Genomic DNA, 133,128 nt, shown 5'->3' on the forward strand with positions numbered 1-133,128 from the left:
TGGAATGAGCTGCCAGAAGAAGTGGTGGAGGCTGGTACAATTGCGTGTACAAATGTACAAATGTACATGTACATTTAAGAGACATTTGGATGGGTGTATGAATAGGAAGGGTTTGGACTGATATGGGCCAGGTGCGAGCAGGTGGGACTAGATTGGGTTGGGATATCTGGTTGTCATGGATGAGTTGGACCGAAGGGTCTGTTTCTGTGTTGTACATCTCTTTGACTCTTTCACTCTATGACAGGTCCTAGGCCACTCCTTTTTTTTTTATCTTTGATAGGGTCATGACCAGTGTTCACACAGCTACTTCACTTTTCCATTTGTCAAAAGGTTCATATTCAGAAAACAATGGTGAGAAACCATACCCTGGTTTCAGTCATTTTCAAAAGAAACTCCAATTATGGACTTCTACTTTGAAACAAACGCAGTTTCTAATCTTCACTTTTACACAACCATTTTCTGCTGCTGTGTTAAATGTATCCATGCCAGATAATGAAGTACAAAGGGAGACATGGATATTTCTCTTTTTTGTAGGTTTATTAACAAGATGCAGCATTTCAGACCTTTGCCTCCTAACCACTAACTAACTTTACATTATTTTAAGTAACAGTTAAAACAAATCAAATCTAATTAAAACATGATTTGGAGATGTCAGTGTTGGACTGGGGTGCACAAAGTTAAAAATCACACAACACCAGGTTATAGTCCAATAGGTTTAATTAGAAACACACTAGCTTTTGGAGCGACGCTCCTTCATTAGGTGGTTGTGGAGGGTACAGTTGTCAGACACAGAATTTATAGCAAAAGTTTACAGTGTAATGTAACTGAAATTATACATTGAATAATACCTTAATTGTTTGTTGAGGCTTTCATCTGTTAGAATACTATGATAGTTTCACTTCTTTCATGTGTAAATCACAAAACCTTTATTGACCTTCCCCACACCTCCACTGCTTGCTTTCAAACAACCGCCAAACCTCAAACAGATTATTGTTCGTAGCAAGCTGCCTGGCTTTCAGGACAACTCCATACAACCCTGTCATGGTAGGCGCTGCAAGATGTGTCATAGTGTGGACATAGATACCACCATTACATGTGGGGACACCTCCCAGCATGTACGTGGCAGTTACTCATGTGACTCAGCCAACGTTGTCTATTTTATACGTTGCAGGCAAGGATGCCCGGAGGCATGGTACACTGGGGAAACCGAGCAGAGGCTATGGCAATGGATGAATGGGCACTGCACAACAATCAACAGACAGGAGTGTTCCTTCCAGTTGGGGAACACTTCAGTGGTCCAGGACATTCGACCTTGGACCTTTGGGTGACCATCCTCCAAGGCGGACTTCGGGACAGGCAGCAGAGAAAAGTGGCCAAGCAGAGGCTGACAGCTAAGTTCCCTACCCATAGGGAGGGCCTCAACTGGGACCTTGGATTCATGTCACATCACAGGTGACTACCATTGCACTACACACACACAAGACACTCCTACATACACACACAGGCACTCCTATACACACATACACACGGACACACATGTACAGACACGCACGCAGACACTCACACACACCCTTACAGACACACACACTCCCACACTCACACATGCATCCTCTCAGAGACTTAGACCACTTTACACTCACGCACACACATATACACTCTCTCTCACAGACACTCACAACCCCCCACCCCAGACACACACACACTCCTACAGACACACACACTCCCACACTCACACATGCACCCCCTCACAGACTTAAGACACTCTACACTCACATACGCACACATATACACTCTCTCTCTCACTCACAACCCCCAAACACACGCACACACACGCACACATATACATATACGTTTGTGGAGTGAATTTGGACTTGCAGAGTTACATTGTACTTTGCTCAAAAACTACTTGAATTCATGTAAAACTCTGTTATCTCACTTTTTAGTTTACAATCAGTCTAAACATTATGGCAAAGACAGAGAACACAGGGGGCTAACACCTTCAACATATTGTCTAGCTAACACTCATTGTTACAGTTAACCGGAGAATGCAACTTTTAAAAAAAGCTTTTATGATTTACACATGAAAGAAGTGAAACTATCATAGTATTCTAACAGATGAAAGCCTCAACAAACAATTAAGGTATTATTCAATGTATAATTTCAGTTACATCACACTGTCAACTTTTGCTATAAATTCTGTGTCTGACGATTGTGCCCTCCACAACCACCTGATGAAAGAGTGACGCTCCGAAAGCTAGTGTGTTTCCAATTAAACCTGTTGGATTATAACCTGGTGTTGTATGATTTTTAATTAAAACATAACAGCCATTTAAAGGGACGCTTACTCACTTTAGATATTTTCTAATCAACCTGTTCAGAGATGTTATGACATACTTCTAGAGTAAGTGGGATTTGAACATCAGCCTTCTGGCCCAGAGGTCATGAAACTACTATTGCACTATGTTTTTTTTGTATTACAGCGGCTATTCAAGAGATTCCCTCAGGATATTCCCAGTAGAACTTGGGTATTTTAGTTCAGTCTACTATGTTATTTTTAGTCAACCTGTGCCACAAGAGCTGCTATTGACTCACTTATATTATGTTTATTGCCCAGTTGAATTAGTGTATCCTCACTCACTTTATAAATTTTTTTAAGCAACCTGTGTTACAACAAACCAGGACTGGTTGGATTTGAACCCAGACCTTCTGGTCCAGAGATAAGAACTCTACCACTGCACTACAAGAGCTCTCCTACTAACCACAGCTCCACATATTTCCTAATCAGCTTGTTCAGACATGTTATCAGACACCTGTGAAAGCAGATGGGAGTTGAACTCAGGACTTTTGTTCCAGAGGTAGGATCACTACCACTGCACCACAAGAGCCCCAAGGTTATAGAATTTTTTTTGTTAATCAACCTGTCCAGACATGTGACAACCCCCCCTGGAGCATTTGGGACTTGAATACAGGCCTCCTTGCCCGGAAGTATGGACACTAGCACTGCGCCACAAGACACTCCCTGTGTGCTTTCTGTTATGTCCAGAAGTGCTCTTACACACAACTGAACAGTTTTTTCCTATCAACTAATCACCCATGGTATTTTTTCATCTAATGACCACCACCAGTAAATCATCCCTGTTTTCCAATTGATTAATTTACGTGTGAAGTGCGTTTTTCCAGTGCCACACTTTTCGACCCATCAAGGGCAATACAGACCACCAAAGGTGAGGGTTGAAATAGGGAGAGAGGGAGAGGGTGTATTTTCTTCACTAACTTCATCAACCCAACGATGACCACATGAACGTACTGGAAGCAGGAATGGCTGTGGACTATTACAATCAGTACTGCTTGCCTGCTAGTATTTCAACCCACTTCCTCGGAGGTCATACACCCAAACCCAACTATTCATGATTCAGCTTTAAGAGGATTACATATACAGTATCACTATGGGTCTTGGTGCAGGATGAGAGCCTGGCGTTGAGACTGCTGCACATTATTGGAACTGTGTAAAACAGCTGAAAATGCAGAATGATTGCAGTGGGTGACTAAAGGCTTCGGTCACCCAGGAATGACATCCTTTTCTGAGATAAGCAGAAAAATTAGAAACAAAAAAACACTAAAGTAACATTTGAAAATCTGGAAAGATTGCAAAACAGGCTCAATCATAAGGATCGTGTCAAATTCAGGCTTTGGTACAGCAGATGCTTGTACCCACTAGTCATCACAAAGACAAAACTGAAAACTGTCCCTGCCTCCAGTTCAAGGAAAGTGCTGAAGTAAAGGATCAAAATCTGTAAGTGTTGTTTATATTTTATTGAAGCAAAAAAAGAGTTACAAAAACAAAAATGGAATGTGAAGTACAGCATTTGGGAGGCACAACAACTGTTATTGCAACAAACTCTTTACCTCTGCTGAAAGAAATTAAACTTGTTTGTAGATGTAGCAAGGATTAAGGTCACATTTTTGACTGAAAACTTGTGATTCAGATGGAATGGAAAGTCTCTTCATTGGTGTCTGCAAGCTTTCTCCAACAATACTTATCTGCGTTTTTGTCAACATCTCTCTGAAAGAATTCTTTCTGGTAAAGTAAAATATTTATGAAACACATTTATGCAAAACTACTGGAGAAAAATAATTGAGTATTTATACATTTTTAAGGATATTGAAGTGGTTCCAGTTACAAAATGAAGAGATCCGTGATGACTTAGTTGGTGATCACACCACTACATATGATACTGCACCAAACTGACACTCAGAAGGTTAAAGAGGTGTTGAGATTACTAACCCTATTTCCCCATTGCCAATTAGTCCACTCAAGGTCAGAGGGTAAATTGGACCTTGTGCGCCTGGTTTATGGACATAAAATGGATGCAACAACTTCCTGCATCCCAATAGCACCTGAAAGACCTGCTTGGTCGTGCTAATTTTATGGAACCCTGGCAACTGCCTAAAATCGGCTATTAGCTCCTCCCATGTGTAAATGAGAGCATTAGGCCCAGATTGTTGCAACAAAGATGGTATGGCTAACAACACTGGAAATGAATCAATCTTTATGTCTGTTGCAATAAAGTCAGGGACACAGACTCTGGTAGCAGAATGCAAGTGGTCACGAAGCCAGCCAAGTGCTAAGGTGGACTCAATAGAAGGCTCTAGAAGCTTCTCTGGGTCTATTTTAGGCCCTCTATAGAGCCTCACCCCTTACATGCCCACACCCTCTCTCCACTGCTTATATCATAAGGCAATAGACCATGAGAAATTGGAACAGGAGTAGGCCATTCGACCCCTCGAGACTGCTCTGCCCTTCAGTAGGATCACGGCTGATCCGATATTCCTCATATCCACTTTTCTGCATTTCGCCATAACTCTTCATTCCCCGAATGATCAAGAATCTATGTATATCAGCCTTAAATATACTCAAGAACCCTGCCCCAACAGCTCTCTGTGGCAAGCTCCAAAGACACACAACCCTCCAAGAGAAGAAATTCCTCCTCATCTCAGTCTTAAATTAGAGTCCCCTTATTTTGAGGCTATGCCCCTCTGGTCCTAGACTCTCCCATGAGGGGAAACATCCTCTCAGCATTTACCCTGTCACATCCTTTAAGAATCCTATATATCTCAATGAGATCACCTCTCATTCTTCTAAATTCCAGTGAGTAGAGTCCCAACCTGTTTAAGACAATCCCTTCATACCAGCAATCATTCTAGTGAACCTTCTTTGAAGTGCCTCCATGGCCGCTTGTACCTTCCACGCAAACTCATATTCTCCAAGACCTCCACCCCACACCCCACAGTTCCTTAAATTCCCTTACCATGGCAATCCCCCCCAACATACATCTATAGCCCTTTATACCTTCATATCAGCTAGTTCTCACACCTGCCCTCCATGACTCTTTACAGAACCATGGATACTCATCTCACCCACACCCCTTTATACCCCCATGCCAATTCACCCAGTCAGTACCATGAGCACACTTTAGGAGCCATTTGAGGATGAAGTTCGAAAAGTTTAATATAGCTCTCAATTTACTGACTTGATAGTTAAAAAGTATTTTCTTACATGAAAACCCATTCAAAACTTTTTTAAAATCTCAATTGTCTAATCTCATAACGACAACCCCACATCAAATACAACTCTAAAATCTGTCGATCAAAGTTAGAATCCTCTTGCTGATACATTTGTAATTATAGAAATCAGCTAAGCATTCATAAAGGATCCTTAGGAAATGTTAACAAACAACCATTGAAACTATTAGTATAGCTTCTACACCTCTTGGCCTGTAAATCAAAGCGATACAGATTTCTTTTTCCATTTTCATTGACAGCTACACCCCCTTTTCAATTTTAAAGGGCTAATGATTGAAATACTTTCAGATCAAGACAGTTACCTTCCTTTCAAGAGCATTTTCATCTCCTCCATAAATATATGGCTGCGACACTGACGGTTAAGGCATATAAATATCTGTCAGAAATGGGGAGCAGGTAGGGGAGACATACACATTTAGGTGTACCTTGCCATTTTGAAGTTCACTCAGAATTCTTAAACAGTTGCTGCAGTCTAAAAATGATTGCCAAAAAACTATTTGATTCAACATTTCTGTGGAACCACAAGATGCCAAAATGACCCCCATGCTCTATGGTTGTTGCAGTCACCCCTGTCCCCATACCACTACTCCATAGAGCATAGAACAGTATAGCACAGTACAGGGCCTTTGGCCCACGATATTGTGCCGAGCATTTATCTTGATAGAGATCAACTTAACCTACACACCCCTCAATTTACTGCCGTCCATGTGCTTATCCAGCAGTCGCTTAAATGTCTCTAATGTCTCTGACTTGACTACCACCACTGCTGGCAGTGCATTCCACACACCCACCACTCTCTGCATAAAGAACCTACTTCTGGCATCTCCCTGAAACCTTCCTCCAATCACCTTAAAATTATGACCCCTTGTGACAGCCATTTCTGCCCTGGGGAAAAGTCTCTGCTATCTACTCTATCTATGCCTCCCATTACCTTGTACACCGCGATCAAATCACCTCTCTTCCTTCTTCTCTCTAGTATAAAAAGCCCTAGCTCACTCAACCTCTCTTCATAAGACATGCCCTCCAATCCAGGCAGCATCCTGGTAAATCTCCTCTGCACCCTCTCTAAATCATCTACATCCTTCCTACAATGAGGCAAACTGGACACAATATTCCAAGTGTGGTCTAACCAGGGTTTTATAGAACTGCAGCAAAACCTCACAGCTCTTAAACTGAATCCCCCTGTTAATGAAGGCCAAAACACCACATGCCTTCTTAACATCCCTATCGACCTGGGTGGCAACTTTGAGGGATCTATGTACGTGGACCCCAAGATCCTGCTGTTACTCCACACTGCCAACAATCCTGCCTTTAACCCTGTACAGTATTCAGCAATCAAATTCAATCTTCCAAAATATATCAATTTGCAGTTTTCCATGTTGAACCCCATCTGCCACTTCTCATATCACCTCTGCAACCTGTCAATGTCTTGTTGTCACCTGCAACAGCCCTTGACACTATCTACGACACCAACAACCTTTGTGTCATCGACACACTTACTAACCCACCCTTCTACTTCTTCATCCAAGTCAGTTATAAAAACTACAAAGAGCAGAGGCCCAAGAACAGATCCCTGAGGGACACCACTGGTCAACAACCTCCAGGCAGAATACTTTCCATTGACTATCACTCGCTGTCTTCTTTCGGACAGCCAATTCTGTATCCAGACAGCCAAATTTCCCTGAATCCCATACCACCTAAACTTCTGAATGAGCCTACTGTGGGGAACTTTATCAAATGCCTTACTGGAATCCATATACATCACATCCACATCGTCAATTTGTCTCGTCAGATCCTCAAAGAACTCAATAAGGCCTGTGAGGCATGACCTGCCCCCCACAGAGCTATCTTTAATCAAACTATGTTTTTCTAAATAGTCATAAATCCTATCTCTCAGAATCCTTTCCGGTACTTAGCTTACCACAGACGTAAGACTGACTGATCTGTAATTCCCAGGGATTTCCCTATTCCCTTTCTTGAACAGAGAAGCAACATTTGCCTCCCTCCAATCATCCAGTGCTACTCCAGCTTGCCAATTCCTGGGTCTTACCACAGGACCACTATCTGTGAAATCATGGCAGACACCACCTACTTGTCCAAATACTTGTAAATGAGGTGTAAAGCTCAAGTGCAGGCTTTCCTCAAGTGTTTTACAAATATACCTTTCCCAATATCTTGGCTTCATTCACCAAGCTACTTGTGTGAGGCATTAGAAGATTGCTGTGGGAGCTATACTGCTCATAGCCAGCTGGTGAAGAAAGAACCAAGAGCCAGCCTTCTGGAAAGATGTACTCAGAGTAAAACATTGCTGGTATATATCTCCTGACTCCAATCGAGAGCGTGTTGCTGGAAACACAGCAGGTCAGGCAGCATCTGAGGAGCAGGAGAATTGACGTTTTGGGCAAGGGGCCTTCATCAAGATGAGAAATGCTCATTCCTGATGAATGGCTCTTGCCCGAAACGTTGATCCTCCTGCTCCTCGGATGCTGCCTGACTTGCTGGGCTTTTTCAGCACCTCACTCTCGACTCAGATCTCCAGCATCTGCAGTCCTTACTATCTCCTGACTCCACTCTATTCCTGTGTCAGCAAGTGTCTCTTGATATTCACTCAAGATATTCTCTAATCAGCCTGTTCAGAGATGTAATTACACATTCCCTGGAGCAAGTGGGACTTTAACCCACACCTTCTGGTTTAGGGGTAGAGATATTACCACTGCAGCATGTGACAACACTATGGCTTTAAAAGGAGTATTTTGTCCTAATTTTTTTTATATAACAAAAGGTTGAGACAGAGATACCAAGTAGTCTGCTCAAAGTCAATAAACAATTTGTGAGGCCTTGGTTTTTGTTTTAAAGTTGGAACAATAGAAACTGCCTTAATGTGTGAGGTCAAGCTCCCACAGAGCCAGGAGTTTTAGTTTTTAGCTTTCTGCAGTTGCTGGTGTCTCTGTTACAGCAATAAGCTGGGGTTCTCTTCCTGTTGCTGGAATTGCATGTGAGAGAATCTGTTTTACTGAATTTGCCTTTGCCAAGGGTGTGTTTATGGGATGTTACTATACTGGAACATTTAATTAGTAATAGTTAATACACATATTATTTGATTAAGCATTTCGATGGAGTTACAGTTATGCCAATTCTTTTATTTTTATTTTGTCTGTATTTTAACAGTCGTATAAAAAGAAGTGCATTTGCTTAAAGTCGAGTGGTTTGACCAATTGGATTGCATCTGGAACACAACGCCTTACACTTACCTTTAAAATAAGAAAAGGTTAGCATCTAGACTATATTCTTAACATATTTTGAGGGGGTTTGGTCTGGTCCATAACAAACACAAGAGCCCCTAATAAACCATGCCAAATGCAGACACATCCAATAAGCCATATGTGCTCAAACATTTTTTTTTCCCTATCACCAAATCACTCACAGTATTTTTTTCACCTATTAACCACCACCAGCAAATCATCCGTGTTCTCCAATTGATTAATTTACATGAAAAGCCCATTAAGGGCTTAAATGTATTCAAAAAAACTATTTTTCTAATCAACCTTTTCAGAGATGTTCTTTCACACCTCTGCAGCAGGTAGGACTTGAACCTAGCTACCTGGTTCAGAGGTAGGGACACTACCAATGCACCACAAGAGGGTAAAACAGCAACGCATCGAACTGTGATCAGTAGAACTCAAATGTTTGTGGAGAAACCCCGACAGATTTCTAATCCATCGCCTTAACCAGGTGGCCTCCTACAAACCCTCCTAGTGTGCTCAAATAACCATCCAATAAATGCCCTTCACTTGCAAATACTTAATCTCAATTGATATAACTAATTCTGCTGGCATCACTGATTGTTGTAGAGGAAGAGAGAAAATTGATACAAAACAAAGGAAATTGATAAGGACGCAAAAAGAAAAATCAGGTAATTTTCCCAATGCCAAGCCACCTCATTTTCAATCCCTCACACCTCTTTTCTTATCTCCTGTGGCCAGTTAAAATTCTGCTCATAGTTTTGTACGTGCTAACCTAAGCAAAAGACACTTAGTGCCAGCTACATCCTTCAGACCATTGCCATACACATTGCCCTGGGCTACCTAATCTATATTCCTTCAGACTACTGCCATGCTCAAAACTTGATGTGGCTGGTTGAAGCAGGATAAAGGGAAAGTAAAACTCTGGAATATCAGAACTCTAGCACTGCAAGCTGCTGTCTGGATAAGCCTAGGAGTTCATTAACACTCTTAGTTCCTTTAGACCATGAGATGAAGAAATGGATCCAAGAAAGACTGAACAAGAAAACAAGCAACAAAATGGACGTCTTACCTGTCCACTGTCATTAATTTCGGAGTCTCTGGAAATGAAGCTGGGATAGCAGAGTTCTTCTTGGCAATTGGAAAACTCCCATCAACAATATTTGTGGAAAACATTTGGGAGTTCCTAATGGAGTGCAACATTTAATATTTAACCAAACAGCAATTGTAAGAACTTAAAAAATAGCAGCTAGAGTCGGCTGAAGCCTGGACCCTGGAATTTTTCCCAATGTTTCACTTGTCTGTTAAAACATTGAGGTGGCAACCAAATTTGATGTTGTATTATGATGGGAAAGCATAATGTGAGCTGTTTCACACAACTTTTTTTAATCCTTTTTTACCCCTTCTATACCCAGAGAGGCTAGAGACAGGCAAAACATCTGTTGGTTCTTCCTGGAACAGCTCACTAGCCTGTCACAGGAGGTTATAGCGTGAGGTACCCCATTTCACAACAGGCACAGCTAGTCAGGGGACTCTCCCACATTTACTTACTGCTGCCATCGGTATAATAGAGGATTTACTGGTTGATAATCGATCTGTGTGGCCAGTGATCCAGATTTGGAGTGAACAAGTCAGATTTTGTAACTGTGGAGAGCCACTGTCCTTAGCTGTATAGTTGGATTCCGGGAATTGACAGATATTTCGTGATTCTGTAGCCCACAGTCTGAGGCTGAATCTGACTGTTCACACTCTAGCTGCTGAATTTAACCTGGAGCTGAGCTTTCACCCCTTTATCCTCTCTGACCACCTACTTCCACCTCCTGTCACATTGCCCATCTCTACCCTTGCCTTAGCACATCTGCTGCTGAAACCCTCATCCATATCGTTGCTACTTTCAGAATCAACTGTTCCAATGTTCTCCTGATTGCCTCCTGAAACTTGAGCTCATCCAAAGCTCTGCTCCCCATATTCTAATTTGCTCCACCCTCTACACCAGCATCCCTGTCCTTGCCAAATTATTGGATTCCAGTCCAGGAACACCTCAAATCCATATGTTCAACTCCTTGCAGGGCCTCATCCCTCCTGAGCTCTATAACCTCTTCCCTACAACCCACTGAATTCTCTGTCCTCCAACAAAGCTGCCTATGTGCATCCCAAAATTGCACACAGAGAGAAGTAATGGGCTTTCTATATTTTTAGTGCTGAATAATAATGGAGAAGGCGTTGGTTAGCTTAGTTAACTGGACAGCTGGTTTGTGATACAGAGTGATGCCAACAGTATGGGTTCAATTTCCACAGTGGCTGAGGTTACCATGAAGGACTCTACTTCTCATCCATCTCCCTTGCCTGAGGCACAAGAGACCCTTAGGTTAAACCATCTCCAGTTGTCTTTCTCTAATAAGAGAGCAGGACTGTGGCAACTTTACCTTTTAGAGTAGTTCAGAATAATACTGAATCCAGCGGCCCTGATGTGATTTTTTTTGTTGTTTTATCTTTCCTGAAACTGTGTCCTGTATTCTGACCTATGCAAAGTAACCATTGTGCTGTGAGACAAGGATGACTTTCTCCTTTTGGAACCAGACACTTAAGTAGAACTAATAAGGCTATTGTTTTTGATGCCTCGGCCTCTCCTCAGCATTGATGCATTTTAGTTTCATTGTGTTTAAGAGTATGAGTTGTAAATTTCGTATAAAAACGGTCCAGAATCTATTTTTGTAATATTCTGTAAATAAATTATGTGTGTACGTATGAGGCAAATTGCTTCAGATGTTTTCACTAGCCCATTGTCACTGTTAACTGACTTCAAGGCAGCTTCTTCTCAAGATTTCCCAGTGCCTTTTGAAAATCAGCTTTATTGTAGAATGATTGTTAGAATCTCAGCTTGTACCTGCTGCACACAACAGCAGTCCTCTCGAATAACTGGAACCTGGGTACAGCATTGCTGATACATGCAGCTGCATAGTGTAAACTTCTTGTTGTCTGGCACTACACCAACCACAATTCTCTACTAACCAGAATTTCTGTATTTCCCTATTTCATTTTAGCAATTGGAAGCCATTCAGGTTATCCAGGACCAGAGTCATAGTCATACAGCATGGAAACAGACCCTTCAATCCAACCAGTCCATGAAGATTACAATCCCAAACTAATCTAGTCCCACCCACCTGCCCCTGGCCCCCATCCCTCCAAACTTTTCCTATTCATGTATCTATCCAAATGTCTCTTAAACATTGTAATTGTACCCACATTCACCACTTCCTCAGGAAGGTCATCCCACACATGAACAACCCTCTGTGTAAAACATTTGCCCCTCATGTCTTTTTTAAATCTCTCTCCTCTCACTTTAAAAATGTGCCAATTGGCTTTAAATTCCCCCATTCCAGGGAAAAGACAAGCACCATTAATTCTACCTATACCTCTAATTATTTTATAAACTTCTATCAGATCGTCTCTCAACCTCCTACACTACAGTGAAAAAAATCTCAGCCTATCCAACCTTTCCATATGACTCAAATCTTCCATACCCGGCAACATCCTGGTAAATCTCTTCTGAATCCCCTCCAGCTTGATAATATCCTTCCTGTAACTGGGTGACCTGAACTGGACACGTACTCCAGAAGAGGCCTCACTAATGTCCTGTACAACCTCAACATGACATCCCAACTCCTACACTTAAAAGACTAAGCAATGAAGGCAAGTGTGCCAAATGTCTTTTTAACCACCCTGCCTCTATGTGACGCAACCTTCAAAGAATTATGTACCTGCACCCTTAGGTCTCTCTGTTATACAACACTATCCAAGGCCTTACCATTAATTGTAGAAGCCTTACCTCTGCTTATTGTACCAAAATGCAACATCTCGCAGTTATCCTGATTGAACTTCATCTGCCATTTTTCAGGTGATTGATCCATTTGATCAAGCTGACCTCCTAAGTCTCCTTGATATGGCTGGACAAGCTTCTGTGAGAGGTGCTGGCAGTCCATATTCATAGCCACCATTGACATTCTTTATTTTTCCAATACATGAGTTATAAACCCAATCTTGCTATTATAAATCCATTAACCAGAGAAAAGCCAGAGTGAGAAGTGCAAAAGCGTTGACACTAAGTAGAAAATTGACATCTGTGGATGTGGTGAAAAGGGCAAGAATCAGAAAGCTTTGATTAAAGAATTTCAAGGTAAAGTCACCATAGTTGAGCTCTCTCAAAGAGGGACGACTGGTGGCGAGTTTAAGTTGAGGGCCACTACATCTCAGTAAAGTCAAGAAGGTGGACTCTTCATAATGACCTCAGCCAGTACGGGAATTAAATCCCTCTGTTGGCGTCACTCTGCATTGCAAACCCCTGACCCTCCAACCACATGAGCTAACCAACTCCTTTAAATATACTGTTGGCTCAGCCATGATATATGATATTAGGGCCAAGGAGAATAATTGCTGAAGTGTTTTGACAGTTCTGAATCAAATAAAAGATGCTCTCTAACTTCATGAGCCCAGACAGTATTTCATAGTTTTATTGAAATATTCAGAGTCCCCACACCCCATTTTTTTCTCTTACACAATACTCATTGAAAGGGCAAAAAAAAATTAATGAGAATATTAAATTGACTAAACCATATGTATTTTCTAATTACTGCTTTCATGTTTTAAACTTTGTTACAGAATTAGAAGGTTAGCTCTATCTGGTGAATAAAATTGGCCAATTAAATGCTGCAGAGAAATACTTTGATTTTTTTTAAACAAATTAATTTCAGAACATAATATTTCCCTTCATAAAATTTACAATACAGACAAAACTGGTTTATGTTGGCATGTTTGCCAGACTCTACTCTGGCTGGTGCAAGTGAATCTGGTTCTACTGGTTTTAAACAGACAAAGGTATTTACAGTACAGCTGAGTGCAAATGCTGCAGGCTCACTTAAAGTAAGACTTTTGGTGGTTGGAAAATTCAGTGTCTGAAGTAATTTAAAGGTGTTGCAGTTACCTGTAATTTACAATGTCCAGGGTAATGCATGGATGGACAAAGATGTTTTTCAAGAATGATTTTATCGTGTTTTTACACCTGCAGTGAAAGAGTATTTTTTAAAAATTGACAAGCCTGAAGATAGTGAAGCAGTTGTAGAGCTCATTCTCATGAATCTGAGTTTGGGAAAGGCAACATTTTTACCAGTTTCCTGTCTCCCAAAGTTAACTATTGATTTAACCTAACAGGGTGTCATCCAGAAAAAATGAAATATTATTATATAAGACATTTCATGAGGAAGTTTATCAATCATGTAGGCACAATATAGAACTTCAAATCTGTATGTAGCATTGAAGCAATTAAATGTGGCCTGTGCTTGGAATGAAATGTGCAACACTGAGTAAGGCTTAGGAAAATTGTTACACACTGTTATATTTTCAGAAGGGTCTCCAGATGAAGAGGATTTTGAAGGATTTAAGATGTAGAACAAATGCATTTTCGGAAAATATGGGAATGGTAAATGATACTCTTCCTACACATCCAATTGACAAACTTCGCAAAAGTGAGATAGATTAAAGTAATGGAGGAGCTAACAAGGACTCTGAAGTGACATGTACTGTTAACAATACAATAGCCCATCCTGATGAAGGGCTCCTGCCCGAAACATTGATCTTCCTGCTCCTCGGATGCTGCCTGACCTGCTGTACTTCTCCAGCACCATTCTAATCTTGATTCTGATCTCCAGCATCAGCAGTCCTCACTTTCGCCTAATACAGCAGTTATGGTGAGTTTTGTAAGTCCTCAAAAGCCAAAGGAGGCTGAGAAGAAGAAGTTTTCAGTGAAGAGGAGAAAACAGGTTAATGTGACTTCAGCTTTTCATATTGCGATTAAATTTGCAGACTTGATTCTGCACAAGAGGTTGTGCCATTTCACATTCTGCACACTACTTGCATGCAAAAAAGGCAGAAAGCAAATTGATATTTATTCAATAAAGCATGCAGGACTAATCTCCTATGCCTTCTACATCTTTGGAAACAGTTGAAAGAGAATCTGAGGACTAGTTGTTCTTGAATACCTGGAAATATATACAGTATATATTCTTGACTTGGATGGTGGAAGTGAACATATTATCATCAAGTTTGCAGCTGACACAAAATTAGGTGGCAAGATAAGTAGTGAGGATGACACAGGGAGTCTACAGAGGAATATAATAGGTTAAGTGATTAAATAAAAACTTAGCAGATGGAATATAATATGGAAAGATTGAGATTATGCACTTTGGCAGGAAAAATAGAGTTCAATATTATTTAAATGGGGAAAGACTGCAGGGTTCAGCAGGACAGAGGGATTTGAGTGGATGAATCATAAAAAGCTGGCATCCAAGTTCAGTGGGTAATAGGGAAGGCAAATGGAATGTTGGCCTTTATTTCAAAAGGATTGGAATATAAAAAGTTGTGAAGTCTTGCTAAAAATATATCAGGCTGGTCAGATCACAGCTGGAATATCACAGTGAACAGTTTTGATCCCCTAACTAAGGAAAGATATACGAGCATTGGAGGCAGTCCAGAGGAGGAGGAGAAGAGATGAGGAGGAATTTTCTTATCTCAAAGGGTAGTGAATCTGTGGAATTCTTTGCCGCAAAAGACTGTTGAAGCTGCATCGTTAAGTATATTCAAGGCTGAGTGAGACAGATTTGAAATCATGAAAGGAATTAATTGTTATGGGGATAAGGCAGGAAAGTGGAGTTGAAAATGATCACATCAGGCGTGATCTCATTGAATGGCGGAATGATCTCGAAGGGCTGAATGGCCTACTTCTGCTCCTATGTCTCATTATCTTGCACTTTAATTTATGCTTTAATATACTGTTGAAGATTAGAAATAAAAAGAATACTGTTCTTTACACCCCGAGTGCCTGCATCTTCTTTTATATTTAATTCTTTGAAGGTTCATGCTACAAGTATGCTGGATGGCATCAGGAAGCATAACTCTCTGTCAACCACCATTTTTGATTAATTGGTACCATCCATCCCCCATACAGGCCAGAAGACTTTAATGTGGATACTTTCATGGTTAAAAAACTGACATTGTCAGTATGGACTAACAAACCACTTGTCTCTTATTTAAACATAAAAAGCCACACTTATGACAAATTAAACACCCAGTAATTTCTGATTTACATAAAATATCCCATGTGTGTCAGTAAAATTACTTGAAGCTTTTAATGATATATAGGCGTAAGTAGAGGTATGTGACAAAACTGAGCACAGTGGAGGCAAAATGTGGAATTTGGAAAATCCATTCTGTCCGAAGTATTGTGTATATTTATTCATTGTGTGTATATAAGAAATAGGAGTCAGTTTAAGCCCGTTGGCTCTTTGAACCTATCCTGCCTTTCAATAAGATCATGCTAATCCACTACCTCAACTTCACTTTCCTGCCTATCCACGTGGATACAGGGAGATCTACAGCACTGAAAAAGGTCTTTTGGCCCACTGGATATGTGCCAGTCAAAAACAAGCACTTAAATATTTTAATCCAGATTCCCACTACCCTCTGGACCTCCCACCATTAGCTTCAATCTATGCTCCCTGCTCATTGATTCCTCCACCATTGGGAAAAGTTACTTCCCGTCTCCCCTATCTATAGCCCTCATAATTTTATACATCTCAATCATGTTCCCCTTCAGCTTCCTCTGCTCCACGGACACAACACCCAATATAACAAGTTAGAATTTCCTATAATTTAAAGGCTGATTTTCTAACATCTTTGTTAGTGATGATTATGCATTCCAAATAAAGGCAACTGCTTTTGTTGTGGGTGGGTGGGAGGGAGGGGGGGGAGGTTAATCTCGGATAACTGATATTTTATGATTTTGGGTGCTTAAATAATAAGACCAGTTAGTAGCAGCCTTTATCATTGCACGACCAAATCAGGCATTTCCAACAAACTATGTTAAATAATGTATTACTACACCAAGTACTGAGGAATATGGTTAATAAATGTTGCAGGTCATATTAGCACATCACTATCACAAGACACCTGTATAGAAAAAGAGGAAATAGGAGTAGGCCATTCAGCCCTTCAAGCCTGCTCTGCCATTCAATATGATCATGGTTGAACACCGTGGGCGGCACGGTGGCACAGTGGTTAGCACTGCTGCCTCACAGCGCCAGAGATCCGGGTTCAATTCCCGCCTCAGGCGACTGACTGTGTGGAATTTGCACGTTCTCCCCGTGTCTGCGTGGGTTTCCTCCAGGTGCTCCGGTTTCCTCCCACAATCCAAAAGATGTGCAGGTCAGGTGAATTGGCCATGCTAAATTGCCCGTAGTGTTAGGTTAGGGGTAAATGTAGGGGTATGGGTGGGTTGCGCTTCGGCGGGGCGGTGTGGACTTGTTGGGCCGAAGGGCCTGTTTCCACACTGTAAGTAATCTAATCTAATCTAATCCAACTCAGTACCCTGTTTCCATTTTTATCCATACCCTTTGATTCCTTTAGCCCTAAGAATTGCATCTAACTTCCTCTTGAAAATATTTAATGTTTTGCCATCAACCACTTTCTGTGGTAGAGAATTCCACAGACTCTTGGAGATAGTGAGAGTTACAGATGGTGGAGAGTCAGAGTGGATAAAGAGTGAAGCTGGAAAAAGCACAGCAGGTCAAGCAGCATAAGAGGATAAGAAGAGTTGACCTTCCAGGAAGTAACAAAGAGGATTGATGAGGGCAGAGTAGTAGATGTGATCTATATGGACTTCAGTAAGGCATTCGACAAGGTTACTCATGGGAGAATGGTTAGATCTCATGGAACACAGGGAGAACTAGCCATTTGGATACAGAACTGGCTCAAAGGTAGAAGACAGAGGGGTGGTGGTGGAGGGTTGTTTTTCAGACTGGAGGCCTGAGACCAGTGGAGTGCCACAAGGATCAGTGCTGGGTCCACTACTTATCATTTATACAAATGATTTGGATGTGAGTATAGGAGGTATAGTTAGTAAATTTGCAGATGACACCAAAATTGGAGGTGCAGTGGACAGCGAAGAAGGTTACCTCAGAGTTCAAAAGGATCTTGATCAGATGGGCCAATGGGCGGAGGAGTGGCAGATGGTGTTTAAATTAGATTAATGTGAGGTGCTGCATTTTGGGAAAGCAAATCAGAGCAGGACCTAGACACTTAATGGTAAGGTCCTAGGGACTATTGCTGAACAAAGAGACCTTGGAGTGCAGGTTCATAGCTCCTTGAAAGTGGAGTCACAGGTAGATAGGACAGTGAAGAAGGTGTGTGGTATGCTTTCCTTTATTTGTCAGAGTATTAAGTAAAGGAGTTGGGAGGTCATATTGCAGCTGTACAGGACATTGGTTAGGCCAATTTTGGAATATTGCATGCAATTCTGGTCTCTTTCCTATCAGAAGGATGTTGTGAAACTTGAAAGGGTTCAGAAAAGACTTACAAGGATGTTGCCAGGGTTGGAGGATTTGAGCTATAGGGAGAGGCTGAATAGGCTGGGGATGTTTTCCCTGGAGCGTCGGCGACTGAAGGGTGGCCTTATAGAGGTTTATAAAATCAAGAGGAGCATGGATAGGATAAATAGACAAAGTCTTTTCCCTGGGGTGGGGGAGTCCAGAACTGGAGGGCATAGGTTTAGGGTGAGAGGGGAAAGATTTAAAAAGGACCTAAGGGACAATGTTTTCACACAGAGAGTGGTGCATGTATGGAATGAGCTGCCAGAGGAAGTGGTGGAGGCTGGTACAATTACAGCATTCAAAAGGCATCTGGGTGGATATATGACTAGGAAGGGTTTAGTGGAATATGGGCCAAGTGCTGGCAAATGGGACTAGATTAGGTTAGGGTATCTGGTCAGCATGGATGAGTTGGACCGAAGAGTCTGTTTCTGTGCTGTACATCTCTATGACTCTATGACTCCAATTCCACAGGCTCACAATTCTCTGAGTGAAGAAAATCTCCTCAGCTGAATCCTAAATGGCCTACCCCTTATCCTTAGACTGTGACCCTGGTGGTCATCAGGAACATTCTTCCTGCGTTTATCTTGTCTAGTTGTTAGAATTTTATAGTTTTTTTTAAATGAGATCCCACCTCATTCTACTGAACACCAGTAGATTCTGATTCTCTTCATATATCAGTCCTGCCATCCCAGGGATTATGTCCGAAACATCAAATCTTCTGCTCCTCGGATGCTGCCTGACCAGCTGTGCTTTTCTAGCATCACATTTTTTTTACTCTGATGTCCAGCATCTCCAGTCCTTACTTTCTCCCATCCCAGGAATCTGCTTGGTAAGCCTTTGTTATGATTCCCTCCTTAGCCAGAACATCCTTCATTAGAAAAGGAGACCAAACTGTCCAAATTACTCCTGGTGTGGTCTGACAAAGGCCTTGTACAATTGCTCCTGTTGACACCCTTGCTCCTGTACTCGAATTCTCTTGCTTAGAAGGCTAACATACCATTTCCACACCTGCTGCAGCTACATTCAGTGAGTGGTGTATGAAGACACCCAGATCTCATTGCACCCCACCCCGCTTTCACAATCTATTGCAGTTTAGCTAATAATCTGCTTTCCTGTTTTTGCTACCAAAATGGATAACCTCACATTTATCCACATTATACTTCATCAAGCGTTTTCTCACTCACTCAACTTGTCTAAAGTGAAGCATCTCTGCATCCTCCTCACAGTTTACCCTCTCACCCAACTTTATGTCCTCTGCAAATTTGAAGATATTATATTTCATTCTTGCACCTAAATCATTAACATATTTTGTGAATATTTGGGGTCCAAGCACTGTTCTCTGCAGTACCCCACTAGTCACTGGTTGCCACTCAGAAAATGACCTGTTTATTCCTATTCTTTGTATGTGTAACAAAAACTGTCTTCTTATTGAAGTCTGCATAAACCAGGATATGTCATAATTATTTTAATCAACTGGACATGTTAGGGTTCCTCCTCTTGAACCCAGACATTATAGCTTACAGATCAGGACACTACCACTGCACTGGAAGACCTTCCAGCTTTAACCGAAAGCCACGTTTTGGAAGAACTGAGCAAGGCATTACTAAGATTCGAATTGAGGGTCTCCTGTTCATTAGACAGGCGCTTACATCCTGAATAATATAACTCTATCAGAGGATCCCTGTAATTCCAAAGTGAGCATTGAAAATGAGGGCTTAAAGTACTTTAATCAATAACACGTTGTCTTCTTCACCCCTTTTTAGGATTCAGTATACTTAGTGATTCAGCTCAAGTCCTGCCCTCACTCTATCACACACTTTCCCCCCCAAACCTTAAAGTTGTTAAGTCCTCAAACATGAGGAATAGAAAGCGTATGGAAATTACACTTCCAATCCTGCTCATGTTCAATTGAACATCAAATTTCACCCGAATTTAGCCCAAAATACTTGTCTCCCCAATTTTCTTCTCTAAAGATCCACCATCATAGCAAGCGAGCAGGACAGGAATAAGCCAGTAACAGCTCTCAAGCAATGAATCTCAATTTCCATTATGGAATTGTTTGACTGTATACCCAGCTTAACGACCTGTTTCATCCTTGCTCCTTGATATTTCATCAGTGATTGGATCCATTTACAGTGCTGGAACTGGACGGTTGTTGAATACTCTTTGCAGTTAGGTTTTGGTACAGTGTGCTTCTCCAACACACTCAGCCATATTTCTCTGTCATCCGCCGTATTCTCTATCATTTGTAATCTTAGGTACATTTAATGTTCTCTTAGTTTGGTTTAAGGGCAGTATGCAGCATTTTGCAAAGTGGTGGTCTGCTGAATCTGATTCAAGGAGGAAAGCTGAAAACACCCAGACCAAGCCTGCGAGGAGTCACCATGAACAGGCCATGGGTCCACTAAATGTTGACCAATGTCAATCCAAGATCACTTTGTCTTTGTCCCATTTTCATTGAAAACGCGAGTAGCAGAATCTAAAATTTGACTTACAATCATGAATAGCCAATAATAGAGAACTTCCTTCAAGTGACCGAACCGACCATAAGAAAGATGAGGCTGATTTTGCATAATTCAGTTGAAAATCTCAGAACCGTAACACTAAACTCATACCTCATTCTAAGAAAAGCTGAAGATGCACAGTTGCCCTGACCATGAAGATAACATGGTTTATTGGATGCTATCAAAAACGTCGGCTGAAGAGGGGACCCGATCTGCTTCCTAATCCTTGGATTTGGTGGTTTGGCCAGAAATGGACTGAACAAGTGTAGACCAGTACGGTGTTTAAGCTTCAAAAAGAACATAAATAATGGTAATAGACTTTTATTTTTTACTTTCTTTCCTCAAGATAGTGATTATTGTTGGGTTATGTTCTACAGTTTCCATCTAGCCTCTGATAGCCATTTTACTGAACAACTGGGGCCTGGACAGGGATAGGGAACAACTCATCCCAACTGTATCTGAAATGATCTCCCTCAAAATCTACATATAAGAACAAGAGCCATTCAACCCTTTGACCCTGTTCTCATACTCAATTAGATCATAATATTAGATACAATCAATAGAACTTGCAGAGTTCCCCAATTCAACCTTTTTGCTGCATTGAAGCACAAAGGAATATTCGAGGGAGGAAATCATCCCTGAATTCTTTACTTCCTTGACAGTTTACACAAGTGCTTGAATCTGGGAGGATTCCAGACAGCAGTGGGGGCTTTGTAGCTTGGGATGATGTGATTGGGCAAATAACATGCCCTCACCTCACAAAACCAACAGGGGTTATTAGTGGGTCAGAAACATAAAACAAAACTCAAGCATTAAACAAAACAGACCGCAATAAAATCAGAACACACCTGATTGAACAGGTCAGTCATTCGATTCAAGTGCTTTTGGCGACTCTGATTAACTAGTTGCTGTCTTGCATCCCAGTGCTGCATACTGGATTTTACACGTGCTTCAAGTCTATTCGCAAATCTGTATAGATCCTCAACAGCTTCTTCATCCTTGCGGTTGACATCAGATATCCTGCTGTTCAAATAATTTCTTAAAGGAGAAAGGAAGACATAAAGGTGAATGACTGAATCTGGTCCTGCACTTTGATGTTCCTTTGCCGCTACTCTCTGTGGGCTGTTCCGAGCCCTCACCTTGTGTCACAATTGGGCTGAAAGACAGCAAGTTATCGAGTTAGCTCTTCCTCCTGGCAAAATGACTGAGACCAGGCATACACTAGGCAATGAAATCCACAGGGATATGTTGCAAAATTATTTTCCAGGCTCTCTTTTCATTCATCTCCCAAAGACACAAATCTCAGGCTTTAGTCTCAGGTATTTCCAGTACAACCATGGAGAGCACCAGAACTGACTGCAATCATGACCTCATGCATTTTTCAGCAATGGAGACAAGAACTTTTGTTAACCCTTTGTCTTCTCTAGCCTCAGGATGTCAAGGTCCAGTATGGCATGCTGGAACCTATCCTGGCTGAAATCAGCTGGCTCTGCACATATTTGGAATAAAACAAGTGAGCTTCCTGTTTTAAGCCATGCAATATTGTACAATACATTGTAACAGAACATATGGATATGAGAAGAGTGGAGGAATAAGCCCATGGAGGTTCATCTCTTTCATACACATTTTAATACTGGCCAATTTTGGCATTGTTTTCACTTTTTATTTTACTATCCTGCCTGGGACTTACCAAGAGATTCAGTGAGCTTATATTTATTTTCAGCAAAACATGGTACAGGTGCATGAGATACCAACATTACTAAATTACCAAGTACACCATAAGCCTATTACCTAAAGCTAGCGAGGTATTTTAATCCAGAGTTTGCATTACATTTTTTATTTGCTACAGTAGTTAAGCTTATTGCTCACATCTATTACCAGTACTCCAGTGGTTTAGTGGGCAAATACAATATGGTTCTGAGCCATGCAAACTAGTAAAGTCCATGTTGAATATTTAATCTATGCTCAGTGAGATGATGTCAGGTAGGGCAATATTAGAGCTGCACAACTGGGATCAGTATCCTGGGACTTATGAGAGGGGAAAGAAACAGCCTGGGACCTTATTCCTGATACCAATCATTTGTAGATATTGGGTAAGAACAGGGTTTGGTTTGGCTGTAATTCATAGTTAAATAGCCTGTTGACAGTCTAGACTAGATTTTCCAAATAATGTCAATGGTAATCCATTTACTACCGTCATTTCTATTGGAACTATCACTGTGAAAAACAGAAATAGATGAAGGTCTGAAGATTGCTGCAGCCACACAGAGTGTAAGTCACTTTTTTCAGGAGAGGGCGACTGATTGAGGAAGATTATCTGGAGTATTCCTAATTCGAAGAAATAGTAATTTGATAGTATAGAACATAAAATTTAAACAAAGCTTAGCAGTTAACTGTTGGTTGTCATTAACTGGGGTAGTCTCAATGGAAATGCCTCCTCCAAAAAGAATCTACTTGTCAACGAATCATACAGTATAAACGTCATTTCCCCCTTACTTTGCTATTTTGTGTGAATTGTCCTGATAAGCATTAGACGAAAAGCTTTGACAAAATGTATCTGTTTTTTCAGCAATACTACAGAAATTACACAGCTATCAGGTCTCAGAAACATCCAAAGGAATTGTACACCACAGATTTCAGAAATTGCCATGATGTGGCTACACGCAGCAGCCATTTTACCTGTAGCAAATAGAAAAAACCCACAAGCAACAAAGTCATGGTGAATGATTTTTTTTTGTGTTGTTAGTTGAGGGTGGAATGTTGGCCAGGAATAGACCATTCTTTACTTTAAGGAACGTCATGAAATCTTTAGCATTCTTGACTTTATGAAGTCATTTGAAAGATGGCACTTCTCACAGGGAAAACTCCTTCAATGCTGCACTGGAGTTTGGGACTGGTTTGTATGATCAAATCCTGCAGTGGGGCTCAAAATCACAACCTTCTGACTTAGAGGTACCACATTAAGTCACTCCCATTGACAACTTTAAACTTCTAACTGATTTTAAAACATTCAGTATTTGTACTGATGTCTATTATAAATTTGTGCCCATTTAACCAACAAGAACTCTTAGTGAAAAGTAAATTAGTCTGGTCAGATTGGTATCAACTACATCTTTTAATGATAGATATGCATCTACCTCAGTGTCTGAATATGACGGAAAGTGATGTACTTTCTGAATAAGTAAGCCAGTCGAAGCTGAACTGTAGTTAACGTTTGATGGATAAGATGAGTTGCTATGGCATGGAGTTGTCTGGAAATGATGCCATTATACACTGCTTGGTCCAATGTTTTATAGTTCGTTCTTAGGTATGTCACATTTACAATATACGATCCATCTACAATTTTGTTGGTATCAGCAGCCTCAGAGACCTTTCCTCTGGGTTGTATTGTTCTTTCTATAGGCTCTGATGCCATATTAGACAGAAAAACTCCTTCCTTCTTACAATGTTCTGCCTGTAGTTTAATTTCCTTTCCTTTAAGCCCAAGAACATTATTGACAGAGTATAAATTCTTGGTTGCCTCTCGAATCCTGATTAACTGGTCCATTCCGGCACGAGAGGACATTTTCTCAAGTGTCAAAATTGTGTCCAAAGCTTCCAGGGTCTTTTCACAGAAGTGGGCTTCTTCCTGGGACATATTTTTGTCCTCTTTAGCCTCTTCAATGAAATATTGAATTTGGGCACTTAATTCATCAAGTGCAATCTCTTGAATGATACTGAATCTGAAAATTTCTTCAAGAAGTTCAGCTAAAGTTGTAAATTCCGGTTGTTTCTCCTTTAATTTCTCCACTTGGTTTTCCTTTGATGGCACCAATAAATGAATAGGTTGTTCACTATGCTCTTGCTTGGCATTCTGCATTGGCTTGGCAAATATTTCTTTGAGTGCTTTCTCAATCACTCCGTAAAGGTTTTTTAATTCAGCAGACTTGAGGAGAGCTTGGACTTTACAGACGTCACCTGGAGAAAGTTCTTTGCCACTGCTCAATCCGTGATCCAGTGAATACAAAACAGCAGTTTGAAAATCTGTCAGCAAGTCTACGGCCATCTGCTTAGCCTTGGTCTTCACAGCTTCTTCTTTCCGAGCTGATGTCTTCTGTTTCTTTACTGCACCAGATTTATGCAACTTGCATTGAATGACTTCAGTAAGATCCTTCTCCGGTTTGGGCTGAGTTGTGGGAATGGTACTTTCATTGGACATTTCTGTGGGAATATCATTCCCTTCAGGTTTTTCTATGGGAATGTTTTCTTCCTTGGATACTTCCAGGATAGTTTGTTGTTCCTGAGGTTCTGCAAATGAATTTTTTCCTGTTTTCGATTTTGTCCTTTGTTCATCAAGTCTATCATTCCCATCAACAAGAATATTTTTGTGCTCCTTAGTGAAGGGATATTTCCCCCTGAGACTTTCTATGGGAATGATTTTGTCCCTTGACTTTTTCACAAGCGTGGTTCTTTTATTTGTTTTGGGTGTCTGTTTTGTTTTTATTTGCATTTCATCAGATGCAGAGAAATTTTCACAAGTGGTTTGCTCATGAGAGTCTGTTTTCTTAATGTTTTGTAGCTGTGCAACTTTGGACCTCAAAAGTTTAATGGTGTTTTCCAGATTGTAGTTGGTGCTGCATGCTTCCCTGTAATGGTGTTCTGCTAATTCAGCACGTGTTTTAAGTGCACTACTGTGCTCTCGAAGATGTTTTAGTTCATTCACCAGATTATCTTCAGCACCCTGGGAGCCAAATGAATCTGACTTTCTCAATTCATTTTCAACCTCAAAATATTCTTGTGACCGAATGTGAAATGCTTTGTGAAGATTCTCTATAAATTTCCTGATGTATCTGAATGCAATTGTCTGGGCTTTTTTGCAAGGAGGAGATTTTGCGATGTCTGTTAGTATCATATCAATCTCTCCCACTGCAGCATCCAATTGTTTTGCAATGTTTGGTTCCACCATTTTCACTGTACTCATTGGCTGCATATCCAGGAGATGCATGAGTGTTTTGGGATCCATCTTTTTCTCCCTCCACCATTTTAAAATAGTACCTTTACCATCAGGTCCTGCAAACAATCACAATGTAAGGCCCAATTACTGTACGCTATTATATGTTATGTTCCAAAACATTTTGAAAGTATTGTTATATTAATATAAGTCTTTCTCTTTCTTTCAATCAAAATTGGATAATGTAATTTTCCATGCATTCTGCTTTTAACATTTTACAACACAACTTTCTAAATGCCAGCTTGGCTAAGTGAAAGCGCTCTCACCTCTGTTGGATGATCATGGATTCAAGCTCCATTCAGGACTTGAGCACCTAATCTAGGCTGATAGAGTGTAGGATTGAGTTATTTTTTATTAGGACTTAATCAAGCAAGTGAAGAATCAAATTATATCTTTTTAATTATCCTAAACTATACTTAGTTGTTAAACATGTTCTGCAGTGAAGAAGCTATGTGGCCAGGTTAAAAGTAAGGGCATTTATGGTTGCTTTTTTACAACTCAGGTTAATGCAAACTTAAAAACCAAAACAACTGTGGATGCTGGAAATCAGAAACAAAAACAGAAATTGCTGGAAAAGCTCAGCAAGTCTGCCAGCATCTGTGGAGAGAAATTAGAGTTAACGTTTCTGGTCCAGTTCTGAGGAGGGGTCACTAGATCCGAAACATTAATTCTGATTTCCCACTACAGATGCTGCCAGACCTGCTGAGCTTTTTCAGCAATTTCGGTTGTTATTGCTAATGTAAATTTATGTTGACAAATGTGAAAATAGTTTTGAAGTGGACACAGCTTTTATTCAGATACCACTGTATTTTAAAATGGGAACTTACAGTATGTAACAGGCCTGTGTATTATTTTGTTTTGTTATTTTGAACTTTGTTTTATAGATCTCAAAGTCATTGTGAAGTCACGCATGATTCTTGAGGACAAAGGATATTGATAGATTTCTCAGAATTCTCAGAGTATCATTTGATGCATTTGGGACGATAGTTAATCACTAGGAGATGATATTACATTCTCGAAGCAAATGCATTAATTGGTTCACTGCTGCCATCTTATTTTGGGAAAGATCTATGGAATTGGCAAACTGAGAGGGAGAAGCTGTTGTAGAAAGATCAGTTCTTACGAAATGATTGTTATGGTAAAGAATGAATGAGGAGTCAGTCGGAAGTGATGTCAATAAGAAGGCCGTTACTTTTAAAGAATACAATCAGAAATTGGACAGAGCTTACCTAGCAAATCCAAGATTGACCACTAATAGACCAATTAGAGTACAAGATGCCTTTGATCAAGCACAGGAGGTTAGTAGCTAGCAAGGGTAAATAAGGCTTGGGTTTCAGTGGTTCAATGCATAAGAAGAGAGACCATAACTGTAAGACCATAAGACGTAGGAGCAGAATTAGGCCATTCCGCCCATGGGGTCTGCTCTGCATGGCTACTATGTCTCTGCCTTTTCCCTGTAATCTTTGATTCCGTTGCCAATCAAGAAGCTATCTATCTCTGTCTTAGAGACACTCAGTGACCTGGCCTCCACAGTCCGCTGCAACAATGAAGATCAAAGACAGAAGAAAACTTCAGCCAACAGAACGGAACTGCGCTCAGTCAACCCAGCATTGCAAACTGATATCCTAATATTGATAGGCTACAAACCACTGATTTTATTAAGTGCCATTTCTTCTGTACTTGTTATAATAACTTAATAAATTCTGTAAAAATTGTGAAAACATATTTATACCAGAAATGGGTCTTGTAAGTAGTCAGGACTGGTAAACTTTAGATTGACTCTCTCAAACTCAGTCTATAGCTATAGAATAGAATTGAATCGAATATCCTTTATTGTCATGTGTACTCCAGTACAGAAGTACAGGAGTACAGTGAGAGTTTTTATTTACAATGGTTGCCTCTAATGGTGCCATTTTAGGTACAAATATCTAGGTACAAATCTCAGACACAAAAGAGGAATAAAAGGAAATGTAGCAGCATTACTTAGTATCTAAAAAATAAGTTAGAAATAAGATAGTTAGAACATAGTTAAAGCATTGACATTACAGTCCGATAAAGAATTTCAAATAGCAGTAGCTTAGCACATGGTCTGACCACCGGCGCCAGGCCCCAGTCCAACAAATGCCCTGCTCCACATATGGATTCAGGTGTTACAAGTATAAAATACAACCCAAAATCTTACAATAGTAGGTCAGTACTAAGAGACTTCTGTAGTGTTAAGAGTGCTACCTTTTAGTGAAACATTAAGCTGAGCCCCCAACTCTCCATTCTGATGGATGTAGAAAGTTTCGAAGAGCAGGGGAATTTATCGTCCTGGAATCCAAGCTAACACCTGTCCTTCAACCAAACAGACCAGCTAGTCATTTATCCTTTTGCAGTTTGTGTACCAAGTAGCTGCCAAGTTTGACGATAATAAAATGGACAACACTTTGGGAAGAAATCATCAGTTGGAACATACTTTGAGGCATCATGAGACATGAAAAGCATGTAACAGAAGCAATCAGGTAAAGAAGCATCATGGTTATATTACTGGACTAGGAGTCCAGAAGCTTGAACTAATAATTCAGAAAATTTGAATATAAATTTTACCATGACAGATGGAGAATATGAATTCAGCTTAAAAACAAAAATATTTGGCAATTACTCTGTCCATTAATGTTAGGTAATTTAGTACATTAGTATTACTGAGCTCATTTCTGACCATATTCCAAAAGTTAGTTTGACCATGTCCCAAAAGTTAGTTTGGGGAGCAATTTGGTTTTGCTAACAAATCTGGTAATAGCATTTAAGAGCTTAAGCATGCCAAGATGTGAATTTTTTTTTGTGGTTACCTTCCAGTCAGTGTCACGTTCATAAAAGATTATCAGCCCAAAACATTAGCCCAGTTTTCTCTCTCCACACATGATTCCTGACCTGCTGTTTCCACCATTTTTCTGCTTTTATATCGAGTTATTGATGCTTGCTGTACAGATTATTGGTGGAGGACAGAACTAGCAGAAATCCAACCATACACGGATACGGAGGACATATTTTGAATGTAGTATGTCCATGTTATGGACTGTCACATTAAAGATTTGCCTCAAAACAGGACAGTAAACAATCCACCTCCATAAAAATGAAATCAGTATGAAACTGACAGAATGTATATCCATAATAGTATTTAACAATGAGTCCAGTCATAGGTTATATTATGTTTGTTATGTTACAGATCACTCAGCGAGGCAGAGTTGCTGTGGCAACTTGCACTTTTACATGCATGTTGTGGGCTGTGGACAGTGGAGTAGAGACTTTGAGACAATGATAGTAAAGACTCCAACTTCCTTTCCATTCCATTTGCTGACCAGGAATCTCTCCCACTTTCACCATACCAGCGGTGTGTTATTGTAAGGATCTGTAGGTTGATAATCTGTTTGTCCAAGTTATGAACACAGCTTGACCATCAAGTCCTGGGATCTGGCTCAGAGGCAAGGATGCTACTCCTGAGCCACATATTAGATTTGTACATGGTCAATATTGAACAAACTAGGACTGTAAATCTATTAATCTGACTTTGTTCTCCTTACGCTAGGTGAAAGAATAGCCATTTTCACGAGCTTTTAAACAAAATCAAGTGACAATCTAAAACAGCTGTTACGTAAAAGTGTAGCCACCATGGCAATCCTTTCATATTAACTGTTCCATCCTTATCAACAAAATTATTGAACTAGAGGATCAAGAGGAAGGAGGTCTAATACTCACAGGCAATTATTATATTACCATTGTTTCATCTCCAGCACTGATGAAGTTGCAAAGGCAGAAGCTGCCTCTAGTAGATTGGTCTCTCAGTCACCAGCAAAGGTGTAACAATATGTAGACAACACATCTGAAATGGATTCTTTACTGTGTCCTGTATAGGGTATTATGCACATTTACCAATGACAGCAGTCACGTGTCTGAGATTAGCTCCTTCAAAGTTTTCAGCAAAAAAGCTTGAAGCTGAGCAGAGAGAGAACTGGCTTGATTGTCATGATTGTGCATGTCATGGTTCCTGAAGCAATGTCCAATGATTCAAGATATAATACGCGAGGACGGAATGGCCAATTTCATAGACTCAAGATACTGAAAAGAAGGAATTACTTTTCAGCAAGCAATATTAAAGTTCCTCCAGATCATGGGACCTTCAGACTGTCAAGAAAGAGAATCAAAGACAATGGTCGTTTGCTAGGTGGAAGACCAGTCTTCCAAGTTCAAAGAGAAGTCATTCCAGGAGAACAGCAAGACTTCCAGAACACTTGAATGTGTAAACTCAGAAATCTGGGGCAATGGGGTTGTGGTAAATGTAATTATATTCACAAATATGTGACGTTAAAAGAGAAAAAAAAGCTTTGGGGGCAGGGGAATGTTGGTATGGATCCGAAAGGATTCAACAGGGTTTATACTGAAGAATGCCATCAGCACCACTTGCTATAATTGTCATATGGATATGTGGGAAGAATTGTTTAAGATCTTGAAGCAATGTGGCCTAATATCTGCTCCTCTTCAAATTCCTGGTACTAATTTTTATATTAATGTAACTAGTGACTAGTTCCCAAGATAGCATCAGAGGCTGAGGGGTGACCTTACAGAGGTTTATAAAATTATGAGGGGCATGGATAGGATAAATAGACAAAGTTTCTTCCCTGGGGTGGGGGAGTCCAGAACTAGAGGGCATAGGTTTAGGGTGAGAGGGGAAAGATATAAAAGAGACCTAAGGGACAACGTTTTCACGCAGAGGGTGGTACGTGTATGGAATGAGCTGCCACAGGCAGTGGTGGAGGCTAGTAAAATTGGAACATTTAAAAGGCATCTGGATGGGTATATGAATAGGAAGGGTTTGGAGGGATGTGGGCCGGGTGCTGGCAGGTAGGAATAGATTGGGTTGGTATATCTGGTTCGCATGGATGAGTTGGACTGAAGGGTTTGTTTCCATGCCATAAATCTCTATGACTCTATATCTCGTTAACTACAAGAGACTCTTCTAGTTAGACCAGGAAGTGATTTTCCTTGACCAGACTGAACCAAGCAGGTCTTGTAGCTCCCTACGCTTAAAAGAGGTTGGTGGTAGCAAGTTTCATCAGCAGTAGCTCATACAGCACAGGAAGCTGCATGCCCAGATAACAGCTTTGTCTCCTTTAAAGTTGGACATTAGGACATATGCCAAACTCTAATACTTTTGTAAATGTACCTGCTGACTTTGGCTTTATATGTTCATGTTGGAGGCTAAACAGAGTTTTTGATATTTTATGGAGATTTTCTATACACTCTTGGGAAGAAGCCAGGCTCGATTGCACTTTCACATTAACTTCCTCTATCCATTCAGCCGACGTTTTCTCTATCTCTCTATCCTCCTCGATATCTTCTTCATCAATTAATGTTTGATCTGCAAAATACATTATTAACATAAAATCATGCTTGTAAATTTTATTGAAACAGATTACTCTCGTGCATTTGTTTTGTGTTCATCAAGATTGAGAAGTTAATGCTAATCTGTGAAATACTTTCCATCTTAAGCAGAGAGCATTGTCAGAATTGAACACTCTCAAGTTCGGCATAACAAGGTTAAATACAGACTAACACTCCTGCTACACTGTCTCATCAAACACTCCAAAGGCTGATACAGCACAGGGTTAATACAGACTACAGCTCTCTCGACATTATCCCAGTAAAAACCCAGGACAGATACAGCACGGGATTAGATACAGAGTAAAGCTCACACTACACTATCCCATCAAACACATCAGCCTCAGGGGCTGGCTCACATGATTTCAAATCATGATCAGGGATACTGAATAACTGACGAAGTCAAAATCTGTTTTATTACATGAAAGTGCTATACTGTCCAGCTTTATCTTGGGATCACAACCTGCAATTCTTTTCACTTCTGGTTAATATTTATCCCTTAAACCAAGATCTTTAAAAAAGATGTTCTGATTATTTACTTAATTAGTGTCTATGAAAGCTTTCTGGGTAAACTGCCTGCTGTACCTGCTTTGTGAAAATAGTGACTACAATTTAAAAGTACTTCTTTAGCTGTAAGATGTTTTAGGATGTCCTGAGGTTGGGGAAGACATTTCACAATTATAAACATACAAACAAGGAACAAGAGTAGGCCACCTGGCTCTTTGGTCCTGCTCTGCCATTCAATAAGATCATGGCTGATCGGATTTTAACCTCAACTCTCCATTCCTGTATTCCCCTGATAATCTTTCATCTTGGTAATCAAGAATCTATCTAGCTCTGCCTTAAAAATATTTAACAATTCTGCATCCACTGCCTTTTCAGGGCATTACAAAGACTCACAACCCTCAGAGAAAAGGTTTTCCTCATCTCTTATAAATGGGCACACCCCCCTGCTATTTTTAAACTATGACCCCTTCTAGATTCTCCCACAAGAGGAAACATCCTTCTCCACAAACATCCAGTCAAGTTTCATCAGGATACTTTATGTTTCAATTAGGTCACCTCTGACTCTCCTCTGAATTACCTCCCATGCGTTAACATCCTTTTGTAAATATGATGACCAGTACTGTACACAGTACTCCAAACGCAGGCTCACCGTTGCCCTGTATAACTGAAACATAACCTCCCTTTTGTTGCATTCAATTTCCCTCACAATAAAATATAACATTCTATTAGCTTTTCTGACTACTTGCTGTACCTAAGGACTAACCTTCCGTGACTCATACACTAGGACACCCAAATCTCTCTGCATCTCAGAGCTCCGCAACCTCTCACCATTTCAATAACATGCTCCTTTATTCTCTCTGCCAAAAACAGACAATTCCACATTTTCCAACAATGTACTCCATTTGCCAGATCTTTGCCCACTCACTTATCTATATCCCTTTGGAGGTTTTTTGTTCTTTTCACACTCACTTTCGTACCTACCTTTGTGTCATCAACAAATTTAGTTATTGTAGCTTTCATCCCTTCATCCAAATCATTTATAGAGTCATAGAGATGGACAGCACGGAAACAGACCCCTTCGGTCCAACTTGTCCATGCCGACCAGATATCCTAACCTAATCTAGTCCCATTTGCCAGCAGTAGGCCCACATCCCTCCAAACCCTTCCTGTTCATATACCCATCCAGATGCCTTCTAAATGTTGTAATTGTATGAAATTGTAAAGAGTTGATGCCCAGCACCAACATCTGTGGTACATCACTTGTGATACCTTGCCACCTTGAAAAAGACTCATTTATTCTACTCTCTGCCTCCTGTTAGCCCACCAATCTTCTATCCAAGCCAAAATGTTACCCCTACACCGTGAGCTTTTATTTTCCATAATAACTTTTGATTATGAAATACCTTCTGGAAATCTAATACAATACATTCACTGGACCCCCTTTATCTACAGCACAAGTTACTTCTTCAAAAGGCTCCAATAAATAAGCTAAACACAACGTTCTTTTGACAAAACCATGTTAGTTCTGCAGACACTTTTTTTCTAACGAGATTTCATCCTCATCCAAATGTTTTTAATTTGCATGTCGTTAAAAATGACTCTTTTCAGAACAGCAGGAAGCCATTCAGTCTCTCCAGTCAGTTCCCTGTGCAGTGAAATCATGCTATCTGCAACCTAACTCCATATACCCACATTTGTCCCAAATCTCTGAAGACTTTGGGTTGGCAAATATCTATTAATCTCTGATTTAAGATGAACAATTGTTCCAGTATCAATTGTTTTTTGTGGTGGAGTGTTCAAATCTTTAACCACCCTTTCTGCATAGGTGTGTTTCCTAATTTCACACCTGAAAGGTCTTGCTCAATTTTTTAGACTATGGTCCCTAGTTCTTGACTCTCCAACCAGTGGAACTAGTTTCGCTCGACCCAGTCTATTCCCCTTAATACTTTGAAAAACTCTGATTAAATCACCCCTTAACCTTTGAAATTCCAGGGAAGACTACCTTAGTTTATGTAATCTCTCCTTGTAATTTAACACATCCAGGTATCATTTCAGTAGATCCACACTGCACTCCCCCCAAGGCCAGTATCCTAAGGTGTCCTATCAAGAACGACTCACTGGTGTGATCTAAATAGGGCTTTTGGTGCTGAACTGAGACCTGCTGTACTTGGATTTTTTGATATGAAAATCAGCATTCTATTAGCTTTGCTGATTAAATAAAGCACCTGTTTACAACATTTTAATGATCTATATATCTGGCCACTGATTTGTAGGCCTACTTTTAAGAATTATTAAATGGAACTCAATTGTTCCTAGCTTTTCACCTTTAGAAGATTATAATTTTAGATTCAAAGTGGATGAAATCAGTGGGTATTAGGGCAAAATGCCTGACTCCACGCTAGCATCCTATTATTAGAACACTCAGGACCCAGTATTGGTTCAGTAAAATATCACTGAAAGTGAGAAATTGTTCTGACTGATTAATCAATGTTAATGTACACAGTAGTAATGTGAACCTATACCAAAATGCTTAATCTAACGTTTTAAACCCCTTTAAGTATATTGTTAAACTTTTTGAAACACATTTTGGGTATTTGTAAGGGCTGATTTCATCCAACACTGCACACTTGAAGGCATCATTCAAGTTCCTGGCAAATGTCAATAAACATATATTAATCATCAAATGCTTTATGTGTGGATGCACTTCCAATTCTGTTCATGTGAAAAGATTTGGCTTTGATACAATTGTTGAATTATAAATTAAATACAAGTCTTACTCTGCAGTCCTTTCACATCTCGATAATTTGTTGCAATGTGGTTGGGTTATATCGCAAATATAAAATCATGAAGATTCATTTAATAAACATGAGAGAATAATTCTTCAAACTAGGCCTACAAATACCTCTACAGTCAACAACCTGCCTTGGAACCTACAGCTGACTCTAATTACGTGCATGCCTAAAACGTGAATTGTTCCAATATGCGGTTTAATGAAAAACATCGGAATATTAGAGGTGATAGTATAGTGGTAGTGCGATTGGACCTGTAATCGAGAGACCCAAACCACTGATCTGGGGATATGGGTTCAAATCCAACCACAGCTGCTGGAATTTAAATTCAATTGTTAAAATCTAGAATTATAAAACGAGCCTGAGTAACGGTGACCATGAAACTACTGTAAAAATCCACCCATTTCACTCATGCTCTTTAGGGAAGGAGGTTTGCTGCCATTACCTGGTCTGGCCTACTTATGACTCCAGATCCACGACATGGTTGGCTCTTAACTGCCTTCTGCAACAGCCCAGCAAGCCACCCATTTCAAGGACAATTTGGGATGGACAACAAATTCTGACCTTTTCACCAATGCCAAACAACCCTACATTCAATGTATCCCTCTTGTTAAATTAGTATTTTCCTAAAATCAGTCAGCTTTTTGACAATTAATGATATTCAGCCACTCAGTTATAATGCTGTTCTTACTGGATATGAATATATTCCATCAAGAGCTGCTGAGTAGCAACAGGACACTGGCTGATTAGCCCTCATAAGTAATCCAGTCATGGTGCTACAAATGCTGTGAGACACATGCACACAGGCCTGGAATGAAACCTGTTTCATATTAGCTTGTATATTGTACAAAAACAGTGTCTTTACCCACTGGATAACATACTTTTATTGAGTGTTGCCTTGTTCTTTAGACTGTCACCTTGTGTCATAAATACTCACTGGTGAAGTGTTTGAATCAAAACTTGACCTGGCCCATATCCAGCACAAAGCAAGGGAATTGTAATGGAGAATATAATAAATGGTTTAATGGGATCCTGGTTGATGGGATGACCTGGAAATCCTCTTTCCTTGCTTACATTGCTATTAGGACATGCAGATTATTGAGTTCCTACTATTCTATATTCAATACACCAATTTTAATAATACCAAAAATCTAAGATTTATGCATATGTCCTATGCACAAAGCTTTACTTCCTCATCAGTTTTTGTTAAACTTTTATGACAACCTTTCCTCTCATAAATTCCTCTCATAAATATATATCTACATTTATAATGAATGTGTGTTTTTAATTAATTACTGTAATTACACCCTCCCACCAGCTGTAGTGCTGAAATATCTTGTTTTTACATCACCCAGCTCCTCAGCTTGTACCGTCACAGAAAGTCTTACACTTCAAACAACTGCACTTCTCTGCTTCTCAAAATGGGTGAGTTAGATTACAATTTGCCCCATTCAATGCATAACGCCAATGGAGATCAACTAGTTTATAATAAACTGCATACTGCTGTCTGATAGCCATTGTAGAATAAACTTTAAGATTTCCTCTTTGGTGCTGTTGCCAGTTGCAAATTCAGCGATTGTATCTATCAACCATTCCCTTTCCTTTTTTTCAGGGGTTAAGGTGATTTTGGGCACTTGTTGGTGGTCAAATCTTGCGTGACTCAAAGCAAAATTCACTTTGTCCAGAATGTCCTTCAAACGTTCTGCAACTTCCTGTTGGCAAATGTTAAAAGAAAAGATCAAAAAGTAAAAAGCTATTCAAGCAAATTAGTAATTTAAAAAAAAAATTGCAATTATGTTTGGAAATGTCAAATAGCTCTAAAAGACACAATTCACCTATCTTGGCCTATCTACATCTTTGCTGGACACGACCAAGAAAGGAAAATGTATCTTAATGAAGGAAAGAATGAAGACATTTTTTATATATAGTGCTTTTCATGCCCTCAAGGATATCCCAAGCTGATTGAAAGTCATTGAAGTACTGCTGAAGTGTAGTTACCATTGTAAAGTGAGAAAATACTGCAGTCAATTTATGTTCAGCAAGACCACACAAACAGTATCAAAATAAACAATGAGATTATTTTTACAATTTTGTTGAGGGATAAATGTTGGCAAGGTCACTGGGAGAAATTTTCCTACAAACACCATCAACACAGCTCTTTCCAATTACTAGGAGCTCCCAATCAAATTTAAAGCACAGCACTGTTATATTGAATAATGATAAAAAATAGTTTTATTTAATTGAATCTTCCGTACTTCCTGGTAACTTGTCATGTTGGCTGGCACTAATGTTGTCACCTGTACATTTCCCCACTCAATGGCTTCCCATAGACAACTGCTAGCAGTGTGAAATGTAAGAAACTTTATAAATACAAATAATTTACTAATCCTTTGTCTATGCCATAACCATTTGTGTTCCAACTACCCATACATGTAATAAGACAAACTTAACTCAGTCATATACACATTACAGAAGACCAAGATGCAGCAAGTCACTCATTTGTACTGAAAGTGTTATTTGTGGCTCGAGAAAAACGCCCAACACTTCGCTGGCCAACGAGGGATGGGCATTAAGCACCAGCCTTGTCAAGAATGCCACCTACATCCCAAGAACAATTTAATATAAGAATTCCAAATTAATCACCAAGTTAAAAACACTTCAGGAAAAATGATCTAATTTTGGTTCAATACAGTCTGCCATGGTGACAACTGATTGCCATGACTACGGACAACAAAAGGGTTATGAATACGAAGTTTTGCCCTGACAACAGTCTCAACAAATATCATTCACATGAAAAAAAAATGTCAGTTTTGCATACAATATATATGGAGAGCACAATGAGACATTGAACTTTCCAAACATTGACTGGGACTGCCGTAGTGTTAAGGGTTTAGATGGGGAGGAGTTTGTTAAGTGTGCACAAGACAATTTTATGATTCAGTGTGTGGATGTACCTACTAGAGAAGGTGCAAAACCTGACCTACTCTTGGGAAATAAGGCAGGGCAGGTGACTGAGGTGTCAGTGGGAAAGCACTTTGGAGCCAGCGACTATAATTCTATTAGATTTAAAATAGCGATGGAAAAGGATAGACCCAATCTAAAAGTTGAAGTTCTAAATTGGAGGAAGGCCAATTTTGACGGTATTAGGCAAGAACTTACAAAAGCTGATTGGGGGCAGATGTTGGCAGTTAAAGGGACGGCTGGAAAATGGGAAGCCTTCAGAAATGAGATAACGAAAATCCAGAGAAAGTATATTCCTGTTTGGGTGAAAGGAAAGACTGGTAGGTATAGGGAATGCTGGATGACTAAAGAAATTGAGGAGAAAGTGAGGACTGCAGATGCTGGAGATCAGAGCTGAAAATGTGTTGCTGGAAAAGCGCAGCAGGTCAGGCAGCATCCAAGGAGCAGGAGAATCGACGTTTCGGGCATGAGCCCTTCCTGAAGAAGGACTCATGCCCGAAACGTCGATTCTCCTGCTCCATGGATGCTGCCTGACCTGCTGCGTTTTTCCAGCAACACATTTTCAGCTAAAGAAATTGAGGGTTTAGTTAAGAAAAAGAAGGAAGCATATGTAAGGTATAGACAGGATAGATCGAGTGAATCCTTAGAAGAGTATAAAGGAGGTAGGAGTATACTTAAGAGGGAAATCAGAAGGGCAGAAAGGGGACTTGAGATAGCTTTGGCAAATAGAATTAAGGAGAAGCCAAAACATTTTTACAAATACATTAAGGACAAAAGGGTAACTAGGGAGAGAATAGGGCCCCTCAAAGATCAGCAAGGCAGGCTTTGTGTGGAGCCGCAGAAAATGAGGGAGAAACTAAATGAGTATTTTGCATCAGTATTTACTGTGGAAAAGGATATGAAAGATATAGACTGTAGGGAAATAGATGGTGACACCTTGCAAAATGTCCAGATTACAGAGGAGGAATGCTGGATGTCTTGGAACGGGTAAAGGTGGATAAATCCCCAGGACCTGATCAGGTGTACCCTAGAATTCTGTGGGAAGCTAGAGAAGTGATTGCTGGGCCTCTTACTGAGATATTTGTATCATCGATAGTCACAGGTGAGGTGCCGGAAGACTGGAGGTTGGCTAACGTGGTCCACTGTTTAAGAAGGGTGGTAAGGACAAGCCAGGGAACTATAGACCAGTGAGCCTGACGTTGTTGGAGGGAATTTTGAGGGACAGGACGTACATGTATTTGGAAAGGCAAGGTCCGATTAGGGATAGTCAACATGGCTTTGTGTGTGGGAAATCATGTCTCACAAACTTGATTGAGTTTTTTGAAGAAGTAACAAAGAGGATTGATGAGGGCAGAGTGGTAGATGTGATCTATATGGGCTTCAGTAAGGCGTTCGACAAGGTTCCCCATGCGAGACTGATTAGCAAGGTTAGATCTCACGGAATACAGGGAGAACTCACCATTTGGATCCAGAACTGGCTCAAAGGTAGAAGACAGAGGGTGGTGGTGGAGGGTTGTTTTTCAGACTGGAGGCCTGTGACCAGTGGAGTGCCACAAGGATCGGTGCTGGGTCCACTACTTTTTGTCATTTACGTAAACGATTTGGATGCGAGCATAAGAGGTACAGTTAGTAAGTTTGCAGATGACACCAAAATTGGAGGTGTAGTGGACAGCGAAGAGGGTTACCTCAAATTACAACAGGGCCAATGGGTTGAGAAGTGGCAGATGGAGTTTAATTCAGATAAATGCGAGGTGCTGCATTTTGGGAAAGCAAATCTTAGCAGGACGTATACACTTAATGGTAAGGTCCTAGGGAGTGTTGCTGAACAAAGAGACCTTGGAGTGCAGGTTCATAGCTTCTTGAAAGTGGAGTCACAGGTAGATAGGATAGTGAAGAAGATGTTTGGTATGCTTTCCTTTATTGGTCAGAGTATTGAGTACAGGAGTTGGGAGGTCATGTTGCAGCTGTACAGGACATTGGTTAGGCCATGTTTGGAATATTCCGTGCAATTCTGGTCTCCTTCCTATCGGAAGGATGTTGTGAAACTTGAAAGGGTTCAGAAAAGATTTACAAGGATGTTGCCAGGGTTGGAGGATTTGAGCTATAGGGAGAGGCTGAACAGGCTGGGGCTGTTTTCCCTGGAGTGTCGGTGGCTGAGGGGTGACTTTATAGAGGTTTACAAAATGATGAGGGGCATGGATAGGGTAAATAGGCAAAGTCTTTTCCCTGGGGTGGGGGAGTCCAGAACTAGAGGGCATAGGTTTAGGGTGAGAGGGGAAAGATATAAAAGAGACATACGGGGCAACTTTTTCACATAGAGGGTGGTACGTGTATGGAATGAGTTGCCAGAGGAAGTGGTGGAGGCTGGTACAATTGCAACATTTAAGAGGCATTTGAATGGGTATATGAATAGGAAGGGTTTGGAGGGATATGGGCCGGGTGCTGGCAGGTGGACCAGATTGGGTTGGGATATCTGGTCGGCATGGACGGGTTGGACTGAAGGGTCTGTTTCCATGCTGTACATCTCTATGACTCTCTATGACTCTATGACCGAAAATTTCAACCTCCATAAATTAAGAAAAACATGCCACACATCACTGTTTCTCTTAAAATAGAGTTCCAGTGTCAGGACTTGATAAAATGCCAACAAGTTCAAATCCCAGTTCATGTTATTCATTTAAATTTGCCATTACGTTTTCTGAGTATATGTGTCTGTCTAATTCTCTGCATGTGTATGTCTGTTTGTTTGTATTGCTGTATGCATGTGCATGTGTCTGTCTGTTTGAATCCCTGTACATATGTGTGTATGTCTAACTGCCCATTCTCTGCGTGCATGTGTGTCTGTTTATATTTATGTCTGCATATATGTGTCTATTTGCCACATCCCCGTATCTGTTTGTTCTTATCTCAGTACGTATGTGTTATCTGTCCATGTCTGCGTATGTGTATGTGCATGTCTATACGTTTTTTAAAAAATTCATAAGGTTAAGGGCATTGCTGGCTAAGTCAGCACTTATTGCCCATCCCAAAAGGCAGTTAAGAGTCAACTTAACTATGGGTATGGAGTCACATTTGGTCCAGACAAAGATAGGAGTTTCCTCCCCTAAAGGACATTAGTGAACTAGATGGGGTTTTCCAACAATAGACTCCAACAATGCGGTGGCAGAGGAAGGTTCAGGGAGTGGAGGGTGGGTTGGTGGGGGATGTGGACCTAACAAGGGAGTCGCAGAGGAAATGGTCTCTCCGGAACACAGACAGAGGTGGGGAGGGAACTATATCTCTCGTTGTGGGATCTGTTTATAGGTAGCGGAACTGGAGGAGGATGATGTATCCGGAGGTTGGCGGGGTGGAAGGTGAGGACCAGGGGGAGTTCTGCCCTTGTTGTGATTGGAGGGGTGGGGTTCAAGGGCAGTGGTGTGGGAAGAGGAGGAGATGCACTGGAGGGCATTGTTGACCATGTAGGAGGGGAAATTGCAGTTTTTGAAGAAGGAGGCCATCTGAGATGTTCTATGGTGGAAGTAGTCCTCCTGGGAGCAGATGAGGCAAAGCTTTTGGGAATAAGGGATAGCGTTATTACAGGAGGCAGGGTGGGAGGAGGTATATTCCAGGTAGCTGTGGGAGTTAGTGGGTTTGTAGTAGATGCCTGTGTTGAGACAGTCGCTGGAAATGGAAATAGAGAGGTTCACCAGTAGGGGAGAGAGGTGTCCGAGATGTTCCAGGTGAACTTGAGGTCGGGTTGGAAGGTGTTTGTGAAGTTGATGAACTGTTCAACCTCTGCGTGGGAGCACAAGGTGGCACTAATATAGTCTTCGATGTAACGGAGGAAAAGGTGGGGAATGGTGCCGGTGTAGCTGCGGAAATTAGACTGTTCCATGTACTAGACGAAGAGGCAGGCATAGCTGGGGCCCATGTGGGTGCCCATGATTACCCCTTTGATCTGGAGGAAATTGGAGGATTTAAAGGAAAAATTGTTGAGGGTGAGGACCGATTCAGCCAATCGGATGAGTGTGTTAGTGGAAGGGTACTGATTGGGTCAGTGGGAGAGGAAGAAACGGAGGGCTTGGAAGCCTTTGTCACGGTGGATGGATGTGTACACCAACCTCCAGATACATCGCAGCATCTTCCGCCATTTCCACCAGTTACAAACAGACCCTACCACCAGAGATATATTTCCCTCCCCACCCCAGCTGCATTTCGCAGAAACCATTCCCTCCATGACTCCCTTGTTAGGTCCACGCCCCCCACCAACCCACCCTCCATTCCCAGCACCTTCTCCTGTCACGGCAAGAAATGCAAAACTTGCACCCACACCTCCACTCTCACCTTCGTCTAAGGCCCCAAAGGATCCTTCCACACCTGACAGAGATTTACCTGCACTTCCACACACCTCACCTACTGTGTCCGTTGCTCTTGATGTGGTCTCCTCTACATTGTGGAGACAGGATACCAACTTGCAGAATATTTCAGAGAACATCTCTGGGACACATGCATTAAACAACCCCACTGCCCTGTGGCTGAACACTTTAACTCCCCCTACCACTCCGCCAAGGACTTGCAAGTCCTGGGCCTCCTCCACCGCCAAACTCTAGCCACCCGATGCCTAGAGAAAGAATGCCTCCTCTTCCGCCTTGGGACCCTCCAACCCCACGGGATCAATGTGAATTTCACCACTTTCCTCAATTCCCCTCCCCCCACCTTATCCCAGATCCAACCTTCCAACTCAGCACCACCCTCTTGAACTGTCCTGCCTGTCCATCTTCCTTCGCAGATAACCGTTCCACTCTCCGACCTATCACCTTCACCCCCACCTTCGTCTACCTATCGCATTCCTATCTGCCTTCCCCCAAGCCCCACCCCCTCCCATTTATCTCTCAGCCCCCTCATTCCTGATGAAGAGCTTATGCCCGAAACGTTGATTCTCCTGCTCCTCGGATGCTGCCTGACCTGCTGTGCTTTTCTAGCACCACATTCTTTGACTCATGTCTGTGTGTGTATTTATGTTTCTGTACATGTGTGTCTGTTTGTGTGCATCTGACTATATCTCTGTATGTTTGGGTATGTTTATCATACGGTGATAGAATCACAGAGGTTTACAACGCAGAAAAAGGCCCTTTGAGTCTGCACCAGTCAAAAACCTAACTATTCTAGTCATGATTTGGAGATGCTGGTTAAGAGACTCAACAATCAAGGTATTTTTCAATGTATTTCAGTTACATCCAAAAGCTAGTGCTTCCAAATAAACCTGTTGGACTATAACCTGGTGTTGTGTGATTTTTAACTAACTATTTTAATCCCATTTTCCAGCACTTGGTCCATAGCCTTGTGTACTTTAAATGTTATGAGGATTTTTGCTTCCACCACCTTTTCTACTGAATTTACTGCTGTTACCAAAATTAATCATCCCGTCTACCACTTGTGCGCCCCTGGGCAGCCACTAGAACGACTCAGTATTGTCGAGGCAGGACCCTCCATTGGATTAACCCAGTCTAGGCCAGGGTGATGGGATGAAGGGCTTTTGCCCGAAACGTCGATTTTACTGCTCCTCGGATGCTGCCTGAACTGCTGTGCTCTTCCAGCATCACTAATCCAGAATCTGGTTTCCAGCATCTGCAGTCATTGTTTTTACCAGGGTGATGGGCGGATCGAGGCGCTGAACCGTGTTGGCAGTGTTCGCGCTTTCTTACCGAGAATTGCTGCTCCCGGTTGAAAACCTGTTTTAATGTGTAAGGTGTATAAATATCAGTGTCAAAGTTGAAAAGCTTTCAGTGCAGTGTCACTTGGTACAATAAACATCTTATCTGTTTTCTTCCTGTCAAGGAACGCTGCTTTGGAATACAATGTTTCCATTGAGATTCCGGTCCCAGATCTAAATCGAGGGTAAACAAAATGAAAAATCCGAAGAAAACTGAAAGAAGGGCAAAGATTCCGAGAAAAGTACAGTATGACGAACGAAGGCTCTGCGAAGCAATAACTATAGATAGGTGTATGGTCAGTTTCATAAGTTAAGTTACAGTGACATGATGGTGCTGAAGAAGACAATGGGGTGATGACCGCAACTCTTCCAGCACTGGATATTTTCATCAAACGTATGTAGCGCTCAGCCAGGAATCGTCATTCTCAGGGAGTTTTTTTTTAAGGCGGGGAAGGGGGCACGGGACATGCTGCTGTCCTCTCTTTTGACAACTGACTATATTTTTCCTTACGTTCCTTCATAAGTGTTTTTACCTGTCTTGCTCTCGCCAACTGCGCGGTCTCGATTTTTCCTATGGCTCGTTGGACAGTTGTAGAGAGGCCAATGTCGCTCTCATTGGTTATCAGAATAGTGCTTTCAGAGTCAGTCTTATTCATGCCCTCTTTATTGTCCATGCTGTTCGTGAAACAAAATACAGAACTGAGAACAAAGGAAAAAACCTTCAGAGAGTTATAAAAACATGTATGTGACTTGCCCCCCCCTTAATCGTTTTTTTTTCTTACACCTGTCTTTTGGCACCTTGAGCCACGTGTCATGAATGAACGATTGTTTACCTGGGTTGACGCCGCGCTGGCGGTACTCGGAAATCGACATGGACGTTCCGTGCGGATTTCACTGTCGGCACGGGCGGGGACAATTGGAAATGACACGGCTCTCAAGGCTGAAACTGACTGAAGGTTACTGTGTGGTAAACGTGTCTCTTTTTGTTTGGAAAGGGGCAGATCAAAGGTGGTTTCTTTTGGCGTGGGGGTTTGGGGGGGGGGGGGGGGGGTGTCTTGACAGCAAGAACAAGGAGAAAGAACAAACCACAATTCCCGGGATGCACTGGGCATCTCCACGCAGGCGCTTTGTGTCCCTGGGCGTCGTCATATCTATAAATAGCAGCGCAGTGGAACGCTGAGTCTATTGTTATAGACAGGTCGGTACATTGTAACTGGTTAGAGCAAGGGTTGCGGTAAGTCAGTTTCACCAACTTAGTTACCTTCTTTCGCACCCTTACCTCTCCCCTCGCCGCCCAAGCCATCGCCTGCCAACCCTTTCCATCTGATCGCAGCAAACCCAAGCACACCCACCGGTCAAAAACGAACACTTTCATTAACACGAATCTGTTTGGGAAAAGGGTTGATTGCATATTGTATGAAAAGCTGTTGTGGAGGAAAAAAAAGGACTCGCCCAGTCAAGCGCCATTTAAATCCCTGTACAGCACTTAAATAGGAGGGAAGCTGCCGGTTATAATCTACATTTCAGGTAGGGAATTGCGATTTTTTTTTTGTTTGTGCATGATCAGTGATTGGTCATTAACAAGGATGGCAGAACGCTTTTTTTCTGTTCAATGATTAGACTGGCTATAAACAAGGCTTGACACCGTTTATGATGCAGTTTCCGGGATAGTCGCCGGTAAATTTTCGTCAGAGCCAATGCTCAGTTGATGAATCATGTCATGTTAAATAGCAGTTCCTTTTCATTGCTCCTCGTTTACCTTTCTAGGGGGCATTTCTCTTCACCCCTGGTTGTTCAGATCAGATGTCAAGATCTAATTCGCCCACACTTCTAGTGAAGCCGGTAAACTGGAATGTAGAATGGGCATTCTTCTAGTGACACCTCGTGAACGGTATGGTTATCAGCAAATAACCATATCCAATATTAATGCTGCACTATGACTTAACAGTATATCGATATATTTATAAAAAAACACGCTTTGTTCCATTTTAGTTAAATCCACAACATTCTCTGATATAAACTAATGACAAATTACCAATTAGCAGGAAATATTGAGGATCCTGCTGCTCCACCGCTCTAGACACTAGCTTTGACTTGGTGTTTATCTAAATTCGTCAGCTACTCAAGATCTGCTTGTATTCTGGATATGTTGTGTATTTTAATAGTTTAAAAATTGTGGGAGTGCAGGAGGCTTATTTGAGGCTTATTTTTATGTATTCCATTCAATCATTATAAAGCAATTGATTTTCTTTGTTTTGACAAAGCTGTTATTAAAAAGTTTTAATGAACCAAGTTTTATGCAGGCTAGCCTGCATAGAGAGCTTGATTTATAATGGGCTCCTGCTCAAGGGCAGCACACAGTTGTAACACTGTCACTAGAAACAAAATGGGCACAATATTAATCAGATTCATCTTTTAATACTGTACTTAATTGTTAAAGTGAAGGACTATTTAAGAAGAATCCCATTGGGGTAAAATTGAAAAAGCAATTCTCAAACAGAATTGGATAAGTGCCTGAAAGGGAAAGAGAATGCATGGGCAGGGAGGGGTAATGGGACAAGCTAAAGTGCTGTTATGGAGCTCCATCACTGGCTCGATTATCTCAATGGCTGCCTTCTGTGTTGCAACCATTTCTATTATTCTGTTCAGTTATTACGTGGGATTGCAGAACTACTACCATCTTTTATATAGGGATCATATTCTACAGTTCCTTTCATTTTTTTCATTAAAACTGAAAGATTGTCCAAAAGGTTGCAATTTTTGTACAATCATTACATTCCATGCATATGTACAACTCTGGGATTTTTATATTGCATCTTGTGCGAATTGTTCTAATCCAATCTGTTTTCTTGAGAATGCCAAACCTTTCTGGCCACAAACGTTTTGCTAGTTGTATTGGATTGTCTGGAAGCCTAGAATGCTTTCCATCTTCCTAAATGAAAGCAAAGTGAGAGCGAAGGTTTTTCTGCCAGCTGCAGGAGCACCATTGTCACAAGGACTGCAGCAGTTTGAGGGTCTGCTTGTTTCTGGAGTAATCGGTGAGGGATAATAAATGGCAGCCTTGCCAGCATCACCCATATCGCATGCAGAAAATGCATGAGCATCTTCACTTTCTGTTTCAAACTAATTTTGGTTGAGATGAGGGAGCAGACTGCTCACTTGGCTGGGTAAGATTGACCGTTTTAGCAGAAAGACCAGTATGTGGTTTTTCCCTCCCTCCCCCCACCCTGACACGTGCTCCACCACTGAGACGCTCTTAGCCTGTATTTAAACCTCCATGTTTAATGATTAAATACAGCGAGTACAAGTAAAATCATGTTCAAAAGATTTGTTCTTGATATTGCATTTCTGTGTGAATGTGTAACCAGAAGGTTAATGAGCTGCAGTCAACTGAATGCAAATCAACAATTTGTCTTTACAGGGTGTCTTTAATGTCGGAATGTCCCAGGTATTTCATAGAGTCATGGGTACAGCATGGAAACAGACCCTTTGGTCCTGCTCATCCATGCTGACCAGATATCCAAAATTATTCTAGTCCCATTTGCCAGCACTTGGCTCACATCCCTCTAAACCCTTCCTATTCATGTACCTATCCAAATGCCTGGCAGCTCATTCCATACACTCGCCACTCTCTGAAAAGGTTGCCCCTTAAGTCTCGTTATATCTTCCCCTCTCACCCTAAACCTATGCCCTCTAGTTCTGGACTCCCCCACCCGGGACAAGATTTTGTCTGTCTCTTCACCCTATCCATGCCCCTCATGATTTTATAAACCTCTACAAGGTCCCTCCTCAGCCTCTGACACTCCAGGGAAAACAGCACCAGCCTATTCAGCCTCTAATTATAGCTCAAATGCTCCAACCCTGGCAACATCCTTCTAAATTGTTTCTGAATCCTTTCAAGTTTCACAACATCATTCCAGTAGGAGGGAGACCAGAACTGTGCACAATATTCCAAAAGTGGCCTAACCAATGTCCTGTACAGCGCAACATGACCTCCCAACTCCTGTACTCCATACTCTGACCAATAATGGAAAGCATACCAAACGCCTTCGCTATCCTATCTATCTGCGACTCTACTTCCAAGGAGCTATGAACCTGCACTCCAAGGTCTTTGTTCAGCAACACTCCCCAGGACCTTACCATTAAGTGTCTAAACTAACACCTTGAAGCTTTTTATCACTACCCTCCTGTCTTGGAAACTCCAGACAAGCAATCCCTTCTGCTGAAGTGGCTAGTTCCTCTGGACTGAACTGAAATTGATTCTCTTGCTGGGGGGCAAAACTCAGTTCATTTCCTTAATGTGTTTGCTCTATCTGTCATAACAGCAAATTGCGTTTCTATATGCATCTCCACTGTAGTAAAATGAACCCATTTGTTTCACAGGTATAAAATCTGATACTGAGTCACAAGGAGAAAGTGAGACAGCTGACTAAAACTTGATCAAGGAGGGGTGTGAAGTGAGATATTACAGCTGTGTGTGATGGGGGAATTGCATCTCTTTGGTCACACTGACCGTTCTGAGAAACCTGTTGCTCAAAGGTCCCCCAGCCAGCTATTGGGAATACAATGGAAAGACAAACTGCTCCTAATGTTTGAAATAGGACTGTGATGCTCTTTGGGTGAGACAACAGTAGTATGTTGGTGCTTTGGAACAGCAGTAGAATGTGTGTACTGAAATACTTATTCTCCAATTATCTTGGACTATGCATCACACTTGAGGTGCAAAGCTCAGTCCTGGCACATGGCCAGAATGAAGAATTACAGCCATTAATGATTTGTGTTCTACAGCAGTTTAATGCTGAGTTAGTGATGTTGAGAAGAGGTAACTTGATCATCTTGCATCAAAGTAATAAATGAGGTTCAACATCACTCATTGCTAACCAAGACAAATGGTACTGAATGTATAGGATTGAATACAGAAAGCAACTGTTCAGTTGGCAGTCAAAGCCTGCAAATGAACCACTTGCAGCTTGCCACCTACCTGATATATGGGATGATCAACACCTCAAAAAATTGTTTACATAATACACATCTACCTATTGAATGTCAAATGAGAGCAGGGAAACAAAGTAAACTCTTGACAGCCACTTGAATCAACATACAAAGCATCTGGTTTCTTTGTCACCTGGTGTACACTGTATTCAGACAGGAAATAAAACATACTGGTTTCTTTTTACTTTAGGATGAGAATAGGCTCTTGCTGTGTCCCTTCCTCTATCTGTTTATTTTGCATGCAGGCATTAACTGGCTGTTCCGTCTACTGGTTGTCATGAATGGTTGCATCCATTTGCTGAGGCCCACATGTTGTATTGCAAGATGTATAAGCTTGTAAGCATAAGCAAGTAACTGTTCAACTTAATGTGCTGTGCCAGGACAACTACTTCTACACCCCCCCCCCCACCCCCCACCCCCCCCCCCTCCTCCAAGCACACTTTGGCAATTTAAATAGTGTCAAATTCCATTCTTTTACAAAAGAAAACCAATCCTTATCCACTGCAACAAGTCAACATTTGACATTAAAGGCGTCAGGAGCAACAATCCAGGAAACATCTGAAAATGTGACCCTAGACTTATTTAGTAATCTTAACTTACTGAAGACAATTTGTGCCAATATAAACCACCTGCTTGTGCAGACTCTAGTACCAGATTAGAAACTTTCTGGCCTGTTGTATTCTGGACCTGTAAAGCTCTGATTTTCTTTCCAGCATTGCTCGTTAAAATGACAGGGTTCTTTAGCTGCCACAGTAGATGATGACTGGTATTCAAAGATATCACTGGTGCTGAACTCTTGCTATCAACATCTGGAGAGTTGCCTAGCTGTGTAAACACTAGCTACAAGAGCAGGTCAAAGGTGAGCAATTGTGTGGTGAGTAACTCCCAACCTGTCACCCCAAAGCCTGCCCACTATGTTCTGGGCAAAGGTCAGGAATGTGATGAAATATCCTCCACTTGACTGAGAGCAGCTCAGGAGGCTCTATACCATCCAGGACAAAACAGTCTGCTTTTATTGATGCCCCATCTACCACCTTCAACATTCACTCCCTCCACCACCAATGCATAGTGGTTAGCAGTGTGTAGCACCTACAAGATGCACTGTAATAACTTGCCAAGGTTCCTTCAACAGCATCTTCCAAACCTGCAACGTCCACCACCGAGAAGGACAAAGGCAGCAGATATGTGGGAACACCACTTGGAAGTTCTCCTCCAAGTCACTCACCATCCTGACTTGGAAACTGTCAACACTCCTTCAGTGTGACTGGGTCAAAATCCTGGAATTCTCTCAAGGGCATTGTGGATCAACCTACAGCATGTGGCCTGTAGCAGTTAAGGTGGATCACTACCTTCCCAAAGGTAATTGGGAATGGGCAATAAATGCTGGTCCAGCCAGTGTGCTCACATCCCATGAATGAAGAAGTCCTTTAGTACAGGATAATTGGAATACCAGAATGAAGAAATCTTGTTCCAGTTGTACAGGGATTTAGTGAGACAATACCTAGAATATTGTATGTAATTTTGGTTTCCATATTTTTAGGAAAGATATTCAACACTTTGAATTGGAGGCGGTAGAGTGAATACTCACTAGATTAAGATGTGTTACGGTAACTTGTCTATCTGGCATTGAGAAGGATGAGAGGTGATTTCATTTGAACATAAAAGATAGAAAGGGCCTTTGTAGGCTTTGTTTCCCATGGCTAAGGAATTTAGAACACTGAGGCATAGTCTCAGGACAAGGGACCAATTGTTTGGGATTGAGATTGGAAATGTCTTCAATAAAAGGTTATGAAGCTTTTAAATCCTGTATCCTAGACAATTGTAGATACGACATCAGTGAAGATATTTAAGGTGGAGACATTTTTGGTGTCTCTGAATTGAGTGGAGGAACTGGCAGGAAAACTTATTTGAAGCAGTGACTGTATTGAATGGTGGAGCCTGTTTGAAAGGCTGGATGGCTTGCTCCAGCTCTTATTTAGTATGTTCTTATTGTTTTTCTGGATTAGTTTCACATTAGACTCATCTGTCTATTCCTGTTGACTGGACTCTAAAAGTCATATTATCCATACACATTTTTTGTGTGATAGTGAGTTTTGAGAAGATTTGTAGCTCAGGCTGAGGTTCTGGATGTAGGTTTGCTCGCTGAGCTGGAAGGTTTGTTTTCAGATGTTTCGTCACCATACTAGCAATATCTTCAGTGAGCCTCCGAATGAAGCACTGGTGGTGTAGCCTGCTTTGTCGTTTCCTTGGGTTGGCGATGTCATTTCCTGTTCTCTTTCTGGGGGTGGTAAATGGGATCCAAGTCAAAGACCAGGAAATGATGTCACCACAGGAAATAACATCACTGACCCTAGGAAACTCAAACATAGAAAGCGGGCTACACCACCAGTGCTTTATTTGGAGGCTCATTGCAGATCATACCTAGTATGATGACAAAAGGTCTGAAAACAAACCTTCCAGCTCAGCGAGCAAACCCACATCAAGAATATTTTGTGATCTGTTGCCCTGATCAAGCCATTATATAAACATGATGTTCTGGTGTTAGTGTAGGTGTGCCCTCAATATCTGGTTGATAGATTAAGCTGGTCTACCAATTCAGCAATGAGACTGAAGTGGTTTTGGTGTTCCCTGTTGGAGAGCATTTATGTTACAAATAACTTTTTTTTTGTTCTTTGTATCCCCAGCCACCCCCCCCCCCCCCCCCCCCCCCCCCCCCGCCCCCCACCCCACCTGTTGTGTAACACATACACTTGTAGGATGTCAGAAATAGAATGGCTATATAATTGTTCTTGCTCCGTTTTGAGCTTAGAAGCCTTGAAATTTTACCTTGGAGCTCACTTTGGTTTTTAATAGGAGTCCCTGATGACGACTACTTCAATGCGTGGTTTACAGACATTGCTGAGCCTGGTCGTGTGAGGGAGTTGAATAAACAACTGTTGAGCTGCAGGCATGAAATCAGTGGCAGCTGACATTCTGAAGCTTAGTGATGTCTCTGTCCAGGTTGCTCGATGTCACCAGCATTGGCTAAGAAAATGGGTGACTTGACAGTTAAGTACTAACAATATAGTCTATCTATTTAAATGGAAGTTAATACCTGATAAACAAATCTCTTTACATATCCCTTACTATCTTTCCTGATTATTCTTGTCCTTTTTAAATTAATAAAACATTTAAATGCATGTCTGTTTATTTATTGCATTTGTGTTGCATCACCTCAAAAAAGCCTTTGTGTTGATGTTTTCTCCGATCCATGTGTAGCTTAAGTTTTTTTTTAATCTAGATGTACAAATCGCCTCAAACAATTCAGATATTTTCACCTCATCACATGCTGGGGCTGAACCACTTTGCCCAAATTAACAAGTTAATTTTGCTTAGCTGTGTAAACTGCTCATGCTTCGTGATTTATACCTATTTTAAAAAAAAATATTGTAATTATAATCCAGTTTGCATTCCACTGTTTAAATTCTTTTCCAAATTTGACGACTCATTTAAAATAGACAAATGAGTCAAATGGTTCAAGTGAGAGTGACTGAGGATGAATTCAGCAGTTGAATGCAGCATTAAGGAGCCATGGCAAAACCAGAGTCACTGGGAATTGAGGGCAAACTGCTGGCTGGAGTCATACCTAGCACAAAGGAAGATGGTTGTGGTTGTTGGTCAGTCATCTCAGCTCCAGGACATCTCTGCAGGAGTTCATCAGGGTATTATCCTCTGTCCAATCATCAGTGGCTTCATCAATGACGTTCCCTCCTTCATAAGGTCAGAAGTGGGGATGTTTGCTGAAAATTACACCATTTTCAGCACCATTTGCTACTGCTCAGGAATAGAAGCAGCCTGTGTCCAAATGCAGCAAAACCTCGAGCTAACCAAGGCTTGAACTGACACATAGCAATTAACAACTGTACCAGGCAATGATCATCTCTAGTGCCACAAGGATTGGTGCTGGGTCCACTACTTTTCGTCATTTTATATAAATGATTTGGATGTGAACATAGGCAGTATAGTTAGTAAGTTTGCAGATGACAACAAAATTGGAGGTGTAGTGGACAGCGAAGGAGGTTACCTCGATTACAACAGGATGCTGATCAGATGGGTCAACGGGCTGAGGAGTGGAGATGGAGTTTAATTTAGATAAATGTGAGGTGCTGCATTTCTGAAAAGCAAATCAGCAGGACTTATGCACTTAATGATAAGGTCCTAGGGAGTGTTGCTGAACAAAGAGACCTTGCAGTGCAGGTTCATAGCTCCTTGAAAGTGGAATCACCAGTAGACAGGATAATGAAGGTGTTAGTATGCTTTCCTTTTTTGTCAGAGCATAGTAGTGGGGAGGTCATATTGCAGCTGCACAGGACACTGGTTAGGCCACTTTTGGAATATTGCATGCAATTCTGGTCTCCTTCCTATCGAAAGGATGTTGTGAAACTTGAAAGGGTTCAAAGATTTACAAGGATGTTGCCAGGGTTAGAGGATTTGAGCGATAGGGAGAGGCTGAATAGGCTGGGGCTGTTTTCCCTGGAGAATTGGAGACTGAGGGGTGACCTTGTAGAGGTTTATAAAATCGTGAAGGGCATGGATAGGATAAATAGGCAAAGTCTTTTCCCTGGGGTGGGAGAGGCCAGAACTAGAGGACATCGGTTTGGGGTGAGGGGAAAGATATGAGACCTAAGGGGCAACTTTTTCACGCAGAGGGTGGTAAGTGTATGGAATGAGCTGCCAGTGGAGGTGGTGGAGACTGGTACAATTGCAACATTTAAAAGGCATCTGGATGAGTATATGAATAGGAAGGGTTTGGAGGGATATGGGTCAGGTGCTGGCAAATGGGACTCGATTGGGTTAGGATATCTGGTCAGCATGGATGAATTGGACTGACTAGTCTGTTTCAGTGCTGTACATTGACTCTAGACTCTAAGAATTTAACCATCGCTCCTTGACGTTACTTTTGCTGAATCTGCCACTTCCAACATCCTTCGAATTATCATTGACCAAAAACTGAACTGTAGCTACAAAAGCAGGTTAGAGGTGAAGGATCCTGTGGTGTAACCCATCTCCTGTCGTCTCAATGCCTTTATTCACTCCTGGGATATGGGCATCACTAGCTGGACCAGCATTTATTGTCCATCTGGAGTTGCCCTTGAGAAAGTGGTGGTGAGTTGCCTTCTTGAACCACTGCAATGTGGTGTACGTAGACCCACCATTTCATGAGGGAGGAAGTTCCAGCATTTTGAGCCAGCAAAGCTGAAGAAACGGTCATCTAATTCCAACTCAGGATGGTGAATGTCTTGGAGGGGAACTTGCAGATGTTGGTGTTCCCATATGTCTAATGCTCTTGTCCATCTACAAGGAAGTGATCATGGGTTTTGGAATGTGTTGTCCAAAGGAGTGTTGAAATTTCTTGTTCAATGGTACAAAATTCCTTTCAATTAACATCTAAGATCTGCCTGTGTTGAGGATGAGGAGGAATTTCCAGCTTGCGCTCTTCCCCCCCCCCCCCCCCCCCCCCCCCATTAATGGCTCAATTGTTAATACTCCAATGAAGCAGAAGAAGGGGAGACAGTACCCTAGCTAATGCACTGTAAAACTGAGCTGTCACCATTGAAGTGCCTTCCTGTCTGTCTGTACACTATATCTGACCATGTGCTAAGGGTATAAGGAATTAGTCAATAACTAAGGAATTCTCATTTTGTTTCTAATTTTTGACATTTGTCACAGAATTAAATGAACACACTTCTACAGTTCTATTTGCTTTGCTGTGATTTACCCGAGGGTAACCATAGGAAGCTCCTTTCCAGGGTGTTTTAGCTAATATGATTAAATCAGCCATGACACAGTCTGTTACTGAGAATGGGGATATTTTTCATGGCACAAGTTTTTTTATTTCAAAAGTGGAGAAATCATACTACCTGTCAGCTGATGGGACGAATGGTGAATAGTGTATTTATTCAGTAAACAGGGTCTCGATGAATTGTAGCAAACAGAAGTTAGAACCCTCAACTAAAAGTTCAGCAATGCCCCCCAATACAAGTAGGATACCTTCTGCAGCATGATCGTGAGTGGAGGCTAGTTACAGAATAGTGTAAAACCAATCCCAGTTATTTACTCCGTGATTATTATAGGAAATAGTTTTTGAGCCTAGCAATAGTGATGTAGCTGTGTGCAGTCTTAATTACTGGATCTGTTAATGATTGGCAGGGCTGAAGGAAAACCTCCAGTGATTTGATGGCTAAATTCAAATAACTCATAGGGAAAGAAGGAACTTCTGACTTGGCAACTAAATGGGAGGTATCTTATCTCCATTTTAAAACTTAGGCAGCACAGTGACTCAGTAGTTACCACTGCTGCCTCATAGTGCCAATGACCTGGGTTTGATTCCAACCTTGGGTGACTGTGTAAACTCCACACAGACATTCTCCCAGTGTCAGCTGGGTGCTTTGGTTTCCCCTCCGTCCAATGATGTGCAGACTAGATGGATTGGCCATGGTAAATGCAGGGTTACAGGATAGGATGGAATGTGGATATGAGTGGGATACGCTTTGGAGGGTCAGTGTAGAGTTGATGGGCCAAATAGCCTATTTCTGTACTGTCGGGATGCTTTGATTTTATGCAAGTCAGTCTTGTGAACTGTAAAGGACAGTCTTTGTTACTTTAGTCAGCCTGGGGAGGTCGTGACAGTAATGCCATTCTTATCTGGTCTGGCCTACATGTGACTCCAGGCCTACAGTGATGTGGTTGACTCTTAACTGCCTTCTGGTCAATTAGGGATGGGCAATAAATGCTGGCCTAGCCAATGACATCCTCATCCTGTAAATGATTTTTTTAAAAGTAGTAAGTTGAGGGAAATGATCTGGCCTCCAATGATTTATTTTGCCAAGTATTAAATGACTTAAATTATCTACCTACATCCAGCTTTTCACCTGGAAACTAAGCATGTGAGCAGTTTTCAAATCCATATTCTGAAGGTTATTCCTCTTGGGATACCTTTATCAAGCTGCAATAGAATTGGGCTATAGGTGGGAGCAGACTATAAGATCAGAATTTAACATACATTGTGAATCTTTTTTTGCTAGTATTGGCGGGGGGAATAACTGGGACTAGAATAGAATCCTCAGTGTGGAAACAGGCCCTTCAGCCCAAGTCCACAACGACCCTCCGAGTAACCTACCCAGAGCCATTCCACTTACCCTATATTTTATCCTTGGCTCTGGCACCTAACCTACACATCCCTGAACACTTTTGCCAATTTAGCACAGCCAATTCACCTAATCTGCACATCTTTGGACGGAGGGGAAACCAGAGCACTCAGAGGAAACCCACACAGACATGGAGAATGTGCAAACTCCAGTCACCTGAGGCTGGAATTGAACCCAGGTCCCTGCTGCTGAGGCAGCAGTGCTAACCACTGAGCCACCATGCTGCCCCACTGTGATACTGTAGTCCTGGCTCAGAACAAATTGAATTGTCATAAATATTTCATTTATTAGACTCGGGAGTATTTTGCAGGACTGTAGAGAAAAAGCAGTTCAATTGGCATTCATTCTGCTGACTGTGTCTCGATGAACCAAATGACTACTTTTAGTGCTGTAAGATTCTACAATGTCAGATTCATTCATCCAAGCCTCGAGGTTTGCTTCTGTATTTAATAAAGGATAAGGTCTTCCTTCAAACCCAACCCCTATAAAGGCATTTCGGTCTATTAAGGTACCATAAGCTCTTGGTATCCTTGACCTTTTCATCTCTGGTTCAGGTCACTGGCACTGGAAGCAGCGTGACCCGAAATAAAGCATGGTGCTTCAGAAAAGTAGTCCAAAAAGAGGCTCTTCGCCTTGCTTGGGCCTTTAAAGGATTAAGTATTATCTTGACTGAAGACTTGATGAACTGCTTGGGCTTTTGATCAACAGCCCAAAAATTTTACAACTTTCCAAGGAAATTGATAGTGTCTAGATAACAGCAGCAGTGCAGTTAAAGCACCAGGGCTGTGTATGTTTAGGCTCTTAGAATGATAATGAACAGCCCTAGAGGCATCTGGTTCGATTGCTAAATCTTCATTACAGTAGCTTTGTTGTCAGCTCCTTTTTCATATTAGTCTTTAGTTGTAGCATTCTTACCCCAGGTCAGAATGTTAGTTTCACATTCTTTTGAAACACATCATCCAGGCTGATACCCCTGACAGTACTGCACTGGGTGTCATCTTTCAAATGAGACCCTCAATGCAGGCCCTGCCTTCCCTCTCTGGCAGACCAGGAAGATCTCATTACACAATTTAAAAAGAGGAAATTCTATGGTATTCTGGATAACATTTAGCGCTCAACCTGTATCACACAAGTAGGTAATCTAGGCATTCTCATAGTTAGTGGGAGCTTACTATGCACTAACTATGGACTAATGCATCTCTACATTACAACAGTAGTTGCACTTCAAAGGTATTTAATTGACTGTAAACTGCTTTGCAACATCTTGAGGTCATGAAAGACCCTGCATAAATGCAAGATTTTTAAAATATGATCACTGCAAATGGTTTCCACTGTCAGTCCACTTGGGCATGCGCTTAGGGTTGAGGATAACTTGCTTTCACATCAGTTCAGTGGTTTCTGAAGTGGCTGACTAATGCAGTATGATCAGCAGACTCTGCCACATGAGGGCAGGTGATAGGTGAAGGATTGGAGTTGTTTCAAGGTTTCTGTACTCTCTTTGCCTCAACTTCACCTCTGCACATTCCCAAAATGAATGTCTCCATGTATTTGGTTCTCTCCTGAATGAGCGTTTTCCATTTTGGTCACTCAGGTGCTGGCAGGTGGGACTAGATTGGGTTGGGATATCTGGTTGGCATGGACGGGTTGGACCGAAGGGTCTGTTTCCAGGCTGTACATCTTTATGACGCTATAAGCCAGGGCAGGGGGTCTCCTGTGAATTGGTGGTAGGCTTGGCCTCTGCAGAGATGCTGTCTCAAAGCACAGCCTCATCCCCAGTTGTCGGGGGAACCCTTTCCCATTGTACCAAAGTTCTGTTCTCCTGAGACATGTGATAGTTGGAAGCAATGGTTTACCCAAAAAAAACTCTTATTGTCCACTCTTCAAAATGAAGTTTGGAGCCTGGAATATCAAGATTTTCATGGACAACTCCAACAGTGACAGTACTGAGTGACAACTGCTGTCTGAGCTTGGGAACTCTGGCATCTTGGCATCTATATTGCTGCCCAAAGAAAGATAGGCAGAAGAAAGCTAACTGAAGCAAAGGTGGCAGGAAGGGCCTCCAGAAGAGGATCAGTACCACCTCAGCATGAGCTTTGACATAAATTAGCTTGTGCCTCATGACTACACAACTCCCAATCCGAATTGGCATGTTGCTGGCATCAGTGCATATGCTCTGACAGTTGAGTCCTTGGACAGGACCAAGGAAGAATTCTACTGAACTTAATCCCTAGCCTGAGCCCCAATGGGTGACAAACTGATTCTGTGTGGCGGTTTCATCAACAGAGTCTGGGAGGACAAAACTTTGCAAGTGATAGGCAAGGAATGAGTAGGGAAAGCAATTAGGCAATCATAGAGATGTACAGCACAGAAACACCCTTTTGGTCCAACTCGTTCAGGCTGACCAGATATCCCAACCCAATCTAGCCCCACCTACCAGTATCTGGCCCATATCCCACTAAACCCTTCCTATTCATATACCCATCCAGATGCCTCTTAAATGTTGCAATTGTACCAGCCTCCACCACTTCCTCTGGCAGCTCATTCCATACACGTACAACCCTCTGTGTGAAAAAGTTGCCCCTTAGGTCTCTTTTATATCTTTCCCCTCTCACCCTAAACCTATGCCCTCTAGTTCTGGACTCCCCAAACCCAGGGAAAGGACTTTGCCTATTCACCCTATCCATTGCCCCTCATGATTTTATAAACCTCCAGAAAGTCACCCCTCAGCTTCTGACGCTCCAGGGAAAACAGCCCCAGCCTGTTTAGCCTCTCCCTATAGCTCAAATCCTCCAACTCTGGCAACATCCTTGCAAATCTTTTCTGAACCCTTTCAAGTTTCGCAACATCTTTCCGATAGGAAGGTGACCAGAATTGCACGCAATATTCCAACATTGGCCTAACCAATGTCCTGAACAGCCGCAACATGACCTCGCAACTCCTGTACTCAATACTCTGACCAATAAAGGAAAGCATACTAAATGCCGCCTTCACTATCCTATCTACATGAGACTCCACTTTCAAGGAGCTATGAACCTGCACTACAAGGTCTTTTTGTTCAGCAACACTCCCTAGGACCTTACCATTAAGTGTATAAGTCCTGCTAAGATTCGCTTTCCCAAAATGTGGCACCTTGCATTTATGTAAATTAAACTCCATCTGCCACTCCTCAGCCCATTGGCCCATCTGATCAAGATCCCATTGTAATCTGAGGTAACCTCCTTCACTGTTGTTGTGGTTCTGTTCGCCGAGCTGGGAATTTGTGTTGCAGATGTTTCGTCCCCTGTCTAGGTGACATCCTCAGTGCTTGGGAGCCTCCTGTGAAGCGCTTCTGTGATCTTTCCTCCAGCATTTGTAGTGGTTTGAATCTGCCGCTTCCGGTTGTCAGTTCCAGCTGTCCGTTGCAGTGATCGGTATATTGGGTCCAGGTCGATGTCACCTAGACGGGACGAAATGTCTGCAACACAAATTCCCAGCTCAGCGAACAGAATCACAACAACGAGCACCCGAGCTACAAATCTTCTCACAAACTTTGAACTTCTTCACTGTCCACTACGCCTCCAATTTTGGTGTCATCTGCAAACTTGCCAACAATCCCTCTTATGCTCACATCCAAATCGTTTATGTAAATGATGAAAAGTACTGGACCCAGCATCGATCCTTGTGGCACTTCACTGGTCATAGGCCTCCAGTCTGAAAAACCAACCCTCCATGTCTTCTACATTCGAGCCAGTTCTGTATCCAAATGGCGAGTTCTCCCTGTATTCCATGAGATCTAACCATGCTCACCAGTCTCCCATGGGGAACCAATTTCTAGCAGTCTTCCTCTTAATAGAATATCTTGAATGTCTTTTCATAACCAAAACCCTATGTTGCCAGAGAAACAAGCACAAGATCTTGTGGCAGCACCAATTGTGTGAATAATGGCACTTGCTTGACAATATCTAACACACAAGGGACCACAGACATCCATGTCACCAACGATGTGATAAGTACTGTTAACTGCTGGATCCATTGCTGGCTTATCTAACCACCACCCACCTCCATCTGCCCAGCTCCTAAATAGCCAAAGCAATAGAAACAATGCGTAAGAAAATGAAATTGAAAGCTTAAAGGCCCCAAATTGACAGTCCTTCTCATACAATGCCTCAATTCAGTTTGACGTGGAAAGGTTATTTCTTGTTGGAAAGTCTAGGATCAACATCGAGGACCAAACTGCCTGTACTGCAGTGGAATGCTCTATGATCAGAGGGTGTAATTTCACAGGAAGGAGTTGCATATTTAAGACAGATGAGGTGGAATTTCTTCTGCAGGTAGTGAATTGTGGAATTTTTTTTAGCATAGTGTATATTAGTGTGTATTCAAGACTGACACAGATTAATAAAATTTGTTAAGGAATTGAGGGTTATGGGGGAAAAAGCAAGAAAGTGGAGTTGGGCATGATCTCTTTGAATGGCAGAGCAGACTTGATGGATTGAACGGCCTATTTCTGCTCATACAGCTTAGTCTTCATGCTAACCCCTCATCCTCCAGCCACTAGGAACTAATATTGTTTCTATAATGTCTGGTAAACCCTCAAGACCACCATAGAAGGTCCCTGCAAAAGAGCACCTCTATCTCTCTATCAAAGCAACATGGTAACAGGTTTGAAAATAGGACCTAACAGTTTTAATTGACTGGAAGCTCCTCCACCGCTCAAAGCGGTAGTTCTACAGATGTCTGAAGGCAGTGTGTGGTATTAAACTCTCAACATAAAGAACAAACAGTGGATGGAAAGTGTGCAGGTCTAAACACTAGTGGACACCCATGATGTGTGGCTGCTTCAGTGTTGTCAAGAGAATCTATGGCCTAGACACTTGATAGGTAAAAACAATGACTGCAGATGCTGGAAACCAGATTCTGGATTAGTGGGGCTGGAAAAGCACAGCAATTCAGGCAGCATATGAGGAGCAGTAAAATCGACGTTTTGGGCAAAAGCCCTTCATCAGGAATACAGGCAGAGAGCCTGAAGGGTGGAGAGATTGATACTTGATACCCTACCTCAAGGAGAGCTCATCAATGACCAGGAGGCAGTTGGTGCTTGCCAAGAGAATATTTTGAAGACCTCCACCAGCAGTGATAGACCTGAGACAATAGCCACACTTGTTTTGGTCTAGATACTTTTTAAAATACCTTCAGAGCTCTTCTGGCATATCTCTGGAGCAGGTGAGACTTGAACCTGCCCTTCTGATCTAGAGGTAGGATTGTTCTGACCCAGTGATAACATTCCTTTGTCATGGTCTACGATGAGTTCACATTCCAGGTGACTGGTACATTGCTGCTATGTTTAACTGATTTAACTAGCAGAGTCCTAAACCTGCAAGAAAGGAGACCTCTGGCTCTGGTAGAGGTTAATTGGAATTAGTGGCTGAATGCCAGCAACTGATTGACACAATTTCCAGGAATCCAAAATAATCCTTTGAGCATTGCTACTGGATGTTTGTTGTCGCTATGATATTTGCAAGTCCCTGCTCCATATTTTTACTGTATCCCTAGTAATGACAGATTACCTACAGCAGGCACATGTTCAAAATGTTAGTCACCTGCAGCCGAAGGTGGGCAGATATCAGCTTCAAGGTGTTGCTAATATTTAATAAACCTGATGAACTGAACAAGCACATGGAAAGGTGGTTGGAGCACAAACTCTATCCGATGGAGAATGTTGTCATGAAATAAGCTGTCAGCACTATTCCAGATTTTGCTACCTGGAGCAGCTGGACCACAGCACACCGTAGTAGAGCTCAACAAAGCCATTGACCATCTTGCTGGAGGTGACTGCCCAGGAAATTATGGCATTCTACCCCCAATTGTCAAACTGGGGAAACCAGCATTTCTATGAACTTTGTGTCTGGAAGGAAAGATTTGTCTCATGACATGTTTTTAGTGCAAATGCAGTCACCTTGTATTAAAAACAAGGATTTTAGTCCCTGTAACAAGGCATTACTTTAAGCATTCCAGGGAAGGTCTCTCCATTCATTGCTGTGACTAGATTGCTAGATTCTAGCATCCTCCATCAAGCTTGAGTCTCGGTGCAGCTTCTGAGCTAGCATTTTGACAGGTTAGGTTTGTAACTTTGGCAGTTACAGGAGAAGTCCCCGAGACTGCACAGACCACTCCACATTGCCTTTGTGGACCTCACTTTGTGAGGTCATTCTCTTTGATTTCATTCATAGAGAAACTCTTCAAACTGCTGTAGAAAAATGGCTGACCATTTGATTTTCTTGTTGTCTCACAGGGTCTGTAGCCATGCTGTATGACTCTTCAGTCCAACCATACATACCAAAAGTGATGTTTTGCATGCTATACAGATAGATCGTACCATACAAAGTGCATCAGGGTAGCCGAACAGAGTGCAGATTACTGATACAGCAGCAGAGAAAGTGCAGAGAAAGATCAACATTAACATTTTGAGAGGTCTGTTCAAGAGTCTAACAGTAGGGAAGAAGCTGTTCTTGAATCTATTTGTACGTGTTCAAAATGTTGTACTTTTTTTTTTGCCTGACGGGTGGAAAAGAGTATAATTGGGGTGGGAGGGGTCTTTGATTATCTTGGTTGGCTTCCTGATGCAGCAGGAAGTATAGATGAAGTCAACGGAAGGAAGGCTGGTTTACGTGATGGACTGGGCTGTGTTCACAACTGTGTAGTTTCTGGTGGTCTTGAAGTGCAGTTGCCATACCACACTGCATCCATGCTTTCTATGGTGAATCTATAAGAGTCCTTATGTACGTGCCAAATTTCCTTAGCCTCCTGAGGAAGTAGAGATGTTGTGCTTTCTCGACTGTCACATCGACATGGGTGGACCAGGACAGATCATCACTCCCAGGAACTTGACTTTCTTGACCATCTCCACCTCAGCATCATTGACTTCAGGAAGTAGAGTATCAATGACCAGCTCCTTTTTTGTTTTGTTAATGTTGTCTTTCCACACCATGCTGCTAAGCACTCTGTCTCTCCTGTACACTGTCTCATCGCTGTTTTGAGATCTGACCTACAACAATGTCATCAGCAAACGCAGAGGTGAATGCCCAGGAAACAGTGGTATTCCACCTGCAATCCATGTTGGGAATTGTTGTGGAGGACATGTTATTGCCTTTTACTAACTTGCAGTCTATGGGTCAGGAAGTAGAGGATCCAGCCCTAGGTCTGAGTTTGGAGATGACTTTGTTTGGAATTGTGGTGTTGAAGGAAGAAGTGTAGTTAATACGTAGGAGCCTGAAATAAGCTAGAGACCCAGACCAACCGCATGGACACACATTGTTTGTGGCAAGGCGTACATGACATAATGGGCTACAAAGCAAACTCTAACAGAATCTCGCAACAATACATTCCTACCTGATGAGCTCAATGCATTCTACACATTCTTTGAATAGAAGGTCAGTGAAATGGTGTCACCTATCCCATTCGGACTCCTAGGCACTAGTTCCACAAGAACATGCACATTTTTGTCAGTTACAATGAAGCATAATAGGCTGTTCAGATCAGTAGTGGTGTAAAGCAGTGTTGTGACTTAATGCCAACTGGTTGACCTATTTTTCTCCATGTTGCTATTGTTCATTTGACTCAGTGTCTGCCTATATGAAAGCTGATGGCAAGCTGTTCAACTTGGCAAGATTGTGTCAAGACCAATGTGTGCATATCCTTGTCCATGCATTGCTGTCTGTTGATGGCACTATGCTGGCATCCCAAGAAATTAACCTGAACAGCTTCCACCTGCACTGCCTCCTGGAGAATATTGGCTACTCTCAACAAAAGTGCCAAATGTGGAAGTCCACCAGCATTCTAGCAGGTTTCTCGCCCTCAAGTCAATGGTAGCTCTGACAGCTGGGTCACGTGGCCCAAATGGATGATGGCTGCATCCTCAAAGACGTGCCCTGTGGTGAGCTCTCCATTAGAAACAGTGATGCAAGGATGTCTGAACAAAACTGAGTTGATTTGGGATTGGGAGTCTTCGCATGGGGCATCCTGACTGACCAGAGCCTGGAGACAAGTAGAGGACAAAAGAAAGGAGTCCAACAGAATGAAAATCACCGCAGTTCATCTCCGATCAACATGGTTCATCTGTGCTAGCTGTGGAAGGGACTACCGCTCTCCAATGTTCAAATACATAAATGGTGATACACCCTGGTTGTACTCCATTGTCTTGAGATACACCGATGCCATCTTAAAAAGCTGAGTAGTTGTGGACAATCCAAACATGTAACTGACCTGTAATTTTATTGACATTTCCTTTTGTTTCTCCTACCTTCTGATAGAAAAGGACAGGTGTGGTTGTCCCCTCATGTACTTGAGTGGGGGTCCCAGCTTTTGGGGGGAGAAAAAGCTTCAATTTTGTCTCAAGATTGGAAATGTGCAGTCCACTCTTATGCTATATTTCTTCAATTTCTATGGGCTAATCCTATTCTGTAGATTTGTTTGTTTATGCTATTTTAACCCATGCTTCTGGTGCCACCACATTTGATTAATCCAGCGATTTTTGTTTTTTTTTTCTGGCTCGTCTCCCAGATTCCCACTCTCCAGAGACTTGAACTCATGCAAAATTGTGCCTGTGTCCCAATTGGCAACAAATTGCATTCACCCATTACCTGTCCTTGCTGACCTATGTTGGCTCCTGTTTTACCAATGTCTCAATTTTAGAATTCCCAACCTGGGAACCAATTCAAGGCAGTCTTACATGGAATGCAAAAGCAGCAAGAGAAAAATACAGCTTCTATATCTCGTACCCTTAGCATAGTTTCTTTACTAAAAATATCTCCTTATATAAAACTAGCCCTCGACATCACTGCATCTCTTGGTACTGCCAGTTTACCATTACCGCCACATCCAGTCTGAGTGGGATATTCCCAAAATAAAAAGCATGTTGATAGTGAAATATCATTACTGATTGGAAATATGAAAATTAGAATTATTATTTATAGCATAGTTGTATTTAATGTGGTATTAAATAAATAAGGGCTCCTAGGTTATCTTTAAAGGACTGGATGAGTAAACATTGTCCCCTCTCCCAACTCCCCAGAGACCTAAAATCAACTATGAATATTTATCTCCAACCTGAGGATATCTTTTGTGCCCATTGTCATGCAATTTGTTCTTTAAAAAATCATTTATATAACACATCTTTTTAATTAGCTGCCATCTGAGTGGGTCAGTACTGTCTACTCCAGGTCTCGGCATGAATGCTGTTCCACTTTAGTGCTGACTGGGATTGCCTTTCCCGCACATACTCCTTCGAGACGCTCACCAAATGTTTTTTGCATGAATGGGAACCTGGTGTTTGAGGTGTCTTTATAAAAACACTTTCCCCTTCGTAATGTATAGAGATCATTGTCCAACCCAAGCTGTCAGCATTTGTGTGAAGTTCGAAAATAGTGACCCGGATTACAAACGCATCTAAAATGCATGGAGCTGGGTTTTTTCAGATTTTTTAATCACCTGCGGTTTAAAATTTTTTAACAGAACTTCTTCAGATGAAAAACTGGAAAGGCAGTGCAAAGTTTACCGTTTTGTCAGAAAGTGTCCGAAACTGGATCGATCTAAATAGGCAAATAGATTAACATTATTGTTGGACTTAACATTTGTAAATTATCCAGTGACCTGACCTGGAGTGAAATTGGAATGGGAAGCATGTGACATGTTTTTAAATAGTTTGTGGCGGAGTGTTTCCATGGTAACGTTCGTTTGTTTGCAGAGCCTGTGTTGAAGGGAGCTCACTACAAACCAAACTGCAGACTTGCGGCTTGTTGTGAAATCCAAACAGAAGAACTAGCCGGTTGATTTTAATCTTTTGCATTAGCTATCTGGATAATGCAGAGGATAACTAGGACTTGAAATCAATGGTTTTTGATCAGGTTGTGAGCTGGAGGTTCCAATTGACTAGGTTAATGCCTTCATCCCCTTAGGTCTCTGTATTTTTTCCAAAATGTTCCCTCAACAATCTTCCAGAAGGGAAGACTTTTATTTACATCGAGCTTCTTCATGCCTCTAATACAATGAGTTTCCTTAGCATGTGTAATTAGTTAAATAATTCTGCAACTGTGTCTGCGTTTAAGATCCCAGAAATGAAATGTGTCCAGTTGATCTATTTTCATTGGTGTTGAATGAGGGAGGAATGTTGGCCCAGGCCATGCATGAGAGCTCCCTCTGTTCCCCTTTTTGAGTCAGTTCTTTTAACACCTACCTCAACAGGCCTCTGTTTGCTGCTTCATTTGAATGATGGCACCTCTGATACCTGATTTAAGGTGCTTGATTATCCAGAGCTAACATTCCTTGCCTTGAAGATCTCCCTTAAAATCTGTTGAATCCCCTTTTTTAAAAAATTGACATTCTCATTTTTTATAGATAGTAATGTTATCAATGGACCCAGAGAAAAGTTAGAAAAATGGATTTGAGATGCAGATTAACTTTACTCTAATAAAATGGAAGAACAGGGGCGGCACGGTGGCACAGTGGTTAGCACTGCTGCCTCACAGCGCCAGAGACCCGGGATCAATACCCGCCTCAGGCGACTGACTGTGTGGAGTTTGCACGTTCTCCCCGTGTCTGCGTGGGTTTCCTCCGGGTGCTCCGGTTTCCTCCCACAGTCACAAAGATGTGCAGGGTCAGGTGAATTGGCCATGCTAAATTTCCCGTAGTGTTAGGTAAGGGGTAAATGTATGGGTATGGGTGGGTTGCGCTTCGGCGGGGCGGTGTGGACTTGTTGGGCCAAAGGGCCTGTTTCCACACTGTAAGTAATCCAATCCAAAAACAGGTTTGAAGGGTTGAATGGCCAATTCCTGGTTCCAACTTCTTACTAAGTGGGTGACATAGGAAATAGTCATATCTGGAAGTCTGCCCTCTTGGCCATTCACTGGTTATTAATTGTCAGGTGACTATTGGAAACAAAGTGAACTTGTGCAGTGATTGAGTTTAATTGGTGATAAATCCTAAGCACCAACAGATGCATGAGATGTGTTGTCTTCTATGAACACTGAAAGCTTTCTGCAAATAGCCATAATGTTTCCACCAGTTAAAGAAATGGTTGCATATTAGAAGCAGCATTTCTAAATTGTTAATTGAATGTAAACAGGCTCAGGCCATTTCTTGCTCAGATTGTTTACTGCATTCAGCAAATTACAGCTTTGTTCATGGGTTTACAAAAGATTTTTGTAAATATCTTTGTGATCCTGCCTCTTTGTACAGATCATTTTGAAGGTTCTGAAAGGCCAGGTGCTTTTCTGAATACTCTTGGCTAAAAGGTTTTATCTGGTGTACCTAAAATGAAACACCCAGGATTTCAGTAAAACAGTTTTTGTAAAATGCAGTGTACTTTGAAGAACATTAGAGCAGGAGGCGACCGTTCAGTGCAGTCCCCGCTGAATTTTGTCTTTGACATTTTCCTATGCAGCTTCCATATTCCTTGATGTTTTTAGTATGTAGAAATCTGTCTTGAAAATACACCACTATTGAGTCTTTACAGTCCTTTGATAAAGAATTCCAAAGATTCACCACTCTCTGAAGAAATTCCTTCTCCTCTCAGTCCTAAATAGCATTGACCTGATTCTGAGATTGTCTTTGTCTTTGTCTTTGTCTTTGTCTTTGTCCTAGACCCTACAGCCAGGGGAAGCATCCTTCCTACACCTACCCTGTCAGGCCATGGAAGAATTTTATGATTCAATAGGATCACTTCTCATTTGTTTAATAAAAATAATAAAGAATAAAGCCCCAATCTATTTAATCTGTCTTCAAGACCATCCCTCCATCCCAGGAATTAGTCTGGTCAACCTTTGTCCCAATCCCTCTGTCAAACATAGTTAAACCCCTTGAGAAAAAGAACAAGAAATGGCATCACCAACCCAAGGAAACCCAAACACAAATAGAAAGCGGGCTACACTACCAGTGCTTCATCCAGAGGCCCTCTGAAGATGTTACCTAGTATAGTGACAAAAACATTTGAACAATGAACCTCTCAGCTCAGTGAGCAAACCTACATCCAGAACCTCAACCTGAGCTACAAATCTTCTCAAAACTCACTAATATTTAAACAAAGCTACACACTACTGTAGGAGTGCACTCACCAAACCCCTCTATAGTTGCAATAAGAATTTGTTAAATATCAGTTTCAATTATTTTGAAATCACTATTTTTCACTGTAAAACCAACTAACTGAAGTTGCATTTGGAAAGAATTGTGTAAAAACTAGAGTTGAATGAGACATTAAAATTGAAAAGTACTGTAAGATGGTTTAAGTATTGTTTAAGTATTGTTTCTCCTGCAATATACTGGAATCTATTAATCTTAAAAAAAAAAAAAATTAGACTGCACATACTTTGCATATTGATAATGAAAAATAGTTGACAAAGGGGAATTTATAATGGAAACTATTTGTGTAATTTTATTTCACTGCAATGATGTCCTCCAACCAGTGAAGGCACTACACTTTCTACACTGCATATGTAAACATATTTAACAATTCCAACTATAAATGTGAACATAAGTGTTTCTTTTTGTGAGAAACACATTAATAAATTTCAGTCCGAGTCAAATTCTGAAGCAGCGAATTTTATTGATACGTACTTGCAAGAATGGGTGCCTAACGAGTCAGCACCCTGATCTGAGAGTTACATTCTGATTTATGCAGTTCAGCTGTGTCTCTCGGTCCTCCCCTTTCACCCCATTGGTTACTTTTGCTGTAGCGCGTAGCCATCACAAGCTCTAGCTTCACTCCACCTTTGTCTAGCTTCTCTCCGCCTATGTTTACTTCTCCCATTACTCTAAGCCTGTCGCCCCTTACTCTTATTTATCTCATTCCTTATATGTGACTATCCTGGCATAGTTTGCTGTCTTTGTGTGATCATCCTGCCAAACTAAATTCCATCTGTTTGGCACATCCTTCCTGCGACTGGCACACTATTCTCCTGTTACTGGTACATCCTGCTACACGGTTGCTCTGTCCTATTAGTCATAGATAATTCTACCTGTTTTCGCTTCTCACTGTTTAGTATTGGTACGCACAGCCTAATTTTATAATGTAAGCTTTTACAGAAACAACACCTTTTCCCTTATTCTGCACAATTTTTTAACCCTTTACCTTACACGTTTATTAAATCCTTAACAGTAAGGATTGAATTGCTTTTGAATGGGGACTAAGTTAGATTTTTATCCTGGTCTAATTTATCCTGTGCCCTCCAACCTGGTTGCATCTGAAAACTATACACAGCCCTTGATATTGCTCTACCCTAATATGTAATAAGGAAAAGGGAATTTGGATTTTGTGGGCATGGAAAAACTTTAGCCAAATCTTGATTTTGAGGAATTATTGAGGAGGGCCAAGTGACAAAATTTTACACAACCCCTCTGACTCAATGCAACAAACAAACAATTTAAACTCTTCTTTGAAAGATGCCCAACTATTGAAACCGTTTAATTATGACGTCCTACTCTGCACATAAACTATCTGCTGGCGAGACACCAGTAATTGTCATTGCATCATACCCCATCTGTTTATCAAAGAAATATGTTACACAGACTTCACCTGTTACCTGATAATACCATCTGCCTTGTCACTGTTCAGGACTCCCCAAGAGTCCTGATCTCTCATCTTACTGTGCTCAATAGCTGGAAGTGCAAAGGGGACTTTCAAAGTCAAAGCTCCAGTTGGGTGTGTGCTGTAATAGAAATTGATCCAATGTAATTGTTGCCCTTTTTAAAGCTGCTATCCAACTGGTTATTTTCTTTCCTTTTTATGGAAAGATTACCTATTGTCCTTAATTGTTCTGGATGAAATGTGACTGCGGAACCATAGCAAGGTAATTGGTTTGTTCTTAATTGCCCTCTAAAGCATGAAGGGATGATGTTAGAAATGTTGACTCTCCTGCTCCTCTGATGCTGCCTGACCGGCTGTGCTTTTCCAGCATTGCACTCTTCGCGTGCCCTCTAAAGTGGCCTAGCAAGTCAGTTGGTTGTATCAAAACAATTGCTAAAAATGGAATGGGTCACAAGGCAGGTTGGGATGCCCAAGAAATGTGAATGGAAAAACTACCAACTTTGCAAGCAAAAATGAACTAGGGATCCAGTACACTCTGAAACAATTTGTAATGATATCTCACTTAACAGCTCACTCTATAGGTTTGTGTATTGCTTAATGTCTACTTTTTGGATTGATCTTCAATTTTGCAATAACTGTCTCATGTCTGGTAAATAGCCTACATTTAGAATGAGCAGCTAAATGAAATCTAACAATCCCAGAAAATAGAGACCTCCAATCCCCTTTTGAGACAAGTACAATATTGTTTGTGAACTGGGTTACTTTGAGGGAAGGGTGTGTTTTGATGGCACTAGTTACTGTTGTGATTCAAAGTTGCTCATACCTGTTATCCTTCATTACATTTTTCAGTAACTTGTGCAAAGCATGGCTGCAGAAATAAATTTTTTAAAAAAATATTTCATTTGAAATGCAGCACCCTATCTACATACTGCAAGCTCCCACAAACTGATCTGATGAAAACCAGAAACCTTTTTTTTTTGAGGGTTAAATGGCTAGGGGACAACTTGCATGCTCTTCTAGTAGTGCCATTGAATCTTTTGCATCCCCCTGAGAGAGTAGACAGGACCTTAGATTAAACATTGCATTCCTCCAGCACTGCACTAAGATCAGCTGTCTATATTCTGCAGTCTGACTTGAATCTACAATTTTCTTAATTGGAAGCAAGGGTGGTACCAACTAAACAATGACTGCTAAATTAGGCACCTTTAGCATTCATATATAAAGGTGCCCAGTCCTCCAAGTCGTATCTCATCTGACAGGATAAGAGGGTGAGGCCTCTCTTGGGGGAAAGAGGAATAACAAATGCTGGGCAGTGCTTAATGTGGTGGGTCAATTCCCTGATCTATGCTTTTACAGTAAACCCAACCTATTGGACGTGGACCAACAGATCCACGTCAGATGCCATATCACTTACTCTTCACTCCTCCCTAGAACATCTTGACACCAAGAACAGCTACGTAAGAATCCTACTCATTGACTGCAGTTCAGCCTTCAACACTATTATCCCCTTGACTGATTACTATACTTAGTGACTTCAGACTAAGCCCCACTCTCCTCAACTGGATCCTCAGTTTCCTGACCCACAGACCACAATCAGTGAAGACTGGGGACAAATTTCATCCTCACTCACACTCAATGCTGGAGCCCCAAGGGGTGCGTACTCAGCCCCCTACTATACTCACTGTATACCCATGACTGCATCACCGAATGCCATTTAAATGTTTGCTGATGACACCACCATAGTTGGTCGAATCTCAGATAGTGACAAAACAGACGACAGACAGGAGGTGGAAGACCTGGAAAAATGGTGCACTGAGAACAACCTAGCTCTCAAATACAGCAAAACGAAGGAACTCATTATTGACTTTTGGCGGGATGTTAGTCATGCTCCCCTACACATTAACAGCACAGAGGTGGAACGTGTGGAGAGTGTCAAGCTCCTGGGAATGGTCATCAACAACAAGCTTCCTTGGACACTTCATGTGGACGCACTGGTTACAAAGACCAAACAACCTCTCCTTCCTCGGGCAGCTGAGGAAAATTTGGCATGACGATGAATACCCTTGTCAACTTTTTATAGATGCGCCATAGAGAGCATTCTATCTGTACGTATCACTACCTGGTATGCTAACTGTACCATTCAAGATCAGAGACGGTTACAGAGAGTGGTGAACTCGGCCTGGACAATCACAAAGGCCAACCTCCCATCTATAGAATCCACCTACCAGGCCCGCTGTCAAGGAAAGGCTGCCAGCATTCTCAAAGATCCATCCCACCCTGGCAATGTTTTTCTACAATCTCTACCATCGGGGAGAAGGTACAGAAGCCTGAACATGCACCAGCCGGTTTTGAAACAGTTTCTACCCTCCTGCTGTTAGAATACTGAATGGACTCTCAAACTCTTAGAATTTGTCTGTACCGGTGTTTTTGCTGTTTTTCTATTATTTACTTATCTATACTATTTAACTGTGATCTGCCTGTACTGCTCGCAAGACCTAGCTTGTCAATACACGTGACAATAAATTAAACTCCAATTCTACTGCCAGGGTATTGGCTGTGATACTATTGGGATCATCTTGGCTATGGGAGCCTTTATGCGCGTGGCTCTCCCTTGATTGCTTGGGAAATCTGTGGGACTTCATTTTCCTAGTTACCTTTTTAACTTTTTAAAAATAACTTTTTGTTTCCTTTTTTTTTTGCTGGGAACGTTGGTTCAGAAGGTCTACCTGCTTCTCAGATGTTACACTGATTTCCATGTTAAAGGCATGGAACTATTTGCCTTGCCAATACAAAAGGCTCAAAATAGAAAGCAGCACTACCCAATACAAGGACTGTTAAGAAACTCCATCTAATATCTAAGTCTATTGAAATGCACTTAAGTCAGATAAAGACCACAAATATGACTTTCTCCCAGATAATTCAAGAGGCTAAGGGCTGAATGGAACAATGATTCCTGAAACTGTGTTTGTTTCTTTCTGTGCTTTAGGCTAATATTGCTACGAGCATGGTTGGATAGTTCTCCGTATCTCTGGGCTGTGATGATCCACATACACTCATCGACTGCTGGCTCTTTATTCCAGAGAAAGGCATTCACTCTTTCCAGTATTGTAACATTCTTTTAACCTGGAGTGCATAGTTGTAGATTATCAAATGCAGCTCTCCAGTGTAATAGCTGAACCTCTCTCTCCTCCGAACCTGATGTCTGCTTCCAATCTACACTAGTGATTTCAGAGTAGCATCCATGACATAATTTGTATAGTTAATTATGCTGAAGTGAATTTCTGCAGAAAAGGAAACGACTTGTACAGGAACACACTACCTTTTGTCAATAAGCCATCCTCAGATTGGTTTGAATCTTCAAACTGGAGTATTGAAATTCCACTCCTGTCTTTGGGAAGCAAAGTGAAACCAAACATTTTATAGAAAGCTCCTTGTACACCCCAAAGAATTGTTAATTATGCTGGGGGGTTTGGGGGATTTTAAATTTGCATTATGCTACTCCTTGCTCAGGAGGTGGGGTGCTTTACAACAACTTGTAACAAACCTTCATCACAAGGAGTACTGTCAAGATAAAGCTCCACTGTAAGACCATAAGGCAGCAGTAGAAATTAGGCCATTCGGCCCATTTGAATGGGCTGCCATTCAATCATGGCTGATAGGAAAACAGTTGAAAAACCTGCTTTCTCCCATGCCTTTCTCTCAAGCATGTTTGTGAACTGGGTTGCGTTGGGGGAGGAGTGTGTTTTGAGGTCACTTGTGATTCAAAGTTTCTTTAACCTTGTTTTTGAAGGTAACGATGACCTGCTGTTTCATTCTGATAATACAGAACCGAGACTGTTAAATTACTGGATTTTTTTCTGTGAACTTGTGCAATGTTTATATAGAGGATTCTTGATCAATTTGTGCCTGAAATTTTATCTAATGAACACCTTCATCTACAGGTGCTTTTGCCCAATACCAGTGGCCTGAAGGTAGCTCTCTCTCCTGACGTACTGCAACCAGCTACTGTTAAATGACGTATAAGTAGAATGTGCTTTACAGCACTTGTACAAGGTTTACTCCCTCTTTATTTGACCTGCAACAGTGAAAATGTGCTCCAGTACAGGCCTCAGTATTTGGGGGACATTAATAGAAACACTGGAGGCTGATGGAAGCAGCCAAAGGAATTTGTTATTCCATGCCACACATTAGTTCTGATCCTTTATCCCCCTTCATTTGATTTCACAGATTAGTTGAATTGAGAATTAAATCAAATGTTGCCCAATGCATCAAAGTGCAGCTAGCTGGAAATATAGTTTGGAATAATTACACATTCCTATCAGCAAATAAAAATTCAATAATAGACACTATTGTTGATCTCCGTACTCTTTTTTTTTTTCCAGTGTACATGTAAACTATGACCTCAGTTTTTGGTTAAAATATATGATGAAAAAAAAATGAGTGATTTTGTCCATTTGTGTGTGTAAATGTTTTTATTACTGAATGGTAGGTGGTTTCTGGAATAAGGATACACATGAAATACACCTACCTGTAATGAGATGTTTTACTGAGATGGGGTTAAAATATCACCCCTGATACACCTCTGACTTGTCAGTGGTTTCTACTAGACAGCACTGCATTAATGGAATATTGGCCACTGATGAAAGAATTGAGTGTTTCTCAGTATTGTCTGCACCGATACAGCAATGACAATCCATCTGCAAGAGTGCTTAAAATTTCCTGATTCACCAGCAGCTCCCTATTTGAACGCAAAAGTATATTACTCCCACCTTACTGCCCCCCACCCCCCACCACAACATCTTTTACAGGCTCAAGACTGGATTGCAGAAAGGGAGGGAGGAAAAGAAAATTCAGAAGGTGATCAGCCACATCACGTTTTGAAGCCAAATCAATTCCATAATAATTTCAGATGATCTAGGTGGTGCTTATTAGCTGTAATACATTGGACCTACAAGTCCTAATCAATAGGAAATTAAACTTGTAGTTTTTTTTCAGAAGGCACTTTGTAGCCAACTCCTCTTAAGAGTTTTCTTACAATGAATTTAGAGTCATTGCCTTCCCTTGTGGCTGATTGGAGTTGATAACAGGCAGCTACACTGAAGTAAAAACAATGACTGCAGATGCTGGAAACCAGATTCTGGATCAGTGGTGCTGGAAGAGCACAGCAATTCAGGCAGCATCCGAAGACAGGCAAAATCGACGTTTCGGGCAAAAGCCCTTCATCAGGAATAAAGGCAGAGAGCCTGAAGCGTGGAGAGATAAGCTAGAGGAGGGTGGGGGTGGGGAGAGAGTGGCATAGAGTACAATAGGTCAGTGGGGAAGGAGATGAAGGTGATAGGTCAGGGAGGAGAGGGTGGAGTGGATAGGTGGAAAAGGAGCTGGGCAGGTCGGACAAGTCCGGACAGGGCAGGGGATCGAGTTGCTGGAGGTTAGAAGCTAGGATGAGGTGGGGGAAGGGGAAATGAGGAATCTGTTGAAATCCACATTGATGCCCTGGGGTTGAAGTGTTCCGAGGCGGAAGATGAGGCGTTCTTCCTCCAGGCGTCTGGTGGTGAGGGAGCGGCGGTGGAGGAGGCCCAGCACCTCCATATCCTCGGCAGAGTGGGAGGGGGAGTTGAAATGTTGAGCCACTGGGCGATTTGGTTGATTGGTGCGGGTGTCTCGGAGATGTTCCCTAAAGCGCTCTGCTAGGAGGCGCCCAGTCTCCCCAATGTAGAGGAGACTGCATCGGGAGCAACGGATACAATAGATGATATTAGTGGATGTGCAGGTAAAACTTTAGATGTGGAAAGCTCCTTTGGGGCCTTGGATAGAGGTGAGGGAGGAGGTGTGGGCGCAGGTTTTACAGTTCCTGCGGTGGCAGGGGAAAGTGCCAGGATGGGAGGGTGGGTCGTAGGGGGGCGTGGACCTGACCAGGTAGTCACGGAGGGAACGGTCTTTGCGGAAGGCGGAGAGGGGTGGGGAGGGAAATATATCCCTGGTGGTGGGGTCTGTTTGGAGGTGGCGGAAATGTCGGCAGATGATTTGGTTTATGCGAAGGTTGGTAGGGTGGAAGGTGAGCACCAGGGGCGTTCTGTCCTTGTTGCGGTTGGAGGGGTTGGGTCTGAGGGCGGAGGTGCGGGATGTGGATGAGATGCGTTGGAGGGCATCTTTAACCACGTGGGAAGGGAAATTGCAGTCTCTAAAGAAGGAGGCCATCTGGTGTGTTCTATGGTGGAACCGCTCCTCCTGGGAGCAGATACGGCGGAGGCGGAGGAATTGGGAATACGGGATGGCATTTTTGCAAGAGGTAGGGTGGGAAGAGGTGTAATCCAGGTAGCTGTGGGAGTCGGTGGGTTTGTAGAAGATGTCAGTGTCAAGTCGGTCGTCACTGATGGAGATGGAGAGGTCCAGGAAGGGGAGGGAGGTGTCAGAGATGGTCCAGGTAAATTTAAGGTCAGGGTGGAATGTGTTTGTGAAGTTGATGAATTGCTCAACCTCCTCGCGGGAGCACGAGGTGGCGCCAATGCAGTCATCAATGTAGCGGAGGAAGAGGTGGGGAGTGGTGCTGGTGTAATTACGGAAGATCAACTGCTCTACGTAGCCAACAAAGAGACAGGCATAGCTGGGGCCCATACGTGTGCCCATGGCTACCCCTTTGGTCTGGAGGAAGTGGGAGGATTCAAAGGAGAAATTGTTAAGGGTGAGGACCAGTTCGGCCAAACGAATGAGAGTGTCGGTGGAGGGGTACTGTTGGGAACGTCTGGAGAGGAAAAAACGGAGGGCTTGGAGGCCCTGGTCATGGCAGATGGAGGTGTAGAGGAATTGGATATCCATGGTGACGATGAGGCGTTGGGGGCCGGGGAAACGGAAGTCTTGGAGGAGGTGGAGGGCGTGGGTGGTGTCTCGAACGTATGTGGGGAGTTCCTGGACTAGGGGGGATAGGACAGTGTCGAGATAGGTAGAGATGAGTTCAGTGGGGCAGGAGCATGCTGAGACAATGGGTCGGCCAGGGTGGTCAGGTTTGTGGATCTTGGGAAGGAGGTAGAACCGGGCAGTGCGGGGTTCCCGGACTATGAGGTTGGAAGCTGTGGGTGGGAGATCTCCTGAGGTGATGAGGTTCTGTATGGTCTGGGAGATGATGGTTTGGTGATGGGGGGTGGGGTCATGGTCAAGGGGGCGGTAGGAAGAGGTGTCCTCGAGTTGGTGTTTGGCTTCAGCGATGTAGAGGTCAGTGCGCCAGACTACCACTGCGCCCCCTTTGTCCGCTGGCTTGATGGTGAGGTCAGGATTGGAGCAGAGGGATTGGAGGGCTGCGCGTTGTGAGGGTGAAAGGTTGGAGTGGGGGAGCGGGGTCGACAGGTTGAGGCGGTTAATGTCCCGGCGGCAGTTGGAAATGAAGAGGTCGAGGGCAGGTAATAGGCCAGCGCGTGGTGTCCAGGTGGATGCAGTGTGTTGGACGTGGGCGAAGGGGTCCTCGGAAGGTGGGCGGGAGTCCTGATTATGAAAGTAAGCGCGGAGGCGACGGAAGAATTGTTCGATATCACGGCGTGTATTAAATTCATTGATGCGTGGACGGAGGGGGACGAAGGTGAGTCCTTTGCTGAGGACTGATCGTTCGTCCTCAGTGAGGGGGAGGTCTGGAGGGATGGTGAAAACTCGGCAGGGCTGGGAGCTGGGAGCTGGTGTGGGTGTAGAGCTGGGAGTGGGGTCGGAGCCAGTACCTGGAGTGGGTGTGATGGTGGGGGGAATGGGGGTAGAGTCATGAGCAGGGGTAGTGTTCCCCTCGGGGTTCTGGGGGGTGGGGATAGTGACAGTGGGGTCTGTGGGGGGCGTGTCAGCAGAATGCAGGTGAGTGGCGCTGGTGGGGTCGGAAGTGGTGGCAGACACGGCAGTAGGGGTGGGGGAAGTCACTGTGCGTGTGGCATCGGCGATGATGTGAGGGCCGGAAGTGGCTGTGGGAGTGGCCATGATGGGGGCAGAAGTGACATCATCAATTAGCGTGGGGGTGGTAGCTGCATCAGCCGCATGGCTAATGGTGTTTCCGAGGCCAGGGGAATCTTCTGGAATGTTCAAGGAGCGCTGGTTATGGAGCTGGGTAGATAAGTTTGTTGTACTTACAGTTTTTGATGTTTGAGATGGAATTGAAATACTGTTTGTTGAGAGTATGAATTCTCCTGAGGATGTAGTACAGAGTGGGTCCTTTGCAATTCTGAGAGAGTGTGGCCCTCAGCTGAGGCAGGGCAGACTGTAGAGAGGTTAGGTACCGGCGCATTGCTGCAAGCGTGGAGCGGAGGATCTTGATGGAGAACCGTTGCTGGTGTTTTTGAATCTGTAATCTGTACTGTTTGTCCTGTTCGGGTCCGAACTCTGCTGGTTTAAAGGTGGTCCGTAGTCCGTGTGGGGTGAGTTGGTTACGGAGACAGGCACTGAGGAAGCAAATGTGGCTGTGATAGCGAGTTTGTTTCAGGACATGGTTGAAGAGCTTCAGGGCTGAGGAAATGACCTGGGAGTTGCAGTGAGAGAGAGACTCCGAGATTCTTGTCGAGAGAGGAGGAAAACTTCTTCAAGGCAGGCATCCTTGCAAGAGGATTCGCAGTAGGGTTAAAATCAACGAGGTAAAAACAATGACTGCAGATGCTGGAAACCAGATTCTGGATCAGTGGTGCTGGAAGAGCACAGCAATTCAGGCAGCATCCGAAGACAGGCAAAATCGACGTTTCGGGCAAAAGCCCTTCATCAGGAATAAAGGCTAGCTTATCTCTCCACGCTTCAGGCCCTCTGCCTTTATTCCTGATGAAGGGCTTTTGCCCGAAACGTCGATTTTGCCTGTGCTACACTGAAGGCCCAGCTCTATAGCTTCTGTTTTGACTAATGGTATACATCTTCCCTTCCACTGTCAGTTATTGCTCAAGTTATGAGATGCTGGGAATCCAAATCACCTAAACCAATCATAGTTTGAGCCTTAGATCTGCTGAATGTAATTATTAAATCTGTATTCAACACTAAATTCTGAAGTGGCCTTTAAGCATAGAACACATCACAACTGGTGTGGAGAAGCATATGAGCTGGTTGCTAGGTGCACCCATTCATTACATCACAAAGCTAATAACATCTGTTTGGAGCAGATGCCTAAGGACACATCAAGTAAAGAGAGGAAACAGATTGGTTCATTAGTGTGTCAGCCAAAAATAAAATGTGAAAGCTGCCGATGGTGAAGAACATAAGGACAAAAATGAAGGAAAATTAATCTTACAGAAAATCTGAGTTTGCTGGTATTCCATATAGTAGTCATGTTGCTAAACTACTGAGTTATAAAGACTCCTTTTGTATCAGCAACTATTAAACCTGTAATAGAGAAAATAAGTTTACTTCAGTATTAATTGCGACAGTGAGCATGGAGCCTGATCAGAGACCGTTCTCTGAATAACAAGGTTATCCCATTGTGGTGGGTTGGGGAGAAAAGTGGCAGCCATGTTGTCTGTATTCACTATGCCAGGACAGAAGTTTCTATCTGGGAGTTTAACTTGTCAGTAACTTATCCAGTTTATTGAATTATCCTTAAGGTGTAGATTGACCCCAATACCGATTACTTAATTGGTGGAATGAACAAAGTTGCACTGTTCCCTGGGCAAACTAACTTATCTGCTTTGTTGCCACCCCACATCCATTTCCCTTTCATTGGTGCTGATATGCAGTATTATCTCACTTTACTAACTGCGTTCTGTTCCAGTTTCTTTGAGATTCAGTTGAAAGTTGCACACTTTTTCTTGCACAAAATTCCATGCAAGGACTGCCATAAACACTACGTAGGACAAACAGGAAGAAAGTTAGCCACCAGGATACACGAACACCAGCTAGCCACAAAAATACACGACCCCCTCTCCCTCATAGCCCTACACACGGATGAAAAAAACCACCATTTCGACTGTGACAACACATCTATCCTGGGACAGGCTAAGCAAAGACATGCCAGAGAATTCCTAGAGGCCTGGCACTCCAACCACAACGCCATAAACAAACACACAGATCTAGATGCCATCTATCAACCCCTCAGAAAACGAACAGGAAATGACATCACCACAAACCCCAGGAACCCCACCCAGGAGAAAGATATATATAGAAAGCAGGAGACAACAGCTTCGATTCACTTGGAGGTTGCCACTGATGATGATACCTAGCCAGGTAATGAAACGTCTGGATATCAAACTTACAACTCAGCGAGCAAACCTACACCCTAAACCTCAACCTGAGCTACAAACCTTTGCAAACCTTGCAAACACCTTTTCTTGCCAAGAAAATCAAAAATCAGTCCAAATGTGTGCTTAAAGATCAAATAAAAGGAAAAATATTCAGCAATTTAAAAGCCTTTTTTTTGACATTGGAAACTCTTCCAAAGAAAATCAAGGTTGAAAGCTGGATCTTATCACATTTGTACTTGAAGTAAAATACTTCCAAGGCTTAGCCAAAAAGGGAACAAAACACTGACTGCCTTGGCATATTCCTAAACTCCCATTGGGCAAACCAAAACAACCTTGTTTTTGTGTTGATTTGGGGTACAGAACAATTCCAATGATCACTGGGTGACAGGCAATCACATGAAAATGCTTCCTTTTTTAAAAAGTGATTGGCACCCTTACTGACAGGTTACTTCTAGCTTGCTATCCAGTTACCACTTGCTGGAAAGTCTGTGCATGAAAATTTGAGAATGTCACAGTGCTGTGCTGCCTCATTGCATTAGTGGCTAACCCCTGCTGGAAACTGTAGCTCTGCCATCACAACAGCCATGATTGCCTGCATAGCTTCAAGGCTGCAGTGAAACAGTGGTCCTGGTCATTGTGGCTTGTCACACCACTGAAATCCATTTATAAAAACATCAAGATTGTGTTGAAAATGACAACATCCCAAGGTGCCTATGTTTAATGCAGTCATGTACAGACTTCTACTAGGATCCTTTTGCCAAGTCCCATGGAGATGGAGCATTAGCAATGGGTACAGGGCTTTGAACCTTAGGAATTTCAAGGCAAGAATTTGCACAGAGGTGTGTTTAGACAGCAGCATCTGTGACTGAGCAGTCCACTTCAGGAGACCCTCTGTTTATGCTGAATGGGGAGGGTGGCCTCTTATTTTCAAATGGCTTTTTTAAAAAACAGGCTGTCCCACTTAAACCTGGCTGGTCTGCCATTTTCTGATCAAAGAAAGAAAGCTCTTTAAATTTGAGATGTTAGAACAATCATGGATAATCTCACAAGTGGCTGTCCAGAAAGGCAACGATTTGAACCAAAAAACACAATTGCTGGAAAAGCTCAGCAGGTCTGGCAGCACCAGTGGAAAAAAAATCAGTTGACATTTTCAACTCTGTTCTGTGGAAGGGTCACTGGACCTGAAATGTTAACTCTGATTTCTTTCCACTGGTGCTGCCAGATTTGCTGAGTTCTTCCAGCAATTTGTTTTTGTTTGATTTACAGTAACCGCAGTTCTTTTGATTTTTTATTTTTATATGGAAAAAATGTGATCCTATCCCAACCCATTACGACAATCAAATTGACATTGTCACCCTCCAGGGAAATCTAATGTCCTTGGAGGATACACTGTCTGTTGGTAAGGGTAGAGTAACAGCAAACTTCATGTCCACGGAGTTGGTTTTTTCACCTGGAATAGGATTTGGGAGCTCACACAGTGTATCTAATGAAGGACTAATGACACTTCACATACAGTTCAGTTGTAACCAATGTGCCACTGTCATTTTGGTGCTTTACCCCAATCTGACTCCAATGAAGATGTTAAGGGAAAGCTTTATTCTGACCTTTTTAAGTCCCCTCTGCTCTCCCAACAAAGAAAAATAATCCTATAGGGGAACTGTAAAGCCAGGGCTCGCCATGATTCCAAGGTCTGGAGCACAACTGTGGAGAACAGCCAATGCAAATGGTATTCTGCTGACAGTGTTCTTAGCTTGGCCTCATTATAACCAGCATCCTCTTCCAGTAGAAGGGCAAATACAGATTCATGTCTTAGATCAAAGCAGTGGCATTTCCTTGACTAAATAATTATTCACGTCAAAGTTATTGATGTCTGTATCGCATACTTACTCCATGTCAGGGGACTTATTACGCTGAATTGGAAATATATTGCTGTTCCTTCGCTGTTGCTGGGTCAAAATTCAGGAATTTCCTTGCTTAAGAGCATTGTAGGTCAAGGAACTGCAGCTCACCACCACTTTTTCCCAAGGACAACTAAGGATGGATAATAAATACTGGCCAGCTGACAAAGCCCCTATCTCACCACTGAATTAAAAAAAAAACACCTGCTGGTTAGGCTGTCAACCTTTTCAATCCATGATGAAGTATTACTTAGCACCAGACATGACAAGGCCCATATGTTCAAGAGGAGATAGATCAGCCCTAAAACCACCTAAGAGAAGGAAGGAGTTTCAAGAGTTGATCACACACGATCAAGAAAATCTTCAGATCAAATAAAGTCAACTGCGCTGTAGACTTGTGCTCGATCATCACTGTCATCAGGATTAGATTAATGAAAATGATGCTCAAATATGTGATCTCCTGGACAAACAAGAGCAGCCTTCATTGCCTGGCAGAACAATTCAAGGTCACAACTGAAGCTGCCAGCATTCCAATCACTCGAGGTTGATAGCCAATGACAAATCCAGAAGATAAAGGATATTGGTGAGAAGAGAAAGCCCGCACAATCCAACAATATGCCGATCTTCGGGATGATGCCACTGGGGCCACACATTGACCAGGGTCAAACAGACAAAATCTAGTTTGTCACGGGGTTAGTAATCAAGAAGCCCAGGTCACGCTCTGGGGACCTGGATTTGAATTGCACCATGGAAAATGGTGGAATTTGAGTTTAAAAAAAAATCTAATAATTTAAAGTTTCAATGATGACCAGGATTTATCAGTTGTTGTAAAAACCCATCTGGTCTACTAATGTCCTTTTTAAAGAAGGAAACTTGTTTGCTCTGACCGACATGGGACTCCAGACTCAGCAATTTGGTTCACTTTAAACTACTTTCTGAAATGGCACCTAAATGGCTCAAGGTGCAAAGAAAGTAATGAAACTGGATGGTCCACTTGGTATCAACTGAGGCACTGGAATTATAAATGGCAGGAACAACTCTGTAACCCTGCAAAGTCATCCTTACTAACATCTGAGGACTAGTGCCAAAATTGGGAGAGTTGTCGCACAGACTAGTCAATCTGTTGCTTGATATAGTCATACTCCATGGAATCATAGTTTACAGACACCATTATCACTTTCCCTGGGTATTTCCTGTCCCATTGGTAGGACAGATGGGGCAAAGGTGGTGGCACAGTGGTATTTGGAGGAATTTCCTTAAGAATCCTCAGCACTGTTTTCAGACCTTGTGAAGCATAGACAATGTCACAAAGAAACCTCATATGGGTTAGATTAGATTAGATTCCCTACAGTGTGGAAACAGGCCCTTCGGCCCAACCAGTCCACACCAACCCTCCGAACAGTAACCTACCCAGAACCATTTCCCTCTGACTAATAAACCTTGCACTATGGGCAATTTAGCACGGCCAATTCACCTGACCTGCACATCTTTGGACTGTGGGAGGAAACTGGAGTACCCGGAGGAAACCCACGTAGACACGGGCAGAATGTGCAAACTCCACACAGATAGTCACCTGAGGCTGGAATCTAACCTGGGACCCTGGTGCTGTGAGGCAGCAGTGCTAACCACTGTGCCACCCACCATGTACTGCCTCCTCCCAGCCCAAAATATGAATCATTGGTATTCCATGTTAAGTGCCATTTGGATGTGCTGAGGGTGACAAGGGAACCAATAAGAGGGAAAAGCATACTTGACCTCATCCTCTGTAATCTGTCTTCTGCTGTTGCATTTGTCCATGGCAGCGTCAATTGTAGTGACCACCATGCATTTCTTATGGAGGCAACATCCTGTCTTTACATTGAGGATGTAGTGTTGTGTGGCGCTATCACTGTGTGGTAAACATAATTGATTTTGAACAGATCTAGCAATTCAATACTAAGCATTCAGGAGGCATTAAAGGCATTGGATAAGCCAAGGCTATGGGCCCTAACAATATTCCAACAATACTATAGAAGACTTGTGCTCCAGAACTGCCATGCCTCTAGCCAAATTGTTGCAGTACAACTACAACACCGGCATCTACCCAGTACTATCCGAAACATGCCCAGATATTTCCTGTACAGTCAGGCCAAATCCAATGCAGCCAGTTACCACCCCATCAATTCACTTGTGATTAGATGTAAAGTGATGGTGGGTGTCATCAACAGTGCCATAAAGCAGCAGCTGCTCACTGATGCCCAGTTTGGGTTCCAACAGGGCCTCTGATGTGAGGGCAGATTGACTATACTCGACATTCGAGGTCATGTTTGACCAAGTGTGGTATCAAGGAACCCTAGCAAAACTGGAGTCCATGAGAGTCGGCGGGGGGAGCCTCATAAACATTGCACAAAATGTAGTTCTGGTTGTTGGTGAGTCATCTCAGCTCCAGGACATCTTTGTGTAAGCTCCTCGGGGTAGTATCCTTGGCCCAAGCATCTTCAGCTGCTTCATCAATGACCTCTATCATAAGGTCGGAAGTGGGACTATGCAATCATCAGCAACCATGTTCAGCACGATTTGTGACTCCTGTTATGCAGGTGTAAGGGGTACTGTACCTTTTAAGAGAGTTGAAGGACTTAGCAAGAGTGCTGGAGAATTTACAATGTAACATTTGGTCCAGCAGCTAGCAGTACCTGGATTGCTATGAGACAAAACAAATTCAAATTCGGCCAATCAGTTTAAATTATGCCCCAAAATACCAAACTCTAATCAAGTTTGAATTTAGGATTTTGACAATATTAACACTAATAAAACAATCTGATACTTTGGGGTATAAAACCAAAAAAAAACCAATTGAACAGTTGAGGGAGAACTGCCTAGCCACCAGCGTGTACAGACTGCCTGAAACACCGCTCTCTTAAAGGTACCTTTATCTATTAGCTACTTGTGAAACATAATTCCAAAGAGGAAGAAGAAAAGGAGACAGAGGAAAATACAAAGAAGATTTGAGAGCTGCCTGGTTTTGAAATTTGAATTGTTTTGGTAAAATCTTAATCGGGGGTTTTATTGGACCAGTATTGTAGAAGGGGAAAGTAAAAGATAGGTTAGAGAAAGGAGTTGTCAATAGTTGTTAGTTAATTTATTCTCTGTTAGGCTTTAAAGGAAAATGTAACAACTTTTTTTAAAATAGTGACTTTGGCATAGTTCTTGGCCTCTCGATCTTTCACAGATTACTGCACGGGGTAAATCATTTGTGTTGCTGGTGTAAATTAGCTGGGGGGGGGGGGGGGGGGGGAAGGTTTTACCCCATGTCATAATACTTTTTGGGGGCTTTCATCTGAGATTTGAACTGGTTTAGACAGATTTGAATAGATTTGGGGCACAAAGTCCTAGCAGATTTAAATACTTGCAGATTAGCGTCCTAGATCTTTAAATAAAACGGAGGTGAGACAGTTTGTTTAATTTTGGTGCCTTGTGGTTGATTAAATTTAAAAGTGAGAGAAATGGCTCTTAAAATTGCTAAAGAGGTTCTGGGGTTTGAAGATTATTCTCAAATTTGCCAAGAAAGTTTAGAAGGAAACAAAAAGGCCATACTTTTAGAATTAGCAAACAAGTTAGATTTGGGTTTAATCAAGGACAAAAGTAAAGCTGAAATTGTAAGGGAATTACTCAAACACTTTGTATCAGAAAAACAGACAAGTGCAGTAGACGTAGAAAAACTTTAAATTACAATTGAGGAAATTGGAGTTAGGAGATGAGGAAAGAGAGAGAGGTTCTTAGCTGAGCAAAGGGAGAGACAAAAAGAGAGAATTTGAACTTGAAGTTGCGACTTAGTCAGCAAAGTCAGGTTAACAGGATGGAGATTAAAAGAGAAGGTAGTGATGTATACAAATATGTCAAAACTCTGCCATATTTTGATGAGAAAGATGTTGAAGCCTTCTTTACATCATTTTGAAAAATTGGCAAGGCAGATGGAGTGGTCCGAAGATTTATGGGTAATGCTAGTTCAGACTAAACTGGTAGGCAGAGCTAGTGAGGTATTTGCTGTGCTGTCAGATGAGGGGTCAAGAGATTATGAAGAGGTTAAACAGGCTATTTTAAGTGCTTATAAATTGGTACCAGATGCATATAGACAGCGGTTCAGTAACATAAAGAAGAACCAGGTCACACTTATGTTGAGTTTGAAAGAATTAAACATGGTCATTTTGATAGATGGGTGCGTGCTTTAAAAATAAATAGGATCTTATGAGGCTCTAAGAGACACTGTTCTGTTGGAGTTTAAAACTTCACTTCCAGAGATGGTAGGAATTCACGTGGAGGAACAGGAAGTTCAGGAAGTGAAAAGGGGAACAGATTTAGCAGATGAATACATCTTAGTGCATAAGAGAAGATTCCGGCCAGAATTTCATCCTGTGAGGGATAGAAGTTGGGAGAAAGGCAGATCCTACACTACGAAACAGAGAGGAGAGAGCACTGGTAAATGTTTACCACAGGTTAAAGATGCTCAAGAGCGTGGAAAGGAAGTGAAAGGCCTCAAGTGTTACTACTGTGATAGAGTGGGACATGTAAACTCACAGTGCTGGCCGTTAAAGAAAGGCACTGTGGAAAAAGATGTGGTAAATGAAGCTAAGCCAGTGGCATTAGTGAAGATAATAAAGGCGACCCCAAAAAGAACCGAGGAGCTGCAGGGGAGTGCACAGTCTAGGCAGGGGCTGGGTATGGAGTTAGTAACTGATCTCTACAAAGAATTCACTTCTGTGGAGAGAAGGGCAAGAAGTTATAATTTTGAGAGATACAGGATCTAACCAGTCGCTGATAATAAGGGATGAGCGAATATGTACTCTTTCTGATCTGTTACCCAAGAATGTGGTAATCTTTGGTACAGGTGGACTGAAATTTAGCGTTCCCCTATGTAAGATCAGGTTGGAATGCCAACTCCAGACTGGGAGAGTACCAGTGGGAGTGATAGAGTGCCAGTTCCAGGAATTCATTTTATTCTTAGGAAGGATGATCCAAGGTGGGAGTGACACCCCTTTGTTGTGGAGAAGGTCAAGGAAGACCAGGGAACTGAGGAGTTAAGAGAAATATCCTGAAATTTTCCCAGACTGTGTAGTAACCAGATCCCACTATCATAAGTCACAGCATGAAGCAAAAGCTAAAGAGAAAGATGAAAGAGTTGAGGTTCAGTTAGCAGACATCCTGTTTGATGTAATGGTGCAGGAAAAACCTGAACAGGCAAAGTGCTTAATCCTGAAAGGCTAAGGGACTTGCAACAGCAAGACAAAATGCTAAAAGATATACAGAGGAACCTCGATTATCCAAATATCAATTATCTGAATATCGGATTATCCGAAGCAGATCTCGAGGTCCTGATAGAAACATTACATCAAAGACATGTTTCGAACACTGATCATGTCTTTTGTTTACAGTGATTAAAAGTGAACTCAGTTTACTGAAATGCAGCCGAGAACCGTCCTGAACTAATGGGAGCCCAGGCACCATCTCCAAGTGACTGACCTCCTGCCCCCTTTCTCTCCCCACACTTTTCCTGGAGGACTACACAGGGGTGTACCCTAACCTCTTCCCCCCCCCCCCCGATAATCTCTCCGACATTGTCCTGTACAGGGCAAAGGTGGAACCTGTCAAAAAGTTGCAGTAAAAAGGTGTGTGTGTGTGTATTCGTGTGTACTATTTGGAGACTCACCCCCCCCCCCCCCCCCCCCCCCCCAAAAGGCAGCGGCGGCAGTCTTGTTGATGTCCAGTCTGGCTGCTCCGGAGAGGGGGCGGAGGCAGACCGGGTTGGGGGGGAAGGGGAGGCGGTGTTGTACATGTTTTTGGGGAGGGGGTGGCGGGATGGGGGCGAGGGCTCGCCCATGGTGTGCTGCTGCCTAGTCTCCTGACAGGGAGTGAACTTAACAGAAAACTGAGCCCCAGAGGAAAGGCATTGAAACAATTAAGCAAATAATCGATTATCTGAACGAAATTGTGCCCGTCCATCTTGTTCGGATAATCAAGGTTCCTCTGTATATATGGTTTGTACTCCGAAAAGGAGGCAGAAAATGTTCCTAAGGGTTATTATCTGAAAGATAGAATTCTAAGATGGAAATCGAGACCACGGCAGGTTAGTGCAGAGGAGAAATGGGCCAAAGTGCACCAGATTGTGTTGTCGGTAGTATACAGGTAGGTGGTGTTAGAGGTAGTACATGAACTACCTGTAGGAGATCACCTACAGGTTCGAAAGACTCCAGCTAAAGTATAAAAATAATCTTATTGGCCTGGAACGCACAAGGATGTGGTTGACTTTTGCTGTATGTGTCATATATGCCAAATGGTAGGTAAGCCACATAAAACCAGCCCCTTTGTTGTCAATTCCCGTATTCGAAGAACCTTTCCCGTGGGTTATAATTGATTGTGTAGATCCCCTCCCAAGAACTAAAAATGGCAACCAGTACTTGTTAACCATAATGGATGTGTCTTCCAGATTTCCAGAAGCAATTCCATGACGGAGTATCGAGGCAAAAGGGTGGTAGAGGAGTTAGTAGTTTTCTTCACACGGTATGGGCTACCCAGAGAGATTCAGTCAGACCAAGGGTCAAATTTTACTGCTAGGCTGTTTTAAGGAGGTTATGGATAGCTTCGGTATACAGCAGTTTAAATCCAGTGGGTATCATCCTGAATCCCAGGGAGCTTTAGAAAGGTGGCATCAGACCTTGAAGACCATGTTGAGAGCATACTGTCAGGATTACCCGAATGATTGGGATAAAGCTATCCCATTCATATTGTTTGCCATTAGAGATGCCCCAAATGAAGCTACTCAGTTTACTCCCTTCGAGTTAATATTCGTGCATGAAGTGAGGAGTCTTTTGAAATTGATAAAAGAAAAATTGACAGGACCAAAGTCAGAGGTCTCACACTTGGATTATGTATCGGAGGTGAGGGAGAGATTAAATAGAGGAGGTGAGTTAGCTAAACAGCACCTAAAGAGGGCACAGTATAGAATGAATAGGGTGGCAGATAAAAGCTCTGAGACTCTTGTGACGTTTTCCCGAGAGGACAACATGTTAGTATTGTTACCAGTGATAGGAGATCCCTTCAAAGCCAGGTTTAGTGGTCCCTATCAAATTGAGAAAAAGTTGAGTCAGGTGAACTATTTAGTAAAGATGTCAGATAGAAAAAAAAAGTCTCTGGTATGTCATGTGAACATGTTAAAACTGTATTATGCTAGAAAGAACTGGAGAAACGAGTGTAAGTCACTGCCCTACAGAGTGAGGAATCAAATCCAGATGATATGGATTTTGATGTACCTCAAAATAGATTAAAAATGAAGAAGTCCTTGAGGAGTGGGATAGGTTAGTAAGCTACCTGTCTCAGGAGCATAGAATGCAGTTGAAAGATTTGTTACTGCAGTATAAGGACATATGTAAGAATCAGAGGACAAATGCTATTGTACATGAAGTAGACATAGGGAATACTGCTCCGACAAAACAACACCCCTAGCGGCTTAATTGTTTCAAAGCCAGACAGGTCCAGAAGGAGATGGAGGCCATGCTCAAGGAGGATATCATCGAACCGAGCCAGAGTGAGTGGAGTTTGCCAATCGTTTTAGTTCCCAAACCGGATGGGACTCCATGATTCTGCGTGGATTATCGGAAGGTCAACGCCATTACAAAATTGGACTCCTATCCAATTCAGATTAGAAAACTATCGAGAAAGTTGGATGAGCCAGTTACACCACCAAGTTGGACTTAATGCGTCATTACCGGCAGGTACCTTTATCAGAGACGGCGAAAGAAATTTCTGCGTTTGTAACCCCAAATGGGCTATATCAATGTAAAGTGATACCCTTTGGAAGTAAGAATGCGCCAGCCACATTCCAAAGACTGATGAACAGAATTGTGGCTGGGTTAACAAACTCTGCAGTCTATTTGGATGATGTAGTGATCTTTAAGTCCTGGAAAGATCACATGGTACAGTTGGCAGAGCTCTTTGAACGACTACAAGAAGCAAAGCTGGTAATAAACTTAAAACTGAATTTGCGAAAGCAGAAGTGACGTTCTTGGGACATTATCAGTCATGGAAGGGTGACCCCACAGAACACAAAGACGAAGGCTATCGAGGAATTTCCACGACCAACCTCAAAGAAAGAGGTACTTCAATTCTTGGGACTAGGCGGGTCCTATCAGAAGTTTGTTCCAAACATCAGCAGTGTAATGGCACCATTAACTGATTTGCTGAAGAAGAACAAAGTTTTGGTGGACAGAACAATGCCAGGAGGCATTTAACCATTTGAAAACAATATTAACCACCAACCCAGTTTTAGCTACACCAAACTTTTTCAAAGTCTCCATTGATGCTAGTGACATAGGAGTTGGAGCTGGACTGTTACAGGAAGTGAGGATGGGATTGAACTGCCAGTGGGTTACTTTTCGATGAAGTTCAATATCCGCCAGAAGAAATACTGCACAATCAAAAAAGAACTATTGATTTTGGTACTGGCCTCACAACATTAAGATGTTGTATGTCACCAACAGTGTGTTGCAGACGGTTGTGTACACAGATCACAATCCTCTTACATTCTTAAAATGCTTTAAAAGCAAGAATATGAGATTATTTTGTCTTATCTTACAGACTTTTAATTTAAAAATCATACATGTTGTGGGTCATAAGAATGTAATTGCAGATGCATTATCGCAGATTTAACTGAAAGTTTAGATGAGATTTGTACTTATCCAATGTTGTCTATATGGGAAGAAGTTAAGGTGAACTTAGATTAAAGTTATCTGTATGTTATGGTGATGTGTTTAAAGAATAGAAAAAAAAATGAAGCCATCTTTTCATTATGATGGTTCATTTCCTCTTAAGGAAGAGGGTGTTATGAAGGTGTAAGGGGTAGTGTACCTTTGAGAGCTGAAGGACTTAGCAAGAACAGAGTACTGGAAAATTTACAATGTAACATTATCCAGCAGCAAACAGAATTTGGGTTGCTATGAGACAAAACAAATTCAAATTCAGCCAATCAGTTTAAATTATGCCCCCAAATACTAAACGCCAATCAAGTTTGAATTTATTGTCAAAATACTAATGAAATGATCTGATGCTTTAGGGTATAAAACCCAAAAACCAATTGAACAGTTGAGGGAGAAATGCCTAGCCACCAGCATGTACAGACTGTCTGAAACACAGCTCTCTTAAAGGTACCTTTATCTATCAAAGACCTGTGAAACATCTTTTCTAAGAAGAAGAAGAAAAGACCGAGGAAGATACAAAGAGAAGATTCGACAGCTGCCTGGTTTTGAAATTTGAATTTTTTGATAAAATCTTAATCGGGAGTTTTATCGGACCAGTATTGTAGAAGGGGAAGTAAAACATAGGTTAGAGAAAGGAGTTGTAAATAGTTGTTAGTTAATTTATTCTCTGTTAGACTTTTAAAAATAAAGTTGTTACTTCTTCCTTTAAATAGTGACTTTGGGATAGCTCTTGGCCTTTTGAATTTTTCCAGCTTACTGCACAGGGTAAATCATTTGTGTTGCTGATTTAAATTAGCGGGGCGGGGGGGGGGGGGGGGGGTTACCCCATGTTGTAACATTCCTCAGATACTACAGCAGTCCATGTTAAAATGTCGCAAGACTAGAACAATATTTATCTTTTGGCTGACAAGTGGCAAGTAACATTTGCACTGCACAAGTGCCAGGCAATAATTATCTCCAACAAGAGAGAATCTAACCTTTACTCTTAACATTCAATGGTACCACCGTCACTAAATCCTCCACTGTCAGCATATTGGGGATTATTATTGACTAGAAACTGACCTGGACTAGCCATATAATTTATAGTGGCTACAAGAGCAGGTCAGAGGCTCACAATACTGCAGCATGTAACTCACCACCTGACTCCCCAATGCCGATCCACCATCTACAAAGCACAGGTCAGGAGTGTGACAAACCACTCCCCACTTGCCTGAATGAGTGCAACTCCAATGACACTCAAGAAGATTGACACCATTCAGGACAAAGCGGCCCATTTGACTGGCACTACATCCACAAATATTCAGTCCCTGTACCACCAACACTTAGCAGTGTGTACCTACTGATGCTGAAATACATCAAAGCTTCTTCAGCAACTTTTGAAACCCATAATCTCTACTATCTAAAAGGACAAGGACAGCAGCTACACAGGAATACCACCACCTGGAAATTTCTCTCCAAACCACACTTCATTCTGACTTGGAAATATCTCTCCCACTGGATAAATATCCTGGAACTCCCTCCCTAACAAAATCTGTGGGCGTACCTACATCTTGAGGACTGCAGCAGTTTGAGAAGGAAGCTCACCACCACTTACTCGAGGACAATTTAGGATGAGCAATAAATGCTAGCCCAGCCAGTGATGCGTCATCATTGAGGCAGAGTGGTGGTACTTATCTCATTATTGTTGTGGTGATCACAATCCGTTTGTCTGTGTTTTATGATATTTAGTTGAATGATGAATACTGACGAGGACAATGACTCCCATTCAAATATGTTATGCAATCTCTCTTAATCCTGCCAGAATAAGTAAACTTGGTTTAATGTCTTGTCAAAAAATGTCATTTTTGAAAGTGCAGCACACCCTGTAAATTGCACTGAATTGTCAGCCTCAATTACATCGATTTTGGCTGGAATCCACAACCTCCTGGTTGGCAGGATGTCCCACTCTGAGCCTAGCTGATACTGTGAGATGGAACGGAGTTCCTGATTTATTTTGGGGGTGGGAGTGAAAATGGAAGATGAATGAGAAAGAGATAAAAATGATGTACAGCATGGAAACAGACCCTTCAATCCAACTCGTCCAGGATGACCAGATATCCTAAATAAATTAGTCCCACTTGCTAGCATTTGGCCCATATCACACTAAACCATTCCTATACGTGTACCCGTCCAGATGCCTTTTACATTAAATTCCACCTGCCACTCCTCAGCCCTTTGGCCCATCTGATCAAGATCCCATTGTACTCCAAGGTAACCTTCACTGTCCACTACACCTCCACTTTTGGTGTTATCCGAGTAGGTGACTTGCTAGTACTGAGTAATTCTCCTGGTGGTCAGGGAAGGTTTTAAGGGGAAGGAAAGAATGTCCAATTGCAGTAAAACTGGAGGAATAGGGCTCACCGACACCAAGACCTGCTTCTCCTGAGCTGAACTCTGGTTCCCAGTCAGCTGCATGAAATCCCTGCTATGCAAGAAGCACTATGCCCCGTGGGTCGGGGTTAGGTCACCCCCTTTCCCTGCTGCCACCTTCCAGTACCTGAATGCAGGGTCTCGAGCTGGTGTGCAATGTGGCCTAGGACAAACAGAAGACGAGCATCATAGCTTACCACCTCTTGTTTGTCCCTGCACAATGAGGAGCTCAACATGCTGCTGGGAGGAGTCACCATTGCCCAGGATGGGGTCCTACCAATGACCTAGGCTGGGCTGCTACCTGAGAAAAACCAGGTACCCCAGCAAGGATTCTGCCATATATTTGGTGCGGGGGTTGGGATGAGATCCGAGCCAATGACCCAGTGTTGTATGATTTGTCAGGAAAGCTCATTTACTAGTAGATTTTTTTTTAAAAAAACACCATCTGATTTGATTTGGTGAGGACAAATGATTTGTAAAGTTCATATTTCACACTCCTGGCAGCGGTCAGTGAGAAACCACTGAAGTGAGGGGTTTGCACATATAGGAGCACTGAAGCTAAACAGCACTACATGAAAGTTACCCAAAGTGTCCAGGATCTGCCTCTGATTTGATTTAGATGAAATCATTTTCTGTTGTTCAATGCATTAGTGATGAATTAGTACTGACACTTTAGTGCCGTGCTGAAGGAATATTGCAAAGTAGGAGGCGGTACAGCCAATGTGAAATGGAACTGAGGCCCTTCTCTTCCCTCTTACGTGGCTGTATAGATCCCACAACGTCATTTAAGTGTAGCAGAGGAGTTATTCCTGATGGCCTCATCAATGTTTACTCCAAAATCAACATCTGTAAAACAGATTATGCTCCTGTATCTCCTTGTCATTTGCGAGACTGTACTGTGTGCAAATGGGCTGCTGTGTCTCCTACACCAAAACAATGAGTACATTTCACAAGGCTTTGCTTCATTTCATAAAGAAGGAATGTAGGTTGACTGAGATGATCAGTGGTGTGTGCCTTTTTCAAAATAATAACTGAATTGAAGTTTCCAGTCATGTACTCATTCTCTTCAACAGGGTAAGAAATGGAGATGGCTGTCAGCATAAAGCGCAAATTTGAAGAGGTGGATGGTTCGTCATTGTGTTCTTCACCCAAGGAATCCGATGATGACATTTCCAGCAGTGACAGTGCAGACAGCTGTGACAGCGTCAACCCTCCCACCTCCAGGGAGCTGAGCCGTAAGTGTCAAAAGCAATTAAAGGGACAAGCTTTCAATTTGGATTCGCAGCTACAGTGCGTAACTAAAGCAAGATGATAGGTATTTCTGGTAAAAAAAGAGAAAATCTTTCCAAGAGCCAGTGAGTAGATGAGAAAGTTAGGACAGCTTAAGAATATACTTCTCAGGGATTCTTTTTAGTTTGAGAGGAAGATGTACGAAATGCTTTCAGATGAATAATGTAAGTGCAGTGCCATAATTAAAACGTTGCTCCCTTATCAGTTTACTGATGAGCCCTGTTCTTTTTGCTTCGTGTGGGCCTAAGTGTACTGGGATGAGGGTTTTGGACTCAACAGTGGAAACACCTTTAACTCATAGACACCTGTGTCCTCTAATTTAGTTGAATTGAGGGCCGGTGTCAAAGCAGCTTTCGAAGTGCAAGATTTGTGTTGATAATTGCGAGGATGGAGAAAGAAACATTTCCGACAATTCATCACCTTATATTGTAAGTCCTGACATGCTTTACTGTATGGATAGACTACTGAGAACTGTAAAATTGGTAGAGAAATCTATGCTGGGGCTATGGATCCAAGGGTTTTTCTATTGTAAAGAAATTGAAATCTTAGCATTTTTGAGAAAACTTGCAGTTTCATTTTGGCTTCTCAGCTGGACTTGACATGAGACGCACTCCAGGACATAGCATTTCGAATCTCTATTTACTGTAACCTGGCCAAGGGGTACTAACCAATATTCAAGGCTTTCCTTAAGGTTTGTAACTTCACAGCAAAACTTAGTCTGAATTACTAATTTATAGTTCTTCCCTGCCCACCTGCTCCCAACAATTTCAGCTTTAGGTAAGTAGGTAATTACTCAGAGTCTGAGGGATGACCGGCAACACTATCAGAGAGAAACAATTGGTTATATAACTTGAAGGAAACTGTTCTGCATCAAACATGGGGAAGGGGTGAGGGGGCAGGTCCCAAGTCTATCTCAACTAGAAGAGGATATCAACCTGCAGTGTTGGCATTTTGAATCTCACAAAAGCCATCAAGCTAACTGAACGAACCAGGTACTATCAGCTCTCTGTAGCAAAATACTAAATCCCCCCCCCGCAGTAAGATCAGGAACTCTGATTCCCTAAAATGTGACTTTTCCCAGTCAGTCTTCCCACATTGTGCCTGTTTTTGGTCAAACTACCACTGGTGAAAATGCTTGAGCTCATCCATCCTCTAATGGTTCAGTCATTTTGAATCACCACATGCTGACCTGAGCATCAATTTGATTAACAGTTGCTATTTGGTTTTTAACCACAGCTGGGATTGAATTGGTCTTGGTATCTCCTAGAGCAGAGAGGTAAAAAGTATTGTAACACTCCTCCTGAATGTTATCTTCTGAAAAGTGAATGTGTGATGTGGAGAACTTTGAATTATCGGTTTTGGCCTCCATTGTTAAGTGGTCTGCCTGCAGTCCAGCATGGCTGAGTGAAGGATGGTCGTATCAATTGATGACTGGCAAGTGATGAGCATCTGTAGGACTATACACAAGATTCAAGATTGTCAGCAGCTGAGTGAGAAATGCACGTTTAAACATTAAATCTTCCACACTTTGGTTTCCGAACAGGTAAGTTTTGGATATTTGTGTGAATAGACATCAAATGCCAGTTGTTTGATCCCTTTTAAACTAGGCAAAATACAATCAGAAGCCAATATTTAACAGAGCATTAAACAATCTTGATTCTATGCAACTTGCACCCTGTTTATGGAGATGGTTTTAAAAGGCACAATGTTTTCAATGACACAAAATGACAACACAATACTGCAATTTTTTTCAATTCACTACAAGTAATCCTCTATTCAACAATTAATGTAAGTCAACTAATAAACCCTCAATTGCCCTATTATCTTGGCTGTAGTGTTGTCAAAAACTTGGTCCCTTTTAAGCTTTCACCAGCTAAAAGGAGCTGAGCAAACAAATAAATTATTTAATACTCAATATTTTCCAGTTGATGGCTATCATGCATCTCATCTTTACTGGGCTGCTCTTCCAACATCCAAATTACCCTAAGAGGAAGAAAGATCAAGCTACAGTCAGGTTCTCTATCTATCCACTCAATGTTGTTTCTCATATTGACTAAAGTCTACTTGATTAATGGTGGCACCTGACTGTTAGCTTTATCCTTCTCCTGACTCTTCTTTAAAACAATTTTAAATTAATGACCCTTTATCTCTCATTGCCCAATTGAACGAATAAAACTTTTCTATTTGCTCATTTAAATCAAAAGCGTCCTTTAAATCTCCTTTTCCAATATTTCCTGGGAAATAGTGGCAGTGTCTTGAGTCCACTCCAGTAGTGAAACAAGCTAATTGTAAATCAGCAGCATGTTTTACACATGGGCCACTTTTAAAATTATTTATTTGATGTGGGCATCATTAGCTCGGCCAATATTCATTGCCCATCCCTCACTGCCCTTGAGAAGGTTGTGGTTAGATTAGATTCCCTACAGTGTGAAAACAGGGTCTTTGACCCAACCAGTCCACACCGACCCTCCAAAGAGCAATCCACCCAGACCCGTTTCCCTCTGACTAATGCACCTAACACTATGGGCAATTTAGTATGGCCAATTCACCTGAGCTGCACATCTTTGGACTGTGGGAGGAAATCAGAGCACCTGGAGGAAACCCACGCAGGCACTGGGAGAACGTGCAAACTCCACACAGACAGTCACCCAAGGCTGGAATCGAACCAGGGTCCCTGGTACTGTGAAGCGACAGTGCTAACGACAGTCATTATGCTGTAATGCTATCCCTTATCAAAAATGCCACTCCCCCTCCACTCTTACCTCCCTTTCTATCCTTCCTGAAGCATTTGTATCCTGGAACATAAATGCAGTTTAATTATTTCAATGCAAGGGGCCTAACAGGGAAGGCAGATGAACTCAGGGCACGGTTAGGAACGTGGGACTGGGATATCATAGCAATTACAGAAACATGGCTCAGGGATGGACAGGACTGACAGCTTAATGTTCCAGGATACAAATGCTACAGGAAGGATAGAAAGGGAGGCAAGAGAGGAGGGGGAGTGGCATTTTTGATAAGGGATAGCATTACAGCTGTGCTGAGGAGGATATTCCCAGAAATACACCCAGGGAAGTTGTTTGGGTGGAACTGAGAAATAAGAAAGGGATGATCACCTTATTGGGGTTGTATTATAGACCCCCTAATAGTCAGGGAAATTGAGAAACAAATTTGTAGGGAGATCTCAGCTATCTGTAAGAATAATAGGGTGGTTATGGTAGGGGATTTTAACTTTCCAAACATAAACTGGGACTGCCATAGAGTTAAGGGTTTAGATGGAGAGGAATTTGTTAAGTGTGTACAAGAAAATCTTCTGATTCAGTATGTGGATGTACCTACTAGAGAGAGTGCGAAACTTGACCTACTCTTGAGAAATAAGGCAGGGCAGGTGACTGAAGTGTCAGAGGGGGCACTTTGGGGCCAGCGACCACAATTCTATTAGTTTTAAAATAGTGATGGAAAAGGAGAGATCGCATCCAAACATTGAAGTTCTAAATTGGAGAAAGGCTAATTTTGACGGTATTAGGCAAGAACTTTCAAAAGCTGACTGGGGACAGAGGTTCGCAGGTAAAGGGACAGCTGGAAAATGGGATGTCTTCAGAAATTAGACAATTAGAGTCCAGAGAAAGTATAGAACATAGAACATAGAAGAATACAGCGCAGAACAGGCCCTTCGGCCCTCGATGTTGCGCCGATCCAAGCCCATCTAACCTACACTAGCCCTCTATCCTCCATATGCCTATCCAATGCCCGTTTAAATGCCCATAATGAGGGAGAATCCACCACTGCTACTGGCAGGGCATTCCATGAACTCATGACTCGCTGGGTAAAGAGCCTACCCCTAACATCTGTCCTATACCTACCCCCCCTTAATTTAAAGCTATGCCCCCTTGTAATAGCTGACTCCATACGTGGAAAAAGATTCTCACTGTCAACCCTATCTAAACCACTAATCATCTTGTATATTCCTGTTAGGGTGAAAGGAAAGACTGGTAGGTATAGGGAATGCTGGATGACTAAAGAAATTGAGGGTTTGGTTAAGAAAAAGGAAGCATATGTAAGGTATAGACAGGATAGATCGAGTGAATCCTTAGAGTATAAAGGAAGGAGTATACTTAAGAGGGAAATCAGGAGGGCAAAATGGGGACATGAGATAGCTTTGGCAAATAGAACTAAGGTGAATCCAAAGAGTTTTTACAAATACATTAAGGACAAAAGGGTAACTAGGGAGAGAATAGGGCCCCTCAAAGATCAGAGCTGAAAATGTGTTGCTGGAAAAGCGCAGCAGGTCAGGCAGCATCCAGGGAACAGGAGAATCAACGTTTCGGGCATAAGCCCGAAACGTCGATTCTACTGTTCCCTGGATGCTGCCTGACCTGCTGCGCTTTTCCAGCAACACATTTTCAGCTCTGATCTCCAGCATCTGCAGACCTCACTTTCTCCCCTCAAAGATCAGCAAGGCGGCCTTTGTGTGGAGCTGCAGGAGATGGGGGAGATACTAAACGAGCATTTTGCATCAGTATTTACTGTGGAAAAGGATATGGAAGATATAGAATGTGGGGAAATAGATGGTGACATCGTGAAAAATGTCCTTATTACAGAGGAGGAAGTGCTGGGTATCTTGAAACACATAAAGGTGGATAAATCCCCAGGACCTGATCAGGTGTACCCTAGAACTGTGTGGGAAGCTAGAGAAGTGATTGGGCCTCTTGCTGAGATATTTGTATCATCGATAGTCACAGGTGAGGTGCTGGAAGACTGGAGGTTGGCTAACATGGTGCCACAGTTTAAGAAGGGTGGTAAGGACAAGCTAGGGAACTATAGACCAGTGAGCCTGACGTCAGTGGTGGGCAAGTTGTTGGAGGGAATCCTGAGGGACAGGATGTACATGTATTTGGAAAGGCAAGGACTGATTAGGGATAGTCAACATGGCTTTGTGTGTGGGAAATCATGTCTCACAAACTTGATTGAGTTTTTTGAAGAAGTAACAAAGAGGATTGATTAGGGCAGAGTGGTAGATGTGATCTTTATGGACTTCAGTAAGGGGTTCGACAAGGTTCCCCATGGGAGACTGGTTAGTAAGTTTAGATCTTATGGAATACAGGGAGAACTCACCATTTGGATCCAGAACTGGCTCAAAGGTAGAAGACAGAGGGTGGTGGTGGAGGGTTGTTTTTCAGACTGGAGGCCTGTGACCAGCGGAGCGCCACAAGGATCAGTGTTGGGTCCACTACTTTTTGTCATTTATATTAATGATTTGGCTGTGAACATAAGAGGTACAGTTAGTAAGTTTGCGGATAACACCAAAATTGGAGGTGTAGTGGACAGCGAAGAGGGTTACCTCAGATTACACCGGGATCTTGATCAGATGGGCCAATGGGCCGAGAAGTGGCAGATGGAGTTTAATTTGGATAAATGTGAGGTGCTGCATTTTGGGAAAGCAAATCTTAGCAGGACGTATACACTGAATGGTAAGGTCCTAGGGAGTGTTGCTGAACAAAGAGACCTTGGAGTGCAAGTTCATAGCTCCTTGGAAGTGGAGTCACAGGTATATAGGATAGTGAAGAAGGTGTTTAGTATGAGTATAGGAGTTGGGAGGTCCTGCTGTGGCTGTACAGGTTAGGCCACTGTTGGAATATTGCGTGCAATTCTGGTCTCCTTCTTATTGGAAAGATGTTGTGTAACTTACAAGGGTTCAGAAAAGATTTACAAGGATGTTGCCACGGTTGGAGGATTTGAGCTATAGGGAGAGATCGAATAGGCAAGGGCTGTTTTCCCTGGAGGCTGAGGGGTGACCTTATAGAGGTTTATAAAATCATGAGGGGCATGGATAGTATAAATAGACAAAGTCTTTTTCCTGGGGTGAGGGAGTCCAGAACTAGAGGGCATAGGTTTAGGGTGAGAGGGGAAAGATATAAAAGAGACCTAAGGGGCAAATTTGTCACGCAGAGGGTGGTGCATATATGGAAATGAATTGCCAGAGGAAGTGGTGGAGGCTAGTACAATAGCAACATTTAAAAGGCATCTGGAAGGGTATATTGAATAGGAAGGGTTTGGAGGGATATGGGCCAGGTGGGACTAGATTGGGTTGCAATATCTGGTCAGCATGGATGAGTTGGACCGAAGGGTCTGTTTCTGTGCTGTAGATCTCTATGACTATGACTCTATGATTATCTGCTCTGAGTTCTGAAAGTGAACATGTTCTTGTTTGTCAGCTTGAATTGACCTCGCCTTGATAAATGCACAATAAGAGATGCCTTCAGAACAGGGAAGCTGGGAGCCATACACTTTGTTGCTGTTTGTGCTGGTGCAACTAATAATCCTATTGGCTGGTAGCTTAGCCAATTTTAACTGATTTCCCCTTTGGGTTTAATTTTGGGTTTTCGGCAGTATTCAAAATGGGAAACATCATTTGGTCATCGGACCCAAAACGTTAACTTTGATTTCTATTCATTGCTGCCGCCAGCCTGCTAAGCTTTTCCAGAAACTTCTGTTTTTGTTTCTGATTTACAGCATCCGCAGTTCTTGCAGTTTTTATTTAATATCATTTCAACGTCCTGTTACACTCCCTGCCTAACTTCAGTTCAGTTGACTTTAGTGGAACTGAATGTCAAATGGATCAACTGGATCCACAACCCACTGAGGACCCTTTCTCCCGCCTCCAACACACCCCATCCACCTGGACACCCTGTGCTGGCCTGTTACCCACCATTGACCTCTTCATTTCAAACTGCAGCCGTGATATCGACTGCCTCAACCTGTCCACCCCCCCTCACCCACTCCAACCTCCTGTCCTCACAACATTCAGCCCTCCACTCCCTCCGCTCCAACCCCAACCTCACCATCAAACCCGCAGACAATGGGGGAGCAGTAGTAGTTTGGCGCACCCACCACTACACCACTGAAGCCAGGCGCCAACTCGCAGACACCTCCTCCTATTCCCCCTCTCAACCATGACTTCACCTCCCATCACCAAACCATCAACTCCCAGACTATCCACTGGACCACACTCTGAATGTCAAATGGGGAGAAAGTGAGGTCTGCAGATGCTGGAGATCAGAGATGGAAATGTGTTGCTGGAAAAGTGCAGCAGGTCAGGCAGCATCTAGGGAACAGGAGAATCGACGTTTCGGGCATTAGCCCTTCTTCAGGAATGAGGAAAGTTGGTCCAGCAGGCTAAGATAAAAGATAGGGAGGAGGGACTTGGGGGAGGGGCGTCGGAAATGTGATAGGTGGAAAGAGGTCAAGGTGAGGGTGATAGGTCAGACTGGGGTGGGGGCGGAGAGGTCGGGAAGAAGATTGCAGGTTAGGAAGGCGGTGCTGAATTTGATGGATTTGACTGAGACAGGCTGGGGGGAGGGGAAATGAGGAAACTGGTGAAATCCGAGTTCATCCCTTGTGGTTGGAGGGTTCCTAGCCGGAAGATGAGGCGTTCTTCCTCCAACCGTCGTTTCGCTGTGGTCTGACGATGGAGGAGTCCAAAGACCTGCATATCCTTGGTGGAGTGGGAGGGGGAATTGAAATGTTGAGCTACAGGGTGGTTGGGTTGGTTGGTCCGGGTGTCCCAGAGGTGTTCTCTGAAACGCTCCGCAAGTAGGCGGCCTGTCTCCCCAATATAGAGGAGGCCACATCGGGTGCAAAGGATGCAATAGATGATATGTGTGAAGGTACAGGTGAATCTGTGGCGGATATGGAAGTTTCCTTTGGGGCCTTGGAGGGAGGTGAGGGGGGGGGTGTGGGCACAAGTCTTGCACCTCCTGCGGTTGCAGGGGAAGGTGCCGGGAGTGGAGGTTGGGTTGGTGGGGGGTGTGGATCTGACGAGGGAGTCACGGAGGGAGTGGTCTTTACGGAATGCTGATAGGGGAGGGGAGGGAAATATATCCTTGGTGGTGGGGTCCGTTTGGAGGTGGCGGAAATGACGGCGGATGATGCGCTGTACATGGAGGTTAGTGGGGTGGTAGGTGAGGACCAGTGGGGTTCTGTCCTGGTGGCGGTTGGAGGGGCGGGATTCAAGGGCGGAGGATCGGGAAGTGGAAGAGATGCGGTGGAGGGCATCGTCGACCACGTCGGGGGGGGGGGGGGGGGGGAAGATTGCGGTCCTTGAAGAAGGAGGCCATCTGGGATGTGCGTTTTTGGAACTGGTCCTCCTGGGAGCAGATGCGGCGGAGTCGAAGGAATTGGGAGAATGGGATGGCGTTTTTACAGGGGGCAGGATGGGAGGAGGTGTAGTCCAGGTAGCTGTGGGAGTCGGTCGGTTTGTAGTAGATGTCCGTGTTGATATGGTCGCCTGAGATAGAAATAGAAAGGTCGAGGAAGGGGAGGGAGGAATCTGAGACTGTCCAGGTGAATTTGAGGTCGGGGTGGAAGGTGTTGGTGAAGTGGATGAACTGTTCAACCTCCTCGTGGGAGCACGAGGCGGCGCCGATACAGTCATCGATGTAGCGGAGGAAAAGGTGGGGGGTGGGGCCAGTGTAGTTGCGGAAGATGGATTGTTCCACATATCCTACGAAGAGGCAGGCATAGCTGGGGCCCATGCGGGTGCCCATGGCTACTCCTTTCGTTTGGAGGAAGTGGGAGGATTGGAAAGAGAAGTTGTTCAGGGTGAGGACCAGTTCAGTCAGTCGAATGTCAAATAGGCTATGTAATGGGTGTCCAGTGCTGGAGAGAATGTTTGAAGTTGCTTAGTGATTTGGGGTTTGCTCAGTAACTCTGCAAGTTGCTTCTTTTGAACTTTAATCAGAGGACGTTAATCATGAAGAATTCACAGTAACCTTTGAGGAGATTTGGAGCTCAGGTTGAGGTCCTGGATGTAGGTTTGCTCGCTGAGCTGGAAGATTCATTTCCAGATGAACAAGATTTCCTGGAAGCATGGCATTCCAACCGGAACTCTATCAACAAACAGAGTTAGACCCCATCTACCACCTCCTGAGAAAAAGAACAGGAAATGACACTGCCACAGAAATGACATCACCAACTCAAAGAAACCCAAACATATAAATAGAAAGCAGGAATCATCAGCAGTGCTTCGCCTGGAGGCCCACTGAAGATGTACCTAGTAGGGTGATGAAACGTCTGGAAATGAACCTTCCAGCTCAGCGAGCAAACCTACATCCATTCACAGTAACATTTCAGCACAGATGAGCAAGTGGTCAAGGCTGGGGACAGGCAGCTATAGCATTTGAATTGAAGGCTGGAGTGATAACAGTTTCTTGCAAAGAGCTGACCGGCTGCTTTTCCAAATAGCTGGAGGTGGGAAGTCATTAAGTGGGGTACAACACTTCTTCTGTAGCTGCAGCATTCACTCAAGCTCGATGAAAATGGACTTATCACCTCTAGAAGGTTGAACAACTAGCTTTAAACCCATGAGGTAATATATTTGTTTCCTGAACATGGGAACGTTGGGAGTAGTGTTCATAAATGCTGTTTGCTCATCTCAGTGAAAGACTCTTCAATTTTAACCACATTTTCCTGAGTCAGACACTTTTTTTTAAAAGAGGCAAGCTATTTTATTTTGATGTAATCCTTCCTTAGCGCTTTAGAAATGATTGGACCCTGAAGAACTAGTTGTGCTGATGCTGACTATTATTTGATTGAAAATGTTTGGCCCTCCATCAGTTGCAGCATTTTCATTATGGTGGGCTTTTAATGATCAGTAACTTGAGTTCTCATCACAGGAACATTTACATGCATTTACAAAGTCTTGAGCCAACTGGATTTCTGGCTTTGCTGAGGACCTGTAACCCGCCTTCACATTTTTGAAAAATTTAAGACTTTTGTTTATGTAGTGCTTTTCACAACATCCCATAAGTACTTTCTTATCAGTGTTGTATTTTCTTAAAGTTACATTGGTTTGTTTCTATGCCATAAATCCATTCAATTCAGTCAGTCCATGCCAGTGTTTCCTTCACTGAGCCTCCTCCCATCTTTTCAAATCTAAATCTATCGTTATAAACCTCTATCCTATTTGTCTATCTGCCCTTTAAATTCATCTAAACTAATCACTTCAACCATTCCCTGTGGTATTGACTTCTACATTCTCACCACTCTTTGGTGAACAAGTTTCTTCTGAATTCCTTGTTGGATTACTTGGTGACCATTTTACATTGATGGCCTCAGTTATTCTTTTCCCGACAGAAGAAACATTTTCTGTATCCATATTATCAAAACCTTTCCGAATATTAAACATCTCCATTGGATCACTCCTCAGCATTTTTGTCCAAGGGAAAAGAGACCCGGGCTTTAAGTCCTTTCCTGATATGTAAACTCTCACATTTCCAAGATTGCCTTTGTAAATTTCTGCACCTTCTCAGCACCTCTGGATCCTTATTATAGTACAGTGACTGGAACTGCACACAGTATTCTTAAGTGTGGTCTGACCAGTGTCCCATACAGATTCAGCATGACAACCTTACTTTTTAACTCTATTGCTCGAGCAGTAAAACTAATTGCTTGGCTTGCTCTCTTTATAGTCTTGCTAACATGTGCTGCAACGTTTGATGATGGATGTATTTGTACTCCAAGAGCCCGTTGTTTTTTGACTCTGTTCCTTGAAATTGGCATCGCAAGTAGACAGGGTGATTAAGAAGGCATTTGGTACACTTGCTCAGACCACTGAGTGTAGGAATTGGGACGCCATGTTGCGGTTGTACAGGGTTTTGATGGGGCCACTTTTGGAGTGATGTGTACAGTTCTGGTCACCCTGTTATAGGAAGGATATTATTAAATTGGAGAGGGTGCAGAAATAATTTACAAGGATGTTGCGGAGACTGGATGTTTTGACTTGTACGGAGAGGCTGTATAGGTTTGGCCTTTTTTGATTGGAGTGTACGAGGTTGAGGGGTGACGCTATTAGAGGTTTATAAAATCATAAGGGGTATAAATAAGGTGAATAGCCAAGATCTTTTTCCCAGGGTAGGGTAGTTCAAAACGACAGGGCATATTTTTTAAGGTGAGAGGGGAAAGATTTAAAAGGGTCTTGAGGGAAAACATTTTCCTCACAGAAGTAGATCATATATGGAAGGAACAGCCAGAGGAAGTGGTGGATGCAAGAACAGTTCCAAGATTTAAAAGACATTTGCATGCACACATGAATAGGAAAGATTTAGAGGTGTATGGGACTAGTTTAGTTTGAGAAACCTGGTCAGTATGGACGAGTTGGAACAAAGGTTCTATTTCCATGCTGTATGACTCTTTAGATTTATACCTTCCAAGTAAAAACAAATCTGTCTGTTCTTCCTACCAAAATGCAATACCTCCTATTTGTTTGTGCAGAAACTTCATTTATTAATTATTTACCTGTTCTTCAAATTTATTAATTTGCTCCTGTAAATTGTTGCCATCGCCCTCAATGGGAAAACAAGATTTTGCCTTGTTGAAATCAATGTTGACTATTGATTACTTCTACTTCTATATCTGTCTTCCTCCAGTCCCCTACAGCCCCTTTCTATTGCTGTTACCTCCCCCATTGCCCACACCCCCTCCCCATTCTCTGGCATCTCCTCCTGTCCCTACATCCCTCCCTATCCCTGTCACCTCGGCAAAGAGACTCATGCCCCCAGTCCCATGGCAGAGCACTTAACAAGAAGGACTGTAAAATTGAACACTTTTTTTTCTTTATTCTTCTGCCTTTATGTTATGTTTTGGTTTATTTGTGTTTTAAGATGTTGTTGGAGAATGGCAACACTACAATGCTTTTCACTGTATTTTATAACAAAATACATGTGTCAATAAATAAATCAAATCAAAGATGTCCTTGTATTCTGTCCTTTTAGTCAGGATTCCATCATTTTTCCTAACATTTATGTTAAATTGACTGGTCTGTAATTCTCTGGGCATGTCTGTTCCTCTTAAATATAGAAATTAAGTTAGTTATTTCTCAGTTCTCTGGCACAACACATTTTTTGAATCCATTCTGAAATATGAGTGGTAATGCTTCTACTGTCTCTGCCCTAGATTCTTTCAAAATACATGGATGAAATCCACCTGAACCAGGGTTTTTATCCTGAGTTTGTTTATTCAATACACCCCACTTTTTATTTTGCATGTAATTATCTCATCACTAATATCATCATTTAATATCGATTCTACCTGTTACCATTCCTTGGTAAATAATGAGGCAAAATAATTATTTAATATCACTCTATCATTACCTGTATATCCTGTCTGTCCTTAATGGTTCCACTCCTATTACAGCCGCCTTTTTTTTTAATTGATGTGCCTGTAAAATAGTGTGTTTTGAAGATTCCTTGATAATGTAATTTTGTAGTTCCTCTTTGCCTTGCCAATTTTTTTTAACCTTCACTCCTAATTTCTTTTGTTTCTACCATGCTCCTCCTCTGTTTTCTATGTACTTGATGTAGGTCTTATTTTCTAATTCTCAAATGCTCCCTCAGGTTTTTACCATCTATGGAGTTCCATAATATTTAGCTTCTTTCCATTCAGCAGAACATATTTTCCTGCATTCTGCCAAGCTCTGTTTTAAGTGTTTTCCATAGTTGTTCTATATGGCTTTCCCAATATAGTTCCCCATTTTATTTCTCCCCTAACTCCGATACAAAAGAAGACACCGAGCCTGCAAAGGGACTGACCGAGGGAAATGCAAGGTTGTTCACTTTGGCAAACAGAATATTCTTTAAATTGAGAGAGGCTGTGGTACAAAGGAATCTGGGTGTCCTCCTACATGAATCACAAAACGTCAGCATGCGGTTACAGCGAGTAATTAGGAATGCTGGCCTTCATTGCAAGGGAAATTGAGTTTGAAAGCAATGAAGTTTTGTTACAACTGCACATAGCTTTAGTGAGACTGCACCTAGAGTCATGTGCGCAGTTTTGGCCTCCTTACTTGAGTGGCATACTTGCTTTGGAGGCAGTTCAGAGAAGGTTTACTAGGCTGATTCTATTAAGAAAAGTTTGGGCATATATCCATTGGAGTTTAGAAGAATGAGAGGTGACCTTATTAAAACATGACCTGAGTTGGCTTGACATGGGGGAACGATGTTTCCTCTTGTAGAATCTATAACTAGGAGGCACAGTTTAAGTACAAGGCATCTGCCATTTAAGACAGAGATTAGGAAGAATTTATTCTATGAAAATCCAGTCTTTGAAATTCTCTTTCCCAAGAGCCGTGGAGGCTGGGGTAACTGAATGTAATCAAGGCTGATTTTAACCGTTGCTTGATGGACAGAGAGCTCAGGCTCATGGAGGATTGGTGGAAAAGTGAAGTTTGATGACAATCTGATCTGGCTGTGACCCTGTCAAGGGGCACAACAGTCTCAATGGGCCGATTAGCTGCCTCCTGGTCCATTTTGTTGTCCTATTTCTCAGTTCCTCAAAATTGTCTTTTCTCTAATCTATTAACTTGACTCCTGTCCTTCTCTATCATCATTTTAAAGTCTAAAACTGTTACTAAGTACTGTTGTCAGAAAACCCAGCAGTCAATTTGCAGCAAGCTTCCACAAGGGAGTTTAAAAATGGATGTATTAGACTACAACGAGTGCTCTGTACACCAGTACTTAACAACAGTCTTGGTGCATTCCCTTCTTCTAATGCTCCTGCTTGATCTGATTTCAGTGCAGTGTTCAGTCATTGACTACTTTTGAATTTCCTTTTCAGCAACTTCAATCTTGAAGAAGCAGAAGCGGCTGAGAGTAAAGAATGTTCGTTTTGACCAGGTCACTGTCTACTACTTCACACGCCGCCAAGGGTTCACCAGTGTGCCGAGCCAGGGAGGCAGTTCCCTGGGCATGGCCAGGCGCCACAACTGCATCCGCAGGTACACGCTGTGTGAGTTTGCGCAGGAGCAGGAACACCTTCACCGGGAAATGCTCCGTGACCATCTGAAGGAGGAGAAGCTCAACGTGCGAAAAATGAAGGTAAAAGGTTTACCTGTTTGAGGCTGGTGGTTTGGTTGTGATTCCTTCTGAATAACTTACCCTTTGTGACTTGAATGAAGCTCTCAAGTACAACTGGAGTAACTGTGCTGTCAGAACCCAGAGGGTTCTTTTAACCAGACAGTCAGCAAGCAGTGTCCAGAAGCTGAGTGACTCCAGGCTGCAAGAAGCCTTTGTGTTTAATTATTTAATGTTCAAAGGTTATATTATTGGATAGTAATCCAGAAGCCTGGACTCAAGCTGTAGAGACAGGTGTTCAAATCCCACCACAGTATTTGGGTTTAAAAGGTATTGGTGAACATGAAACAAACCAGATTGTTGTAATAGCCTAAATGATTCATGAAACTCCTTTTTGGGGAAGAAAATATTTTGTCCAAACCTGGTCTGGCCTTTACGTGACTTCAGAACCACTTGGGTTGACTCTTAACTGCTCCTTTAAAATGGCTCGGCAAGGAATTTCAATGTACAAATCTGGAAGATGGCTTGTCACCACAGTCTTGAGGATGGGTGATAAACGCTGGTCTTGACGATGAAGTCCACATCCCAAGAATAAATTTTAAAGACATTGTTTTCAAGTTGAATGCAAATGCCCTTAAGTTCTATCATCCCAGTCTACTTTTATGGAACAAGGTCAACTTAATTAAGGGTCACAGCCCAAGTCAACACTGGGCTAAAGAACTAGCCTTCTAATGCAGAATGCCATTGGGACATTGTACTGGAAGGTTGATTTTTCGATATCTCACAAGTGACTTAGCTGACACAGGATGAATTTAAATTATTAGTATCTTTGTGGGAGTAAATTAATTGTGAAGCTATAGATTGCATTTTGGAGGGCTGTGGTTAGTTGAAGTAGAGCTGAAAATGTGTTGCTGGAAAAGCGCAGCAGGTCAGGCAGCATCCAAGGAGCAGGAGAATCGACGTTTCGGGCATGAGCCCTTCTTCAGGAATTTTGCTCGAAACGTCGATTCTCCTGCTCCTTGGATGCTGCCTGACCTGCTGCGCTTTTCCAGCAACACATTTTCAGCTCTGATCTCCAGCATCTGCAGTCCTCACTTTCTCCTCAACTAATTGTGAATGGTGCCAAGTGGATAAGGGGACTGATATGGGGACAGGGCGGATAAACAATGTTAAGGCTACTTGCTTCATTGGAAGGTTGCAATTCTATGTCATTCTCATGATTGAAGTGTCTCAACAAAATTACTTGTTACAGTTTAGTGTCCTCAGTGCTTCAATCTGCAGGTCTTTTACAGGAGGTAACTTCACTGAGATTCATCTCTGGGTGAATTACTACAAGCTCTCAAAAATACTTCCTCCAACACATCTGACTCCCAGATCTGCCATGGGATTTTGGCCTTTTTCTCTTGGGCTGCTTGACCTAAACACAGTTTCGCTGTGAGGGAAATGAGTGATCTTGCTTTCAATCTCAAAGTGAGCGAGGTGTAATTGCATGATGCTGGAGTTCATGCAGGTGTTCACGTGTCTGACTTCACCAGCAAAATTTGAATTCCTTTTAGGACACTGAGTACTGTTTTGATGCATTTATGTAATGAGGCTGCATGTTGAAACAGAGTCCAGCATCAAACAGGAAATGTTTGGATATTTTTCAGGGAGGACTTGGCAAGTTTACTGCGTATTTTGCCTCACCTTTTCATAATTGTTTGTAGACTTGATTGTTCTTTTGATGGTAGTGTTATGTGTACAGAACATAATGTTACACTTACAGCAGATAGAACATAGTGATGATCTCTCAGACCATTTTGTGTAATAAATGGAGGAGCTGAGCTCATTAGTGTATTGTCGTATTGTAATACATCAATCTCACTTTCTGATGTTCTTTCCGATTTCAACACTTTGGGTCTCACTTTAAAATGATTATTACAATTTGAAGTCCTTCTACAAGAAAGCATAGCTGAGAATTTGTCTGATAGGGTATTCTCCACCAAGAGCAGCACGGTGGCACAGTGCCAGAAACCCGGGTTCAATTCCTGCCTCCGGCAACTGTCTGTGTGGAGTTTGCATTCTCCCCGTGTCTGCGTGGGTTTCTTCCGGGTGCTCCGGTTTCCTCCCACAGTCCAAAGATGTGCAGGTTAGGTGAATTGGCCATGCTAAGTTGCCCGTAGTGTTAGATGAAGGGGTAAATGTAGGGGAATGGGTGGGTTGCTCTTTGGAGGGTCGGTGTGGACTTGTTGGGCCGAAGGACATGTTTCCACACTGTAAGTAATCTAATTTAAAGAGTCTAAAATCTTAACCTCATCCTCATTCCAGATTACCAAATCTTGGTTCCCACATGCTATATCACCAAATCATGTGTTTGACACGAGCTTTATCCATTTTCCTCCATTGCCTCAGGAGAAATCCCCTTCTCTTTCTTCTTCAAAATAAGAGATCTTTTATGTCCAACTCTAAATGCCAATGGGGGGGGCAGTGGAAATAGGATAACAGGATCAGTTTTGAACTGGGGAAGGAGATGGGATGGTGAAATGGAGCATGTGTGTTAACAGTCTGGGATCCACAGTGCCTCTGTGTGCTAGGGATGGTAGGAGATCGTTTTGAGGCTAACATCAATTCTAGCATCAATTATTATGTGCCACTTAATGTAATAAATTCAACCCTCACTCCTTTGATAAGTCACAAAACATGTGTCTGGAGAGGTGGTCTTGGACTGCACATTCTAAATTTTCCATTAGCGCCCTGACTCGAAGACAGATCCTCTCGGCTATTAACACACAAAACAAAAATTAGTGGAGAAACTCAGCAGTTCTAGTAGTAAGTGTGGAGGGAAAGCAGAATTAGTGTTTCGAGTCCAGTCACCCCAAATTATTTGTTTTCTCTCCACAGATGCTGCCAGAGTTTCTCCAGCAATTTCTGTTTTTGTATTTCAGATTTCCAGCATCACAATTCTTTGTTTTATTCCTCTGCAATTGTTTTATCTATTTTTTTTTTAAAAAGCAAAAGTAGCTTTCGTTTGATTTATAGATTCCATTCCATTGGGAGAAAGCAGTTTTAAGGTGCAAAAAAAAATCAATTAATTCCAAATGGTAAACAGCAAATAGTTTTTGATAAAATTAAGTACGATGGAAAGAATGGATTGTAATACTGATGTTTGCTTGTAGACTGTAGAATACTGTGGCAGGTTGTATTAAAACCAGTATTTTCCAGGGATCTTTTCTTGCAGACTCCCTTGGAAACTAAATGCACTGTTAATGTTTGTAACTTGCCCTTGAGTCTATCATGCACCATGTATTATAACTGAGCATATCCTTGGGATTAGAGGTGACATTGATCAATCTCCTCTCTTACCGGCACATTAATTGTTGGACCCCTGGGCTGTAAGCTGCAGACTGATGATGATGCTTTTATTGGAGATGACTCAGACGCTACCCGTTTCTTTTCTGTTTTTATCAGAGATGAGGCTTATTCCAAAATTGTCTAAGTTTTCCTCTAGAAAGTTGCATAATGCAGTTATTGTGATGAGCTTTCACATCTGAGGACAACATAGCTTGTAGTATGAACGCATTTGGCAGTGAAATCTGATGGAAACATTGCACCAGAACATATAATATTGGTCTTGTTCTTTGTCCCACAGATACCTGACCATAAATTATTCTAAATATTTCTCAACAGTTGACAAAGAACGGTACAGTTGAGTCGGAGGAAGCCAATGTACTCACCATTGATGACGTTTCTGACGATGACATTGATGTGGACAGTATTGAGGTAGATGACTATTTCTTTTTACAACCACTACCCACAAAAAGGCGAAGAGCTTTATTACGTGCATCAGGCGTCAACAGGATTGATACCGAGGAAAAGCATGAGCTGCGAGCCATTCGCTCGTCCAGGGAGGAATGCGGGTGCGACTGTAGGTTTTACTGTGATCCTGAAGTGTGCCCCTGTAGCAAAGCGGGAATCAAATGCCAGGTAAGGTCAAAGCCTACGGCCAATAGAAGTGACTATTATACAACCTCAGGAGACTAATTCAGTGTTGTTTTTAATGTAAACTCTTGTGTGATATCAAATCACTGATACTGATTATCTGAATAATAAACTCCTAAGACTACAGCACAAATCTGAAATCCTTGCCTAGAAAAGGAACTTGGTGGCTGCAGGCTGTTTAATACCCCTGCTCACCGAAAGCTGAGCAGGAGAAAAATCCCTTTGATGGTAACATTTGAGGCATACCACTTAAATGATACTTCCATGGTGGAATTGCTCATTTGTGGAATTCTCATCCCATCTTTGTTCATTAAAAATTTGCACTCTTCCTCTTTTGTAGAGGCTGAGAAGTTGCTGCCATGTGCTGCGCAAAATAGCTCGAACTCTATGGAAGTGCAAGTCTGGCATAATATAAAAGTGACTGCTGATTTGCTGTCAGTGGCCAATATCAGTTCTGCTGGTTCTTGCTGAGCTGCACTTGCAGGTAAATGGCTCACAATGAGTTCATGGCCATTTTCACCATGCTAGGCAAACCTAATCCTCATCACAACATACATCCCTGCACTTGTTTTCCAGCAAGATCCACTGAATAGTGACCAGGAGCCATTGCTATTCTCCTTGACCTGTGACACAGTAGCCAGACGTAGCACCACTGCTGCTTTTGTGCCTAAGGTATGCTTAATGTAGACCAGGGATATAATAAAACTTTTACTGCATTCTACACATAAGAATTTAACTGCAAGCAACAATTCTTATGTTCTCTTTTTTTAAACCCCAGCATCAAATTTAGATGATTTATTTGGTTGCAATGAAAGTAAAACGTGGACATGGACTTAACTCTAACCTTCTGACTAGTCTGAATGAGATTCCTGTACAGGTCTGAAGTAATATCCAAACAGCCCTCTGCTATATATTAAGATCATATAGCATGAAAATGGCTCTGGGCTTTGTATGTAATCACAGACTGAACACTATCCCTTTTCATTACCTGTTGTGCCCAGTGAAAATTGAGTACCTTTAGTTCTAATTTAGCTGGTGCTCTATTGGAGTATTCCTAGCTATAAACTGGGTCTCAGTAGTCCTTGCTCATACATAATCTATTATGTAAATTTACTTCATCCAAAATTCCCCTGCCCTGTGTCCAAACTTGCACTGAGACCCTGAGTTGACGCCCCTCCCCCTCAGCTCAGCTCAACTCAACTCAACTCAATTATCTAAATTTGCTACCAGTCTGGCAATAGTTTAGCTTCTAAAATTTTCATAGTTACTTTCAAGCCCCTCCGTGGCTTCTTCCCCCTCCTCTCTCTTTAACCATCACCAGCCATGCAGCTGGAGATCTTCACACACCTTTAATCGCAACCTTGTGCACATTTTAATCAGTCTACCAGTGGCAGCTGCCCTTTAAGCTGATGGGCCTTGAGCTCCAGAATTACCACCTAAACCTCTCGTGCTCTCTTTTCTTTTCTCAGACATTCCTTAAGACCTATCTCTTTGGCTAAACCTTTGATTACTTGTCCAAATATCTCCTTATGTGACTTAGCATCAAAATGTTTGTTTGATAATCATTCAGGTGAAGCATCTTTGGGATGGTAAGTTGCAACGTAAATGCAAGTTGTTCAGGGTGTGGTCCTGATCAGGGCAGCCCCAACCGAGAACCCCCTGAGACAGCTGCAGCCCTATGGGCAAGTTGTGGTACTTCAGTCAAACTGAAAATGATCACAGGTTGTCCTGAGACTGGCCCTGGAGATGATGTTGGCTGCACTCGCAACGCTTTCAGTTTGGTTAGGGAAAAGTGATTTCAGAACACAACAGGCTTGCAGTTTTTAATAGATGATTTATTTTCTAGATTTCAGATTAATTAGCTGTATGAGTTAGAGGTAATGTTGTTTCATTAGTACATTGGGTTACAATTTGCAAACCATCAAACAGACTTTAAATGATTATTCCTGTAGCTGGTTTTAATAATTAATATGTACTCATGAGTTTCCTGAATATTGCTGCTTGTGGCTGATTTTATCAAATAAATTCTAAACGGGTATGGAAAGTCTCTGAAATCTTCAGTTCACTACTCTTTTTCCAAGCTATTTTGTAGGCAGGTCCTTAGACGTGACACAAACTCCCATCACCCTCTGGAGAGGCAGTGGTGTACTGGTAATGTTACTGAATTAGCAGCCCAGAACCCCAGGCTAATGTTGTGGGGTATGTGGGTTCAAATCCCACTGCAGCAGATGGTGAAATTCAAATTCAATAAAAATCTATTTATAAACCCATAAGTCATCTGGTTCACTAATGCCCTTTGGGGAAGGAAACCTGCCATCCTTGTCCAATCTGGCCTACACATGAATCATGCACAGTAATGTGGTTGATTCTTGGTTGTCCTCTGGGTAATTAGGCATGGGCAGTCAATGTTGACCTAGCCAGCGATGCCCACAAACAATTTAAAAAAAAATCTCAATACTTTCATTCCCTCCTTATTTTGAACATAGGCCACTTGACCCTTGTATTAAATGCTCTCAAAAGTGTGTCCCTTTTGACTGGGACTGTTCGGTTAACCCCCAGTAAAACTTTGCAATGAGATTTTGAAGCACAGTTAAACAGACTTTCCATCAGTTAAAGATCAACACTGAGCCAAGAGGCTGCCAGGAAACCACTGGCTGTTTCTCATCCTGGCAGGGAGTTGCTGGATGGCCTCCAGCTGAAATAAATCCATGGGTGCTTAAAGTTGGTCCTGCTGTTTCAGCTGCAACATTGATTTTAATGTTCAGATGGTTTCCCAACCATTATAGAATTTGAGTAATGTACAGGTGTCTTGCTCCATGGGTAAGGATTCTGGTTTTCAGGAGACTATACTGGATCAAACGTCTATTCTCAACCCATTAGGACCTCTCCACATCTGGTTGCCAGGAATGGTGGTGAATAGAGTGAGGCGTTGTTCCGTGTTTATGGTTAAACAGATGTAAGACTGAACATGAGATGCCAGCTGCAAGTGATTTTGCAGCTTCTGATAATGTTTCCATTTAACTAGATAAATGTCTTCAACTGTAAATTGCTCAATGTCCATGAGAAAAGAAAGATTTGCATTTATATAGCACCTTTCATGATCTCAAGCTATCCCAAGGTACATTACAGTCAATTAAGTACTTCTGAAATATAGTCTCTGTTGTATTATTGGGATGTGCGGCAGCCAATTTGTGCACAGCAAGCTCCCACAATGTTTTTTTTTTGTGTTGCTTACTTGAAAGGTAAATATTGGCCAGTTGACCAGGATTATTCCCCTGCTCACAAAATACAACAAGGACAACATTTGTTTAGCGTCAGTGACTTACTAAAATGTCCCAAGATACTTCATTGGAGCATTATAAAACAAAACACCAATTCACAGAATTAGATCAGATAAGCAAAAGCTTGGTCAAAGAGGTAGTTTTTTGGGACTGTAGGAAGGGTATTCCAAAGCTTACGGCTGAGGCAACGGAAGGTGCCAATGAGGGAACAATTAAAATTGGGGATGCTCAAGAGGGCAGAATTGGAGGAGCTCAGATATGTGGAGCTGGAGGAAGTTACAGAGCTAGGTAGGGGATGAGGCCATGAAGGAATCAAAAGCAAGGATAGAATTTTAACACCAAGATGTTGCATGATTGCCCCTGTGGTCTCTGGCTTCCAATGTGGAAATTGATTTGCTATGAATGAGCAGCAGAGTTTTGGATGACTTCAGGTTTGCAAAGGGTAGAGTACAGGAGAACACTGGAACTGTCAAGACTAGAAATAATGAAGGCATAAAAGAGGGTTTCAACAGCAGGTGAGTTGAGACAGGGCAAAGATGGACAATGCAATGGAGGTGGGAGTGGGCAGTGTTAGTGATGGCATAAATAAGAAGGCAGAAGCTCAACTCTGGGTTAAATGTGACTTAACCTTGGGTTGCTGCCAGGGAAAAGGATACCACCTTTGGTCTCTGGTCTAATCTTTCATCCGAAAGATGGCACCTCTGACCATGCAGCGCACTCTTGCTTGAGTGTCGGCATCATTTTTCTTAAGTCTCTGGAGTGAGAATTGAACCTACAATCTCTTGACTCAAAGGTGAGAGTGCCACCAGTGAACCATGGCTGACTCAATGAATAACAGTTTGTTGTGGCAGACTATGGAGTTGGTCCTACACACTGAGACAGGTTGCCTTGTAGGGTGATGGTATACCAATGTTATAGCAAGTCACTATACAAAAAACAGAACTGTGGATGCTGGAAATCCAAAACAAAATCAGAAATTGCTGGAGAAGCTCAGCCCATCTGGCAGCATCTGAAAATAAATCAGAGTTAATGTTTCAGGTCCAGTGACTGTGTTTTTCAGAATTGGCTGAAGAGTCACTCGACCTGAAATGTTAACTCTGCTTTCTCTCCATAGATGCTACCAAACCTGCTGAGCTTCTCCAGCAATTTCTGATTTTGTTTCTAACATATCGCTATATTGCCCTTTAGACTTTTTAATGTATTCATTAATGACCTGTTAGCATTACTGGCAAGGCCAATGTTTATTGCCCTTCAGCAGGTCACAACTGAATGGCTTGTGAGGCTGTTAGAGGACAGTTAAAATTCAATAAGACCAACATTTTATTTTAGAATTTTAATTAATTAATCAAATTTAAATTCCCTCAACTTCCATAGCTGGATTTGAACCTGTGTCTCTGGTGCATTAGTGCTGACCTCCCAATTATTGGTCTGGTAATATTACCTCAGTGTAACTATCCTCACTTTATTAATATCAATCTCTTCTCCTTAAGGTGGACAGGATGTCTTTTCCCTGTGGGTGCTCCAAAGATGGATGCGCTAATGCGGCTGGCCGGATTGAATTTAACCCCATCCGCGTACGGACTCATTACTTGCACACTATCATGAAGCTGGAACTGGAGAACAAACAGCAGGACCATCATCAGCAGCCATTGCCTGCCATTTCCCATTGCTCCAATGATAGACATACAGAAGTACAAGACTATCAGGAATTTACTGCAGAAAATTATGATTTGGAGAATGAAACTGCGGTCATGCACTTACAGTCTGCTGAGGAGATGGACAGGAAAAAGGAAGAGGAGGATGATTTAACCAGTTCTAGTGTAACCATGGATACCAGTGTAGACAGCCTTGAAGTTTGTATATTAGGAGATCCTGTGGCTGGACCTGATGAAGCCTGTGAAGGGCTAGCAACGCCTGTTGTGATTCAAGCGGAAGTGACTCCTGTTTCTCCTGTGTTGTGTTTTGCTGCTAGCACTGTTCAAGATAACTCAACACCTGAGGAACAGACATATTTAACCAACCCCACAGTGTTATATTATCAAATCGACCAGAGCTGTTCTGTAGGTGTGAACTGCAGTGATAGGGAGGCGAATTATGTGGATGCAGGATTAGAATCCAATTGCAGTAAGGAAAACGCTGTAGAAAATTTAATTGCTGCTACCAATTGCTCATTGTCATCATACGTGTCTGTCACAGAGCACTTTTCTGAAAACACAGGAACCTCTAAATACAGTGATGTACAATTTCTCTCAATGGAAGATGGTAATTCCTCAGTAAATGTTGGTTCTAATGTATACACTGAAAGTACTAAACAGGAGTTCCAGCTGCATTCAAAGCTTCAAAATGGCATCCCCAGGGCCCCTGATGGTGACCTTTGTACGCCTGAGCCGACTGTGGAGAATGTGTGTTCCCAGTCTGAAGGTCAGAGGTCCCCAGAGGAAGCCCCTGCAGCAAACTCCGTAACGATGTAATGCATTTTTGCAGCTAGTTTGCACAATTTCCTCTGGCTTTTTGCTGATTTAAATGTCTATTTATTTAGGATGTTTTTGTAGTAAAACAAAAAAAAATTAAAAAAAAATCTTGTAGCTGGAGACTGAAATTAGGGCTTTAAATTTGGCAAAGCATGTTCAGATCAGAAAAAAACCCCACATCTTTCTGGTGATGAACCTAACTGACACAGGAGATGGAAGTAGGAAATAATTTTAGGATACAGCAGTTTGACTCTGTCACAAAAACTAGAAATTAATGTTAAAATGTTAACTTTTTTTAAATGTTTAATTTTTTTACGCTATGACTACCCCTTTGTCGCAGAAACATATGCACAATAGAGCAATGGTTAACGTCTGTGGAGAGAATGCTACAGACTCCATTTTGTGTTAGTATTTCAAATCCATTAACTCTGACTCCATCAGTACAATCTCTAGTATTCCTATGGTAGTGCATACTGTGTAGGCTGTGGCCTCAAACAGAGCCTGCATTGTTCTAGACTCGAAGCCAGATTGAGTAATTTGAGTAGATGTTTCCCCAAAGGGGATGTGTACTCTTGGACAGAAATCTTGCAAGGCAAAACTGGCAGCTCTAAATATGGGGCCAATTTGAGGTGTCCAAAGTAACTGGTGCTGTGCAGAGCTGTAGTAACAGTGAAGTATTTGCTTCTCTTAATGGATCTTAGGTCTTGTTGTTCCCACGTTGAATACATCACCAACTATTGCAGGCTTTGTAGAAGTTGCTTCTTGAACTAAATACCTTATTCTTGGTATAATTCCTATTGGTTACTTGCTTCCACATTGTATGCAGCTTAAAGGGGCATTGGCTTTATTAAAAATGTTTTGGCAATATTTGTTTTTGGAAGGGTGGGAAGACCCACTGATATCAAATTTTAAACAGTGTTGTGTTTTGACATTGTCATGGTGTTGTGTATTTGGTAATTTTCTTTTGATGGTGAATCTTTTCCTGGAGATGCCCCCACCACCGTTCAGAATGGGCTTACATTTTCAGAACTGGTAACAGATCCATAAAGGTGTTGCTCTTCTCCTCTCAGATCTACTTTTGTTAAACCTCAAACTCAAAATATGCCAACTAACTAAAGCCTATTTTCACTTTGGGTGGTGAAGGGTCATTGCAAACATTCATATCACATGCTTTATCAGATTGTTCTGCAGCTTTGTACTGGGCACAGTAATATTGATATTTGAGAATGCACAAACTATTTTGTAACATATGTTGTGAGCTTGTGTGTAATAGGTCTTGATGGGTTTCAGGTTGCGTTTTATATTTTTGCCTCGACCCATTGTGTAGGTTTAAGAATGTCGGTGGATGGGAGATTATTAGTGGGCCTGGTCTTCATCAAAACAGTACTTTTTATAAAAGAGGACTTGTCACTGTCCCTGCGTCTCAAGTCTACTGGAAAAACTTATCCTTCCTTAGTCATGTAAAAATGCCAAATCTGTTCACTAGTTTAAAACCTGAGGATGAAGTGATCATTTTTGCAGTTAAACCCCTGACATCTGTAGGTTTCCAAGCTTGAACATTAGCTCTATTGATTCAACTTTTTTGTACCACTCGCTCTTTTCCAGGGTCTCTGCTCTTAATGCAAATCAACTCTTTCCTGCACTTTCCCACCACTTTCCAAACAAGTCGTCTTTAAAAAATAATTTGAGTAACCAGAGGCAAAATAACAGCATTTCAGAAATACAATATGCAACCAGCACATAAGAAATTTTAAAGTTGTAATCTAGGACCCTACTGAAAGAACATATGTGCAATTCATACAAAGCTTTAAGGTGAACTGGGCTTCCATGCTGACTTCACAGAAGTGAAAAGTCTGAAGGCATGCTTTGGATTTAACACATGTAATTTCAGGAAGTTCCCTCCTAGGCTATTGATCCTTGAAATGAAGTGACTTAAGTTTTTCCAGTCTTTTCTTATACTTTTGTCCTCAGCCTTAATTGTGACTCATCTGTACACCACCTCCAGCTCTTGAATGTTTCTTGGTGGCCAAAATGGGACTTGAGATGTGTGGACTGGCTAGAGGCCGATTTGATTTTTTTTCACCAGCTCCTCTTGACTGTTGTCTTTGTAGTTCAGCATTCTGTTTGTGCCACTGACTGCTGCTTTGCAGTAGCTGTGTGTTGAGGAGCATCGATCTCCAAAAACCAGTTTATTTTTTTCTAAATTTATGCATTTTAATCACTTGCATTTGCATAGAATATTGCAAATTATAAACAAAAATTTAGGTTTGGAAATATGAAGTAACATTAAAACATACTGAAAGACATGAGGTCCAACAGCTTCAGATCAAATGAAGATGCTTCATCAGACTAATTTACAGAATTGACCAAAATCATGCAAGCAAAGCGACCACAACACTCTTCTGTTTAAACTCCAAACTGTTAATAGGCATTCGGCAGAATTTACCTCTCCCTAGTGTGGCATGATTATTGGCAATGAAGGTCTGAAAATACCATGAAGAAAATCTGATTCTTGACAGCAAGAATTTTTTTTCCTGATTTTTATCTCACGCCTTCAATTACAAATTCAGAATCTCACTGTTGAACAGTTGCGAGCTTATGTATTTGCATCTTATTAAAACTCTATCGCGACTTATTTGCATGCCACCTCCGATTTCATTATCCTTCACCGAGAGACTAAATAGTGTAATTTCTTCCTGATTAGCAGGTAGTTATTTTATCCCTAATTATTTCAAGACTGTTTATGGGGTGTATCTTTTCACCTACACTTGACACTGATTAGAATTACATTTCATTTGCCAATTAGCCACCCATTTACTATATATTTTTATCAAACCTACTTGTAGCTCTGCTGCATTTTCAAATCAATCCCCTCACTTGGCTGTCATCTGTGAATTCAACCAATTTGCACAGAGTTTCCGAACCGAGTTGCTGTTTTGAATTTGCGGCAGGATCTCCGCTCAGCAGAATCTCCAACCCTGACAATTTCCCTAAAAGATACCAACTGCCTTCTACCCTCCAACTGATTTGGTTATCAGTTCCTTGGCTTTATTTTATTGTGGAACTTTGCCATCAGGTGGCCGTGTCTTTTGTGTGCCTGGTTCTGATTCAGGATTGTGCTTTTACTTGCAGCTTCCTAAACTAGTTATGCTTTGGGAGGGCCCGCCAAACTGAAAATTATCACCGGTGCGAGAAATCTCTCATCTCACCAGAACTCTTAGCTGGGTCTCAAAGAAATGTAGACCCTTAAATTGAGTCCAACTTTGCCAATAAACATTAGTTTGGTAGAGATGTAAGTTGATGGGAGGAATGTGCGGGTTTGATTTAGTAATTTTTAAAGATGTTTTAAATCACTGCAAAGGAAGACGTGGTGATCTGAGACTAACAGTTTTTTTTTCAAATTCAGTCTGGGGTAGAATTTTAAAGTTGTACCATTTTAAATTTCTTTTCTGGGTTTAAAGTGGGCCAGCAGTTGCTTTAGTCTGTCTGGTGAGAAATGCATCTGTTAGGCTGACATGCTGTCTGTGAAATATATTATTTAAGTGTAGAGATCTTGTAAGTGTAATTTTTCAATTGTTTCCATCCTTGCAAAATCCTGACTCTTTCAAAGCTATTGGCTTTGTAGGTGGACATGTTGTGGTTTCTCACATCAAAATTTGTGGTTATGATTTTTAAAAATTGGATTTGAATGATTTTTGTGTGAAGATAAGTGAGTGTGCTCAGACATATATTTGCCAGAGTGACACATCTATACAGAAATCCTGATTAATGTTGCCATCATGGAATAAAATAGACATTTCTCTCGACCCCACCACCAACCTATTGCCCTAATGACAATCCAATTAGCTGCTTTATTGCAGAAATTGGAAGCAATCATGATTAAGCACATTCCTTTTTAAGCTTAAGCCATTTTAATGTTTTCGAAACAATACGTTGCTTTAAGTTTTGCCTTATTTATCTTTTAAAAAGATGAGGGGTTATTCAGTTTTTTAAAAAAAATCCTCTTCTCTCAACTCGTACTCTACTCAGACTGCTGAATAAATGGCTTCTTGGTATGAGAGCATCTTTTCCTCCTCCCTTTGGAGCATCAAACTGGTGTTTGCTCAGTATCTTTGTCCAGGGCCATAATCAGTTACATTGTGAATTTCAGGCACAAACCTGCATCCTATCATTCTGAAACACTGTTGTTAGGTGACTCAGCAGCTACACATTAGTAACTCAATGATGTGCTATCTTACAGAAGGATGTGCTCCCTGATGCCAGGACAGATCCAGATATGTGGCAGTTAAGGACTCTGTGATTCAGAAGGATTATGTTTCTATGATTAGTGCACAGCCCTCATTATGGGAATGCAATTGACTAAAATTGAATTGGTCTCTTCTCTGTCTACTTTAAGGGCCGTATACAACACTGGATCAGCTAATTTTAGTTCCATTCCCAAATGGTCTATGCATACAGTACAAACCTAGACAGAAAGGATTTCTGTTGCACTCTCGAAGGGTGCCATTTTCTGGGGATTCCAGAAGTGGATATGGGGAGAGTGTTTAGCTAATTTTGCTATCAATCATTTTTTTAAAATTCTAGATGTTTCAGCCAATCTCTACCAAAGGTGTCTGATACTTCAAAACAAATGACTTGTGTGAAGAGTCTTATATAATCCTGTTTAATTCTTGTTTTTAAAATTCCTCACTCTTAAGGAAGGACATTGAGTCCAACCCACCCCAGTGATTCATAAATCTTTTTTTGAAACACTTTGTAAAATTAGATTGATAATTGGGCAGCACATTATTTATTTAAATATGTCATATTACTAAATATCAAAACTTTTTTAAAAAAGCTTGGCATGCTCAGGGATCACTTGTTGATCACCAGCCAGATTTCTCCCCCTGCCCCCCAATAAGGATATAGTAGACATAGCTGAGTATGAAGTTCTGTTTTAAATATAGTGGGTGTAACTGTAGGATCATTACATTTTTAAAACAAAATCTGCATGTGTGAGCACATGATTGTGTTTGAAACAGGTGCTATGTTTTGTGAGGCTGGGAAAGTGGGAATTGAGTGCAGCTAAATATAGCCAATGAACCACATGGCCTTGAAAGTCAGATGACAAGTGGACTTTTGCTGTCTGGTTTACAAGTTGATCTTGGAGGAAGAGAGCAACAGATGGTTGAAAAGTAAACCAGATAGGTCAAAAGGACACGGTGGGGCATAAAGGCTTGTCTGATTCATAGGCCATAGAGATAGCTATCTGGAAAAATTGATAAATGTCACATTGGTGCAATTGTTCTAAGGCTGAAATTAAAAGTATCTTATTTGGGTGCAACCTAGGAATTTTGATACTGTATTTAAATCTAATTTGAGAGTTCTTGATCATACCTGGTACATGACGTAGATAATGGTCTATTCTCCAGGACTGGGCATTTACAAAGATCCAAGAACACACTTCCAGTGATTAATAATGTTGTTGTATTGCTCTTAAACAAATGAGGTACCAGAGAAAGGAAATTTAAATATGATTCTCTGCCAACAGATGTCACTATTGCACTTTGTAAACTGCCTTGTGACCAGATTGGTGCAAATGGGTTGGTAGCTATTTTATGTGGAATAGAATATTTCCTGCTGCTGCCCCATTAAGGAGAAAATCAATGTTATAATTATACGGCATTGACAGTCATTGTGACAAGAAAGTCTCTTTGGTTAGTCTTTCAGACTACAATGAGGGGAAAAAATGCAAGTGTTTGGTGAATGGGTAAGCGCACGTGCCTCACTGTGGGAACAATTTGGTTTCAAAGTTAATGCAGAACAGATTTTGTTTTGTTATATACTGCAGGACTTCAGGATGGTTTCCAAATTCAATCCCCTAGACATCTCCGACATTGCTAGTCACTGAATCCTGTTTTATTTTTGTGAATTGAATTTGTTGTACAATATGACTCAAAATGTGATGGCTGGTTAATGAAGACTATTTGGAAATGCTGTTTCTCAGTCGCACAACTGAACAAAGGCATTCTTTCTGGGTGATGATGGAAGACAGGAGTCTGTGGAGTGCTTTGTGTTTACCAGATGTGTGGAAAAAAATGACTTGTCACTCATATACTGAATGTTCAATGTCTCTAGGATTTTTAAATGCAGAGATTGCGCTACTCGGGCAGCAAAAATAGAAATATACTGTAAGGTAGAAAGCTAGAGAATACTGTATATCATTGTCAGATTACTTGTCCAACATCTAGGGGTTCTGCACCAGAAGCTACTATAAAACAAGTGTGTAAGTTTCTAACAGTTTTTTGCAACAATCTTCCACATTGTACCAATTGCTTATATAGAAAACAAAGATGCACCAATGTGTGAATTGTACACTGTATATTACAGAGAGGAAAAAAAAAATCAGTGTAAAAGGCTGTTGGGGCCCCAAAGAGAGGGTGAGAACTGAGTGTTTGGTTTCAGGGGGCTGGATGTGGCCTCACTGGAAATCACCTCCTTCTAAAATGTTTCTGAAATTTGTTGCTTTAAAGTACATATTAATGCCAGCTGTTATAACATGACCACAAACTACTGTTGTGTTGGAGATATAAACTGGCAACAAGTGTTTAACATGAAGGTCATATGGGCATCAGCAGACTGCTTTAAACCAAGCAGCAAGAATTGATGTGTTATTAACAAATACCAGCTGGTTCATATCTGAAATGCTTCCTTCTGACTGTTATGCCTTGTTATTGTGTTGGTTGTTAACCCTTCCTTCTGTTTCTATCTCATCCCCAACCCTATTTTTCACCCCCCCCCCCCCCGCCCCCACTCAAATGTAAAAGGATCATATTGTCCCCTCAAATCATCTCCAGGCATGAAAGCGCACAAATCTCCCTTCCATCGCAATGTGTCGCAAAGTTGTTGTTTTGACGCAAATGGCAACATTGAGTTCAGCGGCTGGCAAATACTGCAAATCATTTCTTTTAAATAAAAGCTCTCACCCTTTGAACCGCTGTTCCAAAGTTGACTTTCTTCAACATGAGTCTGGTGTCTTGTTGTGTGAAAATGTTACTCAATGAGTCCGACATTAAACTAAGCGCAAAACATGTGTAGGAAGAGTACCTAGCACATCAGTCAGCTCTCTGAGAATGGGCTCTACTCCTTCGTTAGCAACCATTGTTCTTTAGCATTGGTTAAAACTGTCTTTATCTTTCTTCCAAGTCAATATTGTGGGTTTGAGTTCCATGCTTGAGTTTGAGTCTTGAGCACATAAAAGTGCTGCTGTTTTTTTGGATGACACTTGAAAGCACAGCTCCATCTGCCCCCTCAGGTAGATGCAAAAGATCCCATGACACTAATTGTGAAGAGTAGAAGAGCTTTTCCTGGGGCCCTGGCCAAATTTATCCCTCAGTAATATTTAGCAACACCCTATCGAGACCTTATAACATTGCTCTTTGTGGGTGTTTCCTAAGTCACAATAGAGACCACACTTTAAAAATACTTGATTGTCTGTAAAGTGTTTTGGGACATCATGAAGCTGTGAAAAGTATGTTCGAGATACATAGAAGGCAGTATAGGATTGTATCATAGTTCATCAAATTTCTGTCTCATTTCAAATTTCTGGCATTTACAACATTTTGCTTGTGAACTAATTTCTTCCACTATCTAGCCAGTTATTCCCTGGATTGGTTTCCTTTGCAAAGTCCCTCTTTAGCCTAACTCATGCTGGTAGGGTTAACTGGAGTCAAATGAGAAGAATTCCAGCTCACCTATTATTATCCTTCCAGCTTAGCCACTTTAGTTGGTTAATCATTAATAATGCCCCAGGGACTCTTGTGATGCAGTGGTAGTGTCCTTACCCCTTGACTGGGAGGCTGGGTTCACGTCCCACCTGCTCCAGTGGTGTGTAATAATCTTTCTGACCAGGTTGATTAGAAAAATGGGTTAAATAAAACAAAATCAATAGTGCCCTGGATTACTCGACTTACCTATCACATCTTTTAGCTACCCAGTGGTAGGTCCTGTTAAAAATAGCGGTAGCTGGAGTTTTGGCATCAGTGAGGAGACAAAGCTGTTATCTGGGCATGCAGCTTCCTGTGGTTTATGAGCTACTGCCGATGAAGCTTGCTACCACCATCCTCTTTTAAGTGTAGGGAATTACAAGGCCTGCTTGGTCCAGGAAAACCACTTCCTGGTCTAACTAGAAAAGTCTTTTGTAGTTTACAAAGTATAGTTTATTATATGTTGGCAACTAGTTACTGGTTACATTAATATAGTCATTGTTACTGAGACTTTGAGGAAGACCAGATGTACTACTTCAAGATCCTAAGCTGTTCTGCCCACAAATCATAGTGATAACCCTTTTAGAGCCATCTACATCTTCTCAAGTTTTTTTTAGTATTAGTATGTTTGTGTATTGAATTACTTTTACAAGTAGCCCATCTTACCCCAAACTTGCTGACTTCATTAATTTAAGTGAGCTAGAGATTTCACTATTCTCCTGGATTATGTTCTCTTTGGTCTTGAAAGGCTGGTTGTTTGCTGGGTTGAAGATCATTGATTCCCTTACTTTGACAGTCTGAGGTCTGTAGGTCTCTCGTGATCTCAAGTCTCCCATTAGTTTAGTTCCAAGCCACCAGTTGATTAACCCAAAATTGGATAAGGTTCCTGCAACTCCACTTTTGATCCATTCAGCAGGATAAACAGTATACACTCCCTGCTGGTCTGCAGCTTTTTGATGATCATACCTGGTTCTTTCAGATCCCTGATCCTCATGTCGCTTATTGCTCAAGATAGGACCAATCCTTTTATATATGTCTTGATAGTCCTGCATGTGTAAATGTAGAATCAAGTTCTTTGGTCGAATATTCTTCGTTAGCAACTTGACTACCTTGACCCCATGCTGGGTTTCTCCATTCAGGTGTGGATATCTTACCCAGGCTTATGATAGGTTCAAATCCAGAACTGGCTGCAAATTGTCTGTCTGAAAATAACACATCAGGTGTACCGTGCATTTCAAATATCTTGTGTAACACTCCAGATAATTGTGTCCATAGTTGTATGCAACTTCTTAATCTCTAACCATTGGGAGAAATATCTGTATTATATGTTCCTACAGTCTGGTGGGAATGTGATGGGTATTAAGACCTTTATTGGTCTGGTCTGTGAATGGAACAGGTCTTGTAATCGGTAATGAGATCCTCCATATCTTTGAAATACAGGCCACCATAACTCTGATTGACCTCTGACTCTGCACTTGGTGGTTCCCCAAGTGTCCCTGGTGCAACTTCCTGAGAACATCTTCCCGAAAAGAAGCTGGAATGACCAGTCATACAACTGTAAATGACACATTGTGTAAAAAGCTGTTGGTGCTCAAAATATGTTTTTATGATCAACCTGTTTTTGGTCTGCCAACCTTCAACACAATATTGACATGGTGAGATACACTGGTGCCGCAACAGCTCCTTTCAGAACTGGCTCAGTCGATTATAGAGTGCTAGCTGCTGTGCCCCCGTGGACTGAGTATATCACTTATTTTGTGAATAAATTCAAAGTCGTGCCTGGTAAGACTGTGAAATGTTGCTCTGGAGAGAAGATCTGCAGTTCCCATGCATGTATAGTGTTTCAAAGGGAGTCTCATAAGATGAAGTTGAAATCTTTGTATTCTTAGAGACATCCTTGCTGATAATTCTTCTCATCCAGTCAAGAAATTAACGATTTGTGATCCACTTCTGTAACTACTTTTAGACCAAAGATGTAGTCTGAGAATTTCTTGCAAGTGCACATAGCCAAGAGTCACCTCCTTAATCACAACTGTATCGTGTCTGATATTGCTCATGATATGTAATCTGTGACATTCATTCCATTGCTCCTGGAAGAGATTGGCTTCTAAGCCCATGGCTGAAGCATTGGCTGCAATGATGGTTGGAAAGGATGGAATATATGCACTAAGACATCCATGAATGTCAGCATGTCCATGATCCTTTCAAAAGCACTTTCTTGATGCTGTTCCAATGCTACCCTTGCAGCTTGAGGAATTAACTCAAGGGTTTTGTAGTAGTTACAAAGTGAGGCAAAACATTTGCTCACTGGTTCACCATCTCGAAGAATCTCTAGAGAACCTGGACTGACTTTGAAGTTGGTAACTCCAGCTTTAGTCTTCTGAGGATGAATTATCATACCTGCACTGGTGATAATGTGACCTGAGAACTGAATAGATTATTGGCGAATTTGCACCTGTCATTAAGGGTGAGTCCATATGCTTGTAAGGGCTTTGAAATGTATGTCATCTCTGATCAAACCTGTGGAGTTGAGGTTATCCCAAATGGTAACCAGTGGAAACAGTGGTGGCATGGTGGCTCAGTGGTTAGCACTGCTGCCTCACAGCACCAGGGTCACAGGTTCGATTCCAGCCTTGGGCGACTGTGTGGAGTTTGCACATTCTCCCCGTGTCTGCGTGGGTTTCCTCCGGGTGCTCCGGTTCCTCCCACAGTCCAAAGATGTGTGGGTCAGATGAATTGGCCATGCTAAATTGCCCATAGTGTTAGGTGCATTAGTCAGAGGGAAATGGGTCTGGGTGGGTTACTCTTCGGAGGGTCGGTGTGGACTGGTTGGGCCGAAGGGCCTGTTTCCACGCTGTAGAGAATCTTAAAACAAAAACTCCCAAATGAGGTTATGAATATAGGAAACAATCTTGATTACTTATCCATTGGATCCTGCAAAACCCACTATTTGCATCGAGTTTCGTGAAATTTCTACTTCTGAATAGTTTACCAACTGTAGACATTGGGTGAATTTCTCTCACCACAACTTTGAGCTGTGTAAAGTAAACACAAAAATGAATAATACCCTTCAGCTTGGGTACAATAACCATGCACAAGCACTACTTGGTTGCTGTTGTGATTTTGGAAATGATGTCCATTTCTAATCATTACTTCTCAACTTGCTTCGTTAAGGCATGTGGAGTCTTCCAGGGAATATAAAGACCTATTTCTTAAGTGTAATTATTTATTCAGCATTCAGCTTCTCGAATCCTTTTAAATCCCACAGTGTGAAGCTTTGATGAACAGTTCCCACTTAAGTTAGTTTTACTGAATGATTCCTGCTCCTAGCAGTTTAAGTAAACTATTCCAGCCTTCTTCGTGGTTCTTATGAAGGATCTTCCACCATTTCCACTGCCTGAAATAGACTTTCTCAAACATTGTTACTGTTAGAGTTCAGGTCTGCTTAGGCTTTTAATCTGTCCAACATTAATTCTTTAATCACTGGCTTTGTGATGTCACGAGGTCTGCATCTCAGATTTGTATTTCTTTTGTGGCCCTCTACTTCCATTTATGTAGCTGTTATGATGGCCAGTCACTATGGTGATGATCTGAGCTTTAAGTAATTTTTTTACCTTCTTGCTTTTTCAGCCTAGATTACCATACCATTTGTGTTTCTTCTGACCCACTGGGATTTTAAGCTTTACTCACAGAAACTCTGATGTCTGTTCACTTGCTGCTGAACTCCGGATTGGGACTGCTCCCACAGACCATCGCCTTGCGATGCAGCCAATATCTGTTCGGGAGTCACTAATTCTTCTGCAAGTTGTTGTTAACTCTCCTGTTGCAGTGCATCTCTTAGCAGGTCTGAACTGCTTTTTGCATTCACTCAAATATTTTTCTTTGAGGATCGCCACAAGGATTTCTTTCCAGGGATTCTTAAACTTTCAGCTTTTCACTGCTGCTATCTGTGCTGTATGAGCATGTGACTTTAAGCTGAATTTGAATATCTCACACCTCCTGCTCACTGTGTGTTGTACAAGCAGTCAAGTCAAATCTGGACGGCTGCCTACCATATTATACAGACATGCCACCCCTTAGGGCCTTGGGTACTGTTGTAGAACAGACAGACCTAGGGGTTCAGAAACATTATTCTTTGAAATTTGCGTCACAGGTAGACAGGTGGTTAAGAAGGCATTCAGCATGCCTGCCTTTATTGCTCAGATCTTTGAGTATACAAATTGGAACATCATGTTGAGGTTGTATAGTATATTGGTGAGGAATCATCTGGAGTACTGTGTCCAGTTCTGGTCACCCTGTTTTCGGAAGGATATTGAGCTGAAGAGAGTTCAGAAAACATTTACCAGGATGTTGCCAAGAATATAGGGTCTGAGTTAAAGGAGAGACTGGATAAGCTGGGACTTCTTTCACTGGAACGCAGGAGGTTGAGGATGACCTTACAGTGATTTATAAAATCATGAGGGGCATAGACAGAATGAATAGAACAGGGTCTTTTCCCTAGGGTGCGGGAGTTCAAAACTAAGGGGCATGATTTTAAGGTGAGAGGAGAAAGATTTAAAAAGACATGAGGGGCAACCTTTTTATACAGTGGTTTGTGGGTGGAATGAATTGCCAGAGGAATGGTGGATGCAGGTACAGTTACAACATTTAAAAGACATTTAGATAAGTACATGAATAGGACTGGTTTGGAGGGAGATAGGCCAAACACAGGCAGTGGGACTAGTTTAGTTTGGGAACATGGGCCTGGATTGGTTGGATCAAAGGGTCTGTTTCCATGCTCTATGACTATTTTATTCATTGTTGTGGTTCTGTTCGCCAAGCTGGGAATTTGTGTTGCAGATGTTTCGTCCCCTGTCTAGGTGACATCCTCAGTGCTTGGGAGCCTCCTGTACTACTAGTATAGGACAAGCCAAACAGAGAACAGCCAGGGAATTCCTAGAGGCATGGCACTCATCCACAGATTCAATCAATAAGCACATCGACCTGGACCCAATATACCGGCCACTGCAGCGGACAGCTGGAACTGACAACCGGAAGTGGCAGATTCAAACCACTATAAATGCTGGAGGAAAGATCACAGAAGCGCTTCACAGGAGGCTTCCAAGCACTGAGGATGTCACCTCGACTGGGGACGAAACGTCTGCAACACGAATTCCCAGCTCGATGAACAGAACCACAACAACGAACACCCGAGCTACAAATCTTCTCACAAACTTTGAATAATCAAATGTCTACCCTAATTTTAACATCCGTCACTTCCCTCTCCTCAGTGAATACCGATGCAATGTACTCATTAAGAATCTCACCCATTCTCTCTTGACTCCCCACAACTTTCCTCCTTTGTCCTTGAGTGGGCCAACCCTTTCTCTAGTTACCCTCTAGCTCCTTATATATGAATAAAAGGCTTTAGGAAACGGTTAAAGAAAATCCCAAAGATATTCCATGACCCCTTTAAGCCCTCTTAATTCCTCATTTCAGAGTGGTCCTACATTCCCGATATTGTTCCAAAGCTTTGTCTGTTCAGTTGCCTAGACCTTTACATATGCTTCCTTTTTCTTCTTAGCCAGTCTCACAATTTCACTGGTCATCCATGGTTCCCTGATCTTACCATTTCTATCCCTCATTTTCACAGGGACATGTCTGTCCTGCATTCTAATCAACTGCTTTTAAAAGCCTCCCACATTTCAAATGTGGATTTATGTTCAAACAGCTGCTCCCAATCCACATTCCCCAGCACCTGCTGAATTTTGGTATAGTTGGCCTTCCACCAATTTAGCACACATCCTTTAGGACTACTCTCGTCTTTGTCCATAAGTATTCTAAAACTTACGGAATTGTGATCACTATTCCCAAAGTTGTTACTGCAACCTTCCTATTTCTGAGCTCTGCCCATATTGTCTCACTGCTCGAGTCCTCCATGCTTCCCTCCTTCAGCACAGCTGTGATATCTTCTCTAACCCCTTTTACCTCCCTCTCCTGCCTGAAGCATCGAGAGGCACCTCTATTATCTGGCATTCAATTATCTGAATTTCAGATTATCCAGACAAGATCGCAAGGTCCCGATGTTTGGGTAAACTGTGTTATCCGGCATTCAATTATCTGAACAAAATACTCCCTGCCCGTGTCGTTCGGATTATCGAGGTTCCTCTGTGTATCCTGGGATATTTAGCTGCTAATCATACCCTTGCCTCAACCAAGTCTCAGTAATGACAATAACATCATACTCCCAGGTATTAATCCAAGCCCTAAGTTTATCTGCCTTACCTACTATACTTCTTGCATTAAAACAAATGCACCTCAGACCACTTGTCCCTTTGCATTCATTACCTACTCCCTGCCTACTCTTTCCCTTAGTCAGGCTGACATCATGCCATCTAGTTCCTTACAGGCTTTAGTTACTACCTTATGACTGTCCACTAACCTCCTCATTTGGTTTGCGACCCCTTGCCACATTAGTTTAAACCTTCCCCAACAGCATTAGCAAAAGCACTCCAAGGACATTGGTTCCAGTCCAGCCCAGGTGTAGACCTTTCAATTTGTAATAGCCACACCTCCCCCAGAACCAGTCCCAATGTCCCAAAAATCTGAACCCCTCCCTCCTGCACCATCTTTCAACCCATGCATTCATCCTGCCTATTCTTTCATTTCTACTGACTAGCACATGGCACTGGTAGCAATCCTGAGATTACTACCATTGAGGTCCTACTTTTTAACTTGGCTCCTAACTCCCTAAATTCTGCTTGTCAGATCTTATCCCATTTTTCACCTATATCATTGGTGCCAAAGTGCACCACGACAACTGGCTGTTCACCCTCCCCCTTCAGAATGTTCTGCAGCCGATCTGAGACATCCCTGACCCGTGCACCTGTGAGGCAACATACCATGCGGGATCCTCGTTTTTGACCACAGAACCACCTATCTACTCCCCTTACAATTGAATCCCCTATTCAATCATTTGCACGCCCCTGTCATGAACCTGGCTACTGCCTGGTGAGCCATCTCCCCCAACAAGTGTCCAAAACGGTACCTGTTTTGGAGGGAGATGACCGCAGGGGACACCTGCACTGCCTTTATGCTCTTTCTCTGCCTCTTAGTCACCCATTCCCTTTCTCCCTCAGCAAACCTAATCTGCAGTGTGACCGATTCATTAAACGTGCTATCCACAACCACTTCAACATCGCGGATTGTCCAAAGTGAGTCCATCTGCAGCTCCAGAGCTGTCATGCGGTTTAACAAGAGCTGCAGCTGGACACACTTCCTATACGTGAAGGAGTCAGGGACGTCAGCCATGTCCCTGAGCTTCCACATTGAGCAAGAGGAGCACAAAAAGGGCTTCTACCAACAAAAGTATGAAATGAGTGGGTAAGGGGAAAGTCTTATCCTTTTTATTTTGCATGCTCCTCTGACATCAGTCCCTTGTGCCGCCCTCTCTTTGTGCCATCATAAGGCTTGCCTTTTACCAGCAAGGGCCATAAATCTGGACTTGTGTACAAATTAGCAGAGGTAAGGCATTTGGTTCTTCAAGCCTGTTCTGCCATTCAATGAGGTTATGACTGGTCTGGACGTGCTCTGAATTCCACATTCCCATCTATCCCTGATAACCTTAGATTCTTGTCTGGCAAGGGAATCAGTCTCCACTTTAAGAATATTCATAACCTTGCCTCCCAGAGGCAAAGTATTCCAAAGTCATAGAACCCTCAGAGGAAATTTCCCCTCACCTCATCAATAAAAGGGTGATCCCTAATTTTAAAACAACGTCCCATAGTTTTGGAATCACCCAAAAGAGTAAATGTTCTTTCCACAGACACCTTCTCAAGAACTGTTCAGTATATTATAAACTACTCCACCTTCTGCTCTTCTGAACTCAAGTGAAAATAAGCCCAGCCTGTCCACTGTTTCCTCATCAGACAACCCACTCATTTCAGGTACCAGTTTAGTAAATCTCCTCTAAACCATATCAAACAGATTTACATAATTCCTTAAGGAGACCAGAACTTCACTTAGGACACGGGTGAGACTATATCTTGAATACTATGTAACTGAAGAGGAGGACTATTAGTTTTATGTTGAATTCCTCTTGTAATAAAGGCTAGCATCTTATTAGCTTTCCTGATTGTATTGTACCTGTGTACCAATCTTTTGTGACTGATGCACTCGAGCACCTAGATCCCTTGGTATCTTGGAATTCGATAGTCATTCTCTGTTTAAGTAATACTGTACTTTAAATAAAACAGCATAGTGGTTGCAAATGATGTTTGGTAGGAAGAACATTGAAAGACAATTAGAATAGGGAGTACACCTCTAAAGGGGTTGCAGGTCCAGACAGACCTGGACATATTGAAGATGGCAGGACAGGTTGAGAGCAATTAATAAACCATAAAGTATCCTTGGCTTTATTAATACAAGTACATGAGTACATCAGCAAAGAGGTGATGTTAACCTCAGCTGGAGTACTGTGTCCTGTCA

The 133,128-nt window shown here is 42.1% G+C and overlaps 2 protein-coding genes across 8 annotated transcripts; one reads left to right on the forward strand and one right to left on the reverse strand.

Annotated features, from left to right (window-relative positions):
- Positions 1-3,804: 3,804 nt before the first annotated feature.
- Positions 3,805-44,137, reverse strand: LOC122543358 (uncharacterized). Of its 2 annotated transcripts, XM_043681960.2 has the most exons (10): positions 43,939-44,137; positions 43,639-43,780; positions 43,098-43,124; positions 35,954-36,164; positions 30,942-31,136; positions 23,886-25,797; positions 21,597-21,786; positions 20,860-21,035; positions 9,898-10,011; positions 3,805-4,078 (listed from the first exon to the last, which is right to left on the reverse strand). In XM_043681960.2, the coding sequence occupies exons 2-10, from the start codon at positions 43,777-43,779 to the stop codon at positions 3,922-3,924; spliced, it is 3,123 nt and encodes a 1,040-aa protein (XP_043537895.2). In that variant the 5' UTR covers position 43,780; positions 43,939-44,137; the 3' UTR covers positions 3,805-3,921. The 2 variants fall into 2 exon arrangements, with proteins under 2 accessions (XP_043537895.2, XP_087841651.1); XM_087985525.1 differs by lacking the exons at positions 35,954-36,164; positions 43,098-43,124; positions 43,939-44,137 and having other exon boundaries at positions 43,639-43,775.
- A 28-nt stretch (positions 44,138-44,165) lies between these two features.
- LOC122543359 (cysteine/serine-rich nuclear protein 2-like) lies at positions 44,166-117,269 on the forward strand. Of its 6 annotated transcripts, none has more exons than XM_087985529.1 (7): positions 44,166-44,632; positions 48,811-48,956; positions 50,951-51,144; positions 93,127-93,288; positions 106,952-107,211; positions 110,854-110,946; positions 115,937-117,269. In XM_087985529.1, the coding sequence occupies exons 4-7, from the start codon at positions 93,135-93,137 to the stop codon at positions 116,915-116,917; spliced, it is 1,488 nt and encodes a 495-aa protein (XP_087841655.1). In that variant the 5' UTR covers positions 44,166-44,632; positions 48,811-48,956; positions 50,951-51,144; positions 93,127-93,134; the 3' UTR covers positions 116,918-117,269. The 6 variants fall into 6 exon arrangements, with proteins under 6 accessions (XP_087841655.1, XP_087841652.1, XP_087841653.1 ...); XM_087985526.1 differs by having other exon boundaries at positions 44,168-44,632; positions 110,854-111,150; XM_087985527.1 differs by having other exon boundaries at positions 44,168-44,632; positions 50,951-51,141; positions 93,123-93,288; positions 110,854-111,150.
- The last annotated feature ends 15,859 nt before the right edge of the window (positions 117,270-133,128 follow it).

This window comes from Chiloscyllium plagiosum, unplaced genomic scaffold, assembly GCF_037043375.1.
Source record: "Chiloscyllium plagiosum isolate Xiang-an unplaced genomic scaffold, Cpla_swu_hap1 HiC_scaffold_53X, whole genome shotgun sequence".
Lineage (NCBI taxonomy): Eukaryota > Metazoa > Chordata > Chondrichthyes > Orectolobiformes > Hemiscylliidae > Chiloscyllium > Chiloscyllium plagiosum.

Bases quoted from the DNA above. Each gene is read 5' to 3' on its own strand.
- LOC122543358 (XM_043681960.2), bottom strand. From the start codon at position 43,779: ATGGACAATAAAGAGGGCATGAATAAGACTGACTCTGAAAGCACTATT. The intron at 31,137-35,953 runs GTATGCAGTTTA...TGTATTTTGCAG, and splicing joins ACAATGGCTATCAGACAGCA to ATCAAACATTAATTGATGAA. The intron at 21,036-21,596 runs GTGTGTTCTGAT...TTCTTTTTGAAG, and splicing joins TGACTGACCTGTTCAATCAG to CTTAAACACCGTACTGGTCT.
- LOC122543359 (XM_087985526.1), top strand. From the start codon at position 93,135: ATGGAGATGGCTGTCAGCATAAAGCGCAAATTTGAAGAGGTGGATGGT. The intron at 107,212-110,853 runs GTAAAAGGTTTA...ATTTCTCAACAG, and splicing joins TCAACGTGCGAAAAATGAAG to TTGACAAAGAACGGTACAGT. The intron at 111,151-115,936 runs GTAAGGTCAAAG...CTTCTCCTTAAG, and splicing joins AAGCGGGAATCAAATGCCAG to GTGGACAGGATGTCTTTTCC.